A 117659-nucleotide genomic window follows, 5' to 3' on the forward strand; every position below is an offset into this window, starting at 1 on the left:
GCGAATAAAGGACGAAAGGTCGCGTTGTTGGTTGGATGGGTGGCAGCCCCTTGGGTGGGGCAAATGTTTTCTTTACTCTTGGCGAACGACGTTGCTGCTAATTGCCAAAAATCATTTTTCAAGCGTGCTGGTTTTTTTAAATAAATATTTTTCAGGCTCAACTGCAGCAGGTCCTTTCCCACACCCACAATTTCCGTTTTCAGGGGTGCACACGTGGCGCATTCGGCACTGAATGTGCGCCGTAAATTCGCTTAATCAAAAAACAAACAAACTGAATAATCCAAGTGCCGAATGCCGGGGATTCTCAGCCTCAGCTGTGGTTGCTTTGATGCCAGTTCTGCAGAAACAGGGTTCAATTTCTGGAATGGCTTCTGCATGGAAAGGTGGCAGTCCCGCCAATACGTCATTGCCAGAATGCATTACAGGCGGAAAACAAAGAGATGACATTTAGGTGCTCTCTAACCTTAAAATGGGAACGAGCTTTTGAATAGACTGTACCTCCATATCGACAATGCAGATGGAAACTGCCTCGCTTTGGAATTAAAATTTTATTTGGCGGTGCTGATCTAGCTTAAAAGGTACCAAAATTGATTAAACACTTAATTATGTGTTTGGCATATCGAAGAGAACTGCAATTAATGTAATAGCTCTCCTCGGCGAATTCCTTTGTTATCTAAAAACTTTTCTCTTGCACTGCAGTGCACTGATTGCTTTATAACCGCAGTTGGCAGCACCCCTATTATTTAACAATTACGGTTCAATTTGTGCGAACTGGAGGGAAAATCAACCCCTAGGACAGCGAAGACGCCAAGCTGTCACGAACCAAATAGAAGTGAAGTTGCACTGGAGAATTCATAATTAGGACACCAACTGCACGCTTTTCCACATTCAAATCGCAATTAACCCTTTGGGGGGGGGGGTGCAGCCTGCACTTTCCATGCCAATACCTACATGTGTAGTATAGTAAGCCCTTTAGCCTGCCCACATTGATTGACACATTTGAATGGGCGGACCGAGCAGTTAACTTGGCTGTCAGGGGGGCCCCAGTGAAAGAATTGCAAAACGTGACAGCAAAATTGGCATATGCGTTGAAAAATTTCCGGGTCGCAGGATGTGCTGAGTCAGCAGCAGGCAGGGCAGGCAGGGCAGGCAGGACACTAATAAAGGGGCAACTTCAAATGTCCTATATGTGTAGAAACAGAAGCGGTGCCGTCTGTGTGTGCGTTCGAAATCACAAATCCTGCCAAAGTTGACATATTTCGCAACATGAAAACGGAAATTGGCAACAGTTGCAGGCCAGGTTCCTTTGCATGGTTTTTTCAGCTCCTTGTTGCACATCCTTGCAATCGAAATGGATTCCCTCCCTTCCGTGACATCCTTATTATTAAGGAACACCTCTATTCTCCATTGCTCTGCTCACAACAAGGAATGTGAACAATCGGATTTGGTGGAATAATGACTGCTTGACCACATCATAGTCCATAAATTAAAATACGACAGTAATTGAAAGTACTATATATTTTAGTAAATTAAGTGCCAAAGAAATCGGTTGAAACAGAGTAAGTGAGACTAAATGAAACATGAGAGACAAATAGGATATTTTTTCTAGTTTTCAATGAAGAAACATGACCTCTTTGCTAACAAACATTAGAGAGTTCAAAAAACAATTAATAATATATTATTATTTTTATACAGTGCATAATTTACATAGCACATTTTCGGAGAACTGAACCATCTCCAATTTCAGTGATTATCTCAGTGGCTTTCCGACTCCCTCGACCACCGCCATAAACCCTTACATTGCACATACAGGCAAATTTATGACCCACAACAGCAATTTTTGTGTTTTCCGCTATCTATAGGAATTTTCGTTTTTTATATGCCATCGCAGGGCAATCAATAGTCCAACCCACACCATTCTCCAAATTTCCCAAGACGACGGGAATGATATTAAAAGGTAAGCATATCCAGGCGAACAATAAAAAATCAAGTTGTTTGAAAACAAATGTCGAAACTTTATGCACTTCTTGTAGGTTTGAGAATTACGAGACATTCTGGGGGAAGTCACATAAATTCCAGTGAACCGTGCTCCCCCACCCCCCCTCCGTTGCACCATAAAAAGAGGGTCGGGGAGGGGCGACACATTCGCCTGCATTCTCAAGTGCATTTAATTAGAGCGACTGCGACTTTCCGCTGCCTGGAGCGGGACTTTCCTCCCCCAACGCTCGCATGATTTTTCTTTGCCTCGCTTTCCTTTGTTTGGCATATTTTCCATGTCTACCAATTAAAATGAATGCGTTCATTGATCCGCCTGCAGTCCCTTGCAGTCCCCATTCCCGCCGTAGGCCACATACTCGTATACTCGTATACTCGCATGTTGTTGGGGACTCGACTTCTGTTGCTTATCGGGCGCTATAAATCTTGATACGCTGTCATGTTCTGTCTAATTAGCAATATGTCAATAAACTTAAATTAATTTTGTTCTGCTTTTTACCGCACGCCTTGCCAGCAGAATGACCTGGAATGAGCGACCGACGACTTTTGTTCGACTTTTGTTCGACTTTTTTAGTTTCAAAACATGATAGAACGATATACAAGGTTTCCCAAACAAGGTCTTATATTAAAGGTGACTTTGTTAGATTTCTAGGAAGAATGGTCATTACTACACAGCCCAAAATTATCAATATATCACATATTATCACAAAAGTATAATATATCCAGTTTTGTTCGAAATTTAAGAACTTATTTTTAACCATTTTTAGCAAAATACTCCTTACACTGACGTTATCATGGCTCTCATATGTTAGTCGAAACCCCGAAATTGTGCGAAGCTGCATCTGCATCGGTTAGAGTCGAAATTGAATCCGACAACAGTTTATCACCTTTAATTTAATTTCCTAACATCAAGTTCGAGCAACATCAGCACCATCAGCAAACAGGAAACAGCCAGTGTGGCAACTAAAATCGCAGGCAGCAGTAATAATCGTCATGGGTGAGGCACGCAACAAAATTTACGGCACCAAAATGCGGCATTGGCTGTCAACATGTTGAAAATAAATTACGATACATTATTAGCATGGGGGCCGATAAAGGGGCGAGGCTCCGGACAAGCCAGGGGGCGTGGCCTAACAAATAAATTAGCAAACTATACCAAAAAGCCGGCCCAGTGAGAGTGTGTGAATGTGTTTGTAAGTAGATTGATTGTTTAGTTTTGGCATGTGATACCAGTAGTACTGAATATTAATTCAGACCTGAAGATGATTGACCATTGAGCCATAAATCCCAGCAATATTCAATTAAATTCGTTGGCAGGACTCGCCGGACATGGCGGACGTGGCGGACATGCACACTCAGAGTGTCGGGCTTAATCATTTTTTTGTAATTTGTCAAACTGCCGCAGAAACCGAGTGCCGAGCAACGGTCTACCGTAAATGAAAATGAAAATTAATTGATAAACGCTGATAAATACATTTAATTTGCAACCAAAAATCACATTAATTGCATTACCCGCGGCAAACACGGAAACAAACCCCAACCATTACCAGTGACCAGATCAAAAGGACGCGCACCAACCACCAAACAGGAAAATAAAACTCCAGGTCAGCGAGCAAGGGATCAAATGCATAAGTACACACAGAGGGGCAGAGTGGAACACAGAGCCAGGACACTTGGCAGGACACCAGCCAGGACGCACCTCACATCCTTCGCCGCCAGTGGCATCCGAGAAATCGAGCACAATGTGGAACGGATGGGACGAGGCGCGTATCCACCGTTGTCAACAGTTCATCGGGTAATATGCGAAATTAAAGCTGAGCACTGCACCCCCATTGTCCTTGTGGTCCTTCGCACTCCTGCTGGCCGAACATCTGCGCAAATCGAATTAATGTTCACGCATGATTCCGTTGTTTGTCTTGCTCCAAAGGAGGTCCTTTGTGCTTTGGCTGGGTGGGTCTCCTGTTTCGAGTCTCGTATCCTTTTCGGCTTGATGTGCCTGCCTGGTTACGCCCGGCGGCAGAAACTAATAAAGCTCCTTGTTATGGGCAACTCTCCATAAAAATCGAGACCAGCAAGACAGGACATTTAAGTTCAGACCATTCAACTGGAACTTCAGCTAGCCACGAAGTGGTTTGTGGAAATTTGGCAATAAACTTAAAATTCACACTCTTTGAATATTGAATAGGATCAAACTTATAAGCTTAAAGGCATACGAGTATACCAACATTCAACCACCTTTGGCAGTGTAACATGAGGTAGAACGCCATAAAATTAAAAGTGAAAGCGGCACACGAAATGGGGAAATTCGAAATAGTCGTGGGATATTCCAAATACAGATAAGGCATGAATTCCAGTCCGTCAAGCTGAAAGCCAAACAAACTGCTGAAGTGGGTGATAAAGCAAAGTACTGAAAAAAAGAAAGTCCGTGCTCGTCCTCCTCGCCAGTAATCAGCCATTAATAATTGCAAATATAGATAGGGGCTGCCAATAGAAAATTGCGCCATTTCGAGGGAGTTTTTAATGAACTTTTAATAATAGCCATTGGGGAGAGCGGGGGAGCAGGTGGTTCCTGGGGTCGCAGCTGGGGGTAGCAAGCCAAACAGAAAGTGTAATGAACCGCAGGACACATTGTGCAGACATTTTCCAAATGAAAAGCCATTCAAAGGCGTTTGGCAATGGCCAAACAATAGCGGAAAAGATGGAAAAAAAAGCGTGGCGCTAAGGTGCTCGCTAAAGTAGTCGACTGTTGCTTACTCAGTAGTCATTAATAATACGCGAAAAAGTAGCAATATGAACGTCATCAGGGATAACAAATAGTATGGATCGTATAACTATAATTTATACTATGTATCCTGGTCGCACCTTTTGGCCAACTGGGAATAGAGCCATCGCAAGGCGAATCAAGGCTAACTGCGATGGGTGGCTGACTGACTGTTTGTCTGGCAGACAAACAACAATAAAGATAGAAATCAACGCAGACGTGTGCATAAAATATTAATTATCAGCAGTTTGCCGGCAGCTCAAGCGGCAGCCCCCACATATTGCCAATGACTCTGAAATCCAGCTCAGCTCAGACCAGCCCAGCCCAGCCAGACGGCAACAATATAGTACTTGGTAACTGCAACTGACTTTGGCAGACGCCCGACACGCAACCAAGTGCAGGACTCCGGAAGGATTGGGAGTGGCGGTGGAGGGCAGGAGGACGACTTTGGCATTGGCATTGGCTGAGGCGGAGGCGGAGGCGGAGGTGGAAAGGGAAAGGGAAATCGACGGAGGTCGGTGCTAAAAATTAGTAAGTTTGCCAGTTAGCAGCAGCAATGGGCTGCAGGCTGGGTTCTCCAGCTTTGGTTAGACGGAAATGCATAAAACCCAGATGTGTGCACGAATGGAGGACAGGAGGACTGGAGACAGGAGCCCCCAGTTTTACGGAATATTGTTTGGGCTGAAAGCTGCAAACTGGCTGCAGATGGCGATAACAATGAGTTCTTGAAATATAATCAATTCCGTCTTAATAACAGAAAACACTGCGACGGAACAATTGTGATTTGCTTCATCAAAACCATTGAGATTGCCTGCAGTTGTAGGCTTTTTGGGCCAAACAGTCTGCAATTTTGAGCCGTGAGTATGATGTTGCTAGTTGCAAATGTGAAGACTTCATTTTGGCTTGTTTGATTTATATAAATAAATATGAATTCATGTAAACCGTAAGTAAATGGAAAGGAAAATCTTATTTTAAAACTCAGTGTTAACTGACTAGGCGGCTACGGTGGTCCTAAACCGTTTACTTATCGCATGGTTTCCATCTTTTCTGTATCCCTTGTCTCTTCGGCTAATGCCTACATTTGTTCCATTTGCTGCATTATTTAGCCACGATGCGATTGTAGCCATTCCCCCTGGGGGAATACTTAATAGCTCCCTTGCATGCTGACCATTTTCCAAGAAAACCAGATGGGAATGTCCCAAAAACACAAGACTACTTTGTCGCGTTCGAGGCAGTCAAACAGTGAGTTTCCTATTACAGATTTTTAATTGTTTCCCCTCGCACTCACATCACTTGACAAATTGAACAATGAGCAAAGGGTTGGCTGGCAGCCAGATCGAGCGGGCTATCGCATGCGAACTAATGTTGATTCTCATTTTATTGATTATTTAATTAGGGAATAAACTGTAAGGGCCGAGGGGAAACTCATGTAAGCTGATCTTTGAGTTCCAGGAAGAACACTTGAAGGCGACGCTACTGAAATATGCCACCTAAACTAACAATTCGAGCGCGACTTGCTCCACTTGAAGTCTTGAATTTCTAATGTGTCCTGCCTGCAGGATATTCTGGCACTCTGGCACGCCGCCAAAGGGGATTCCTTATTGCTTGTTGGACCCACATCCACATCGCAGAAGCCACTCCAAGCAGTCCTGATGCCTATGATGTGTGCTAAATACAGCGCGGGCGCTGGAAAATTGTTTTTGTTAATAGTGCGCATTCTGTGTCCCGAGTCCTGGCGCCTATGTCTCCTTTTCCCTATCCACTATGCCCCTTCTCCCACTTATTTTTGTCAACGCTGCATAATTAGAAACCCCCACCATCTGCGCCGCTATCCTGGTGCGTGTAATGTGCCGTCGACATTTTTGGAAATTTATTTCGGTTCTTGCCACAGCGGGATATCGCATTCACCACAACTAGCCGCCTCGAAAAGGACATTCAGACTCATATCAGGCAAATATTCAGGTTTGAATGAATTGGCATCCTTTTTTATAGCCCAGCATTGTTATTATAATTTTGCTAATGCTGCGGAGGAAGTAGACATCTTCGACCCCATAAGGCCCATATTACTTATTCATACGAACTTTGACTCCTACCGGCAATCCAGAAATTCTTAAAGCCAAGTGAGTATGTACATACAAAGACACTAGAATAATAAGATGCGTAACGGCCATACATTGGTTTTGCACTATGCAGCCACTTTTTTGGTGGCGGCAGTAATTGCTCTCTTCCCACTCGCATATTGATTACTTTTTACTAACGAGTACTTTGTACTCGATTGCCAGAGTGCAAATAATATAGATTTTTGTTTAGGAACATATTTTCTTGTAGCCCTATAATTCCCAACTAGTTCTAGTGAAGACTGTTAGGCATGTCTTCTAAATTATAGTCACAAAATATTTCCAGTAATCTCTCTTACCGGTCGAGCAGTGAGTGTAGTGAATGTGTAGTGTATATATGTATGTATGTATGTATGTATGTATGTATGTATGTATGTATGTATGTATGTATGTATGTATGTATGCATGTATGCATGTATGTGTTACTTGCACAAAGTAGTACAAATTGTCTTAATTAAAGCCTGAAGAATGTTTAACTTACTGTCGGAACACATGGTTATTGCCGCTGTTAATATTTGCTTAGGAAAAATATTTTCTTGTTGCCCTATAATTCCCAACTAGTTCTAACGAAGACTGTAAGGCATGTCTTCTAATTCGGAGTCGCAAAGTAGTATTCTCTTACCGGTCGAGCAGTGAGTGTAGCGTATATGTAGTGTATGTACCGGTGTATGTAAGTATTCATTTATGTATGTATGTATGTATGTAAGTATGCATTTATGTATGTATGTATGTATGTATGTATGTAAGTATGCATTTATGTATGTATGTATGTATGTATGTATATATGTATGTATGTATGTATATATGTATGTATGTATGTATGTATGCATGTATGTATGTATGTATGTATGTATGTATGTATGTATGTATGTATGTATGTATGTATGTATGTATGTATGTATGTATGTATGTATGTATGTATGTATGTATGTATGTATGTATGTATGTATGTATGTATGTATGTATGTATGTATGTATGTATGTATGGATGCATGTGTTACTTGTACAAAGTAGTACAAATTGTGTTAATTAAAACCTGAAGAATGTTTACCTTACTCTCGGAACACATAGTTTTTGCCGCTTTTAATATTTGTTTAGGAAAAATATTTTCTTGTAGCCCTATAATTCCCAACTAGTTCTAGTGAAGACGGTAAGGCATGTCTTCTAATTTAGAGTCGCAAAGTAGTTCAAGTAATTTCTCTTACCGGTCGAGCAGTGAGTGTAGTGTATGTGTTATTAAGTGTGATTACTTGTAAGATCAATATGGCGTTATGCATCTTATTATTCTAGAGTCTTTGGTACATACGTGTTTTTTTGGTAACAGCATTTTCGAACTTAAGTGCAGCCGTATTAACCTTTCTAAGCCATATCAGTACAATTAGCACAATTGCTGGATGGATATTTGAAGGACCAACATGCACATGCCATTTTAATTAGGCCACGGTTCTAGAAATAGCATGCCCACCCATTTCGGATGTGTATTTGACTTTATCTTTCAGTCCGATCTGAAGTCAGTGTTCTTTGTACTTTTAAGCCCTTCAATTTCACCCCTTTTTCGACAGCTTTCTCCATTTACCGCCGCCATTCACAACCAACTCGTACGTACTGACCAATTTCTGTTTATCAATTGGGGACGAGTTTCGTTTGTTGTTTAACTGTTAACTGATATGTCCACTTCATTAACTTGGCCACAATGCGAGTCCACTTCAAAGCATCCAGGGGCGGAAACCCCTTCTTGCCGGAGTTTTCCGCAGGCAGGCCACTTACTGCTGACCAACAGACCCGCACAAAAGCGGCATCTTCCTTTGAGAAAGGACCCACAACAGTGACCCGATGAGCAGGAACTTCTGGCGCAAACCAGGGTGCACAAGGTCCTGGAATCGCTTAGATGCCGCACAGCTGTTCGCGGGCTTCTGGTGGGCGGGCTCGCAGACGCCGCTGATGAGGAAAACGCTGTCCGTTCTTCTTGGCAGTTGCTCGATAGGCCTGAAGTGCAATTTTCAATCATGCAATTTCCCTTTTTCCAGCTTTCCAGCTGAGACCCCAGACAACGGGGCGCGGCCAGCGTGCGAGGATGTGTGTGGGCTGTTGGCCATGTGCGTGTCCTTTGTCCTTTGCCCCGTCCTGCCATCGCCATTCGAGGTCCTGTCACTCCGTTCTGTGTCATTCATTCATGCGGCCGTCTGAAGGCTTTTCATTAAAAATCGTTTAATCCACGCTATCATTTTCCCGTGCGCCTCCTCGCTGCTCCCACCACCCAGCACCGCCCAGCACCACCACATCCTTCTGCTCGTTATCCTGCTTGCCAATTGCTCATTGATGCAAACGTCATTTGATTGTCGTCATTGTTGCACTGACAAGGACAGACGTCATCGACATTGGCAGCAGTGTTTCCTGTGCGCTGAGCAGTGGTCTTGGCTGCAGAAGTTGGCTCCTCGATTTGTTTTTTATGGGCCACAGCCCCCCATCACGCCTCAGTCATTTAGCCTTGACTAGTTACCCACGTGAGCCTTGGATTCCCGGGGTTTTGCTGTTTAGTAACCCAAGGTCCTTGCCTAATCACATCACATCCCCGTCATGTGATGCAACAAGCATTAAATTGGCATGGTTATGGAATATTTGTCTTGATCCAGAAGGCTTAGGTCGCAGATGTGGAATAAGTTGAATTTATATAAGTAATTGATCAATCAATGTTTGTTCTACCATTATGCTTTAAAACCCAAGTTGTGACTATTTAGTTTCATTGCTGGCTCAATAGCCCTGTAACATAGGAATATAGAAGCCATTAAATGGCTTTTCTTTTCAATAAAAAGCTTTTCACATTTTTAAAGCCAATTGGGCAGAAGAATTTCAAAACTGGGAGTAATACGAATTTTCACTTCTTGGTATGCTGTTGTGTCGAAGCTGGAATTTGTCGCCTTTCACGCATCGTACTTCCATTTGATTAGATCGGCTTTTAGGGACACACGTGCCATGTGTAAAAAGGCGGCACGCATCCTGTCCTTCCCACTCCTTATTTAAAATTTGCACGCTCATGGTTTTGAGAGTTTTTCGGCTTATCTGGCGGCACAACTTTCCTCATAATCAACATCAAAAAGTACTCAAGTCAGCCCTCCTGTGTGCACATCGTGAGCAGCAGCTATTATTATCCCCGTTGGAACCGCCGTCCCCCGAAACCCATAATCAATATCAATGCGCTTAAAAAGGAAGGAATCAACGTGATGTTTTCCTAAAAAAGGTTGTCATCACAGCTCGAAACATCAGATACTGAGCATCTGCGGCTTGGATGAGTGTTCTTGGATGTTGATCAAAATTTGTTTTGTCACATCGATACGGTGTGACTTTTGACAGCCCTCTGCCCCTCATCAGCATTACTCAAGCGATTTAAGGCGGTTCAATAACCGACCCCTTGTGCTCTATCAGTTTTTCGCGACCAAGCCATCTTTTCCAACGAGGCCTAGAGTTTCCCAGACCAATGGCACTGCATAATGACGTCAGGCTTGGGAAATCTTTTTTATATATTTGCGGAGTGTGCTGACAAGAAATGAAGGAGGCTGAATCCCAATTATTAAACTTAAATGATAGTTATTTAAAAACTTTGCCGAGGTGCTGGCTTAAGATATCCTCTCCGCCTCAATTTTATAATAGTTCAAAGGTTCAAATAAAACAATATTCATTTCATTATTGTTACTTAATCGGACAGGTAGATAGCGAAATTTAAGGAGTCCCTTGCTTGTCTACTGCGTTTTTCTGTCCTTGCTATAAATACAAAATTTATAAATATATATTTATGGCTCATGTTATTATTTTTAGCTGTTCATCTTGGCTGTTTTTTGTTGGCCCGTCAAACGCGTTTAATGGCTGCCATTTTGTGTATGCGATGTCGTTTGGTGGTTGCCTCAAAAGTGATGACAGCATTATGAACTTTAGAATGCCGAATATTTAATACCCTTGACAACTTTAGATGCCAAAATCCAATTAAATGAGATTGATATTAGAATTTCTTGAAAATAATGCATGCAATATTATTTGTCAAAGATCTCACATATTGATACAAAGAAAACGAATAACGTAAGACCATTTACAACTGCACAGAGCTGAAAAAATGTAGCTTTTATCTTAAAAAAGCCATTTTATTTTTCTACTTTATTTGTATGAACACCGACTGCCGCTCTTCTTGTTCCTGGAACAGACCGTGCCAGTTTCCGGCACAATAAGTACCGTTTTGGTCCATTAAAAGGAGGGACTGATTTACAATGCAGCGCTTATTATTTGTAGCACGCTTATTAAAGCTCCGCTCCTCGCACTGTGGTTAAATATCTATTTTCTGATAATATTCGGAATACATAAAATAATGATATAGAAATTGGGAAATTGTGGTTTACCAACGTTAATTTTTATGTAAAATCAGGCAACTATATCATGGACCTCCTGCTTTGAAACCAGCAGAAACTAGAAGTTTGAAATCCATTTATTTCGAGAAATTCGTCGTTCGTCCTACTGTGCGCAGCTGAATCCCCGTAAATATGAAAATAAAGAAGGGAAATCAAGGAACGAGGCTGCCGAGCCATGGCATAGATACCAGGGCTCAAAAAGCGCGATTCGGGGCGGGGAAAACTCAATCCAAAAGCTTATGCTCCTGCGGTGAATGTTTGCTGCTGCTTTGTGATGTTGTTAACTTTACGTGATGTTTTGCTTTCACCTGATATACTTTTGGCTGCCTTATTTGGCTTATTAAAATCTCACTTCATTTGTCGCGCACAGCGCCCTTCGCACAGTAATTACGCCGAGCAATATGCCAAGTATATATTTGGACAGTAGGGGGTCCAAAACTCCACAAATTCAGTGGGGTAACCGCAATTGTATTTTTAACAATGGGTCTCCCGGTGACTAGATACTTGTATTTTCATACCATCCCAATTATATTATCTTTATTGAATTTTCGCATTTTCTGTATGGAATCCAACTGGGGAAATTTGCAAAATAATAATAATGTTTTCCACCCTCTCATATGCGGACTTCCATTTTCAAGTAAAAAGCAAAAAAAAAAAAAATGATAAAAAACGTGGAAATATAGCGAAAAGTAGAAAACAGAAGTGGACGCACAAAAAGTAAAAATCATAACTCTTCACCCAGTTCCTCGGCCCCATTCCCGTGGAAAATGCACGAAGCGGCTCTGCTGCCACATGACTGGAAACAAAGTTTGCGGCTGACTTTAAATTTAAAGCTGCCACCCCGGGAAAGCGAATGGAAACTGTGGGAAAAGGGGGCGGAGCCGGCACCGCCCACTGGCCTGAAATGGCTGTCATATGCTAATTTCCATATGGTCAACCCTTTTGGAAGGCAACGACCCAACGAAAATTTTAATAATTTTCACCGAAGTTTTCGCCGGGCTTCAACTTTCCCACTGCGTTTTCCCCGACCCGCCCATCCACCCCTTTTCCGCTGCCTTTTGCAGGCTAATTGTATGCTAAACGGTTCAGGGCGATGGTGGGGAGTCGCCGTGGAAGTGGCGTTGAGAATCGGAGGCTTTCTGGGGATTTGGGGGCGCGGCTGGATGGTTTTAGCCAAAGTTTTTGTGGCACTTTTCGCAACTCGGCCAGACGAGAACCCACCGAGGGACACATGAGACATTATTGCTCGGCGGGGGTGGGGAAACGGTGCAAAGGGGCATGAGGCGCACAACTTTGATGGCCCGAACTGCCCCTATCAACATGATAGGCGGGTAATGACTTTAATTGTTGTAGTCAAGTTGGAAGTGCTCATATCCCCAGAAAGCCCACCATCAAATATTAGGCAAATTTAAATGGCTTAAGCAGTATTCGAGTTGGGTTTGATACAGCTTCGAAGTTTCAGAACTACAAGCAACCGTATAGAAAGTGCTAAACTCAATTACCAAGACGTTTGGAAATGCTGAAATATGTGTACATTGAATCATAACCGCAGCATTGAATAAAATATAAATCACTTATGTTTTCCATTACCAACTAAAATAGCGTTTTAAAAGTACGGCAAAAAGGGTTGAGTAAAGGAAGCGCTGCACATTCGTGCCTGCAATTTCGAATGCACCACCAAACGACAAGGATATTTTTCACTTTACTTTGCCCGCTGCCAACAAAATACAGCAGCGAGGCAAAAAGGACGAAAAGGACGAAAAGGAAAGCAGCGTCTCTCACATGACAGCACTGGGCGGAAATTATATATGGAATTCAGGGCCATGGCCGAAGCCACTTGTTGGCCCCGGCCCAGGACTCCTGCCCTCGTCCTGCCTCGTCCTGCCGTCTGCGTCCTGGATTTCCGCCTGCGATGTTGCCAATGTTAATCGAAGTTGTGTGCAGGCGAAAAAATGTGTTCGGTTCGTGGCGTTATCTCACGTATTGGGGCAGACATAAAAACAAATTACATGTAACTGGGATGGGGAAGCGCTGCTTAAGCGGCTTTTATTTGCAAAAATTGTAAATGGCATTTGTCTCTGTCTCTCTGCCTCTGTCCCTGTCTCTTCGTCTTTGTCTGTGTCTCTGTCTCTGTCCCTCTCCTTCCCGCTGTCGCTGCGTTGAGCCATTTCCGGTGTTATGCATTCCGCTTCCGGCCGGGCGAGCCAAAGTGCAGAAAAAGTTTATCAATATTGAAAAGTTTTCGCTTGTATTTACGGCTGTCTGCCCCAATGGTTTTCGTGGCATATATGGCAGGAGACATGCCCACAGCCGAATAGTAGTCATAACAATAAACCCGGTTCATAAATAAGTTATTAGTCAGTGTTCAGAGTCTCTTGTCTATAAAAAACGCTTATAGACTAGGAAACTGCTTATAGCTCCATATGATTGGTATGCAATCATTACAAGTATAAATTAAATGTTGATTACGGGATCCGATTTAAATGGGCAATTAGGCTGTCATCCCAACTACTTGTATTTAAAATGAGCGCCCTAAACAACCCGTAAAACCCAATTAAATATTAATCTGTAATTAAGTAAGTTTTCAATAATTTTCCGTTTCGCTTGTGTCACCAGCTTAAAATTCGCTTCATCATTTATTCATTATCTATGGCTCCTGCCGATGAACTTTCCTCCAAAATATATTCATTTATTTGAAGGGTTGTCTCTGTCTCCTGTTCCGCTCATGTTCTGATGGAAACTTTAAACCCGACCCAAAACAACAAGTTTCCCCGCCAAGAACAGATTTGTAACTCAACTCTTGGAGCCGGGTGAAAGCACCTTCCGCTCGCCCAACATTCGCCACTTTGCTAAATGGGAATTCGTTTTATTTGATTTGATGGTCACATTGCGTGACAGTAATTACAAAATAAATGCAAACATCTGCAGCAGATCACAGGGAAAGTCACGGAAGAAAGTGTTTCTGTTTTCCTAAGGGATGAGTGCTGCATATGTGGCTCGGTTTTGGGAGTGGGTGGGTTTCGGGTTGAGGGTGGTTTGCCCCATTGTTATTGTTGGTAATTTGAGTGGCGATGCACACACTAGCACTTTCCTTTGATGGATGGGCCTGCCCAGATGCAGTTGGATAAACAGCAGAGGAAATGTATTCGATTACATGTGTAAGTTGCGCTTAAGTTTTTTCTCTTTTCCCTCTGTGTGACAAATTTGCGACAACAGCTGAGACCAATTGCCCGGCCACCCTCGCAGTTTTCCACCTTTTCAACTTGCTCGCTCTATCAATCAACGGGAAGAGAGCAATCATAAAACTGCCATTAAGCTAAAGACAGGCTCTATCATAAATCTCAATCGGTAATCTTTGGGTAAACACTCCAAACTTGCATCATGCACCCTAACTCCAACCTGTCTTGGGCGACTGTCCTCCCCGATGCGTCGGATATTTACGGTATTAACATATTGTTTACTTTCTTCTTTATCTATGAGTGCTGCAGTAGCTCCCAATGTGCCGGCCCTTATTGATTTTGCAATTTATCACACGAACTTTTTGTTCTTCAGCGGAAACGTAACTGGCGTAAAAAAGTGGTCACGGCATCATAATGGCATTATAACCGTGCATAAAATATTAATGGTTAGAATACCTTCCCTTTCCATTTCCATACTATACGCGTAAATGTAATGGTCTCGGTTAGGTTAGTATATTTTTATTGCAAACCCGTATCAATTTTTGAATTCTAGAACATGACCTAACTGAAATTTTGCCAGTTCGGCAACGCTGAAAACGTGTTAATCGCAGCCAACTTCACTTTAATGCGTGCTGATCGATGAGCAATGAAAAATACAAAGGTGAATTGAAAAGGAAAAGTGAATGAAATATGAATACGTTTGCAGCGTTCACCGAGATTACAACTCTCGTTTATTTTAAGCATTTTTATGTGCACTTATAAATATAGCTACGCAAATGCAGACGAGGTGAGTAAAACCAATCGGTATCCTTTCGGCAAGGGCCACTCATTGAAGTGTTTTTCGAGGCGCCCAATAAAGGACTCTCCAACAAGCCTGCTCCCCAACCCTGAAGGGCACTCCAAAGCCCCAAGAAAAACCAACACGAACAGCACTACGAGATTCAAAGTTTGCACTCGAAGTGCGTGTGAGGGAAATCGTGCGAGTGTTTGAGTGAGTGAAGTGCATGTATCGGACATTTTGATTAGCTTTGTGACTGGACGTCTGCCGGAAATGGAAATACAACAAAAGGGGCGCCCTGCCGAAGAGTAGGTATATTAGTACCTGAAACTCATTACTTGCCAAATGAATAATCTGAAATTATTGCCACCTTACAGTGTGCTGTGACTTAGGTGGAAAATTGCACGAGCTAATATGAATCAAGCTTCATAACTGGAAAATCCATCACCCAAAATAAATTCAACTTAGTTTCAGCCAGTCGAAGTAGGCCGGAAGCGGACCGGAAATGGTAACGCCTCATCCATCGCAGCTACGGCTGCTCGAGAGCCTACGTACCAAAATCGAAATCACACTGTTCGACTCATGAAGGGTCCTCGACAGCCGGTGGATTAGGAGGGGCGTTCCGGGGGCTCATACGACAGGTGCCAGGTGCCCATGCAACTCATGGCTCCTTCGCCCGCCCAGCCAGCCAGCTGATTCCGACTCCGGCTCAAGTTTGGCATGAAACAACAATAAATATCGCACCGCACACTGAGCCCCTCCAATCCCCAACACCCTTCCTCCACCACACACACTCACTCACACCCACATCCACATGAATACCACACACACGACGCAAATTGCTTAGCATACTTTACGGCTTCAATTGGCAATTGGCAGCCTTTGAATTTTGTTTTTCCCCCGCCCACCCAATCGCCCCACACCTTATCCTTTTCCGCTCACATGCCGCAGGCAAGGGGCTTTTGACACGAGTTGGTTGACGGCTTAAGGGGGCTGGGGGATTGGTGGATTGGCGGATGGGGCTGGGGGCCGGGACAGCCCCAAGAACGCCGCCTGCCTGTCAGCTGACAAGTTGGCAACTTCTGTTGTTGTTGTCGGTTCTGTGGAATTCCCCTTTTTGCTCGGCGCACTCAGAAAAATTGCAAGCAACAAATTTGGCATCAAAATAGGCAAGAGAAGCCCGGGCAAGAGGTTTCACTGTATCTAGTTAAACTGCGAACATCGTAGTGTATAGAATAGCATGATCCCTGCATGGACCTTATGAAGAAGGTTCCTTTAATCTTTGAAATTGAAATTCAATACACATGTTCTTTGAAATAGAGGTACAAGTCATAAACTCCATAAAAAGTTATTTTCATATCTTAGCACATAGCGTTTAGGAACTCCTTTTATGGCAAAGATTCACAAAGTGGTCAGTGCCGTTTCTATGGCATTTTCCTTAATTTGACCAATATTTCTAGCCACTAGCCCATAGTGCGACTGGGTGCAACGCCGAGAAATATTTTGGTAGCTGAGTTGGCTGGCCCGCTGCGAGTTCCTTCGACCTTTTCCATCGACTTTCAACAGCTTATGACACCCTGCCTTATTATGACCGTCATGGCTGTCAAAATGGGAACCCTTTCCCCAGACACTGTCTAATATCTTCATTAAGCCGGAGCGCTTCGGTTGCGTTCCGTTCCGTTCGGTTCCACCTTTCCCAGCTCGCAGTTTCTATTTGTTTTTCCCGCAACCTTACCCCGCAGTCGCACCTGAGCTCCTTCTTGACAGGCCAGACAGTTCAGGTGTAAAATAGTTTGCCACGTCGGGCGGCTGCGTTTTTGGCCGCCTATCTCTTTCTCCTCTTAGCCGCTTATTGATTTTCCGCCTTCACAAATGTCAGGACAATCACTCTGACGTCTTGACTTTGGACCTCAAACACCCGCAAACGGTCAGATGTATTGGAAAACAAAGGGCATGCCTCTTCTCAGTTTTTCCCGCTTTTCCAGTGCCTCGTCCCACGAATTTTGCGCCAAGTCATTGATTTTTGAGATATGGTGGGTAGGTGCCTCATCGGATCTGAAATCCTTTCTCATTTTACAAATCATTTTACCTAATTGCTTTGGTTTTCTCAGTAATCCTTATGGCCAGCTATGACCTATCCAAGGTCAGTCGCCTTCGCATCGATTTTTTGTATTTGTCTCGCAGGTGATCACCCTCGCAGGTGATCCTAAAATTATGGTATTTCGTCGAAAGTTCCGGCCTAATGGGTTATTTCATAAATGTTTGTACTACATCTACACCAATAAGCACTAAAGCGCGCCAGCTCATCTCGTTTGAAGTAAACTTCTTCCTTAAAAAAGCAATCGCTTACGATGCGAAAGATTATTCCCAATTGGCCAAGTCTGGGAGACAAAAGTTAAAAGTGTTCATTTTCCAATGCGCCGCTATCAACAGTTTGATAACTTTGCAGACATTAAATCGTTCACGGTTTGCAAAGCGTGAAAAGAAAAGCAAACAGCTGAATGGAGAACTTGTGATAAGAACTCTTGGCTCATGCTCGACATCAATCTGTTTTCCCCTTCTGCATTAAGTCAACAATTTGATATGCATTTTGTTTTGCTGCTGCAAACACATTGCTCTCTGTCTTAGTGGGTTTTGGAATTTTCAAAGTTGCGTTAAGCCCCGGTGCTGCAACTTCTGACAGCCGGTGATTGAATGTTTGGCAACGACATCGGGGATTAACTCGGCAGTTATCCTTATCAGCAGTCCGATGGCACTGGGGCCATCCAGACGCTCGTTGGCCAGACTTGGCCCTAATTGAAGTGGCAACTTACTTTAAAACTAATTCCGGGCCAACACGCTTTAGCCATATGTTTGTTCTGAAAGTGCGCCTGTGCGGATACAAGGTATGAAGTGTGTTTGTTATTGATTAATGCCTGAATGGCGTAGTCTTCCCGATTGCCCATGCATAATCCCTAAACGCAACTTTTGCACATATGTTTTTATAAGTTTTTGCCTTTTTGGTGTCACATTACTTAGGGCCTTTAGTTAAATTGACTACGCGCAGAAAGTAGAGTTTAAACATGACGTTTTTATTGCAAAAAACTTAACTTTATTTGAAATGGCAAACTAAAATCAATGTAGGTTGCCTCGAGCTCTTGTGCATTTTTGTGAATTTACCTTTGTAAAAACGTAGCTATTGACTTTTCCCATTAATTGAAATATAAATAAACCACTGATTTTCAAGCAAACAAAGAAGAAAAAAGGAATCGAGTACAATATTTAAAGATTCGAATGCACATAAGCCCATAGGGCTTTATCGTATCTAAATGTGATTAAAAAATGTCATAATCAGCAGCTGCTTTAATAGCTAAAATATAGGTAATTTTAATCTTTCATTGACAAAAGCATATTTATAATATTTATTTTATCCTCTTAGATGCTACGATCTAAACACTTTTTTTCAACTTACTTTCCGTTCATTGGGATTTTTTTAATGAAAAAATAAACTAAACTAAATAGATTTAAACATATACAGCTTTAATTAAGAAGGCATTTCTAAATGTTTTTTAATGATGTCATTTCTTGTTACTCGGGCTAAGAATATTGTAAAGGTACACCCAGAAAAAAATGACCGAAAAAGTTAAGACCAATTTTTTCTACTTGAATACCGTTTACTTCTTATTATTTTTTAAGATTCTTTATTTAGATTTATTCATACATCGATACAATTCGGTATTGATTTAAGAACAGCCAAACAATTGTATGACAATTGTATACCATTTGTAGAAAAATAAAAACAGTGGACCATTTGTGTAAAAATTAAAACTAAAAACTAATACCGTATAATCCCTTGATTATAAGTTAAGATACAAGCGTGACGTTAGAGTCTCTCCAATATTTAACAGAGTCTCAAAATAAGGAAGTCATACCTCCTTTGGGGTTACTGAAAATCTGAAAAGGTATAATAATTAATACAGGTTTAGGTTCCCTTCGGAATTTGAAAAAATATTTATTATTACTTCCTTGAATACCATCACAATTTATTAAATAATAGTAATTATTATATGGTATGGTATAATGGCACTATATTCGTTATATTGTCTTCAAGCCTTCGAAAACTTCCACGGCAATGAAGTAAAGCGTTTCAATAGATAAGCACCATTACTATGTTGGTTAATAAAAGTTGAATACATTTCGCGGTGACATGTTGCTTTAATTTGTTAAAAATTAAAAAAAAGTTACATTCGCTTCCGTTCAGGATAATTAATTTTTTCGATAGCCCATTTCAATTTTTTCCACAATAACTCTTTTGCGTCCGAAAACTTTTGTAGTTGTTTACATGACCCCTGACCCCCCACGGAGTTCTGCTGTTAGGATCCACAGCCCGTTATTTACCTTATGTAAATGAAAATGTAAATGTAAATGCTTATCAACAGGCAGTCGCGCTCCGTCTTATACGCCGCTTCGGCCGAAATTACGGCAGCCGAAGAGAGCGCGAGCTCGCTCTTAAATCACAGAACTCTCTGCTACAGTTCAAGTTAATACAAAGTAACGTTGAGTTTGTTTTGTTTGTGTGGGCGGGCTGGGCGGTGAAAGGTGAAGCAGGTCCAGAAATGTAATCAATAATTTTAAATATTTAATGCGCCAGTGGGAGATTTTTTCCAGCGAACCTGGAAAATGGTTATTATGTTTTTTAAAACTATCTCGGCAAATGTGACATTATCTGTACTAAATGTTGCCTGTGAAACTATTCGGCTTTATTTGTATTTACAGGCCAGAATTATGGACTCACCTGTGCCAGCAACAACTCTCCTCCCTCCCACCTCCCACTCTCACTCTGCTCCCACAACAAATGCGATCCACATGCGAGCGAGTTTGCGCCAACGACGAAAGAGAATGCCGCTCTTCTCACCTACTCTTGCTCGCACTCTTTGCGGTGGCAGGAAACGTCGCGCAAGGAAATCGCAAATGTTTCCTCTTTCGTGTGCGTGTGTGTGGTGTCCTCCGCGCTGGCGTGTGTGTGTGTGTGCGTGCGTGTGGATGACATTGTGGCGCTCGTTGAGGCAGCTCCAGTTGACGGGCCAGTAGTCGTTGCGAAACTTTTGCTGGAGCAACGCGTCGGACAACTGGCGGAGTTACACCTATCGTCATCGGCTATCGCCAATCGGCTATCGGTAATCGACTATCGATTGTAAACTATCGTTATCGGCTATCGCGTGTGTTGACCTTGGTCGTGATTAGTGCTTACTATAACTAAACCATGTGCAACGTCATCTTGCGAGCATTGGATCATCCGTGGGATTCCAAAGGCCTCCGAATGTCCAGGTGAGTCCATATGCTTTCCCACCCTCTTTTGCCACCCGGGTGAACCGAGTGCCACCCCGAAAGTTAGCCTTGTTTGGCCTAACTGCAGTTAGCTAAAGTTAAACGAATCCTACTGTCGATTTAATTATGTGAAAATGAAAGTTCTGATTTCGTTTTTGGGAGTTCAGCTCATCCTAATGGCGTGATTAACGGTAATTCGCGTTGTCGGGATGAATCCAATAAAAAGTTTAAGAAGTAATTGAAACTAATTAAAACTATGGTCACCGAAATATGCACCTAATATTTGCCAACAGCTTTATGATGCCATTAAAGACCAGCCAAAATTTGAGGGGGTGAAAGTTGGCGGCGAATCAAATTTGAAAGCTCCAACTTAAAATTAAATTATTATTTGCTCTTCCTTAACTTGCATAACTCAGACCACTAATTGCTAATGCTCTTAAGAAAACAATTTCAAATGGAGCTCATAAATGAAATCATTAGCATTTTGCCATGTTAGTGGCCAGCAAATTCGACTTAACTTGTTACATGCCAAGAGGCCATAATTATTGTGATTGTTTAAACAAACTAATAGATTGATTAGGGCTACTCACAGCTCAATAGTTGAGGTTTATGGGACCTCGTAATTATGATAATCGAATGCCCTACTAAGTGATAGATACAAAGCCCATAGTTCGGGCAACAAAAGGTATGTAAACCATTTCAGCGCCCAAAAAGCCCGCAGGCATTAAGATGCCAGCTCAGATAGGCGACGAGGTGATCGTGGGAACGACCTTTGACCCCTGCCAGTGCATTCGCTTTTAATTAAATGAGAGAGCGGACAGTGGAGGCCAAAAGTGACTTTTCAAATGGTCAGGCAGATAAAAGTGCAATAACTATAAAGCGGGGGTGGCGCAAACGCTATCGGTAGTCGGATCCTGGGGTCGTGGACTGGGCGAACCCAAACACGCAGAAATTTGTTAAGCGGGTCACGTAGTCCGGGAAATCCCATGCCATCCCAGCCAGCCCCTCTGGGTGTTGTCATCAACACGAAAATAAAAATAGGAAATTAAACTTGAAACGCGCAAAATGGCTACAAATGCTCTTGCTCTGCGCTGTGAAAATCGATTTCAATAAACTTTAATTCGTTTTCGTTTTCCCTCTGAAGCCATCGGAAGTGGAAACCTTGAAAATGACGCAACAAATTAAATGCCAATAATTTAAAACAATTGCCGACTCGAAATACCAAGTAAAAGCAACCTTAAAACGCGACCAGTGCGAGATAGCGTTTTGTTTATGGCTTTTAAATCTAATTAAATTCCCATAAAGACCGCGAACGATATAAAAAACAGCGCCGCACGTAAGAGTAAATACTCGTAAATAAAAATTTTTTTTGAAACTTCAAACGGGCTCAACGACTACCAAACCCCGCCAATAATTGGAAAAGACATCTAGGGGGCGGCGAATGCAAAACGACGATCGGCAACAAAGGGTTAATGTGGTGCAGTAAGTGCGTGTGACAGTTCGCGAGGGCAAACTCAAAAGGGGTTGATGTAAATTGCACTAATGACCAGCATTTTGACTTCGAACAGCGCTTCATAATTTGGCCGAGTGATTCGTCGAACGCAACCAACGACTTGTGTCGCATTGAAGCGCAAAACGCAAACACAAAGCCCTGCCTAAAACCTGTTCAATTTTATTCACCGACCACTCATCGCTTGGCGAATTATTCACCATTTGAAAGCGGACTCGCCATCTTGAGACCTCAAGGTCTCAAGGTGTCAGGCATTTCTATCCACGTTCCTTGTAGCTGTCCATTGAAATGAAAGCCATGATCCTGGAAACAACTTGCACATCTTTTACAGTTTTGGGCTTAAGAAGGAAGATGTTTATTATATCTATCACATTTCATATCTTGAGTACTTGTCTTAAGTCGCAAACTTCTAAGCAGGTGTCAACTCCTGGTAAAAGTTATTTTTTTACGAATTGCCCACAACAGGAACGGGTATCTTATAGTCCAGTTCCAGTTAGTTATCTTAGCTTGAATCGACTTTACATTTAAATGCCGTCCACGAGTTTACTACCTACCAAAAAATACAAGTCTTGATTTACCCGTTATACACTCAATATAGAGAGATATTAAATTGAGTCCGAAGCTGCGCCATCTACACTTAATATCTTATTAGTGAAATAGCAACAATAGAAATTAGACCCATACCAAGATCAGTTCAAGACTAATGGGGTCTCATATAAGCCATATAATGACTCGTCATAATCAGGCGGCGTCAATCAGAGCGCTAAATGTTTGAGATCATTATTCACACGCTCAGAACAAAAAACTTGTGTCATTCAACCTCGGGGCCGCTTGTGTTGCGAACATCATTTTGAAAAAGCTTTGATAAGAGCAGTGCGTCGGGTCAGTGGGTGGTTGGGTGGCGAGCGGTGCGTTCTCCGCGGCGCTGGGAGGAGGGCTCCATATTCGGAAAAAGCTCAGAACGAGACGATGGCAAGCTCACTGCATGTTTGATGGCATGGCATACAAGTATATAACAAGTAAATCGCGCTAAATTTCTCTCAGTCTCAGTCCGCGAGCGGGGCACTTGCGAAGATGTCAGCGATCACCATACGCGCCATGAGAATGGAGGATTACGAGGAGGTCGAGGCCTTTCTCGCGGTGCACTTCTTCAAGCAGGAGCCGCTGATGCTGATCCCCCAGGAGGATCCCAGGCAGAGCGAGGTGATTCCCGCCGAGGCTGAGCTGCACCGCTCGCTCATTCCCCAGGATCTCTCCCTGGTGGCCGTCGACGGGCAGCGCATTGTGGGCGTGGCTCTGGCTGGGGAACAGGTGCCCGAGGACCTGGAGAGGGAGTACCAGGAGGCTGAGCACAAGGAGGTCGCGTGCCTGCTGGACAAGATACACAAGTTTCTGGCCGGGATCGAGCGGCAGGCCAACATCTTCGAGCACTACGGAGTGGAGCGGGCCCTCTACCTCTACATGCTCGGTGTGGACACCTCCGTGCGGCGTCAGAGAGTGGGCACCCGCCTGGTGGAGGCCACCATTGAGCTGGGTCGCCAGCGGGGATACTCCGTTGTGACATCCACCTGCACCAACATGAACTCCAGGCGCCTCATGACCGCCCTGCACATGGAGTGCGTCCTCTCGAAGGACTACGCGGACTACAAGGACGAGCACGGGCAGATCGTCCTGCGGGCATCCGAACCCCACACCTCCGCCAGTGTCTTGGCCATACGACTGTAGGAGTGGGAAAGGTACCAAAGAATATAGCGCCACAGCCGAGTTTTAACCTCATGTGGCAAAAAGCGTATGTAGATAGACATTAGACAATAAAGGGGGAACTCATAAGAAACTTAACCGAATTGGATAGATAAGAAAGCTCTAGAAAGGGTAATAAACATCATATTGCTTTCAGTTCCAGTTTATAGGTAATCAAACCATAGTCATAAGTGCTTGTTGTTGACTTGTAGGGTGTTAAAAATAAATAAGTAAGCTTGCAATTAAGTATTTCGCAGCATTTGCCCATCGGATCGTAACTATTCCACATAAATCACTTGGGAAATATGTCCGATTTGTCCGTGCGATTTAAACTGTGGGATAAGAAACCCTGCGATTTGCTTTGGCCCAACATGAGCAGTTAAAATCGTAAACGAGGACAGCCACTTCTGCCCCGTCGAGTGGCACATCCCACGAACTTTGCCCTCCCATTAGCTCGGCCTTGCTGCGGACCCACTTCATCGTATTTCATCTTCTGCGTCCATTAAAGGGACGGAGCACTGTTGTCGGCACTGTGGTTGCCCTGCTCTCATTTTTCTGCTTTCGCACTAAAACTAATTGTTGTTTTATTGTGTTTGTAATCCAATCCTCTGGCGCAACGCTTGCCACATGCGATGCAGTCGGAACCCATACTTGTATACACATGGGCGAGGGATTACTTCCCATCTTCGTCTTATCTGTGATTACACATGAAACATATGATGATATAACATGTGCGTTGTTTTGGTTTCGATTGGCTGCGAAGGCCGAGCAGAATTATGGATCTCATTTGGCTACCTTGAGCAGAAAGCTTTCTTTTCGCGCTAATCGAGAAGCTTTTTTGGTATTCTTTTCTAAAAACATAGAAGCTGTGGCTATTCTCCCACATACTTTGTACTTGCCGCCGAGTTCTGTCGATGAAGGCTCATCGGAATGGCCCGTGGTAACACAGTTAGCAACTTGAAGGATTAGCATTCGGTACATAAAATTTGTCGAAAACATAAAAATTCATTTTAGAGTAAGCTTGTGCGGCTGGAACTGCAACAGAATATTTTGGAATGTAAATGGAGTCGGGGGACCCAATTGGAATGGGTCCTCCGGGTGGCCAGACAAAGTCCTGTCTGGTTGAAAATTCAGCAAACAGACCAAAAACCAACGTAATTTACATGTCTGCAGGATAAGTTCGACAAGAATGGAGCGGGAGGGGAAAATCTGAGGAAAGTCAGAGGGATTTTCAGAACCGCTTGGACTGGACCGTCTGTTTGCCATGTTTCGCCAGACTTGTAACAGTTGCTGCTGACCCCTGACCCCTGACCCCCAATAGAAAAATTCGACAGGAGGTAAAAGCGCCTAGTCTCAAATTGCTTAATCAACATTGAAGGTTGTAATATAGAGCAATCGATTCGCGATTCGCAGTCATCTTAGCAACCCTTTAGCCAGGTTCTCGGAAGCTCAAGTTATAATTAAAAATGGCTGAAAAAATGTTTACAACAAAGTCGCCAGCATAATGCAGCAAAATTGCCCGAAAAGAAAGCCGCTGGCATGGAAAAACATCCACAGCCCGCAGTGGAGGGCACTGAAGCCATGTTAGCCCGGCATATTTGCAAACCGCCACAGTTTTAGGTGCACTGAAATTTCTCCAAATATTTGCGCAAGTGAATTTTTGATTTATGCTAGCAAAGCGTGACCTAAAAATTTTTTCATACTCTGCCAAACTAATTAAAAGTGAAAAGTTGACATTTTCTAGTTGAATTTTTGATTTATGGCGCGAACTTCCCAACCGCAGCGAAAAATTTAATGAAAATTCAATCAAAGTTTGCGGCACTCTCCGTGAGTTTGGATTATTTTGCGGCACTGGAAACTTGCAACATATGGCTGCCCAGTTTTCCAGTTGCCCATCTGCCCTGTGTGGCCCGACCTCCATCGGTTTTGTTATTGTTTAAGTGACCCTAATGAAGATTAATTTAGAACAAGTGCTACACTCTCTGCGTGAGCGTTTGTGCAGCCGATCGTCTATTAAAAGACTGAGAAAAGCGGAATAATGAAATCTTGCTCATATGACAGACCAAACAAGTTATTATACGCATCGACCTAATATATTATAATCATTAAAAACTTTTACTGGGAAAGAAAGATTTTTTTACCAACAAAAGATTGTCTATCTCATCCTTTGAATCAGGGCCTCTTGATTTTATCTGGAGAAAATTAATCGATTAAGCAATTTCCATTATGAGCTCCGTGGGGAGCAGGTATATTATTTATATATTCGAAGGGACTATTCCAATTCATGCTTTCTTAATTAATGAAAAATATACTCGGCAAACGGTTATGCCCATGCTTAATTTAAATATTCTGAAATATTTTAGTGAGCGGCTGATGCCGATTTCGATTTCGAATAGATTTGGCTGCCTACACAATGTGTAACTAGTTTAACGAATTCAAACTAAGTAGTTTCAATTCGGCTGTTTATCTGATTTTCTTGAAGTGGTCAGTCCACTTCCATGTCGTTTATACCGAAACTATGAATATTTATTTAGAAATTGAGCCTGGGGGGTCTAGCATTTTCATCAAAAAGTAAAGGCGAGTTTTACTTAAAAATTTTGTTTGTGTTTCGTTGCATTTTACGAATGGAGTAGTGGAAGAGTATAAGAGGAGAAAGATGGAAATCGCTAAAACAAAACACCTACATAAATTTGGGACTAAAAACAGGAACCAACATGCTTGTAAGCTTCAAATTCGATTTTTAAGTAGAGAAAAAGCATCAGAGAAACGAAAGGGAAACCGCAGTAAAAAATATTAATAAACCGCAGTGATTTATGGGTCTGCTGCAGTGCGGTGCAGACTCGACCACTTGAAAAACGGCCAACCCATGGCCAATCCGCTTCATGGTCTAACCACTATCCGTAGCGGTTTTCGTTATCCTGGCCGTTCATCAGTATCCATGTGGGTCCTAGGTCCTGGCCGCGATTATCGCTCCTACGATCGGCGCCTGCGCAACAGGTATGGCCAGCAGAAAGTGGTAAAACGGCTGGATCTGCAACTTTGTGCCGTGGAAGTATCGATCTTGGGCAGCGGGCGTGTGCATGGCAAATGCTTTCTGATTTATTGGCGTACTGAGTAGCTCTGCCTGTGTGTTGGTGTGTCGGCCTTGGTCACGTTCTTTGTCGTCGTCGGCCGACTGACTTCAAAGGGCCGCGCCGCCACCTGCTGGTTAATAATAGAGGTACCATATTGTGCGCTTGGGGAAGTGGAGGGAGGTTATGGATGTTATGGATGCACAGCGTTGAAAAACGAGAATAAACGATATAAATAGCCGAGAGCCCTGCAATGACTATCGCTTTCTTCACTGGCCTGTTTTTAATTTAATAGGTAAAGATAATTGGTTGCAGAAATATTTCAATTTTCGTGGATTAACAAAAAATACTTTATCGACAGACGTACGAGAATTTGTGCTAGGAGTTGAATTACCCACATTCATTATTCCCCCATTTTATGTGTACCTAAGTATTTTGCCTTATTTTTGTCTGAATATCGTGTCCTTATTTGTGCCCGCTCATTTTTCGTATCTTATATCTTAAGTTGTTACACTTAGCACTCAATCAAGCGCTTATCGATCACACAAATCGTATTGGAATGTTCGTTGTGAAATCACCACACAGAAATCACAGAAAGAGGAACACGAAAGCAAGCAACAAAATTTTTGAAACGATAAATTATGAAACATAGAGAACTGGGATGAAAAATTAAGTTGGCGTGAATGCAAGTCATTTGTTATACTTAGTAGATGGCATTGGAGATTCCAGTGAGTGGTTGTCGCATTTCCTATGACTGTTTAGTGGCTAGTCGCTGACCTCAAACTTTTCGCGTGTTTCGTCACTAGGCGAACCACCCCTCACACTACTTTCTTATTTTTACTTAAGACATAATTTGCTGTTTTGTAAAGTGATTACTTTGGAGCGGAACTGGTACTGTTTGATGTTGTTTCAAAATGTTGCATACACAATCCGCTTGGCGGGCAATTTAAGATTGAAATATTCAAATATTTTCTTTTCCATAGTTTTACCAAATTCGCGGCTCTGCGAAATGCTAATCATTCTGCAAATTAACATCTCGCCTACGGGAGCACACAGTTCTTCGCTTCACCATAATATATGAAAACTTTCTAACCTCAGACAGACACACCCGCAGGAGCAGAAATGGAGGCACAAACGCAGACACCCGATTACCGCGCCGAAAACGAGGAAACAAAATGGAAAGGACCCTGCTCCTCGCTCCGGCGTGGCCATATCCTTTTTCCCTGGCTTTGTGCACGAAATGGCAGAAACGGGATTTTCAAACATATCGCATATACAAAATGCAAACATGTCTGGCAAACACAAATCCCATAAATGTTTTGTGCCCCCCTGGAAGGGAAGTTAGTTGGTTTGGGGGCTTTCGTATGGTTGGTGTACGGTAGTGATAAAAAACTTGCAAAAAATATTTTCATATGTGAAAATGTGTAAAGTATAAAAGTTGTTCTCTACCGTTTGTGGCTGCTGGCTTTCAGGGCTGATTCTTCGGCGTTGTTTTGCCTGCTATTTTCCAGTTTGTTTTTTGCTTAGTGTGTTTTGCCACACTCCTAGCCGCTTTTTTGCACTCCTCTGTTTGCACTATGTGAGCATCAGGTGCTGTGGCAAAAGAAATTACAACAAATCCATTTGTAAAATTGCAAACCGAGACCGAGGCACCGAGGCACCTCCTCCGCTTATTCCGTTGGCTTTGATGGCCTTTTCGGGTTTCTTTTTCGGCCAAAGGATGGCAATGACTGGTTTTCCTGCAGGATGACAGCCCGCTGCGATGAATACTGCTTTGGGAGCACTGGTGGCTAAAAACTCGGTCCTTAATATAATTTTATGGCGGCCCTACCATTGTACGAAGCATTACTATTAAAAGTAATTACTGGTAAAAGTACTGGCAAGAGGGTTATTTTTATTTATCCGTTACAGTCGGTCAAGGATTTTCATAATATTTTATCCAGCTACTGACATCAGAGGATTTATTTCGATCTGTCACTGCCCTTCAGCCCTACAGTAACCAATTAAGGGAGCAGGTACAGCCCCACTCCTTCTCGGCCAGCTTGCCCATGTCATCATGGACTCAAAAATCAAGACGGGAGCTACTCACTCGCTGCCTGTCATTTGCCTGTGCCAACATTCATCTTACTAAAGTTTGCACAGGCTCCTCCAAATCGCACTACCCACAAAGCTTCTCTGCCGGAGCGTTCCCCAGACTCAATCCCAGTGCCGGGACATTCGTCAATTTGTTGGCAAAAACCAGGCAAAGTAAAAGCTGAGGTAGCAGCCTCGAAGCGTCAGGCAGCGTCTCGAATATGAGATACTCCTTACTGAGCTCAACAGTTTGCAGTTCAAGATCAAATGCCTATGAGCTTAAAATCTGCTTATATTCATTCATTTTTATCAACTCCCTTTTTATACAGAAATTAAGTTCGAGGTTAGACTCAATTTTTTGGCGCAGCCCAGAAAACCATTTAGAGGGTAGCAACTTTTTCGTACATTCCAAATCTAATATACTGCGAGTACCTAGTAAAAAGGAGGGAAAAAATTGAAATGAACATTTTTCGAGCTACTCTGGATGCAACGGCAGCTTGGATATAAATTTTCAGCAGTGCCCCAGCCTTGCAGTCCGGCGTCCACCCCATCTCGGGTTGCTGCACCCCATTTTGCTCCTGGTCAGCAAACTACACACGTCAAATTTCAAACAAGTTCGCCTGCCGCAGGACATGCAACAAACGGCCAACTTCCAGACACAGGTAGCCGGAAAAAATGCTGCCAACAAAATGTAGGAGCCATGTTGCCAGACTCCGACGGAATTTGTGCTGGAGCAGGAGTAGGAGCAGGAGCAGGAGCAGGAGCAGCTCCTGCAGGTACAACACCTGGCATCTTTTTTCCCCAATCCCTGCCCCATCGCCTTCTATCTTATTTCACGGCAACAATGGAAACGGGCAACTGCGAGGCTGGGGCAAAGGAATTCCTGAGCTCAGGTTTATGCATAGCTCCGGCACAAGCAACCCGAATGCGAAATGCTTGTGATTTAAGTTTAAAGAGCCGAAGGAGAGGTTTAAGGTCAACAGAGTTTATTGCTTAAAACTGGCAAGTTGGAACTGGCAGATGAATATAATTAAGGGGCTTGGGCTGCAGACTTGGAAAAAGCTTAAAAAGCCAGCTGGGCCTGCTAATTAAACGAAAACATTATTACCATTTGAGAATTTAATCTAGCAGACAAAATATTTTGAGTCAAGTATTAATTATGCCCTATTACTAATCCAAGCGATCATAAGATAGATGTGGTCTCTGGGTCGCCTAACTGCCACATTTTCGGCACTCCAATTGAAACTCAACTTTGCAGCGAATAATTTCAAGTTGTCTAGCTCCGAGTTTGCCCATTGAGAAAGTTTTCCGGGTGAAACAATAACTGCAGCTGCTCATCACGCCCAACTTCTGTGCCAGACTCCAGAACCCAAACCCCAGAACCCAATCCCCGCCCATCACCGGTGCCACCTGTCGTTGGAGGCAGCAGCTTCTCCTGGTTTTTGGCAGATCCTGGCTTACGCCAGGTTGGGGAATTGCAAATAAATATTTCAACTGCAGTTGCAGATTATTTTAGTGCTACGGCAACTGGGAAAGTCGTAACAATGCAGAATGGCAGCAACTAAGGCAAACAGCTAGCCAGGTCCGGAGTGGCTCCTCTGGGGGCCAGCAACTTGGCTTAGATTTCTCCGGGGACCTATGATAAAGTGCTCCCCATAATGAAGACAAAATACTGAGCTGCAGAAAGGAGCCAACTTTATGGGGTGTTTTTGGGCAAGGTGCCCGCTATTTATTCAGCCTCGCACAATTTCAATTTGTATCTGCTCGTGTCCGTTCGATTACTTTCTGTTCAGATTGTAGTTCCGCAGATAGATGCCAGCCAGTACCTCCTGGATGCGGCGACGTCGCTTGTCCTGCATCAGGAGGGAGACCAGGTGCTTGGGACTCAATCCCCTGTTGCTCTGGCGATCCAAGGCGTCGATCTCGTCCTCGCTGATCACGTCCTCGTCGCGATCGTCGTCAGCCTGGGTGATCGCTCCTTCGGGCAGGGGTGCCTGCGCGCTCCCATCCTCTGCAGCGTCGACCACCTCGGAGTCGTCCTCGAACAGGCTTCCATCGGCCAGGTCGTCCAGGTTGAGGCCCTGCAGCAGATCGGCAATGGAGGGCACGAAGGCGCTGCGCCGCGTGCTGGTGGTGTTGGAGTTGTTGGTACTGACAGGCAGGTAGATGCCCTGCATGTTGTTGGGGTTGATGATCAGGTAGGTGGGTCCTCCTCCCACAGTGTTCCAGTCCATGCCGGGAAAAGGAGACGGCGGACGGCTCTGCGGCGGTGGTGGGGAGTAGTACGGGTAGTAGGGATAGTTGGGGCTGTGGTGGTGGTGTCTATCCGCATCCTGGTTCGAGCTGGGCTGCTGCACTATGATGATGGGCTGCTGGGAGTTGCGGTTGCTATCCTGGTCGCCGCGCCTAATGTTCCACAGCAGGCGAGGAACGATCTTGGAGAAGGCTGCCCAGAAACGAGTGTTGGTTTAGAGTCCTCTGGGTTATGGCCACTATGACTTACCATTCTCCTTTCGGTTCTTGCCACTGGAGGTCTGCTGGGCCGCACAGCAGGCCACCAGAGCTGCGAGGAGTATTACGAAGCTCAGGGTTCTCATGGTATGTCAATCAATGGCTTCTGGAGGTGACTGTGCTCTTCCACTGGACATATATTGCTATTTATACAAAAGAATTACCGCCTAACTAGCTAACTGCGCCTACTCGCAATTCATTCATATCAGCTCGTAAATCAACTTTGGCCCAACGCACTGCTGCCTCTCGTTTATTACACTCGTAAAGTGAGTGTTTTGAATGGATTCACGGGTTTTCTTTGCCCTCGGCCGCTTTCATGATCGATTTAGCACTAAGTAGTCTTCTACAGTGTAATTCAGTCCCTCTGGGCGCTAATGTGTTTGGTTTATGGTCGTCGTCGACGTGGATATTTATGATCTGTGTACAGAGGCCGGCAGATTGCCGATCGGATCTTTGCGAACTGAATTAGAGGACAATAGCCCCGGCATTAGATTCATTGAACTTGAGAACTTGAGTTTGCAGAGCCGCTGGGCTCGATTCCAAGAATATAAATAGGTGAGTAATGTTGAGCTGTAGAACAAATAAAAAGAAGAAAAGACAAGCTCGGCAAATTCGAAGTTACTCCTATACGGATTGCATTTGATTCGCCATAATAAATCCATTTCCTGTTTTCGGACTGCGCAAACAAGGCCAATGTTAAAAGAGCAAATACTAACCGAACGAATATCCGTTACCAGAGGCGGTAAAAGTAAAAGTTGAGACCATTTCATCCTGTGCAATCAAGGGCCAAAGACAACAATAAGTCCTGTGTGGCACACGAGGTAAATATTATTTAAGAAATCAAAACACGTAGCCTACACAAAGTACAAATCGCACTCAATCAAAATCACCTCAAGACCGCACACAGTTCCAAAGCTTCCCAGATGGAATCCCGCCTTTCAGACGGAGCCGTTCGAGAAGCAGTCGTAAGTAAAAATAAATAAGAGGCCACAGGACTCGAGCTTCAGAAGAGGGGCATCAACAGGGGCAAACAGCAACAGGAGCCAAAACAGAGCACCCAAACCCAGCACAGAAAACTGTCATGTACGAGGATTTAGCAGATTTAAATTCTATTAGGACGGCCCGAAAGGCAGTAGGGGAAGTGGGAAGTGGGAAAGTAGCTGAAGAAAAACTGTGCTCAATCTTTCTACTCCAGAACCCATGGAAATCGCTGTGAGCAACTGACATTTAATATTGACCACAGGCCGTTGGACGAGAGATTCTCCTGGTCTTGCCGTCTGGTGCTCAACTCGTGCATCTCGGCTTTTCTATGAAATGAATAGAAATTTATTTAGAGCTTTCAATACCGGCTAATAGAGAACTAACAAAATGAAGCGCCTGTGCAGCCTTAAATTAAATTACTTCTCTGTCAATGATCTGGCTTGCAGTCTTCCCACACAAGGACTTTGCTCGCCGTATTAATTGCACAACATTTGTTGGACATTCAGATTTAGCTGAGACGTTGGGGCTTTTAAATAGATCTTAGTTAACATTATCTGATGAGTACATCTGCCTAAATAAAAAAGCGGCCTCCATCCTTATTATATCCTTCAACAAGACTTACATCACTTTAAACCCATCAGCTCATGATGGCCAAGCATTACGCAGCCCCTATTAAAAATGATTTGGGCCAAAGCAGCGTCATTAAATGGACGTTGTGAGATAATTTGGGCCATCAAAGCCTAAAACCAGTGGTGTCCAAGTAAGGGGGTGGTGATTCTCGGCTATCCTTGAGGCCCTCGCAGCTCCAGCCACTTAGCCTACATTTGGACCGGCCTGTGTGCAAACATTTATCGATTGCCGTGACAATCCAATTCGTTATGCTGAAATCTACGGGCTCCCACAGGCGGTCCACCAGTTTTAGAGGCACTGGAGGAGGGCTTTGTGCGGGGAGCTCTGGCTACAAACGGCACAGGGACTGCACCTGGCTAAGCAGGATGAACTCGGCCCCGGGTCCACCTCACTGGCACAAATTTGCATCTGCTGTAGCATTTTTGGGTAAATTGACAGTTAAGACGGAACTGGACCATCCCCAGTTCAAATAGTGGGCGAGGCAAAGCCTTCTGCCGCAGAAGGACGAGTGTTTTTGTGGTGACTTTTCGGATGCGGGGACCGAGGAACTTTCTGCTGCGCTTTGAGCTTGATTAAAGTTGTTGTGGTCTTGGCCAGCATCCAGTCGTGTTAATCTCCCTCATGCTCCAATGGCTGCAGGTGGGGATAAGTGAAGGATTTCCTGAAATTGCCAGGCAATCTGTTGAGTTGTTCGCCATGACACGGGCTTTAATCAACACACTAATGCAAATCGAACGCGTTTAATGAGACTTTTCCAGCAGTGCCGAACTAAAACTTAAAGCTATTTAAGAAGTGAAGGCGTGCTTGTTTATTTGTGCAGATTGTCACTTATTTTGACTGATGACAAGGGGTTATTTCTAAAAAATGTTACATATCCAGTTTGGCAACACAGCACTGATGTCGCATCCTCCCACAGTCGAAATGGCCTATCACAATCCAATTGCGAGTCCCTGTTAGCTGCAAATACATTTGGGCCTCAGCTGAAGCTGAGCTAGCATTTGCACTACATGCCGCAGCTGCGACTGGTGATCCCAGATCGAAAAAGGCATTTCCCTCCATTTCCTGCGCGCTTCCTCTGTGTGTTTGTGTGTGGGCACACAGCGCTGCTGTCGCACTGCCAATTCACTTCCGGCGCTGGACAGCCTTGTTTAGCGGCGCACAACACTGGAAGAAAATGTGTGCGGGCTGGGCAGAGGGATAGGGAGATCATCCGGGCTCTGGGCGGCAAGTGAGCTACTGATTTTGCCAGTGTGCCGAGTGGAGCCACTCAGCAGCGCACATTTTCGGCAGCACGCTTTTCCGCTTTGCCAACGCTGCAAGAACGGAGCAGGGCCACGCCCCCTACCAAATGACCACCCACCACCCACCACCCACCGCCCACTCGACCTTCCTTGGAGACGGAGCCTCGGCTCACTCAAGTTCAATAAGGATTTCCGTTTCAATTCGTGCGCAGCGCCTGCTCTCTGCTGCTGTCCATTTTCATTTATCGAATTTTTTACTTTGACGACCTTTGGCCCCAGGCCCAACTTTTTACACTTTTAGCGCCCTCTTATCCCAACCACCCACCGCTGGCATTATTTATTTATTTTTACTTTGTGCTGATTTCATGCGTTTGCCCTGCGACTTGGCTTTTTGGCGCTGCTTGCTTTGTGCTTGATTTGCTTTCCAATTTTCAATGTGTCACTTTATGAACACGACCATTAATCAAAAACAAAAAAAGGCTGGGGCGGTGGCGTTGACTTCGCCTTTGGCGCTGGCCAAGTCGGAAAAGTGAGCCAAGAAATTATTGCTTAAATAAGCGTGTTTTACCCCGGTAATGGACAGGACCTGTGAAATGAACCGACCACAGAAAGGGTCTGAGTTGGCATTTTCCTGGCGCTCTTATTGATTTTGCTTTCATGCGTCATTTGCGCGGACTCTGCTTTGCATCCCACGCCCCAATGTTCCCATGCCCCAACGCCCCTCGGATTCGATGCAAAAGATTCTCGCGGGCTCATAATTTATTGTCCTCCGCCAGATCAGCAGCACGTTAAATAACTACCAATCAGATTATGACGCGCTGAAATCCAAAGGCAAAAAGAAGTGCTCAGGGAAAGGAAAAATGTTTTTCTTTTGGCGGCACCTATGAAAACCGCTTCTCATTATGTACGTATAATAATATATTTTTAAAAAACCTAAAATACGAGTATAAACTATGTATGTCCAAGGGGCAATCGTCACGACCCCGTTAAAAAGGTGTTGGCTGATTACTACCCACAAGCTTGAGTATCGCATGAATACTAACTGGAAATCCACCTGCCCAGATTAGTAGTATCTACTCACTTTGTTCATACAAACCACTAATCGCTGTAAACGATCGTGAGGTGAAGAACCCCTTCAGTTTGAGATTGTGATACGGTTTATTGCTTTCAACAGAAAAACTTTTGGTAAAAATGTTCAAAACGGGTGAGGCTATAGAAGTTCCATGCATTTACACCAGTACACTTGTCAGTTCATACACAAATAAACATAAATGTTTTCACTCATTCATATAGCTGCTCATTCTAACTAACTTGAATGAACTTTGATATATCTTATTTTCCAACTGGATTGCTCAGAAAATAGCCATTTTAAACCAACTACAAGTCAGTTCTCTGAGGCCTGGCCAACCCATTTAAAAATCTAGATAGGCAAGTGGTATAAAATTGAAATCAGACTCATCCGAGATGCTGTGAGCTGGGAAAAACTCAGCGAGCGAGACGAAGACATTGCAATTTCAGCATTTTATTTCAAGTGTCAAGTGTCAACACGAAAATGATTAGATAGGCGTTGCCAACCAATAGGATTTATCCCCTCCCCCCGACGAGGGGGCGTGCCCCGAAAAAGGAAATAAGAAATCCCATTACTCGGTCGGACATTCAGACACGAAGGAAAATGAGGAAAAACAGAAAGACAATCGAGGTAGTGTCAACGCCAGCTGCGACCGGAAAGTAACCCACCTCCATTCCCCAGTCCGGTTTATGGTGCAGCTTTGATTTCAAAATATTATGATGACTCTTTAAGTTACAACCGCGCAGAAAGGCATTCGTGTTGATATTGAAATCATTTCTGGCTGCAGCAACTCCCCGCTCCATTCACGCCCCCTTCACGTCTTCATCATTCTTATTTATGCATTTTTATTTCGAATTCGCCCGGCTCCACTCCATTCCATTCCCTTCCTAACTAGACTGGCAACCCGGGTACACCCACTCCTCCTGCGGCGCCGAGGGCGGGTTTCCAGGGATTCGGTGGGGGGAAGTGGACAGGTGTTTCTTGTAAAGTTGTGTCTACGTCTCCATCTCCGTCTCCGTCTCCACCGCGGGATGCGTGTGTCTGAGTGGGCGGGATGGCAGAATCCCACCTTCTGTGGGCCATTTCGCAAGCTCCTCGAAGTCTTCCGGCGAATCTCTTTCATTTCTGATGGCTCGGGGCAAAGGTTGTTGCCTTTATGACTTCTTCTCGGCTACGAGGCAATTTGGCATTTGTCTGGGACCTCCGGATGGTTTATGTTTCTGCCATTGAGTGAAAATTTTATTGTAAGTAAAAGTAAAGATTCGTGTTTAGCTGTTTCTAGGTAATTCCCTAATTTCTTATGAGCAAAGATAAAACGCTTTTATTTAGTTTGCTCATAGGTATCTCAGTCTATTGAAATGTGTTCTCTAATTTCAAAAGACTTTAATCTCCTTTACTGCCGGGGCAGATGTTCAACAATTTTCTGTAGAATGAATAAACATCTTCTAACCAAATAACATAAAGCCAAAGAAGCGTATAAATTGTGAACCTTCGTCGCGTCCTTTTCCCCGTTCGCCAAACTGACCACCTGCATTTCCGGTTTTCGTTCTTCTTGCGTTGTAACTGAACTTTCGGGAAGGTTAAGGTTGCCAGACATTGAAATTAAATACGGGGAAATTGCGCTGCAATTATGCGGTGTCGGCGACATTGAAAAATTATGGCTCTGGGAATTTCTCGTTTTGCTAAGCGAAAGTTTCGCTTCCCCCGCCCTCCGATGATTTATGTTCATGACTCCGCAAATGGAAAAGCTCTAGGGCCAAGGCTATAATGGCACTATTTGGCCAACCGAAGGCCTTTGTTTGTCTGAACACTAAATGGTAGGGAATCTGAAAGGAGTTTTTCTAGTGCGTTTTAATTTGAAAGAAATAAATAATTTTCTATCAGTTACTATAATGTTTTCTGTATTCTGAGAAATCTCAAGGTGTGAATTCATTAAAGCCAAGCAGACGGGTAATGCATTCTGCAATCTGTTGCGGACAAAAGATGGCCAGACTTCCCCTCACGCCATTCATATGGTTTTCTATGCCGAGGCAACATCGTGCCGCCGATTTCCTCAAACTCCCCCAAATGCAAGTTGCAAGTACCTAGCTGCTCGTATTATTTTCGCACCCCGCCGAGCTCCGAAAATTTCCAAACGCCGCCAAGTGAGTCACTAAAAAGTTGAGTTTTATTTGCCTTTCCAGGCACAGCGCGTAAATTATTACACTTTCCCTCCGCTCCCAGCCCCGCAGCAGTGCAGTTGGGTTTTTTGCTTCCATTTGGACCGTGGATGTTGCTGTGTCTCCACCATTTAATTGCCACATGCAACACATGTTGCCGACGTCGCCGACGGCGGCAATGCCAAAACCGGCGAAAAAGGAAAGCTTGGAAAAATTAATAGACACAAACCATTTAAACCATTTTTTAATTTGCCCTTTGTGGGCGTCGGGCAACGGCATCCGCAACAATAACATTATGAAGGCCCAGGAAGGGGGAGCGGTGGTGGGACAATTTTTTAACTTTCTGCGGTCCTAAAATTGCATGGCAATTGTGGGTAATGTTATGGATATTTTATGTGGGAAATAAGTAGATCCAGACGATTTGGGATGGAGTTGTGCGCAGACGGGAGGAGTGGGAAAACGCTGGATGATTGCACTGAGGGAAAAATAGATGGAAAAAAAGATAGACGGAACAATTTGCAAAGCCAGGAAATGAATTTATACCCCACACAAATAATACGCTGAAAAGGTAAATATCTGCACAAATCTAATCTCTGTAAAGTACATTTAAGCTAGCTCTAAGCAAAAATATTATAAAAATGTTATGGTAATAAAGCAAACTCATTAATTAATTAAATAATCTTTGTAACGTATAGGAAACAATGTTAATACTTATATCAATAATACTTAACTTGCCTAAAAATGTTAAAAATCCATGAGCCGCCTCATACAAAATAGCAGTTGAAAAACTGGGCAGTTTAGTAAGGGTATCAGCTTTACATCAAAAGTAACATCGATTTGATTGGGAACGACACACTACCAAGAGCTGTAATAGATGTGCAGTAGCTTTCGTCTGACATCTGACCCTTGGCCATCGGCAGGTCACCAACAATTTGGAGCACTCGAAACGAGGCGCCTCGCAAGCAAGTTGTTCTCCTTCGCTTTCGTCACATGCAAATTGGCATTCGCTGTAGCAACAGCTACCGGGCAAAAAACAGAAATTTCCAGACCGCGGGCCAGACCATTTGCAACTGCAACTGGAGTCCACATCGCCGACCAGCTGCCACGGTGCAACTGCCCCACTGCAACTGCCACGCGAAGGGGGAGGGGGAGCTGTGGAGCTGTGGAGCTGCGAAGTTGGCGTTAAAAGGCCGCCCTGTGGCCATAAAAACTATGCACGACCACGACCACGACGGCGACTCCGACTAGGAGCACTGCACCACTGCCGCTCCACTCGCTGTGTGCTCAAGTGGTATTGTTGGCGCAAAAAGTGTATGCCTTTTATTTTTGGCGACTTTGGCGACGAAAACCAGAAAGCAGCGATACCAACAGCGAAACAGCAAAACAGCGAAACAGCACAACAGCAGCTGAATTGCGGCACATTTGCAACTTTGCTGCCACTTCCACTGTCAAGTTGGCGTAAAATTTTTCATTTCGCATATGAAAGGAAGTGTGGGCGCCAGTTTTTCCACCCCACACCGCCCTACCAACCTACCGCCCTCATTGTCATCATCTGGCAAAACTCCCCCAACTTTTCATCTGCCGTTTTCATTTCACATTTTATTAATTGCTCGAGTGCATTTTTGCGTCGGCGAAATGCCTGTGAAAAATGTTATTTCTGTTTGATGGAGCCTTTTGATCTTTTCCCCTTGGGACTGTTTAAGAAAATTAAAACTGTCAGGCCTAGAAGTTTGCTCACAGCGTTTCTCGCCACTTAAGTACAAATTCGGCAGTGTAGTTGGGCCAAGGACACTGCTTACCAAGTGAGGAGATAGTTGGTTAGGCCGCCCAATATAGAAGATAGATAGGCCTATAGAATATTGGAAGCAATTTAAACTCATTCATTGTGTAAGCAAGATGTGTTGTACTGAACTCCCTTCCAACTTTAAGCGGCTTGATAGTCGAAGTTCGTCACGATGAGGGGCACAAACCGGGGAGGCGCAGCCCCCTGAGAAGCTGCTTCTTCGGCGGCTGTGTACGCCACTTTTGCTCAGTTTTTCGCGCTGTTTATGTTTTTTTATTTTGACACGTTTTGGCATCTCGCCGAGGGACGCGTATCCGCTGGGGGACGTAGGAGCTCCGGTCCCTTGAGTGCGTCTGACGTTTTACATAAATTTGTGCTGGCTCAGCCCGGGAAATCCTGCCGCCTCCTTTGCTGTCGGGCTGTTGGACTGTGGGGCTGTCATGTGACAAAAACGCGACAGTTTGCAAGGTCACGTCACATTAATTTGCTGACAATGATGTATTTAGGGAGGCCGGGGCCTCGCATGGCTGGCATACGGCATACTTAAAGTGCCGCCGATTAAGCTGCGCAATTTCAGCAATTCCAGTCCAGAATTTACCTTAATTTCTATACCACCCGCTGCCCATCTTCTCTTCCAGAGCCCGAACATAAAATGTGGAGGGCACCCGTCAGGTCGGCATGGCCAACGTGTGAAAAGCGCGAGAGGAAAGGACAGAGGAAAATACGAGAAATCAAAATGCCTGCAATAAAGTTACAAGAATTGAATTCAATTCATTCACGGAGCGCCAGGCTGAATCACATGCCAACCGAATGGTCGCCCACAACTGGAGCTCCAGAGCTCCAGAGCGAGGAGAGTCAGCGGGTCGAGGGGCACGACTGGAGGCGCCCTGCAACAAATTATTTAAAAAGTTATTGCCGCATTAAGCGTCATGGTGTTAATAACAGTAAAACTTTATGTTGGCTGACACTGACTTTGATTTTATTGGCCAACCGATTTGGAATGGGCACAGCAGTCGGCACGCCGGAAACTCCAGCTGCCGGAGGATCCAATGGGTTGCTCACGGAACTGCAAATCGGTGAGTATAGTCAAGAGCTACAGGTCCTAGACATTTGCCTAGGTATGCGTTTTATTCGAAATATGTATTATTTTCGTAACTTATTATCTGCTCAGTTAAAAAAATGAAAGCTAGGAAAATGTACTTGCAAAAGTGATATTTGTAGTTCCCTATTGCAATCAATGGGAAATGCACCTTGCTGTGTGCATTTCCCATGAAACACAATTTGTGCATTTCAACAAAAAAGAAAATATATTAAAATGTATTTTCGGCACGTAACGAAGACAACTTCGAAAGTGGAAGAAATTCGTGACCAAATATTACATTGCACATGCATGGGTAGCGCTGCATGGACATATGAGCAGATCTCGATCCAAGTGCATTGAATATTCAGGGAATTCGGAGTCGAGAGCAGCACCGATACATTTGCATTTGCATTTAGCAATCAACATGGAAATCAATCAACCGCAAAACGGAAGGGGTCATGATCCCGTAGCCAAGGCTTCTGTCCCTCGTTCTTGGCCAGCGCCGGCTGCTCAAGTATTTACCAATAACACAAAACCGTAACTAATAATTGTTGGGCCAAGGAGTGGTTCGGCCAGAAATCGGAGACCGGACACCGCACACCGGAGACCGGAGACCAGAGAAGCACCCGGCGCCCACTCGCCCACAACCAATTACGGGAAATTTACGCAAAGCGCCATTGATCCGTAGACTCCGGCCCGGCGACGTCATTAATAAACATGAGTTGGTCATCAGCCGGAGAAGAGGGGGGTGCCCTGGTCAGGGATAAATGGGCGTGGGGCTGAAGATGGAGATGGATGCCAAATCGAAGCTCCACGGCGGCTCTTTTGATAGATGACTGCATCTTCGGTCGCTCGGACACAACTGCTCCTCGGCGGCTGTTGCTGCTCATTACCATTGCTGATTGGCCGAGACCCGGGATCCACTATATAGTGTATATACAAGATACAAGATACAAGATACACCGCTCACCTGTGCGTGTGTGGTCCCTCTGAAGGGGCTTTGTTTTTTGCTGCTCGTCTGGCGAGCATAACAAATTATCTGGTTGCTGGTTGCTGTGAGCCGTCAACTTGTTTTCAGCATTTGGAAGGCGGCAACAATATATATTATATGGCCCAGCATACAGATAACAGCACACACTCAAAAATAATCATAAATCGCTTTTTTACCCCAGCTTTAGCTTGTAATTATGGTGAATACTTAGCAGAATTGGATTTGGATACGTATGTCTTTAAAACCGCTACCATTTTATCTATCTGTACCCGTATCTGTGTCTGTGTATCTGTATCCATAGATATGTTGTTGAGTACACACATTTTGCGATACGTAAATACCGACAAGTGACTGCCATATTTCATTTGACCGTGGGCACGTTGAAACGCTTTTCGAATCGCTCTGCAGCGAGCGAATAAAAAATTACTTCGAACCACTTTGGTCCCCTTTTGGCCAAGTTGCCGAGCCGGCTCTGCTCTGTATTTAAATTGATAATGCTGAGGCCCAGACCGTTTAAATGGTCGTATAAATCGTTTTGAAATGTGCGTTGAAAACTGGCCCATGGATCGGGATGCCCGAACCCTCCATCCAACCCTCCTCCAATAAGCCCATGGGTGTGTAGTGCATGATAAATGTGCGACAGTCAACATTTTGGAGGTCAAGTGGTGTCTGCCCAGAAAATGATATGTACACTGAATCGATTGGGAAATGCACGCAGCTTCGGATATTTATATACTACAGAATTTACTTCAAGTTAAGCTACCAATTTCATTCAACCCGAATGAGTTTAGTTGGGTGAAGTTTTACAATTGACAAAAATCGAATTATATTTCTTTATGAGTAGAGCAATGTTGTTAGCACTAATCCATGCTTTTAACCAGTAGTAATCCATGAAAATCGCATAAAATTTGGAATATAATTTCCAAAGCGTGGCCCACTTTTACCTTCTAGCTGCAAACTGTCTTGCGTTCGAACAAGTTAATACCTCGTCCCGACCGCCCACTTTTGTGGTGCGGAAAAACTCGGGCCGAAAACCTGATATGAATGGGTATTAGATGTTGTGTTGCCAGAAACAGTGGCCAGCACAATAAATTGAACGCGAAACTACGGCAATGCATGTAATTTGGCCCGAGCTCGGAGGCGATTCCACAGCACCATAAAATCAGCATTTTAAGTGCCGGTAGCAGAAAGTTTCGATGGTAATCAAAAGTAAATACGACACTTAGCCACAGCTGCTGGCTGGAAATTAAAGTGCAGCTGTAGGAAAGGAGTGCGCAAAAAAGATACTTGTGGCGCTTGGGAAAACTATATTAAATGATGATCGATCGGAATTTAATTAGCTCCAAATGAATTAATTTGCAAACGGAGATACAGGCACATATTTTGCACATGGGAGAGCAGCAAATCGGAGGGTTTTTTCACGTAACTGTCATAGGAACAGTCGGATAATTAATTACAAATAGTGTAGAAGAAATCACAGTTTCGTTGTTTTTAAGCACAATATGTTCTGATTTGGTACACACCAGTTTTTTTGACAATATGTAGTTTCCTTTTAATTTTAAAAGAATTTAAAGTCTCCTAGTTTTAGAGCATTAATTGTTTTTCACTACATTTTTTATTTAGCAAATTCGAAAATCTGCAAGGGTATATTAGCTTCGGCTTGCCGGATCAAGCCTGCTTCTTGTTTTGTTTAATTTGGCGAATAATAGGGTTGTCACTTGGGCAGCCAGTTTTCACAGCTCATTCAGTCCAGAGTTGTACGGTCAGCTACTTTTTAATTGCATTCATAAGATACTCCCGCTCGTCGTCCCCAATTGAAAGCCAATTAAAATACGTGCGTAATTTGTTTACACAGTTCTTGAATCCCCTTCTCAGCTTCAGCTTACTTTCAGCTTCAACAGGCCGTGGCCAAAAGTTCTGTTTGCCCAGTATGATGGGATGGGATGGGATGGGATGGAGTGGATCGGATGAGGGGGCGGTAGAAACCTGGTCATAAAGCACGCCCTGTTGCTTTTGTTGTTTATGAGCGCCAGCAGATACGCGTCATTAAGCGCGTTTCTGGCGCGTTTTGCTCGCTATTTCCTCGCTGTTTCGGCCGCCCAGAAACTTTTCCCACTGCCTTTGTGTGCACGGTACTCAAACATTCGCCATTCCGCTGGAGTGGCGGCGGCTGAATACCCTGCAATGCGATCGCAGAATGCCACTTAGCCAAAATCAACATTCCAGATAGCTGAGTTCCTCAAAACAGCGAAGTGGTTGAGGCTCGCCAGACAGGTTTGATCCCCCGGAAAATGCTTGCATAACTGAGTTTGCAGCCAGATTTTCCATTTTCGCACTCCGGCTGCAGCTGAAAGTGTATCCCTTTTGTTTGTCAGCAATTTTCAGGGCTTAGCCCCGCACATATAGCACATATAGCACATATCAGGACCTTTGGCCCCCCGAGGATCCTTTCGCCCTGCATTGAACTGTAAAATTGTGTAATTTTCAATTTCATAAAGTTTCGCGGTGTTTTCCTTTGTTTGCTTGTTTTGCCCGCCCGGCCAAAGAGGGAACTTTGAATTATGATTATCGCACACACGCGTAACTGCAGCGGACAGAGGGAAGAAGCAGCACGAGCGGCCGGGCAGCGCACTCAAGTGCAGTTAATTAAATTTTGTGCAATTTATTCTGCTCAGAACTTTTCCAGCAGCAACAATTGGAGTTCCTCCGCCGCACAGTGACCAGAAACCTGGAACAATATATTTTCTTTTTTTTGATTCATCAAATTGGTTATCTATCTATTATCATAAAGTGATTTTTCCTATCAAACACACATATTTTCTGTAGATCTGGGTTCTATCTATCTATTATCATAAAGTTCTTTTTCCTTATCAAACACACATATTTTCTGTAGATCTGGGTTTCTCAGATGGTATTTATAAGGTAGAGTTACTAAAAAATTGAGTTTCAAACACACATATTTTCTGTAGATCTAAGTTTCTCAGATGGTTGAGTTATTAAGAATTCAATATATTTGGCTACGTATTTGAGTTTTGTAGCTTCCAGTTTGAGTTCCGTGACTTTGTTTGTCTCATTAGAAAAGAGATATGCTGTATCTAAGCTGTATAGAACGCTTGTGCATAGAATAGTGAATAATTAACTGATTTGATCAGTTGCAACCAGGCTGAAAACTTTGAACAATGGTTTTCGGACTGCGCACCACTGTGCGCAGAGCTTTGTTTACTTTTCACTTTGCAGTTCTGCATTTCGCCGTCAAAGTTTCGCAAAATAGTTTCCTCCCAGGGAGATGTTTTCCCGGGTCTCGCCACCTTTGTTTATTCGGCCAAATATAACATGCTCAAAGCCACCAAGCATTTGCCAGGCCGTCGCCTTTGAGTTGGCATACTTTTTCCACTTCCCTGGCAATCATCCGTCCTCCGGAGACTGGAAATGCTGGCGAGTGGTCCATTGTTATAATGGATATGCTGGAGTCCAAATCGGGATCATCCATCAATTACGGAAAGCACTCAGTGCCACAGTTTCTGCATTTCTACAGTTGTACAAGCTTGTATCTTTTTCAATAATTAAAAATAATTTATTTATGTTAATATTGAGTGATGTTCAAAGTAGTGGAAGTTGAATGATTGCAACATTTCCAGCCAAGTCTGGCCGTCTGTGCATAATTAAGCTATTGCGTTTTCACTAAATGAGTTTTCAGAACTGCAGAAAGAACGGGTTAAACGGAAAAACAGAAAAACGATGCTTTGGCAGCATTGAACACATAAATATTGTTTATGTAAGTAAACATTACGAGGGCAATGCGAGTGAAGCGGATGAATATTTGTTGACTTCAAGCGCTGCGATGCTGAAACAAATTTGTTTATCAATAATTATCAATCGTTTTCCTATTGCCGAATAATAGAGTTTTCAGTCAAAAGTGCGCTGTATGAAGTTTATTTGCGTATCAATCATCCTAAGCGGTTTCTATTTTAAATTACGTTTGCGTAATATTTATAAATATTTAAAGTATTTAGTCAGCTGCCGAGTGCCTTGAATACTGTAGGGTATATTGTATTTTCAACCCACTAACCTTTCCAAAACTATCTGAGCAGCCCTCGTTGTCTTGAGCTATTCCGTGGACTCGAGAAGAAACTACGAAAAGGGTCACTGCGAGCATGGGTATCCATATCCATATCCATATCTGCAGATGGCGCGTTTGACCGCCTCCAAAGCAGCTTTCTCGGTGGGAGTGGATGAGTGGACGAGTGGGTATGGGAATGGGAATGGGCCTAACCCTTGTCTGGAGCGCTGGGGCGGTGCTCAGCTTTGACTTATGGTGCTTAAGCACTGACTGATTGCATCTAATTATTCACAGAATGATAATATTCTCGATATTTTGTGGAAGCAGCAACAACTGGCACAGAGCCGAGGGGATGATGATGATGTCTGCGATGTCTCAACGACCTATTCATGACCCCATCGCGGTCCCTTGGAGGCCGGGGCCCCATCATTCTTTGAGCGGTGATGATAATTGCGCTTTTCATTCCCTCTCACAGATTGATGGCGAGTGAAAATTGAGTTGCTGAAATGATAGGAGCACAGTATCGCGTCCAATTTTCCGAGCTTTGTCCGCGGCATTCAGCAATTAATTTACGCATAGGGAAAGGTCTCTTGATTTGTTTTCCAATTACGGCATTCCGCAGCATTGTCTTCCTTGATTGAATATCTCGTTCTTTAATTAGTTGTGATTTCTCATCTCATCTTTTCCTTACCTCACTTGACCAGATCTCGTTTCTCTTCACAGGAACCTGCAAGCAGGCCTTGGGCATGGAATCTGGCGCCATCGCCGACTTTCAAATAACGGCCAGTTCGGCCCATGACATGGGAAATGTGGGACCCCAGCATGCCAGGTAAGCTCCTCCATCCTCAATCGACCGGGCCAGCTTGCCCATGCCGAACTTAAAACACTGGCCCCTATATCATGGCACACACGTGTCCCTGATGCTGACTGAAAATGATAAACATGCATTAAATTTGAATCATAATATGACGAATACGAGTGTGCCTGTGTGTGTGGGTTTGTATAGTACGCACACGTATACATACACGCACATACTTGTATAAGACATTCCTCTCATTTCCTGCGTGTACATGAACATTATTATTATGAATTATTTAATGGCGTGTTTAAATGCCTTTATGTCGTTTGTGACAAAAGGAAAAAACAACAGAAACACCAAACACACAATGACATAAATTAAAATACAGCAGCAGCAACAACAAGTCGAACAGAAACATGTGCAGAAAATTTACATCCACATCGAGAATAATGATACAACTTATGGCCACATTATATTTCGCTGACATTTATTTGCTCGCTATAAAGAGTGGGAAAGTGCGTTCCTGATTTATCTTTATCCGCTGAAGCTCGACAGAGGTAAGAATATCCTGGAAATTATTTAGAAAGTCAAGGGCTGACCACGGACACAGACGATCCCAGCCATCAAATTCATAATGCCGTGCTGTGCAATAAACTCTTCCACCATCTCTGTAAACATTTTTACGAGCACTAAAATCATCTTCAGAATGAGATACAAGACAAGGAACCGCGGAATATTGACAAAGTCGAACTCAACGAGGCAAACACAAACGAATCTCGGAAACAAAACAAGATATTAACAATAACTTTTTCGATTAATACTCGTATTTGGGGTAAAAAGTGTCTTAAAGACAACATTAAATTTTCCGTTTGTTTCCCGAAAAAGAGGTATATTCATAATTTTCTAAACTTCTAAATGTTTCTGGATGAATTCTCTAAAAATCTGCATTCAAATTTAAAAATTCATATTTTTAAAATTTTTTTTTTAATTTTATTTATGATATGTTGTAAAATTTCAAAAAAATTAAGAAATGTCCTAAGGCTGATTTTCTAAACTCCATAACTCAACTTATCCTCATCGGATTTTGAAGTGACTACCTACCTATCAATACTAGATCTGAAGCGTTTGGCTCTACATATAGTTATAGTGTCTAGGTATAATGAGACCTATTAGCTCCCGAGGCTTTAAAGTTCATACGGACGAACAGGATGGCATGGCCATAGGTACTTTATAGGACTAATGGGTCGGAAGCCCTTCGATCTGCTTGTTACATACATTTCAACGAATCTGGTATACACCATTCCTTTGGTCGTAATAGACAATATAACCTGTATATCTATACTTTGCGGCAGGGCCTTCAGACCTTTTTAGGATACAGCAATTTATAATAGCATAGCTTATACTATTTTATGTATGTGAAATCAAAAATTGGAACCGCAGAGTATGAGGCATCTCCAAACGACAGTTACAGACAGCGCAGCCATAAAATTTAAGCAAACGCTACAACTGATCCACGAGCAAACAAACAGTGTATGAGTGGAGTAACAGAAATATTGATTATAATGTCAATGTCGCCTGCGGGCACGGCGTGTGGGCGGTGGGAGGGGGAGGGGGAGGGGGAGTTGAGCGGGAAAAAGGAGACCTCGCATAAAAATAAAAGAAAAGCAATAAAATTATGCAAAGTCAACAGAAAAGCGGCCAGCGACAGGCAAACGACAGGCAGGCGACCACGGTGCCCTGGTACGTGTTGACTGCCCCGACCGCTCCCCCTTTATTTTCATTTTCCCAAGCCCCAGCAACCCAACCCGCAACCCCCAACCATTTCCCCGCCCCCCTACGGCCCTGTGCACATATGTATATGGAGGTATGTACTTTGTACAGGCATTGGGGGCAGCAGCTCCGGTGCGCAAAACAAATGTTTGGTAGTAAAAATGTCACACATGGCGTTTTGCATGTGGCGCCCTCTGCCGGGAAGAAATTGCCGTGCGATTGGAGTAACTACACCGGGAAAAAAGGATATCATTGCCAGATGCTTCAAAAAGAAAGTGCATGCTCCAGTAAAATGAATATCTGATTGGTATGGACAATTCTTTTAAGTTATTGGCTTAAAGAAATTAGTTGGGATGTTTTGGGGCCCCATTTTTTGCGGTGCATCAGCGTGTGCGTGCCCGAGCCTAATGATGCCCTCGACCGTCTTCGAGCTGGGTTTTTGGTTAACATGCGCCAAAGTCATATGAATTTTATTACAAATGGAAAAGGTGGCTCCACATGAGACACAAAACCAGCGAGAAAGGGTGACGGGTGAATGGTGAGGGGGCAGGAGTGCAGGGAAATTCACTTTCTTGTATGAAAAATGAAAAACTTTGTTTTCCACATTCAAGCGGCCAAAGTTGGTCTTTAAGTTCCGTTTCGACAAGATTTATATCGTGCATTTCGGCCACTTGGGAGAACCACAGGAGTCGATGAAACTTATTACCTTGGTAGCCTACATTTGAGCTCCAATTCGAGAAACAAAGGCGAAACTAAGCCTGAGTGCAAATTATGCCATCGCCGTTCTTTACGAGCCTCTCGTGACCGAAAACTCTTTGCCTAATTTAGCCTTACTTTCCCTCGCAAGCGGCAGTGTGCGCCTATATTTGCCGATATCTGCCACTATTTTTTCACTTTCATGGCTGGGAAATGACAATGTGCGGCACTCGCCGTGTTTGGGGATGCACGGAAAGGCCATGCGTGAATTTTGATGGATGTCTTTTCATGAAAATATGCGTCGCCCCTCCAGTGGACTCTCCCCCCTCACATTATCACGCATCAGCCACTTGCGTGTGTATGCACATGCATATGTATGTGCTCGGCATAAATTTTGGACATTATTTTTGACAGGCGATTCGACCCACAATTTCCGGCGCCTGAATGTAGGCTACACTTTAATACATTCTATCGCTCGAATATCCGTGGAACATGGAGAGCTCCTGCCACGAGCTCGGCACTGGATAATTGAAGCAATTTAAGGAAAGTGGACGGTGGGCCTACTTTAATACTTGGAAAATTAAGGGATTGTAAACGAAAAGCAATTGAAATCGCCGCTTTAAAAGTATCAATTTAAGCATCCGCATCAATGGCACGGATGCTTTGACATTATGTGCGGCGGTGGAGAAATTGAATAAAATGATATAAATAATTCAATAAGCAATTTATTTCTAATGAAATATGTAGCGCAGAGAAACTTTCTGCTCCTCGAGGCAGTGATTGAGAACGATGCTCAACGCACAGAAATGCCAAACCGTTATCAAAACTCGAGTTCGATGAGGCAAAAGGAGCAAACACAGGCCTTAAATCATAAAAATTGACTCATTTGTAACATAAAAAGCACATTAACACATTAAGGGATTCCAGACGTCGGTGGGACTTGGGACCCGGACTGGAAACGGGGGCTACTGGGGCTGATTGGATCTGCCGACAGCCGAGGCAAAACAATGTGGCAAAACATTCGATAAACTAATGGCGGGGAACGGAAAACCATCGCAGCACACCACACTCTGCCAAAATGCGGGGAGTGTAATGTCTTTTTCTGGTAAAGAAATCAATATTTGAATTCGGCATATTCAATTTTAGGACTTCCTTGTTACTGTCAATTTGTAAACAGTTGGTAATGGGCGATGTTTAATGCCGACTGGCACTTTGCAGCACTCTAAGCCTGGTGTTCATTAAAATAATTTGCCTTTATTTATTTTGGTGCAGGAACTAGGCTGGTTTTTAAATGCTATGCATTCTGGTAGTTAGATGGCAAAGTAATGGTGTTTCGACAGTACACGAATGAGAGTTGCCAGCCCAAATTGGATACACCTTTCAGCTCCCGTCCTTTGTGACGGCGCCCCACGCCCCCAAAACCACCGTCCTAATTGTCGCATTAGACGCTGCTTCTGGCTGTGTGCGAAAGTCAGTTATGTAGCTGGGCCGCAACAAATGGGTGTGCCACGCCCCCGAAAACACCCAGCCACCCACTTATCAAATTCACCTTCCATTGTTGCTCACTCGGCGGCGGTCGTCCTGTCGCTCACTTAGGCGCTTTTGTGGGGTTTCGCCTGTCAGTGGCATTGATTTTCGCTTTCGGCTCTCGGCGCAGCTTGCTTTTAGGCCCCATTCCCATTCCCATGCCCAATCCCAATCCCATTGCCAGCCCCATTCCCAATCCCAATTCCAATCCCCCAGCGCTCAGCTCCTGCGTGGACTAGGCACTGATTGCGATGTGCTGGCAGCCGGCTGCCAGAGCTGGCCACTGAAGCAATTGCTGTTAACGCGTTTTCCATTTTATTGCATTAATGTTTGATTTGGTTTTTCGCCCCATTCCCAGCAACACTGCTGCTTAATGTCCGCCCGATTGAATTGATTGCTGGTGTGCGTGCATCTGGGCGGAGTACACTAGGCTGTGTGCTAGAGAAGACAGCGTGCCAGTCACGAGTCCAATTAACCGATTCTCCATTGTGGATTCTTGGCATTCAAAATGCCCTTCTATGGAATTTATCGGCGATTGACGGCGGTTTTTCATAAAAATGTTTGCTTTTGACACGCTCATTTCAAGTAAAACAGTATGTAGCAAGTGAAAGGCAGCTTTTCCAATGCTATAAAGCGTGGATTCTCTTGATCAGCATTGGGCTTGGAAGTCAGTTCATTTTACTATTAATAATCACATTTGATTTCTTATTTTGACAGCACTACAATTGAACTGTCCATACTTAGCGCACTACTCATACAACTCGCAATGGCAATTTCCCACATTTTTCCGCCTTTGTCCATTAAAGCCGCTTTCCAATAAAAATGTGTGCCCCGCTGAACGAGTAAACGAAAGTTCGCCGGCACGGTTCCGCGTCTGCAGCTGTTTAAATAGGTATTTGTAAAGTAACCATTCGGACGCGGCACCCGAAAATCAAACAATTCTGTTGACCAAACAAAAATAGACAAGAAGCTGCAACTGTGTGGGAGCACCCCGCCCTCTCCGCCTTTCACCTGTCCGGACTCCGCCCACCGCGACGGATCACTTAGTTTCGCCTGGGATGTTGCAGTACATACTGCACACATTGGTGGAGTGAAATCTTCTGCCAACACATCCGAGGTCGCAGAGCTAGGAGCGCCTAGGCAGGGTAAACAGGCGTATTGAGTTGTCCAGCGGATCACCCGGAAGACTGGGAGTCGTGCTTACGCAGTCTGCAGCTTCTGTTTGCTTTTCAATTACCGGGGGCAAACACTGCATGGCTGTTTGCCTGGCTATTTGCCTTTAACCAGCCTCCTTTGAGGCTGCTGGTTACGCATGCGCAGCACAATTTGCTGGCTCAGAGATCGCTGGTTTCAGTGGTTTCACTGGTTTCTCTGGTCGCCAATTAAGTTTGTTCGGAGGTGGACCAGGAACACATCTTTGCTGGAGTAACAATAATGGGTTGTACCCATCCATGCACTTCTGTTATGAGCAAAACGAAGCTTTGCAACAGATTCTATAGATTAAAAGATACAAATATTCTGCTTACATCATTATTACGGGATCATTCAAACGACTAATGAGCCTTTTGAGCTTAGAAACATCGAGTTAGGCAGAGCTCTTAGCCGCAACACAAAGTTCTAACACCTTTTATTGAGATCGCTCTACAGGCCAAAAAACAAAGCATGCTTTTGAAGCAGTGCAGTTACGTGTGAGTAATTGAATTATCTATGGCTAAACTGTGCCATCAGCAGAAGAGTGGCTGTGCTGCGACAACAATCCGTTCTCGAAAAGTCCTTTAGTGCGGCACTGTGTGCATAGACAATTAAATGCAGTCAGGCGCATTTAAGGCAAATGTCATAACCGCACGGGCGACAATGACCAAAGGAAGCCATTTGAAGGATGGGACTGTGGGCTGTGTAATGAGCCACTTTGGTAGTTGACCGGAGGAGGCTGCAGCCTCCCACAGCCTGCCACAGAAGAAAGCTGAAGAAAGTGGGAGGCGGCTTTGTCACAGCTATTGCGACCGACAATAATGGCTTAGGAAAGCGGCAGGAAAACAAGGCAGAACCGCAAGAGCATCAGCCAAAGCTGACTTGCAATGCTGGAAAACAGCTGCCAAAAAGCCGGCCAAGTAAATGGGCAGAAAATGGGAAATGACATGCAGAGGACAACTCTTCTTCGCCGCCGAAGGAAAATGCAACGGGAAAGGCAAAAGAAAATGCGAGGAAAAGCACACAATAACAAATGCAAGTCGGTAACGCTTTCGGAGTCGGCAGACAACACTTCAAAAGTGGTGAGGTGGTCGTGGAAAAGTGGAAAGTGGTAGAATCCAAGGACTGGGTGGGCATGGTGGGAGTTTTGCATTTTGTGTGCCATTGTGTCAAGTGGAAATTGCAGGGCGAAAGCTTAGGAAAAGCGAGGGAAAAAATGGCAAACACGCAGAGCTACCACGGCTACCACGGAAAAGATGACAATATAGCCTCAGGCTCCGGGGCAACAACAAGGAGCACAAAAGGAGATGTCGGCTTAAAGTTCAATGGAAAATATGAAAAGTAAAATGGCGACAGTGGCTTCCGTGGAAACGGGAAGAGCGGGAGAGACCGGGAAACCCGGGAAAGCCAGGGGGCCGGGCCGAAGGATGCTTGGGTCGACGAGCAGTCGGCCATTAGCGTTTTATGGCCAAAAAGAAAATCGATACACTCGCCCACACAAACACACACAAACACACTCACACAGGCAAACGACAATATGTTTGCTGCTCTTGTAGTTGGCCTCCATTTCGTTTGCAATTTGTGACGTGCAAGGGTTGAGGACACCTTCCACACGCCCCCGCGGCCCCACAGCCCCGCAGCCCCCTTTGTTTTCACTTCAATCATAAAAGCATAACACAAAGCCATTATTCTCTGCAAGAGGGAAGACATACACCTACATATATGCGCTGCCTTCCATCCTTCTAATGTGGGTTACGGCTGGGGGGGGCAGGGGGAGCGGGGAGGTTGAGCGAGAATAACATGCATTGAATCACTAAAATGCCGTAGTGTATGAAAGTACATTTAATTAACTAACTAAATATAAACACAGGAAAATCCATCAAAAATGCTAAGCACAAAATCAGGCCGAGACACATTTTGAAATGTTTGCTTTTCTTTTCCAGCTACGCAATCCTTAAGCTCTGCGAACGATTATCTTCCTGGCAGGTCAAGGATAAATTCCTTTTGCACTAAAGTATTACAAGGACCTAACATTATGGAAGGGTTTTATAAGTTTTAGACAGTTAGAAGGGTATAACCATAATTGTATGATTTCCTGTGCCACTTATGAAATTAATCCGCATTGCTAGTCCTTGAACAAAAGCATTTCTTATTACTGAATGTTTAGCATAAATGGGGAAAGTATATTTTTATTAGGCAGTACTTATCTAAGCCAAACCATTCCTGCGTTTCGTCTCCAGACCGTACATTGAATTTATTTCTTTCGGCTGCCCGGGTTCATTTGCTTCTTTGTTGTCCCGCCTAAGGACTTCTAATAAATCTGAGATTTGTGGAATTTATGCAGGAGAGGACTTAAAGTTTGCGCCTAGAAGCGGGCTAAGGTTTCCAGCGAAAAGCAAAGCAGATTTCCAGCAGCTGGGGCTCTCAAAAGTTCTCCCGGTATCCCCTTGGCAACATAACTTTTGCTTTGAGTACCAAACATAAGCTGCTTAAATTTTGTTTTTCCACCGGAAAAACCTATCCAACATATGCGCCCCATCAAAGCCCATTTCGTAGTCGCCAACAAGGGAAGGGTTGCTTCAAATTTCGGGTTGCAGAGTTCAGTGGCACCCATGTAGATATGTATGCATGTCTAGTTCATTGTGTCCTTCACTTCACCTGGGGGGGCGGGGTGAAAAGCTGGGTGAAAAACTGAGCCGAGCTTGTAAAATATTTGCGTTTTCAATATGCCTCAACAAGTGTGTAAGATGCTTACGGGGTGCGGTTGTCTCCCTATTTACTTTTCATTTAATTTCCAATTCCTTCGTTCGGCGCTTTTAATGGCACTTCATGCAATTAAAATGCCAAGTCAACAATTCTTTCAGCGAGCAGCTCGTAAGCTACTAAAAATTATTTTTTACGATTGTCATAAAGACGACTCTCTCGCCCAACTTTCTCCACCGCCCAAAACCCCAAACCCCCAAAACCCCAAACCCCCAAAAACCCTTGCCAAAACAATGACGCCTCGTCTAGCGACTGGCAGCGAAAACATCCGAGCATCGTCGAGTTTTTAATTAAAATTTTTTCTCCTTTCTTCTCTGCTCAGTTGGTAAAATATTTTGGTAAGCTCGAAGTGTTGAGGCAGTCAAAGAACTGAGGGGCAATCCTTTAACAAATTAATTTTTAGCCTCAAATGAGCGCCAGCTGCCTTTAATGGCTTGTTTCCACCTACTTACAAGTAAGTGGGAAAGGGGAAGCCTAGTCGCCTAGCCAGCTGGAAAACTCAGGGGAAAGGCTCTAAGTTCAGTTTTTATGACAGCCTTTGAGATTAATTAATAAATTGAATTGAGGTGAATGTCGCTTTTTCCAATTTGCGGCTCTCTTTCAATCAAGTTCTATCAATCCCAAATAGTTGTACACGTAATTGCTTTGTAATTTTGCAACCATATAGAATTATATCAGAATTATGTGACCTGACAGGCAGTTTTTAAAGAATTTCACTTGAAATTCCTCCTGTTTTGCGGCTATAACCTGTAGTTTGCACACATGTAGAGGAGCTCAAGTCTGTTTTATTTTGAACTGACAACATTTTCGCAATACTTACGTTCGGCACTCTGCCAGGAAAAATAGCTTTGTAGTTATAAATATTTTGCAGGGAGAATTTAACCAATGTACTGCTTGTTTATTTCATTTCAATTACTTTCCTAGGTAAGAGGAATGCTTATTACTATGATACAGCATTATTTGGAATTGTAAATACTTAAGCTAACGCAATAGCATTTTCCATGGAAAATTCCGCGCAACAAAACCAAGCAGTACTGGATACCCAATTTGACCCACTTAACATACAGTATTTAACTCCTCGAGGATTAGGAGTAACGAGCCGGGCTCTTTCACTACCCGACTAGTTTCCAGTTACTCGTAATTGTATCTGTGTATCTTCATCTCCGGATGTGTTGCGAGTACATGGCTCGGTCTAGTTGCTGGCTGTGGCACATAAGGTGGCAGCAGACCCAGTTAGCGGCCGTGTGTAAATGCAACTTCTGCCACTTAGTCGGTTTGAGGGGAGGAGCCAGGTGCTCCGGGGGCACTAACGTCGTGTGCTGCAGTTATGCGATAGCCGCCGACCTTTTATGGCATTTTTTAGTGGCTCCTGCCTAAATAAAACCTGCTCCAGATGTTGCTGCTCGGGTTCAGGGTTTCCCTCAACGGGCTTTTCCTCTGCTGACTTGACCATAACGCGCCGTGTATCCTGAGCTACGCTTGCAAAGTATGCAACAATTTTCCGTAAAGCGAAACCACAGCACCGGCAGGTTGGTGAAAAACAAGCTTTCGCACGGCATTTTCCGGACTCGTTTCTCCGTCTTCTCGGGAATAGTTTTCGGGTATTAAATAATGTGACGCAATAAATGAGTGGAGCTGTCGGCCTCGTTAGTGCTCCCCGAAACGAAGCTAATAAAAGGATCTCCTTACCCGGAATGCAATGTTAGCCGGCATTTTTAGCTGCATAACAAGCACTAGATACACTGAGCGAAAGGAGCGACCTGTATTTCCTTACTATTAATTATCCGACAGCGAACATTTTTAGTCAGAAACTTTCCAAATTTGCACGAACTATCCTAACTGTGTTCAGATTTGTTCATTTTTGTTATACTTGTTTATTTTCGGCTGTGCAAACTTCAATTCTGGGTCACGAATTCGAGCCTTGCATTATATTAGCGAGACTTTCAGGAGCTCAGAACTTCAAGACATCATTTGGCCAATTTATAAATGCGCATTGGGAAAATGTTTCCGTTTGGAATTTTCAGTTCTTATTTCCAGCCCCACAGCTTCGTTGTCATGAAAATTATGCTGAAATGCAATCCCAGGTGACCCATATGTTAACGGGAATAAGCAACGAAAGTAACGCGGAGTAAAAATCGGTCTATACAGCCTCATTACATACCCTGCAATTTAGGAGCTCTCCAATAATTATGTGATATATACCCGCAAATATAAAAGAAAAATATTCTTTTGCCATAATTTCTGCCATATCTTGGTTTATAGAGTATTATACCATTATTGTACGGTTACATTGGCTCTTGCATCGAATGTGTGCGGTGTGCGAAAGTAATTCAGTGGCAAAAGTCATGTCTGCCCGCCTTCACCTTATTGCATGGCACAGTTCCCAGGACACTCTCCGTGGGATTTATGACTACCAAATTGATATTAATGCTGGAAAACACGTCGTGTGCTCCGCTCCTTCTGCAAATATGTGGAGTTGGTGAGCAGGGGGGTTACCTTGGGCAGGATTGGGAATGGTTCGCAGTGCCACCTGGGCAGCGTTGAATTTTTGGATTTTTTACGTGGAGGGGAGATCCTCTCGGGGTTTTCGCTACGAATTGGTGTGTCCTATGGTGTCCTGACTTGGGGCGCTGTAAGCCGCGATTAACGTAAATAGCGTATAAAGAGCGGCCAGCAGTGGCTGAAAGAACCAAGTGAGCCAAGTGACAAAAAATGCAAGCTGAATGTAGTCCAGCTGCTCCGAGTGGACCAAATGTAGGTCATGAAAGGAATGGAGTTTGTATATAGTATATATCCACAATGTATATGTCTGCAGGTTCGTGGATAAAAGCTGCCTCACTTGCAGAGCACAGACATTGAACACATACATATCTCGAAAGATCATCAATGAAGAAGTTGGGTATAACCATTAAATAAAATATATTTTTATTTGTCCATGGCAACGAAATGGTTTTAATTAAATGAGTTCCACTGATCTAGTTTCACAGCCTCTTACTTATAATACTCCCATATCATTTCAGACTTAAAATAGACAACAACGGAGGAGCTTGGTGCCCGAAGCACATGGTGTCCCGTGGTCTAACGGAGTACCTGCAGGTCGACCTGCTAGGTGTCCACCTGGTCAGCGCCATACGAACCCAGGGCCGCTTCGGCAAAGGTCAGGGTCAGGAGTACACTGAAGCCTATGTGGTTGAGTACTGGAGGCCGGGTCTCAAGAAATGGATTCGATGGAGGGGCCTCCAAGGCAAAGAGGTAAATATCAAAGGCAGTAAATCAGGCTTTGGTGTCTGGAAAGGGGAAGTCATAATATCTCACAGTTCAGTTTACCCCAAAATCACTTATTATTTGGCGAAGCACTCATAGGAACATGGGATACACCATTAAACAAATCGGATCTCTGTGAGAAGAAGTCTGTTGCCGATACTCTATGCTCGGCCCATTCACACATTAATCATGAGCAGGCCAGGCCAAGCAGATAACCATCTGAACCATCTGGGGACTTGGGCTCGAACGGATAGTGTGCAGAAGATATTGGATCCTTAAGCGAATCAATTTACGTGCGAATTACTGGCAAGTGGAGGAGTTGAGAAAACTGCGTAGGTGTCTGGAACCCGTTCCATCGATTTGCTGGCTGCCAGCGATGTGAAATCAATTTTGGCGCTTTTGTTTTTATTTCGCCTGCTCATGATGGTATTTTGGCGATCAGGTTGCCGCCTACACACCACACCACACCACTCCACATGCCAACCACCCATTTGTAATGCCTGCCCCAATTCCTCTCGTTCCAGGTGCTGCCCGGCAACATAAACACCTACAGCGAGGTGGAGAACGTGCTCCAGCCCAGCGTCTTCGCCTCCAAGGTGCGACTCTATCCCTACAGCCAGTACGATCGCACCGTCTGCCTGCGCGCCGAGATCGTCGGCTGTGCCTGGGAAGGTAGGTGCCCATTCGCTCGCCAAGAGTTGTGCCCCACTCCCACTCCCACTCCCACTCCATAGGAACCTGGGACCCCTGACCCCCATATCACCCCAGTCGATCTCGCTCGTGGCCCAAGGCCCGCAAAGAAAACGTATTTTTAGCTGCAATGTAATGAAAGTCGGACAGAAAATAAATTATTACGAGTTCGAAATCTTAAGAGTGCTAGTTGAAAACTTAAGTTTCGGTCATTCGAAAGTACGCTTTCCATTCGTCACTTTCAATGAACTTCAGCTAAAAGTATTTCAATATCCTAGCAATAATAATAGAGTAATAACAATTTATCCGTTGCAGAGGGAATTGTGTCGTACAGCATTCCCAAGGGCATGCAGAGGGGCATGGACATCGATCTGTCGGACAAAACCTACGATGGATACGAGGAGGGAGATCATTACGTGAACGGTTTGGGCCAACTCGTTGATGGTCAGCGGGGCAAGGACAACTTCCGAGCCGATATTAATGGCCTCGGCAAAGGTAGGACAGGCAAAGCATTCTAAAGTGAAATTCTTGTAGAAATTTTCAACACTTTTGCAGGTTACGAATGGATTGGCTGGCGAAACGACACTTTGCTCGGGCGGCCAGTGGAAATCATATTCGAGTTTGAGACAGTTCGCAATTTCAGTGCTGTCATCATACACACCAACAACATGTTTTCCAAAGATGTTCAGGTAAATGAGTAGCTCGTAAATGTTAGCCTTTCTCTTAAATCCTTAAATTTTATGCGTTTGATACCAGAGAAAAGTGGTATCAACGTTTAGATATTTATAAGATAATCTTACTCGCGCTACTTAATTTTTATTTCACTTTGTTAACTAGTGCTATGTGCTTAATCACCACATCTACAAATTTCCACTGAGCAAATCGTAAAAAGCAAAAACCTGGGGGATCCACAAATGGGGGTCCCTCGCCAGACAAACTGGCGGCGAAATGAGCAAATAAGAGCTAAGCATTCCCAGCCACTTCCACCCAAAGCAATAATAATAAAAAATCGAAAAAACGCTCTTTATAAACAAAGCGAAGACGCAATCGAACCTAAACAAACTAAAATTGATATGGGGAGCTCTTGGGGTTCGACTCGGCGTACTTATAAGTAGGGTATGAAGGGGGTCCGGACTCCAGTTCACCCATTATCAAGTCAGTTTCTTACTCACTGCAGTCTTTATCGAAAGTAAACAAGCATCGTGAGTGCTTATATATAAATGAAAGTGTAGATATATCTGTATCTGAACACTGCAGCTATGTAAACAAATTGCTGTGCCACAAAACTGAGTGTACACTGTTTACTTCGAACACTCCCACCTTGTTAAAAGACCGCAGTAAATATTTCAATCTTTCGAAAATAACTTTTAAAGAACACATTTTAATAGCAACTATATTGCTATATTTATTTAATTTAGATTGCCACGTCTCCAGACCCATTTAATATAGGCAATGTATTTGTTACCCATTTTGATGGACTGAGAGCTGCTCATTAGTAATGCTGAGGGCGAAGTCAAGCACACAGACATCAAACATCAAAGAGAATGGGAAAGAAGTCCTCAATCTTGGCCAGACCACTGACCACGATGTGCGGTTGGGCTGGCTTCTCTTTTGATCCAACAGGTGGCGTGTGGGGGCCACACGCGAGTCATAATTAAAACGCACTCAGTGTAATTCTGAGGCTTATCAATGCGTCATAAACGGCATTCCCACTATTTACGGCACGACCGCAAAGTGGCCAGCGTTGATCTGCTGAGAAGCTCTCTTCGTAATTTCAGGACTAATGGGTCATTTGATAACGAAGCCTGGTCCCACCAATGATAATGGTAATGAAAAGTCGTAAAAATGAAAATCATAACAGTCGACGACATAGTGGCTCTGTAAATTACGGGGCAGCGAAAACCAGAATTTAGCTCCTAATGGGGTCTTGAGTGCCTCCATGCCTCCATGCCCCCATGCTTCCATGCCTCCAGGTGAATCTAGAAGTTCCCTCTGCGCCCCGAGTGGCGGCATCAAATCCGAGATTTGTGGTAATTGAAATTTTATATGCAGCTGTAAAGCGGTTGTAAAGTCTGCGGTTTATTAGATATCACAGCCGAATAATTAGACGAATTTTTCAAACTCTATACACCTTAGAAAATGTACAAGATAGCAAATGTTATTGTGATACAATTATCCTTCATCAACCTCGATCTTAATCAGATTACAAGGGTTTGATTACTTCAAAATTGAAGCAACTTAAAAACTTTTATTCGGATACCAATATAGTGGCTTTTGTTTACGGTACTCACATTTCATTACCAATTTTGTGAACAGTCACATTTCATTACCAATTTTGGCTCCAGCTCTACAACTCATTAGCCATTCGTAGCTGCAAACTACAACTCACACACAATATACATCCGGCTGTCCAAAAATAGGCGTTACTACCAGTCCAAACCATTTAAAACGCTTGGGTGTTTTTGTTTGATTATATTACAAGTCGCTTTCACAACTGACCAAAACGATTTTGTGGCTTCGCCCAAAATTGGCGGTAGTGAATAAAATTACACATACTAATTGTATACGGTTCACAGTTCTCACAATCGGAAGAAGGTGTGTGCACTAGCACCTGTCCATGTATTCGCTAGCTACGGCAGTTGAATGTTAATTCAGCGCCTTACATGAAGTTGTTAGATACAACTATGTATCTGAACTCTGCATAAGTTAGCTGCAAAGCCGCGAGCAAGAATTAATCGAATTCGTGCTGCTCCGAACGGTGTAACAATTCTTTGAAAGTAAATATGTCTAGCATACGCACTAAAAAGCGCGGAATGATCTATGAATTTGGCTATGTACAAGCTTATAGCTGTTTGCTCCTTGATCCTAACGGCGATCCGTCTCCTCATTCCAGGTGTTTGTCCACGCCAAAGTATTCTTCAGCATCGGCGGTCGCCACTTCTCTGGCGAGCCGGTGCAGTTCTCCTATATGCCCGACCTGGTTTTGGATCACGCACGCGACGTGACAATCAAGTTGCACCATCGCCTGGGGCGCTACCTGCAGTTGCATCTGTACTTCGCCGCCCGCTGGATGATGATAAGCGAGATAACGTTTATATCAGGTAAGCAAAGTATTTCAAACGGAAGGGTAAAGCCCACATATGACCAGATACTTTACTGCTCTTTCTATACTTCAAAGTATGTACATCCAGCTTCACTAACAGTATTACCTGTTACAAATTAAAGAGTGTGTGTGTCTGTGTGTGTTGCTTGGCATGCTGCATCCTTTGAGCTCCGTTGAAAGCATACGTAGTTAAGCCCTCAAAATGGCAAAAACAACACGGCACGTGAGGGCAACGGTGGCAAAGTCAAACATAAACTGCGGCAGCAACAAACACAGCTCGCATCCATTGAAAATTCCCACTGACACTAAAAATCGTTGCGCATTTAATTAAAAACGAGCTGGCAGACCCGATCAAGAAGGGCTCGACTCACGCTCAATGGCGCAAAATTTATTACCAGCCGGGCTGGGGAAGCTTACACCCATGCTCCTACGCTCGGATATGGAGCGAGGAGGATTTTTACTTGACTCACCCATGAGCACCAGTAGCCGGCAGCTTTGTTTTTCCTTGCCGTGTGCAATTGCGCATAGAGTGATACAAAGCGGCGGGCGGCGGGGGGTGGTAAGTAAGTTGATGCTGCTGCAACTCGACTGCCATTGTGACGTTGCAGCGGAAACGGAAGTGCTCACACACACACACACACACACACACGCGCGCAGGGAATCCGGCAGCATATGCTCCACTGGAAGCAGAACTAAGAGCCGAGCCGAACTGAAGCACTGGGATATTGTAAAAATTAAATGAGTTGCCTTCCTTTTGTGCATTTGAAATTTGCAACTCAATGAGCAGCCGAGCCGGATTCCCAGAAGCTTTCATCGCACTCGCCAGCCTCGGATTGCATTTCGTTTTAAAATGATTGCCAGTAAATATAAGCTGGCCTCCATGTGCAACTTCTCGGATCGATGTTTTCGATGGTGCCAACACATCTAGACCAAATTATGCAAAGTAACATTTTTAATGGTCAACCACTTCGCTTGGGCAACACACTTGCTTTGCACCGCAGCTCATTTATATTTGTCCGTACTAATTGAACACGCGATTGTGTCTTCAGCTTTTCAGATATAGATGCATTCGCGCGATAAAAAGTACATTAGTAGTTTCGCGATAAATTGAATTGTAGAGTATTCCCAGTGTGCCGTGTGGCACATGCCAAAGCCTTCTGTTTGTGTTTTTTGCCCATGGCGCTGGCTTAGTCCTCGTGAGAGATTTGTGTTTCGCTTTTACTTTTTGCATTTGTTTTATCCCCTAATGCCCCTCCTCGGCAGCGTAGTTAAGCTCTGCCGGAACACTTACCTAGATAAATCAATAACGTTGCAATATATTTTTGCAAATGGAGCACATGCTTTGTGTCTGCTCAACGGTCGTCCCGTCTTTTTCGCTTCATTTGCTGTTTGGGTGCAGCATACGGCTCAGTCATCCGATGGCTCATTCATTCAGCCACCCACTGGCTGAGTGAATGCATTCAAAGTCATTTCAATAACTCCGCTGCTCGCTCTTTAAGTCCTTGTGCAGCTTGTCCCGCTTAATCCTTTCTAATTGAAAATCGCTTTGGCTGGCGCTGTGTGTGTGGCTCTGTGTGGAAATGCTGTGGAAATTTGCTGCTCAATTTGGTTGATTCTTTTGGCCATAAGCTGGCCTTGACAGCACTCGAAATGCGAATTTGATTTGTAATTTCCTTAATGACAACCGAACTATAAGCTGAGAGTGATTCTGCATGGGAAACAGCGTATAGATGGATGTTCTTCGAAATTTAAAGTCATCTTAAAATGGACTCCTCGTACATATGTCGCGGCAAAGTTGTCTTTGCTAATCCAGCTAGCCCTTTTCGGCAGACATTTTAGGCAAAACCCTTCCATCGACGCTATTTGCATATTAAAATCAAACCCCGAAAAGCATACAAAAAACTTTTGTTGCCAAAGAAAATAAAAGGCGGCGAAGGCGGGAGAGAAACCGAAAGCACAAGCGAAAAATCAATGCCAAGAGCTGTTCAAATTAGCATATCCCCCGAGTTGCTAAATGTTTTTTGTTTTTTTCGACTTTCCAAATTTATACAAATTCGTCCGTTTTTGTTTTTAAATATCCAGCGAGCAGGGTTCAGCAAGCGCTCCAGGCGGAAATGCATCTGCACGATATGGAAAAGGATATAGAAAGAACAAAGTCAACAGACCGATGGGTAAACTTTTCTGACCATTGGTCTAGTCGGTATTGTTGTCGCTCATCGTTATTGACGACTGTCTGGGCTCTCGATGGATATATGTTTGGTCTGCGTCGGGGCAAAAGTCAACATCGAGTCCGCGGAGGAGCAAACAATCGCCGACGTACGCTCCGACGCCTTTAAGTAAACCTACAGCACGTCGTAATGCCCCGTTCTCACTTCCGCTTCTCGCGGATTTCGCCACCCACTTGTCATTCCTCGTCGGAGCGCTGATATGACGCGCGGCACTCGGCCATTTTTCATCATAATAATCGCTCTTCGTCGCTCCGTCTCCCAGACCCACATTTCGCCTAATTGCTCACAGGACCCATTAGTGGAGGCAGTTTATCACGGCGGACAGCATCCACGCCTCGTTCGGAGTAGGTGGACCTACTTTTTTCGAACCTCCTAACAGTCCTCCGCACTCCAAAAAGCATAACAAACATGGGTCCAAGGATACAGTTTCCCATACCCTTCAGGGAGAGCAATAAGCTTCGCCCTGACCATATTATTCACTCAATTAAAAGAGGAGAACTCATTTTTGAAAACTTTCTCTCCAACTTGCAGTTCCTGTGGTCGGCAATTTCACGGACGAGCTGCCGAATGGCGAGAAACAGCCGTCCACTTCTGAGTATCCGTTGCAGCGCGATGAAGTCGGACGAGCGATTAGCAGCGGAGGCGAACGAAGCCAGCACACGACTCAAGGTGGGTAGAGTATTACGAGTGTATATTAAAAAGTACCCCCGATTTGTTTCAATAAAGACAACACTTCGCTAATTGCGTCAAGGACTTTTTAATGTGCCTTTTACCAAGCTTAAAAGCGATGAAACCTGCCAAGCCACATAATTTCATTACTGTAAAAGGCGCGTTTCGTCACTACGCAGATATCATCCATCATGCGTTCTTCAACTTTTAGTTGCTCAATAATATCTTTAGTTACAAAACAATAAATACGAGTTGATTATTGCAGGTGACACTATTTTCCGAAAGTTAATGCAAAATCCCTTAAATCCCTCCACTAGTTATATCTCCGAAGCCCATTGACCACCAGGAACCAGAGACGAGCTTCGTCGGCGTCATAATCACAGTGCTGGGCACAATAATAATGCTGCTGGTGGCATTTATACTGCTGATAGTGGCTCGCAATAAGCACGCCAGGGGCAGGGAGAACGGATTGGATGCCTTCCAGCACAACTTCAGCCCGGACACACTTAACGGCAACGGTGTCCTGAAGGTAAGCGCCTAAGCGCCATCCTCGAGTTGCCATTAATGCATTCCGCCAAACTCGCCCGGTTATGTAACATGCAAAGTGCATAACAACCCTGATTCCCGCCGGCATACTCAGCTGGATCCTCGGACCATCCCGGATGCATGTCACCAGCTCCGGGGCCAGCAGGACAGCACAGAACCCAAAAAATAGATCGCACCGAGCACAAACGCCGGCCATATTCCAGAAATCATGATTAAAAACTGTAGTAACCGGGCAGCGGAATGCAAAAAGAGCCCCGGGCAACACATGCGTTTTTTTCACTACTACTATCTACTACCCCTTTTTTCCCCAGGTGGTCACAACAATGGATGACAATGAGTCGTCCATTGACAAGAACAGTCTGTACCATGAGCCCTTCAACGCGAACATGTACACCAGTGCGGCGAGTGCTTGCCCCATGAATGACCTGCAGCGTCAGCATGTATCACCCGACTACACAGGTGAGTCGGTCAGCGCACACTGCGAGAAAAGTTGGGTACGTGGGGTTGTGTGAGGAGAGCTTTCAAGTCTTCTGCGAACTTATTTGCCTAGCTTCATTCCCTGCATTCAGCAGAACCTTAAACGTGTAGTTAAAATTAAAATGTAGCATTATTTTTATTATTGTTATTTGAGAATGCGTCCCTTTTTGGGCGAATGCGATTTTTGGCACAGTAAAACGAAGAGCGTTAAACCATTAAAAGCTGTGTGCTGAGTGCTAGGAGATCCTGATGGCAGATGCACCTATGACAATGATGTGTGGCCTCTTGCCCCCAGCCATGAACTACTGGACTCCAGCGCCCAGCTCCCAGCTTCCAGCACTTGGCGGCACAGCTCTCCTCCCACTCCCACTGCCAATCCCAATCCGCCTGCCAATCCCACTCCCCTCTGAAGCGACTGGTACGCCGGGCTGTTGGTGTCGCTCCTGATGAGTTTGATGTTTTGCGTCCTGGCCGTGACAGGACATGCAGATGTTCCTGCGGCCCGATAGCAAATGGCAACTGGCGCGGGCAGCGAGGGGCAGGACCGAGAACGCAATGCTTAATTTAGCGGACAACATGGATCCGAAAGTTTGGTGGTGCGGAGTTCACAGCGATGTACCAAAGAAACTGGACGGGTATAAAAAACTGGTCGGCAGAGAGCGTTGTTGGCACCGCAGGACATAATTCTGAATTGCTGAGCCAGGCGGTTTTTTCTGAACATTTGCAGGGTATGCGTATGCAGGCTGAAAGGAGGTGCTCAAAACAAAAACAATAAAAGTTGTTTATAAATTATGCGGTATATCCAGCGCTAAACAAAGTTGATGCGTACCTTCTCCTGAAACTCCAGCTTGTAAATAATTTCTAAGTATAATCAATTTTACCATGACTTCTTTTACGACTACTGTGATTTACATTATTACACCACACATGCAAGGTTGTAGATGTAATCATGGCGAGAAATATAATGTCAAAGAATTCCTGTCTGTGCTCCCGCTTATCCCAGCAAAGTCGCCGAGTTTTCTACCAAGGGTATTAGCAGTTCATCCGGCTAGTGGCATGTTTTGTGTGCCCCTTTTTTGTGTGCGACATGTGCACGGTTTTAATTGCCACACGGACATAAAACTGCAGTTAGAAGTTACGACCTGTGATCCGTAAATTGTAATGAATTCTTATGCTCCTCTGTTGGGCCGCAGGGCAGGTTACACAATTTTTGTGGTATCCAGCTCGGAGTTCTGCCCTTATGTAAGATGCGCTTACCTTACCTGCTTCGCATGAGATCGACAACAACCTTGCAGTGCGGATTGTTTGAGGACATTCTCGTAGAGATTCCCTGCCAGGCGACCACATCGCCTGCGCATCCAACTCCCACTCATCATAAACGTTTACAGCACGCCTTTCATGCGCTCCAGTCATTTGCCAAAAGTTTCCTGACGTTGCCTCTGGGTGCATTTTATAACTGGGCAGCAAATATTTGTCATGGCTCCTCCATCCTCCGCCCGCCGCTCTCCACCTCGCAATCCCTCAGTCTGGGTCTGCCTGGTGGTGGTGGTACGAGTGTATTAATTTAATTTAGTTGAAATAAATTAAAAAGAAAAGGCTGAGTTGCTGGCTCGACTCGGCACAGTCTCGCGCGATTCCAAATTGAGTGCTTCAAACTTCAGGCCGGCTGCAAAAGTTCTTGAACGGGAACAGCTCAACTCGACTGGAGTCACTCAAATTAAACTATATTTTTGAAGTCAACTGGCAATTTGCACACGACCACAAGGACAGTGAAGCACAGACTTGATAAAAAAGGATTCCACGAACTTAATAACTTTGCATGCAAATAAGTATTGCAATAACACTGAGCAGAAAACGAGAAACGAAAGTCGTTTGAAAGCAGGTCGTCCATATTCAACCAGTCAGTCTGACACGCAGTCCCAAATTTACCTTCCGTCTGCAATGAATTTCGTGAATTCTTGTTTATGTTGATTTCATGAACCGAAAATAGTTGCAAAAAAGTTGAAAGGGATTTAAGAGCACACAGTTTCGTTTTGGAGATTACAACTCGTTTGGAGCTCAACAAATTTGTTTCATCTTCGCAGATCGAACGCTTTCAGATCATGTTTAATTATGCGCAAATAAACGACTTAGCATGGACCCTTTGCAATAAAAACCTATTTGAAAACCTATTTTAATGTTAAAAACAAAACGCTGATTTCATTTTAAAAGTCAAACGCATTTTTATTTCAGAAATGTCAATGGTAGTAGAGTATTTCAAATTTCAAAGCAGGACCCAACTTTAGTGCAACTTCAAAACTGGAGGGTCCTGATTGCTCGGCTACATAGACACCCATATACGTGCACACAATTGTAGATAACACTCACACACGTGCAGACATCCAGAGGACTTGCATGCGAAATTCGCTCGTTCGTCGAAAAGTTTTGTCATTAACGTTCGTTGAGTGCCTGCGACTGTCCTTGTGGCTCGGCTGTGGCCCAATCTGTCTCCCGTCTGCTGGCTGTTATGTTATTATGTCCTTCTAGCTTTTCTGGGCCACAACGAATGCCAAAGGACTCTAAGGCGAAGCAACAACAAAATTTAAAGTTACCCATTTGTGCTGAATGAACTGCTAAGTAAATCGTTTTGATAGATTTGTGCTAAAACCTTTCTAGGAACAATTTAATTTTCAAAGAATTCTAAAACCAATTCCAAGTTTTATAATATAAGTACTATTATTGAGTTATTACCAGGAGGAATTTTCCAGCTACAACTGATTTGGCAAAATCCTGGGAACCTTTTCTTTTAACGGTTATGATAGGATGATTTTCACCCAAAGAGCTTGCATTTATCCCACAGTAAAATCATGGGCGTCTAGTTGCAATTAATTTCATTTAGTTTTTAGCCACACGCCGTTTTTCCTATCCCTAAGGTTCAACCTCGCATCTGCCCAAATGCTCCTCTATTCCTCCGGCCATCCCTCTTCCCACATTCCTTTTTTCTTATGGCTAAATGGGAAAAGTTTTAAGTTGAAGGCAGAAAAGACTTGGACAGAACAAATGAAACCGACGGAAAGAAGGAAGACGAAGATTTGTAAAAGCCGAGAAAGGAAACATCCACAAAATGCAAACTATTGCACTTTCCGAGAAAACTCTACTGAATCATATGCAGAGGGAAGCAAATACTTTGTTTTTATGGCCAACATGCAGCTGCTTGAACATTTCTCGTCTTCAACAACGCATCAAGTAGTGGTTAACCAATGCACTGACATACTCGGCAAAATTCCTTTTGATTGTGTGGATATTAGGCAAATATTTTCTATCTGCGTTCGAGAAAGAAAAACGCAGCCGAATTCGCGATTTCTTGTCTATCTTGGATGACTACCAATTTAGTTATTCATATCCGAATAGCTAAAAGATACAATATGTAAACAGGATTCTATAAGTACGATTCGCAGCACAGGCTGGCAGTTATTGGGGTTTTATCGCACGGAATTAGCACTAACCCGTCTCCGTCAAATTGCAGATGTGCCGGACATTGTGTGCCAGGACTATGCGGTGCCTCACATGCAGCAGCTGCTGCCCAATTCCCCGCCATGCGGCTCGGGATGCGGAACGGGCACGGGTCCCGGAACGGGGTCGAGTCCAGAATTCGTTGTTGCCACAGGCAAAGTGACCGCCAGCACACGCAACTCTCTTAATGCGGCCACACTGCCGCTACCTTCGCCGCCCGTGCCACCGCCGCCGGAGAAATATTACGCAGCAACGCCAGTTTGCAGCAAGCCCATGCCCGTGGCGCCGCCGGGTTCCCAGAGCAGCGGATCCCTCAGCTCCTCGACTACGGCTGCCACCACGCCCACCAGTGGCGGCGTGGGCAAACCGCATCATTACAATTTGGATATGAGCGCAAATTTCGCCGACATTAACGAGGAGCGGGCCAATTGCCAAGTGCAGGAGTTTCCGCGTCAGTCGCTGGTCATCGTCGAGAAACTGGGCTCCGGCGTATTTGGCGAGCTGCATTTGTGCGAAACAAATGTGCTGAAGTAAGTACTGCACACAGCAGGCGGAATGCCCTCCAACTCCGTACTCCACACACAAACACCGATTCCTCTTTGGGATGGGGCTAGTCCTAGTATACTGGCCAAACCTGTAAATCGCAGATCGACCGAACCTGGCTACTATGAAATGGGTAGTATTTAGTCAGTTTGGGCCCTTAAAGCGGAAACAGGAAGGGTAGTTAGCCGCGTTTAGTTAGCCTTGAAGTCTGTAAGGCACTAAGCAAGACGTTTCGCATCGAATAATACATTTCCCTTACAAAAGAAGCGAATTACGATAGCTAAGAGCAACTTAAAACAGCCAAAAATCTATAATCTCGAATTATGGGCTTTAGCTGGTTAACAAGTATCTGATAGTTGGGCAATCCCATAGCGCAAGCTCTTGTTCTTATTAAATTCAACCAAAATGAGTAAGATAAAGCAATTAAGCAGTAGATTTACTTGATTTCACCGAAACTGTGTTCCTGTGTGGGGAATTTAGTCCTTTTCTCTGGTTGTAGCTTGTAATGGCGGGTTGACAGGCTTATGCATCCATCAAACCTGCTACAACCGCAACCCGCTGTATGTATAGATGTGCACGTAACCTTCGCTCCCAGTTCTATTATTCTTCCGCAGACCCAACCCCCTTTCATCACTCGAAATATATGCCCATGACTATTGTAATCCCCCGACTCCGAACGTCTCCGTCTCCGCAGCCGTCCATCGTCGGTTTTCATGCGCAAAAATCAATTAGAGTCAAGCTTCGAACAATATCCTGGTGGCAGGCCAATATTCTGCTTCTGGCACATTTTAATACGTTACGTTACGTAACAATTCGATTTGCCAGCTTGCTTTAATAGTTTTGCGGTCGGAAAGCCACAAAACGTATTACGTATACGTAATATTGCCCAGCCAGCAGGCAGAGTTGGCCACCACGTGGAGTGGGGAAGTCCCTGCAGTGGCTGCAAAACCATCAGAGAAACCTCCGAGACTCAGACAGATGTATGCAAAATAATTAACACACACACACACACGCACACACACAGGCAAGCGATCTGCACACATGCAGGCAGACTTTAATATGGAATAGGGCATTTCCCATTTTGGGGAAGGCATCTGAGCGGGAACTTGGAGGGCGTTCGCATGGCCGCCCCCTAGGGCCTAACAGTCTGCTAAAATATTAATGGACAGTTGGAGAGACAGTTATCAGACAAAAGATAGATTTTATTGTCCTGGACCGCAGGTGAAAATTATAATAGACGTTGAAAATCAAAGCCACAACATTACGAATGGACGCACCAAAAATTGAACAATTTCTGTGGTATTTGCATATTTCGGCACTGCGCTCGAATTGAGCTCCACGCAGGGGGAATCGGTCCAGAAGTGCGTGCAGAGGTAGAGACTACTGTAGATATGCACATACGAGAGCAAAGAGTAGTGGTGAGCTAGATATTTTGTAGAATTTTAATTAATAATAGAATTTAGAATTAAGAATAGAATTTTGTTCTCGAGGCTTTAAGTACAGTCTGCTGTGAGTTGCATTCGTTACTATTCTGGAGCTTGGTGTGTTGTGTGTTCTGCCACCCAAGCTAGAATGGCGTTGCCCATTTCCCAGCGATCTAACCGAATCTGATCCCCTCGCAGTGCTACCCTCGTGGCAGTGGCCACCCTGCGGCCCGGGGCCAATGACCACCTACGCAAGGAGTTCCGCAGCAAGGCGAAGCAGCTGGCGCAGCTGAGCGACCCCAATGTGGCCCGGTTGGTGGGGGCCTGCCTGCGGGACGAGCCCATCTGCATTGTGCAGGACTACTCGCACTGCCTGGGCGACTTGAACCAGTTCCTGCAGGAGCACGTGGCCGAGACTAGCGGACTGATGGCCAAGAAGAGTCTTAGGTAAGGACCCTCCGCAAAAAAAGCCCTGGAAAGTGCTTTTCAACTAATGCGTTGTTTCTCCCCCTTTTTTCTGGGTGCGTTTTATCGTGCTTCCTGTACCGACGCCTTTTGCCGACGCGACACTTCCGGCCTCGTGTTCAATGATAACACCGATCCCAACCAACCAACCAACCAACCCATGGACCGACCACCGAACCACCGAACCACCACCGAATTGCGCCAACGGATGTGGAAACTTCGTTACTTGGCTCGCTCACCCCACCAACTTTGGCGACGTTGTCGCATTTGAAAACTTTTCAAATTCTCATTTGACGCTGGCATCTTCCGCATCCGCTCCGTACTCCCTGGACTCCTGCTCCCCGCCCCCTGCTACGTAATGCTCCACTCGGAATCGCAATCGCAATCGGAATCGGAATCCTTACACGTCTGCGGCACAGCTTCGGGTGCTTAGTCTACATTGCCACACAAATTGCATCGGGCATGAAGCATTTGGAGCAAATGAATTTCGTTCATCGGGATCTGGCGACAAGGTAAGTGCCAAAGATAAGAATTTCCTCCGGAGTGCGGGAGCAGGTGATTTCCCTGCCCTCCTGCCCCCCTTTGCACTCCAAACAGACGCGAATTTTTTCATTTAATCTTGAAGTTATTTTGTGTTTATGGGCACAAAGAAAAATACTTTAAGAAGCGTCGCGGGGCTTTATCCAGAAGTAATGGATTATTTTGTCGCAGGCAGACAATGTGCACTGCTCGTCGGGCTGCTGTTATGATTCAGGATACGAATTATAATGTACATAAATCGAATCTGGCAAATCCGCCGAGTATCAATACTTTTTACCCAGAAGCCGGGCTTGTCCTTGCAGACACCATTAACTTTTCGCCCCTGGGAGAAGTCAGGCTAAAAGCACAGGTACAGGTTTTTAGCTCGACAGCCTCAAACTCATATTGTATGATCTTTGGAGGCCCCCTGAAAGACTCTCGAATTGCTTTAATGGAATTATTCGACTCTGCCTAGTCGCCGACGCGAATGATTTATAGGTACACCGGGCAAAGGCAAGGTATATGTACACGTATTTATATAGACTGGTAATTCAATATATCGAGCAACCCACAAGCATTGTGTGCGCCTCCTCGCATAGAATGTAATCAATTAAAATTAATTTGCTAATGAAAATGTCAACGAGGAGCCGGCAACGGAGGACCGCCAGGCAATAGCCCCCTGTCCTGTATATGCGAATATTTTTCTCCCAGTTCCTCGCTCGCTTTTTGCTTTCATCGTATATTATGGAAAATGTTGTTATAGCAGCCAGCCAAGGAGCATTTCCCTCCTCCGATTTCGCTTCAGTCATAACAAATCAATAGATACGTACACATGGCGACTACCTGGCACCGCAGCTCACCTGCTCACCCGCTCACCTGCCCTCTGGCCGGCGGAGGAAGTGCTCCTTTGAAATCCAATAAGAGAAGTGTGCTATTTTTGGGCACGCAATTGTCGGACTGAGACGCAAGCCCGCCCTTTTGATGGCACAACAATAAAATTAGATATAAATGCTGGATAAGTAAGCAATATGCCATTTGACAGCAATTGGCAATGGAAGCGGCCAACGTGACGGATGAGCGATGTCCATTTTATTTTGTTTTCTAAGAATATCGTTTCCTTGTTATTGCCATCCATATTTTTCCGCACGGCTCCAAGTTTCAGTGTTTTTTTCAAATATATATATATGTATATTTTATTCGAACTTGAATACCTTGGCATCTGAAGAGCGAAATAAATGAAGGCCCATAATGAAGGCCACTTTAAAATGCATTTATTGGCCGCCGCTCTGCGCAGTTTTCACACAATTTGAAAGTTTTCCTCGAACATTTGGAAAATGTCGATGGTTGCAGCATCCTTGTGCAAACTGCAATGCAGCAAACTTTTGTCCCCGTGTGTATTGTCCCGTCCCGCCACATCATCAGCTGAGTTTGCTGGCCCAGAGCTCACATCAGTTAAGTAAATAACATTTTTTGCACTCTTAGTCACGTTTCTAATCATTTTTATTTGGTAACTGTTTGGAAAATGTTTGCACAACGGGTGGAGCGGCGGGGCAAGCAGACCATCGGCAGGACTCCGGCTCAGTTTCCTTGCCACAAGCCACTCATACATGCATACAGGCATGCATACGTACATACATACATACGTACATACGTACTCGGCGCACACACTAACAATATTTGTTGAAATGAGCTTTGGCACTAATATCGTTTATTAGCTTGGCACTTTAGTGTTTAAATGCTGAAAAATTGTTCGAGATAGTCCTTGGGTGGCTCTGCCATGTGAAGGACTGCGAAGGATAATGGGTGTGGGTGGCCTGGGCTTGGGCTTTGCTTAGCTAACGTTGAGTTTAATTTGAAATTAGTTGAACGCTGGCCGTTTTTTGCTTTCTCTGCAGAAACTAGCACTTTCTGCCACCACACACACGTAATGCCCCACTCCCCGTTCTCCTATCCTCACGTAATGGGTCGTGGGTCCTTTCGAAATGAGTTCAGATTGACTACAATCTTGCGGACTGGCACTTGGAAAATATTAAGGTTGGAAACGCTCCACAGAAATAATAGGCGTTTTAACTGTATAAGCGGGAAAATAAGAAATTACGTTTTTTATCTATGCTTAAGTGTCTTTGGAACCTCATGAGAGTCAACAATAACTTGTTATTTGGAAAATGTCTATGAATTTCAAAGCAATAGTCAAACAAAATGCAATGTGGAAAAACGGAATCTTTTGTTACCAATTTTTTTAGATATTACCCCGTTTGTGGAGCAAACCTCCTAAGTACAGAAAACTATTCAAATATTAATACAAGCATAATTGCTTTCGTAATACCGTCTTATACTTTGGATAAGGGATCTATGATATTGTCTGCGCTACCTTGTTTTTATCAACAAGATAACTTTGCTTCGCTGGTCCATTTCATTTCACTTCCCGTTGGGAATTGTCCGGTTTTCGACACCTTTTTCGCACATAAATTTTAATAACACCTGCCGAGGGACCCGAGTGGTCTGCCATGTAAATCGTACTCCCGCCCGTGTACAGCGTACAGTGTACAACATATATGTAAGTTATTTTATGTGGTGGGTGTTTGCTATACAAAACAATTCCCGAACGTAGCGACACGACACTCCAAGAGCTCCTGCTGCAATTGGCAAACAAGTCAAGGCTGAAAGCGGCGAATGAAACAAATACACACACACTGGAGGTTGGGTCCTGTGAAGTGAGCGGGGTGGGGGTGGAAAGGGGGACGTGCCCCATTGGGACGCCCTATGTGGCGCTCATTTTGTGTCAACTACGCGACGTAAATGGAAAAAATGACTAGCATGAGGAGGAGATGGAGGAGGGAGGAGGGAGGCAGGAGGAGGACACGATGTCCCAAACTAGTTGATAATCTATGAAGCAGGAGCGGAGTTGTGCGCTGCAGTCAATAAACTATAAAATATGCAATGTTTGAAATATTTTGCATACAACTACGCTCGTGTGCCACACCATGTATGTACATACATATAAAGGAATTTCATGGATGTTTGTGTGTGTGCTGTTTTTTCAGCGAAAATATTTTATGCATGCAGGTGAATTGATTCAATGGGCTGCCAACTCGGGGCAATGCAACGCGATCCCAACCAAACACCAGCACCCAAAGGAAATTAGCTTGACAGGAAATTCCACAATACCCAGCAAAAAGCAGCCAAGCCCCACCCGCCAAACCAACCACCCAACCACCCAACCACCCAACCACCTAACCACCGAAGCCAACCCACCTGAATGCCACTGCGACTGCACAATGCACGTTGACATATCCCCACTCATCCCGATTTTCATATTACATTTGGTTGAGCTTAAATGACGAATATGTTTGGCAATCCGCCGCACAGTGGAACTCGCAGAACAAACGTTGCAAAAGTCGTAAAGCTCAGTGCATACATTTTAATCAAAGCATTCGAAATGTTTATGGCTCATATGAAAACTAGATAATAAATTTAAAGAAATTAACAAATATATAAAAAGTAATTATCTCTGAAAACATGTTATTTTGACACCGGTACTACTAATTTGCACCCACTGTGCGACGTCTGGGCCCGGAATTTTCACATTAATCTCATATCTACCCACCACCCACCGATGTGAACAGAGCAAAACCATAACCAAAATAATATATGTACACATTTAGGGTATACCTTTGCAGTTAAAGCTTCATTGTGTACAGTCATATCATAATATTCAATTTAAGTGTTATGAACTATTAATGTATTATTTTTAAGGAAATAATTTATTGGAGGTGCGTTCGTCACTAGTGCGTAGCCCTGTTCAGGGATGTTCTTATTTGTCATTTCTTAGCTGGGCACTGAATGGATAGTACTTTCTACCCGTAACTTGGCAAATTGAAGTATTTTTAGTGAATGATGATATATTTTACTTTCTAGGTATCAATTGGTAAATAAAAAAATAAGCTATGAGTAACTACAGAAAACTCTCATAGAATCAGATTCGTTATTCTGTGCAATACGCCTTTAATTTGAGGACGCGTTTCCTTTGCCAACGCAGCGGCGCAGAAACTTAATTTTTCTTAAACTACCTATCTCGTTGTTTCTGTTGACTTGTGTTCTTGCAATGGCAGTGCAAAGTTTACCATTCGCGAAAACTTTGGCCATTTTATTGCTGGTTATTTGCTGGTTCGCTGCGCCAGACGACTACGACAAAACCAATCATCCGCTCCCTCTGCCGCCGCTTCTTTGGGATGTCAAAATTTTAATAAAGTCGGGAATGCCACATTGGCCGACTGCCATTTACTTGGCTCCTCATCCTGGGCGGTGTCATGCATTTTTGTTGCAAGAATACCGACCGCCGACGTTTTTCATTTTATCGAGCGTCCTGTTTATGAACTCCGCGAACTAAGCGGCCACTTAAATTGTCTTTACGCCTTGGGGGCTCGTCTTCTGCTCCTTAAGACGTTGTCCTTTGACAAGACCTCCTTCTGAGCCCCTTTTTTGGCCAATGTCTCGGGTTTTGCCAGAGTTACATGCCTTTGGAAGGGGAATTTTGGTTCAGGTTTAGTTTATGCCGGTCTTGTTCGCTTATCTTTACTGATTGCACTTTTAGCCGCCGTTTCCTTTGGGAAATTAAAATGTACTTGGCGAAGCTAAAGCTTTGAAAAGGCGTTACCAAATTGACCTTTGTTGTACAAAATTTCAAGGGCTTCACGGGTTCAAGGAGTAAACTGCGTAACAAACATTATTTTCAATTCCGTTCTGGTTTTACATGGTTTTCATTATGATCACTAGTCGATCACACTAGATTGTAATGTTAATTAATTTATTAATTCAAACAAACATGAAATGGAACATCAATATTAGGCGTTCTTCTTTACAACGGCCGAGTCTCCTCCTTCAGTCAGTCTCTGCTCAGTTTTCTCGTCCCGCGTCAATTTATACCAAATTACAGACACAATCCCAAGGATCAGTCCCAGGAATATTCCGAGGAGGGCGACGAAAGCCAGGAAGGCGATGAAGTGGACTTCCACTAGTAAGTAGCCCAGAAAATCAATGATCGGTTGGACCACGTCGACACAGACAATTTCAATGGGGTTGGGAAACATTTTAGTATTTGTGATGCAGCAGGTAATAGTTACTCGGTTAGTTACTCAGAAAGAAGAAAGTTTCTGAGCCTTGACAGCTTTTCCATGGCTATAATACTCTCTACCATTTCACATTTCAAGGGGCAGGCGTGTAGAACAGCATCAGATCTAAAATTTCCAGTGAGCAATATGGAGTATCAGCACTACTTAAGCAAACAGTTGGCCACTTTCCACTACCATCTGCTCTTCGACTATGGAGTACTGATCAAGGTGGCCACCTGCATTGCCTTCGGCGCCGTGTGCGGCTGGATGATGAGCCTGATCACATTCGTTGTCTACAAGGCAGCAATTGGCCTGGGAGTCAAACCCAGGGCAAGTGACAACGAGGATAAGTACGATGATCTCGACCTGGACGTGCATACGGAGTATGGGTATGACCGGATGCTGTCCCAGTGCCAGGAGCTTAGTGATTGGCTCGTGAGAACCCAGCAGCCTAGACAGGACATCGCCTGAGGGGCCATTCGATTCGCCTTCTTTGTGCATGAGCCCCAATCAAAGTATCCCGACGCCACTTAGACCGTCTCGAGTGCGCAGAGTGAATTTTTCAGATACTGTTACAGTGGCAGTATCGGATATTTTCTCTGCCGTTCTCGAAGTCATTAGCATAATGTTTCTCGACACTGTCATGGCCTTAAATTGAATTCAGCGTGCACCGCAGGCCGCCATTTATGCAAGTTTATTTCTATAGACGAGGGCCCGAGGTTCAAATATTTAATAAACCAAACCGTTTCTGTCTGAAAAATTCCCTTTTTTCGTGTTGATTTTACTCAAACAGCTGGAAGCTGTTTTTCCCAATTTAATTTAACATTTTGCCTGTTGCTTTTAGAAGACCTTCAGCAAGCTTGGGCGCTTAAAGGTCATTCACTTATTTCGTAAAAATTGGGTATTTAAATCAGAAATCCAAGCCTGAACGCTAAACGTTATTTTTTAGTTACAACAATGCACAATAAATAATTATTTTTTATGTCCCCATGAATTTAGCTTGGCCATTGCCTAGTTTGTTTTTGTAACATTTATTTCTGCAAGACTGCCTACATAAATAATAAACAAGACCTCTGAAAAATGCACGTTTTATACTAAAATAGCAAAAATTCAAACAATCACCAGTCACGCACGGTTCTTACTGTCGTGTTTTTCAGTAAATGCTAAACGTGGGAAGACGTTGCAAGCAGGTGAAATATTCAATTTTAGATACTTTTTGCCAGTAAATTGAATTTATTCCACAACCCCGCGTCAACCAGCAAAACGACGAGCAACCCCTCGCCGCAGACGATAAATAATAATCGATTTGACTTTGGTTAGAGTTTGGTCACAGTGGGGGGCCATGCTGTACACAGAAAAAAAAATTAAAATATTAAAATGCCATTTTGTATTAATTCATGGCATTACTTTGGAGGTTCAGCTAAAATTCATTGACATTAGCTTGATATAAATACAATATTTTACAATATATTTTTATATATAATATAATATATTTTTACATATAAAATTGTGTTACATGTAGTATTAGATTAAAAGATTTCTCCGATAAAGTACGTCTTATTTTTTATTGTGTAGAAACTGAGAAAGCGACTGCACTGTGGAAAGCCGAGCAGCTCCCAATTCTTTTTAGGCGCATCGATTTTTTCCCAGTCCCTTCTGTTTGCCCTCGAAACTCAGTCTCTTAAATTTATGCGAATTTGAATTTGATATGGTTGTTTTCGCAACGTCAGCCATGCAAATGGCTTGATAAGAGGGTGTGTGTGTGTGTGTGAGCCAGGCTTTGCCACTTTTTAGTGTAAAATTAATTTGCTATAATTCATCAATGGCGACGAGGAAGGCAAAGGATTATTTTGCATAAAAAACGCCGCCACTTGTCGATTCTGCAAAGTTGGCTATCGTTCGCAGTTCGAGCCACTTCACTATGTGCGATGAATGGTTAAATGTGTGTAACTGACGCACGTTATGTAATTTATGGCTGGCCATTTATTTTATTGGGCTTAATGTGGGCGCAGTTGTTACGGCCGATGCCATTTGAAAGGTGCAGAGGTCCTGGGTCGTGGAGGCGGATTGAGTAATTGGATTATGTGGAGAGGTCCACTTGAAGCGCCGAATGTCATTACGAACTAGTTTTATCAGGCAGCAGTACTATGAGGTATTTGTTGGCTTGTGCTGTAATAATAATCATATTCTGTGAAGAAACGGCAAAAGGTATGCATAACTTGTTCCAAATCGCTCAAAAGTTAAACTTTAGATTGATGACTCTCTTGCTCGAAAGTAATAAGGCATAAAGCTAAAATTACCCACTGAATAAGAAAGGGATCAAGTAATACAGCCGATGAGCTGAGCCTGCTGGCCATAAATTTGAGGTGGAAGTCCACCGACACAAAGTCGGCTAAGTTGGCATAGCTCTTCGACCAGCGACAGATGGGGAATGATTTATATTTATTATTATTGGCGGTGAATTTTAAATCGAAGGTCCCACAAATGTTATGCAGAAATAACGAGTGAGCTGTCCTCTGTCCGCTGTCCTCTGCCAGTCGAAAAGTGGACTCCTGCCGTCATGGCCCCAAAAAGTGTGCTATACATTTTGTAAGCTGCTTTCGATGGCATTGGCGGCAGCTGCTTTTGTCATTATTAATAACTGTTAATTATTCACCATTATAGCTGTGCCTGCCGAGCACGTTCGCTGCCTTTGAAGGCAAACTTGTTTGCTCTGTCGCCCCGTCCCGCTCTGCCACCATCTTGCCTCCCTGTCTGGCCCCCGTGTGCCTGACTGCCGCCCCAGTAATTCCCTTTTCATATTGTTTGGCATCATACTTTATGTGCTCCTTAGTTAACGCCCGCCGATGTCTAGCTAGTCCTTGCTCTATTCCAACAACTAACCATCTCTGTCTTGCTCTTGGCCATATTTACATGTTATTAAAAACTTTTGCCCAGCTGCCTAGCTGCCTAGCTGCCCATTGCTGCTGGTGGCCAAAAAACAAAAAGAAAATATTAAGAGGGCATAAAAACGAAAGAAACTTTTCTATTTTGCCTCGACTCAAGTTATTGAAAATTCATGAATAATTGACATTTATTGGCACAAATTATGGTCGATAACGGGCAAACTGGGGCTTATGGCGGCAAGCAGTGGGCGGTGCGCTGTGGGCGGTGGGCGGAATTAGGGGCGTACATGGGGGCGGAATGGGGCGTGGCCGTCTGCCCGACTGCTCTAGGTTGCCTGCACATTTATAGACATAAATATTAAAGTAGCTTACGTACTTAATTGTAAATTATGCATTCAATTAGTTATGCCAGACTGCCCTCAAATGATATTTCCAGTCGGGTTCAATGTGAGATAGAGCGAGATTGCAAATTTTCCGGGGAAGAGACGCCTGCTGAAAGTTCAATTAAATTTCATATATTCGTCATTGTGCTCCTGTGAGTTGGGCGCCCAATAGTTTCAGCTGCAGGAAAACACTTTGGTTATTCGAGCTTGGAAAATCGTATGTGTTCTTGTGTTCTTGCTATCTGGCCGCATTATTTTAATCTCTGCGATTATCATATTACCGACACTCTGACAACTGTTTATTAATCCTATTTAAACATGTTACGTTTTAAAACTACCCAGCATATTCTTAAAAAAAGAACATCAAGTAAATTTACGTTTGAGTTAATCACATTTAAAGCACTGCAGTTACAGCATCCCTTTCCCAGAACTCAAAATAACTAAATAAGATAACTATCTCATTAATTATTAAAAGAGCATTCAAACTACTTTTCGCGTATATAGCCTAGATTTTCCAGAAGTGAATTCTAGAGAAGGGCTTATTCAAGATTTAATTGATTCAAAATAAGTCTCTTTTCATCCATACGACGTGAAAATGAGCAACTGCAAATGATACGTGAATTTGGCCCGCAGCTTTTTGGCTTCATTGGATTTCCAGGCTGCTGTGGAGTGCGTTTGCTCCATTTTAGATTATGAAAATATACACACCGAACTCGACCCGTGCGGCCCCTTCGTTAGCCTTAGATGACTTCACTTATTTTGCCATGAAATAAGACCAGAGGGTGCTGTCAGCAACATACGCTTACCATTTCCGTTTTTGTTTTAGTTACAACTAGAGGCACACCCACTACCAGCACGTGTGTGTGGGTGAGCGTGGGTGTGTGTTTGTGCTGAACCACATATGGTTGATGGTTTTGAGAGCCGGCGGTACGCATTTCCAGGCATTTGCATTCAAATGCATTTAATTAAATCAACTAGAACCAGCAGACAATGCAGGAACTGCAACAGCATCCCGCTTCTGCAATATGATGAGCTCCATAACGCTTATAACCAAATTTATTTGGTGTAAATTCTGCCAGGTTCGGTAGTTTTAATTGTGTTTAGTTTTCATTTCGCAGTGCGAAGTTGAGATGAGTCCGCAAACACGTCTATGAATCGAAATGGATAAAATATTCTCGTGCGCGAATACCACAACTAATAGATTTTTAACACTCCATCTCAATGGTGATTTTTCCCACCATTGGGGTAAGTAAGTATTAAGTAAGTAATACTGACATGTTTCGAAACGAACTCAAAAGAAAGAGTCTTCTATTCGGATTTCGGTTTGGAATCGGGCCCCACGTTGGGCGCCACATATAGGAAATTGCTTTATCTTTGTTTAATGTTTGTTCCATTGTGTGTTCAATAAAAGTGTTCTACTCTTAAACAGCTTCAGCAAAAGAGTTTAGCAATGAAATTGTAATTCTGCTGTAAGGAAGCTTTTACATATTTTTTGCTCAGAATGTATCTGTCAGTATGGCATTGTTTGGCATGTGCCCAAAAACTGCGAAGCCATTAAATAAAATATAAAACAAGAAGCGAGAGACTGTCAGCCTGTCTACTTGTCCTGGGCCAATCCCAGTGTCAATTAGCCATTTGGCCGCTACAGCTTACCCGCATCAAGCTGTCAGAAAGTTAATATAAAAATCTCATTCGAATCATTTACTTTATTATAGCTAATTGAAGGCCAGGTCGGGTTGAAGGCAGCAGTCAAGCCTTCTTCTCTTTAATCTGAACAAGTAGCGTTCCGTTTTGACTAAAAATCGAATTTGGATAGAAAGAAATAGTTAAAAGTCTCCTTAACCCTTTTTTTTTAGTTCTAGAACATATAGCTTTATAGTTTGGCAGTCGAAATGGCCGTGTCCCATATTAAAAGTACACATTTCCAGAGCATTTGGCTTTTGAATTATGTGTTCGGGTTTGTCATAATGGGCCTTCATAGTGAAACAAAGGAGAAAAGAATTGAAGTTCCCTCTTGGCCTGCCGAGGATATTTCCCCCCTAATTACTTTCAATCAAGCACCTTTCCTTTATTCTCGCACCCACTGACGGTGACACTTGAAAAATGTTTGATAAACAAAAAAGTTGCCAGCGAAGGAAAGGTAAACTAATACACATTTTGTGTAGCATACCGCAAGGCGTTATGAAAAATGGACACTGAACGCCATCCAAAGGAAGACGTCCTCCTCCATCCACTACTTACCGTCTTGGCTTTGTCTTTGCATAACCCTTTGAAAAATGATTGTGAGCAGGTGACATAGCTGGCCAGTGCCATTTCGGAGCGGTACAGTCGCCACAAAAGCTGCGCCAGAGTCATTTATCAAGCGACACACTTGGAGACGAGGCCATTTAAACTTAATAAACAGGCATCAGGCTGTAATTATATGACGGTAATGTTATAATGAGCGCCCAGACAATACATCACAAGCTCGTTGTTTGGCTTGATAATTGAAAATGTTTGTAATTTTCGCCTCAAATTCCTACCCCAATCCGCTTTCCCCGCCCTGACCGACCTTACCGCGGTCTCAAACTTCGCACTTTTATCTTCTGGCAAAAGTTTCGTTGGCCTTTTTTATTTCTCTTTATGTTTGTATTTTTTCTGTTTTTTTGCTTCTGTGTGCGGCCAAAGTTTTGCGACAGTTTAGGGATTAGGAGGCCCCGAAAGTAGGCAAGAAAGGAAAACTTTCCAGTCATGTCCAAATTTAAGTGCTGAAAATTTTTCTGGATTATGTGGCAGTTGATGAATTTGTTGCGCGAGGGAATTAGACGCTAATGTTTGTTCTTTTTCGCCGGAAAGAGAGCAGTGCACTAATAGATTTGTCTGGACCATTGACTCCACATCAACAGCTGCCTGGGCAGACTACATTGAAATGGCAGATTATTTGGTTTTAGGGGCTTATGGCGGGCGAGTTTTCTCCACTTGAGTCTGGGAAAAGCCTTTACCTTTTCTGGTTGATATTTATTTGTAAGTATTCAAATGCAAGATTCTTAATTTTTCCTAAGACTTTTAAATATCTGAGTATGTAGCTATGTATTCCATAGTGCGTCTGCTAAAAGAAACACTTCCGCGACTTTTTTTCAGTCTGAATGCGCGAAAATTGTGCAAGAAGATTTTCATGCACCAGGCGGCCAAAAAGTTTTCATGGTTTCTGGTGTGAATGCAACAGCTTGTATTTATACTCATAATTGAAATAATTGCAGAAAGCAGACATAATTATATTCTCGTGGTGATTGTTCTTCTTATTGTAGGATGGGCTGCATCGTAGTCATTGTGCCTGGCTTGCAGTCTGAAGTGGGCCGAGTCTGAGTCTGAACAATAGGGTTTTTAAGAGATAGAAAGTGCCGGATTTACACAGATTTTCCGAGCAGTCGAAGACAGCATGATTTATTTGAGTTTTCCCTAACACTTTAATCGAATAATGACCATCGGCCGTCCATCGTTACAGTAGCGAATTCAAATTGCGTTATTATGGAGGGCTTTAGGGAATTAAAGGTTCTACATTTTAGTCTTAACATGCTACATGTTAAAACTCCGATTATAGGAAATTGCTTTGCGAATCTAAGGCGGTAAGCTTGGGTTATTTCCAAGCAATTACCTTAAAGGAGCAAACATTTGCGAATGCCGATTCCTTTAAGTTCTTAGGCCCTGCGTAAGCCGTCTTTGGGCGCTTTCGTTGCAGCAGCTCCTAAGCCTTCCGCTCCCCAAATAATCAACCCTTTCGGCAGCTGGGCAAATATGTGTGCAGAGCAGCGCTTGCAGCATGTGCCCCAATCAGATACAGATTCAGATTGAGATGCTCATTCAGGTGGCGGCGGGGCCAGGAGGATAAAGTTCGAAAGCGACCAAAAAGCGGATTAAAGCTCTTGGGGCAGCGAGGCAGCAATGTGGAGTTTACCTCAAGTCCGAAGCGAGGGGCGGACGCGAAGTGGCAACATTGACAAAGGAGTCCACGAGTTGTCAGGGGCGCGCGGGTGGGGGTTTCTGGCGGGTTGAGCGCAAATTAAGCAATGGAATGAGGTGCCCGTCTAAGATGATTGATTGGGCTTTTAGTTAAATTGCCCAAGCGACTAGTCTCCTCCAGAAAGTTCCGCCGCCTATCAAAAACTTCGAACACGTTTCAGGAGCAACAGCTTCTAGGCCAAGTTTGGGATTGTATACACCAAGTATAATTCATCGTTATTTACATGACAAATCTGGCAGACGTGACTAATGTAGTGATACTACTTGCGTTACACAGAATATCATACGAACTCGTGGGCTACTTTTTTTATTAAATGACCCATTATATGGCATTCCATATTTTGAGGGAAAACCGAAACATGCGCGTATTCCATTTATCTTTTTTTAATGTTTATTAAACAAAAGTTTATTATACTCATTTGTTACTATTCAGTATTTAAATAATGAACGAATTGTAAAACGGACGGTATTACCCATTTCACCATTACACATTATTTCTATGGGTGTTCTATTAACAATAGGTTTTGTTTGCGTATATGCACATTCATAATTGCTATTTAGTAATTGCATTCGAAGAAGTACGCGTGTTTGTTTTAGTTTTCATATTGTTTCATTTTTTCAATCATTGTGATATCCACAAATTTAATCAGCCAGGCCAAATTAACTGCATTTTTATAAATATCCATGCTCTTACGAGTGAAAGGCCCTATTTTGCCCGCCATTGTAATCATGGGAGCTGAAAGGAGGGCACTTTTGACGGCCTGGGTGTGCGTTTCAAATTGAGCGGATTAAGTTTAATTACAATTTTTCGGCGTGCTGCAGTGGGTAGCCATAACAGGACCTCGCAAAGGACTCCCTGCCCCTCCACATGCGCGTGTGTGTGTGCAGTTGTATGGGTTGCGCCTTTGTCCCCTTTTCGCAGCGCGTAAATGAAAAGTAAACCTTTATGGCGCGCTGCGGGCGGCTTGCAATATGTCTGACGAACCCAACGTCCGTTGGGTTGCCCATTCCGCCGGAGAAGGCCGGAGCAGCCACCCCGAATTACCGAAAAATTCAATGGAAGAATTCGTTGCGCACACGTGTTCGATGTGCAGTGCTCTGCATATCCTGCGTAGCCTGCGTATATCCTGGCAGCTCCTTTGCGCCCGGCGAAATGACTGTAATTGGATTTAGTTGGCGTCGAACTTGGACTTGCCCATTGTTGTCCTGCCGCGCAATATGCTTTCCTTCAGAAATTGATGCCGCCACAAATCTGCTTTTAGCTGCGCATCGCGTGGCTGCTTTAATGGCAATCGTTGATATTCCGGGCTTATGACATGAAATATGCCCGCAAAAGCACTCCCGTAATGAGAGGCACACATATCGAGTTGAGTTTGGGGTGTCAGTGTGGTTTAATTAATTTTAATGTGATGCTGAGCGTTATGGACTCAGACAGCATTGAATAATCCAGCTGAGAGCGACTTGATATGAAATCAATACTTTCGCCACACATACACGTATGCATGCATATTTTTTGCGAAACTGAAATTTGTTCCAAATCATAAACAAAAACATGCCTTCAAACTTGTATTAAAATTTGTATCCATAACAAAAGCAGTAAAAGCAAAACGAGGTAAATTCAGTTCCAAATGCAAAATTTGAAATTTCCAAACTTATCCACATGGGATTTGCAAGTCCTTTAAGCTTTTTTATAAATATTTGCCTACATTCCATATTACTATGCGACAGAATTTGAGTTTTCGAATGGATAGTTTCGATTTCCCCCATGCTGCAGCACCACAAAATGGCTTTTAATATCACTTTAATCACAATGGCGAGCACTCACACTTCCTCCGTCCAATCAAGTGCCATTTGCATAAAATCAACATTAAAAAGGCGGTAACCTCAGCCTCCTATCAAACTCTTCCCTGTGAAAATTTTAATTAAAATCCAGACAGCAAAAATGGCACAAAAAATGCAACACAACATGCACATTAATGCAGCACTAAAAGTGAAAGTCTTAATGCTTAAAATATGGCGTTTAATTTGAATCTGACTGGATTCGAGTTCTCAGAAGCGCATGCATCTAATAATCGTGCCTGTGTCAGTTGGATATAATTATTCCATTCATAGCCAAACACTTTGACACATCTTGGGCTGAATTATACGTTTCGTGAGCTTAAATTGCAATTTGCATCAGTGCGAAGTGTGCCTGGCTACCTCCATTTCCGAAGTCAATCAATAGTTCTGACATGGCAACTACTGCCGCCTGGCTGAGCATTATTCCAGCTCCGATGGCCCAGGAGCATTTCGGAATGTCCGGCGGTGTCATGGCAACGTTAGTAGCTCCACCCGGGGGGAGCTCAGCCCGGAGCCATTCCAGCCATGCGGATGTGGATGCAGCTGCTGCTGCTGCTGATGCTGCTGCTGATGCTGCTGCTGTATTTTCATTTTATTTGAACGCGTCTCCATGTCAGAGGTTAAATGCATGCGCAGCAGTCAGCGACCTTCCGCTGCGACCCCTTAATTTGACCTTTATTGGCAACAGCGGCAACAGCGGCACCACCTCCGAACTTCTCCCCCCGCATTCCACATTCCACCTGATCAGGTCCGCAACCCCATGTGACATAGTTCCGCCCTCGTTTCATTTTTGCATGCGTTGACATGTGAAATTGTTGGCCAAGTCCCCAGGCGGAGCTTGCTTTCGATTCCTGGAACTTGGCTCTTTTAGTCGCACGGGAGGGCTATTACCATCAGAGTGTTGGTGCTGATGTTTTAATTAATTGTCGTATATCGACTGCATACAAGTAGGTAAAATGTCCGGAGTGTCCCATGGAAATTGATACAAGCTTTCCAATTAATCAATTCATATTATATACATATGTACATATGTATTCCCCATGGGAACAATTGCTTTAAACTGAATTTATCTCGCTGTTATTCGGAAAATGGCAGAGTGAACCCCTGCGAATCGCAGCATTTTATGAATATTTCAGGATTTCGACCGACAAAAACTTTTAATTATCATTATTTGCACCCACCTCGTTGCGCTTCGTCACTACGTGAAACTACACGGTGCTGCCAACTCGCGTAATGCCTTAAAAGCACTGACCACGTTAAAACTCTATACCCCCAACTTTTGAAAACATTTACCAACTGTTGCGGAATCAAATGTTATAGAAAGTAACTTTAATGGACCAGCAATATACTACTTTTACATAAGTAATCGGAACCCTGTAATGAATGTGTACATTTGTACTGGTCTCGGTCTTCAGCTCGAGAAGCCTCAACACGTGTCGACGTCACTGTCAGTGGATGTCTAAGGCACGATGGAAATTCAAGCCAATCCATAAACAGCCCTGGCAAGCCTACTTAACTACTCACTCAGCCAGCGACCCACAAGCCAAGTGTTCCCGCCCCTTCGCATGTTTGATGAAAATTAAACCTTTCACTCAGCTCACCTCATACTCATACATACGCTCGAGCTGTTGACACGTCCTGGAAATAGAAATCTATAATGCGTCGAAATCAGAAACAGTTGTCTATCCGGGGGTTGCAACTTGCCCTTTTCGACCCCTTCTCGACATGTGGTTTGCTGTTTGGGCTAAACGCATTACATGTCAAGACAACGACGTCGCTCTTAGCACTTCAAGCTTACATTTTATTTGCAATATGACAGGACTTTATATCCTTTTTCAATATTGAGAGACAGGAAATTATGCTTGTCAGACCGGTCTGCTGATGGGTTATGGCTCACTTTATGCTCCACTGCAGGAGATTAGTCCTGAAACGCAGGGCGCTTAGTCCTTCAGCCCACTTGGTCCTTGCATATTTGATTAGCCCTCCACTTGATGGCGGTGTCAGAGAGGAAACTGCCGCTGCCTTCCTTACCTAGTGGTCGGTAATTAGTTTCGATGTTGATTCCTCAGATTAGAGGGAAAGACGCACTTATTGAATTCAACCTGAAAGCCCACACGTCTCTGTAGACGGGCGCTTCAATATCCTGTATTTCTTCTAATCATGTGTAAGTGCGGTCGACCAATCATCAAACATAAATTCTAGAAATTCCAGAAAGTATGTCTATTGAAAAAGACGCGACATTTTTCCGACGCATTAACTTTTGATTGAGTAAACCCTTTCTAGAACAGATAAATCGCAGTTCTTTCTTGTACTATACAAAGTAACGCATCCATTTTTAAAGCGCCGGAGAGCTGGGTATTTGCAAGCCAAAGTCAACTCCTTTGGAAAAGAAACTGGACGTAGAGCACTCGGGGCACCTTTTGTCCAAGCAAATGCAAATATTTGGAGTCCTTGACATTGTGCGAGTGTGTTTGGGGTAGTTCAGCTCTCTGGCCTACTATTTACCTCCCGGTATTTATTTTTTAATTGCCCTCCTGTCTCTGCCCACGTTTCCTCCAGGAGCTGCATCATTGGCCCCGAACTGTGCGTCAAAGTCTGCTCCATCGGCACTGTGATAAATCGCTCGGCCTACGCGTCCGACTACTGCCAACTGGAGGGCTTCACCGGCAGACAGAGTCTGCCAATGCCCATTCGATGGATGGCTTGGGAGAGCGTCTTACTGGTAAGCTATACTGATATGCCTATTATATTATATTATACGTATGCTCATGCTTAGAATTGCCTATGCAAACATAAGATTCTCCTAGCAAAGTTCTTCGTTACTGGTAGCTGAACATTGGTAGTTTGGTAGACACAAGTAGTAACCTGGTCAGTGATTATGTGTGTCCAGCAATAACCATAAGTGCCATTTTATTAAATATCGCCTATAGCACATTTCTTGTGTATTAGGAGGACTTCTGAACACTAACTAAAATCCAAATTTAATTAACAAACCAGCGGACCGACAACAAGTGGGTTGTTCAATAACAAACTTCAAAGTTCAATTGTAACTATAGCTGCTAAGCCCTAAAACTTTATGCTGCAAGTTGCCCATTTTAATACCTTATAAATTATATTTCTTCAAATAACCGTTTTCTCCGGGTTAATTCCTCTCCATGGCGAACAATCTATTGTCTAATTTGTGTCTTTGTTTCTACATTTGACTGTTGCAAATAAATTCAGATTTTAACGTTGTACGTTGAACATAACGCCCACGCCAAATCAGTAAAATAATGCAAAATGTAACGCCAATTAGGCGGCTGGTTAATTAACAAACGTGGCGAGTCCATTAACCCTTTGGGTACTCAACTCGTCCTATGTCGTGAGTGTGCTGCTTTTTACCGAAAAAATGTTTTTACGCAGTTCTATAACAAAAAACATTCAGCACAGAGTAAAAGTAACCAAAAACCGAGTAAAATACTTTATAAATCCCCGAGCAAAAACCGCACCAACTAAATTAATTAACTACACCAGAACCGGGAGCAGATTTTTGGGCAGACTACGAAAAGCAAACGGAACGAAATGTAGAAATGTAGAAATGTACATGTGTATGCGCAAACATTCGCACACAATATGACAGATAAAAACAAAGAGCCTCTGGGAGGCAGGAAGACTAGATACAAGTACGAGTACGTCTGGATAGGATGCTTTCAGAGGTTTCCAGAGGGGTTTATCAGAGCCAACATAAGCGAACGAGTGAGTGGATAGCACTGCAGGAAAAATCGGAATTGATAAGGGGGCGGGATGCGAAACGCTGTTGCGTATAATGAAAGGTTTTAGATACATGAACAGGATTTTGTGCACAGAAGCAGGGAAGCGGGGGTTTTAAGCCAGAATGCATGTGGGCCAAGCAAATACTTTGCGCTTCAAAAATATATTTTTTTCCAGCTTTTTTTTCTTATCGATTTCTCTGGCTCCTTTAGTTATAAGCTAACAAAAATAAATATTGATTATTACCTTTATCTGCAATTTATGGAAAGTATAGATACATATTGCCTAATAATTAAAAGATTGTCTCACCCTCCCGTGTGTTTTAAACTTATTTGCAGGGCAAGTTCACAACGAAATCGGATGTGTGGTCCTTCGCAGTTGCCCTGTGGGAAATATTGACTTTCGCCAGAGAACAGCCCTACGAGCATTTGTCGGACAAAAGTGTAATTGAAAACATTGGGCTCATATACCGGGACTACAAAATGCATGTGAGTGGCTATGAAGCATTTAATAATGTGGTCGGTCAGAGAATTATGTTGCCTCGTATTTTTTAGGAACTTTTGCCAATGCCGCCGAATTGTCCGCGCGAGATTTACGATCTGATGTGCGAGTGCTGGCAGCGGGACGAGTCGAGTCGACCCAGTTTCCGTGAGATACATTTGTATCTGCAGCGCAAGAATCTAGGTTTTAAGCCACAGACCCACACACACATGTATTGAAGCATTCCATGTGTAGAAACACGAATTAAGCATGATTTTAGCAGGTATTCACTCAATTATCCATTTTGACAGCTATCCGGGAATAACACACTTTTAAAGAGAAATGCATGTAGAGAACTTAGTAATAACAATAAGCTGATAAGCTTATAATCGAAACCCAAACCCCGAATTTAAAACGTTACACTTTTTTCCACTGGTATGCGCAACCGGAAATTATCAAATTATGTATATCAGAGGTAACGACTGTTTGTACGGTAAAACACAGGAATCGCTAACAAATATTATACTTCTAAGGACACAATCAAGTGAATAGCTTATAAAACCATTCGAGTAATACACATTAAAAGAGTTGAAATGTAAATAATATTGGTAGTAAACTCCGTATGGTAATATTTGTGCATTCTATCCAATGGATAATTAAATGGAATCGAAAAATAAAAACATTGACATATGTGTGTACCTATCGCTCCTCCACCTGAACGCTATCTATCAAATCAATTATGCTTTACATATTTACTAGAGTAACATGAAATGAGTCTATATTTATAAAAACTAAGTAATGTCCACCTGCCGTTGCTGCCCCTTTTCCTAAAATTGAAATTGCATTTTGACGATGTATCGCGATGGAAAAAGTATTTAACGCCTGCATATAATTTCGACAATAACTGTTTAAACAAAGAAATGTGAAAACAATTGTGCAAATCGCTTTGTATTTCTGCAAATCTAAACTCTTTCGAGTTAAAAACCTAGGCTAATCGCAGACACTCGTTTTAAAAAATCTAGTCTACACAGAAGTCAATTAGACGCATATCAAAAAAGTATTTTGTTTAACCAAATTTTACTGTGCCTTTCCCTGCTATTTTTTGTGCTGTACAAAGTCTAAAATAATCATTTATAAATTTCATTTTCTTTGTGTTCTATCAAAAGCTTGAAAAGGTTTCGCTGAAAAAAGATATGCAGTTATATCAACTCGGTCTAAGAAAATTATTTTTAAATATAAGCATAGCTGTAAGATCGTTTTAAATTTGCATGATAAACAACATTTACAATATTTTAGTTAAGAGTTAAATGGTTTTCATGTATTCTACATATTTAAAATGGTAAAATGGTTAAATTCCCATTCCGAATCAAAGGAATTTATTTTACTTATTAAATAACAAGTAAATTAAACATAATTATGTATTTTAATTTAGCATAGCCATAAACTAAACGATACGTTTCTCTTGCTAAAGATCAGTGTAACTTAAATTATAAATAAGCAAAACGTAGAAACAAGAAAAGAAAATCGTTGAGCACAATCATGTTTAATAAAGAACTCTAAAGATGAAACTCAGAATTGTACGCTTTTTGAAATGAAAAAATTGCATTAGATTATAAAATAAAATAAAATCCTTACGAGCGGCATCTATATTTTCTTGAACACTCAAAACATATAAGGGGACACCTTTGGCTTTTTTTTAAATAAGTTTGTTTTTGAATTGAACTTTATTTAATGATAATTTCACATGGGCTCCATCTATAAAAAAAATGTTTTGAAAAAACATGAAGCAAAAATAACCGATTTCTAGATGAGCGGTTATTTTTTGAAACAGCAGTGGCGCTTCTAGCGGACAACAGCGAAACTAGAGAACATATCGATGCGCTGACTATCGATAGCAACCCATCGGTACTGAAGTACCGCAGAGCAGCGATTGTCATAGACAGTCTAGAAAACCTGGTATCACTGAGCGGTGTGGTCACACTGTAAGACGCGTCGGACTTTTAGTTTTCAGCTACTTGATTTTTCTAAATTAAACGGTCGCGCTCGAATCGAAAAACTAATTCGCCAAATGAAAGCAAATCGAAAAACCATCGGACACACTCGCCCACGCAGCTGAGAGCGAAAAGCGCCCCAAAACTGCAGTGCACCAGCCACTTTTCCTCGTCGAGATGTGTGTGTGTGTGTGTGAGTGAAAGAAATTCCAACAATGCGCAGCACAATACCAATACACACACACGCTGCCTGAATCTCTTTATGCAGCAGTGTACGCAAAAAGAGCAGCTGGGAAACTACTTGCGGCTAAAAAAAAGTGCGTATAATTAGCAAGTGCAGCGACATAAACACTGCCCCCACCCCCCCGCAACTGGAAGGCCCTTGCAGCCCGCAAAAACCATTCAACTGCACCAAACACGCCCATATCTGCTGGTCGTGCGATTGTGTTGGTGTGCTGTGCTGTCTGTGTGGGTGGTGCAAAGTGTGTTTTATTTACTACGCTTTGATTTTGCAATGCTCCTATTATTATGGCTGTGTATGGCTTATCCGCGCAACGGATGTCATCGCCTACAATTTTCGTTTCATTTTTTGTTATTATTTTTCTGTGTCGCTCGCCCCCTTGCACGCACACATGCACACACTCAGCAATCGCTCTCACGTACAGTAGCAGCTTTGGCTCCCACACACATGCACACTAGCTCTGCCTCAGCCGCGTCGCTGCTCTGCCTTTGCCTCTGCTGACGCTTACGCGTAGGCAGCGCAGACTGAATCCCATGAGAATTTTTGCCCGCTCTCCGATTGTTTTTGTTTGCCTTAATTTATTGGCAGCATTGTGTTTGTTGTGGCGGAAAATGAAAGTGTGTTAGTGCGGGCAGCAAAAAGTCCAATGAAAAAGCCAAAAATTAAAAAACAAAAGCAGCAACCTGCGCGAACTGCAAACAAAAAGCCGGATAAGAATTGACTAACAAACTCTCACAGCAATTTCGTTTGTTTTCGTTTCGAAAACCTTTGTTTTCGAGCGCCGTGTGCATCGCAATCAAAGCTCTGCAGATGCCACTACATCAGCGATTTCTATGAGCCGCCGATTCGGGCCACCCTTTCTTCAAATTGCCCCAAAACGCAATACAATGGCTAATCTCTCGGCCAATTGTTTTCGGTTAGAAAGCCAAACAATGTACAAACGGCAATTAAAATGGTCGCTTCTGTTGTTGATTTTATCTATCATAAAATCATATCCATGATCATACGGATATTACAAGCTATGGAAAGTTTATGTATCACTTAGGAGTTCAACTTCAGTTCTTCAGGCACTAAGCACAAAATAATATATAGTGTGCTGTATTATTGCTATGTTAAAATTAAGAAATAATAGATAGTGCGCTGTATTAATGAACGCTCTGTTGAATTCATTTACCAAATTAACTTTATTTTGATGGAACAACAGAAATGCTAAGGTCTTATCATTTCGAAAATAAATGGATATTTACGTTATTCAGTGTTTACCACAGATTTTTCATATAAGATTACTTCTCACGTCTTCCTTGTCTTGCTATGGTCCTTAACCTTTTCAGTTACGTCTAAAGTTTAAGATCATCACATATCACATCAAACGGGGCGAGGTTGGCATGCCGTTGTAGGCAGCATCCACAGCAAAAGCTACCCCTCATGGATCCGTATCACCATATCAGACATCATGTGAGTGCGCGGAGATTCGCTTATTGTACTTGAATTAAATTGACCTTTCTCCCACAGTATCCACCCACAAGCATAGCAGGCACAGGAGCGGTGGTGGGCAGCTCGACGACAATCAACCGGCCGGAACTGCACCAAAAATGCAACCGGGGCTCGCACTCCAGTGACACCAGTTCGGCGTACAGCGGCAGCGATACAATGGCCTCGAACTATGCCTCGTCGCTGGAGGCCGAGGAGATTGACATCTCCGGGCTGGTGGAGTCCGTCGTCGACTCTGACGAGGAGGACCTAGCGGAAAGCATGGATGTAAGTGAACAAAACGTCGAATGTATACATTTTAACGATGTATTTACACTCTAACGATCCTAGAGCAAATCTGATAATTTATTTGGCTTCTTTTCTTATTTATATAGAGTCTAACCGTGCGCGATGCAGTACGTGACTGTCTGGAGAAGGATCCAGCGGAGCGCAGCGAGGAGGATGTGGAAGTTCTTCTTGAGTTCACGCAGGGCCTAAAGGCTTTTACAAACATTACGCTGGCAGTGCGACGAGCACTATGTTCCGTAATGGTATTCGCCGTGGTGGACAAGGCGGGCACCGTGGTCATGTCAGATGGTGAGGAACTGGACTCATGGTCGGTGCTCATTAACGGAGCGGTGGAGATCGAGCATGCGAACGGCAGCCGCGAAGAGTTGCAAATGGGGGACTCCTTTGGCATTCTACCCACCATGGACAAGCTTTACCACCGGGGTGTGATGCGAACAAAGTGCGACGACTGCCAATTTGTGTGCATCACGCAGACGGACTACTACCGTATTCAGCATCAAGGCGAGGAGAATACCCGGCGCCATGAGGATGAAAATGGTTTCGTAGTTATGGTCACAGAACTCCGGTCCATTGGCGGTGCCGGCACTGACTCCGCTGGCAGTGGCGGATCGGCGACAGGAGCTGCGGCTTCGCTGAACATGAAGCGTGGTCATGTAGTTATCCGTGGTACTCCGGAGCGTCTGCTACAGCAGCTGGTCGAAGAAAACTCAATGACCGACCCCACATACGTGGAGGACTTTTTGCTCACACACCGCATCTTTATTCAAAATCCACAAGAGGTGACCAGCAAGTTGCTGCATTGGTTTGACTTGGAGCAGGTGGATGCGCACAAAACGCAGGAACTGCGAGATCGCGTTACTCGCGTCGTGCTTCTCTGGGTGAACAACCACTTCACCGATTTCGAGGCGGACTACGAGATGATGGAGTTTCTAGAGGTCTTTGAGGCATTGCTAGAGCGAAAAAAGTTGCTCAGCCAGCTGCGCCTGTTGCACATAGCCTGTGCCGCTAAAGCGCGGATGCGCAGCTGTACCCTCACTCGATCTTCACGTGACGAGCCGCTCAACTTTCGCATCGTGGGCGGCTACGAGCTTCGGGGCGTCGCCATAGCCACCGGAAACGCAGCAGTGGGCATATACATTTCGCACGTCGAGCCGGGATCCAAGGCCCAGGATGTCGGCCTAAAGCGCGGCGATCAGATTCACGAAGTCAATGGACAGTCGCTGGACCACGTGACTAGCAAGCGAGCCCACGAGATTCTCACGGGCACCACCCACTTGAGCATCAGCGTCAAGAGCAACTTGCTTGGCTTCAAGGAGATAATGCAGGCTCTTGAGCACGGCGGTGGAACCGCTGGATCCGGAAGTATTTCGGCGGGCAACGGCAGTTTCAAGTCGGTACGAAGCCCACGCCGGATTTGCGCCAATGATATTGCTAAGTTGCACGGTCGCTCGGATAGCACCACCGACGAATTGTCCAGCGTCAGCGCCTCAAATCGGGCGCACATGGTGCGCCTTAGTTCCGTCGATATGCTACTTGACCAGCCAGACTGCGCTCCACCGCAAACGCCGCCAGTGAGTGGGAGCGGTAACATGGCCTCCAATTTTATGCAGCAACTGCTGCAAAGCGTTAATAATAGCTCGGCCAAAAAGTCGTCCGGCGGCAATTCGAATTCGGATCAGCAGGATACGAAGGGCGGTTTTATGACTCTGGCGCCAAAGCGACGGCTGCAGAAAGCGCTGGCAAAAATGAATTTGCTCAATAAGCAAAATCACGGAAGCAGCCTCAACGACTCCTCGGATACGCTGCTCAACGATCCCAAGTCAAAACTTTCTGCAGTCAGCTCGTGCAGCAGTTCCACTCAGTCATCCATCAACGGCTGTACGGTCAGTGGGAGTGGCCGGCTATACCAGTCGCAATCGAATCCGGACTTAACCAGCCTCAACTATGAAGGAGGCAGCGATGCGGGTGGAGGAAGATTGCAAGCAAACTACCTAAGCGCCCACATTCACCGGCCATCAGCAGCCAGCACTTTGACGACAAACTCGACGCAATCGCACCTTTTGCCCGACTACCCGGACCACGTGCTCAAGGTGTACAAGGCAGACCAGACATGCAAATATGTGCTCATCTACAAGGAGACGACGGCCCACGAGGTCGTAATGCTGACACTGCAGGAGTTTGGAATTCACGACCCCAGCTCGAATTTCTCGCTGTGCGAAGTGAGTGTAGGCGACGGGGGTATGGTAAAGCAGCGCCGGCTGCCCGATCAGCTGCAGAACCTGGCCGAACGGATTAGCTTTGCGGCGCGTTACTACCTCAAGTTAAACGATAGCACCGAACCGCTGGTTCCAGACGAACTGGCCTTGGAGCTGGTGCGCGAGTCGAACGTGCACTTCCTGCACCTGAATGCATACGAACTGGCCATTCAGCTCACCCTACAGGACTTTGCCAACTTCCGTCAAATTGAGTCCACCGAATACGTGGACGAACTTTTCGAGTTGCGCTCACGCTACGGAGTGCCTATGCTGAGCAAGTTTGCTGAACTGGTCAATCGCGAAATGTTTTGGGTTGTGAGTGAGATTTGCGCCGAGCACAACATTGTTCGCCGCATGAAGATCGTCAAGCAGTTTATCAAGATTGCGCGCCACTGCAAGGAGTGCCGCAACTTTAACTCCATGTTTGCAATCGTCTCCGGGCTTGGACACGGCGCTGTGTCGCGGCTGCGTCAAACGTGGGAGAAGCTGCCCTCCAAATACCAGAGGTTGTTCAACGACCTGCAGGACCTAATGGATCCCTCGCGCAACATGAGCAAGTATCGGCAACTAGTGTCCGCCGAGCTGCTGGCTCAGCACCCCATCATCCCGTTCTATCCGATCGTCAAGAAGGATCTCACCTTTATTCACCTGGGCAATGATACGAGAGTGGACGGCCTAATCAACTTTGAAAAGCTGCGAATGCTGGCCAAGGAGGTACGCCTGCTCACACACATGTGCAGTTCACCATACGATCTGCTGTCGATCCTTGAGCTCAAGGGGCAGTCACCCTCCAACGCTCTCTTCTCGCTCAATCAGATGTCTGCGTCCCAGAGCAACGCTGCCGCTGGCACAGTTATTGCCGCCAATGCCGGCCAAGCAACTATCAAGCGGCGCAAGAAGTCCACGGCGGCGCCCAATCCCAAGAAGATGTTTGAGGAGGCGCAGATGGTCCGCCGGGTAAAAGCATATCTCAACAGCCTCAAAATACTCAGTGACGAGGACCTTTTGCACAAGTTTTCGCTGGAATGTGAGCCGGCGCACGGATCCACATACTCGGGCAGCATATCGCACGGAAATACCTCACACCGGAGCGGCGGTGGGGGCAGCATCAGTGGCGGTGGCGGGGGCAGTTCCGGTGGAGGCGGCGGGGGCAGTTCCAGCCTCAATGCCGGCGACCAATTGAGCATCTATTCGCATACCAGCTCCAGCTCGGCACCGAACTCCTCCCTCTCGCTGCGCAAGAGGCACCCAAGTTCTCCTACGCTTTCGACTACCAGCTCGACGAGCTCCACCAGCGATCATCAAAGGAGGCAAATGCATAACAACGGGCCAAAGTTCGGCACAGCTTCGCCGCAGGCAGTCAAGAAGATGCTATCGCTGTCAGAGTCCTCCAAGATTCGGCCGCACCAGCCATTCGTGCCGCGTCACGGAAGCACAATGGCTGGGGTGATTCCTCCACTACATCACATGCATGCGGCACATGGTTTCAGCACACCGTCGCCTGGAGGAGTGGTCACCTCACCGGCAACCAGTGCAGTGGCCAATGCGCAGTGTACGCCGAGTCCTAGTCCCTGCTCCCACCGACGGTTGGCTTCTGGAGGTAAAGGGATTATTATTTTAGGCCTCACGTTATATCAATAACTAAACTTGTTCCATTGCAGGCAACATTATGCCCTCTCGCGCAATCCACGAGCGGTCGCACTCGGACACTCCAGCTCCGCCGCCACCTCTACCCTCGGTCGATCTCTCCCTGGAGAGCAGTAGTGTAACTACGTTTCGCGATTTACCATTGCGCAAATCCGTGACTTCCGGTAAGTTCCGTACCTTAAGACCGTAGTTGTATATCGACTAAAAATACGTCATTAGCTGCTACTAAAACCCGATGCTAAGTATGCTCTGTAGTGCGTCTATTATTTTTGGAACGCTTTGGAAACAACTTGAAGATTAAACGCACAGTCTACATGAGCATACTTAACAATCGGATCCCGATAAAGAAATTGTAGTCGCCAGTTATTTATACCTTGTTAGTTGTGCTTTAGACTCTGTTCCCTGCTTGCATTTGAAAAGTATAGTTTTTGGTGGTTGGGTTGGAATTGGTTGGTTGTCGGCTACACAAACGCAAACATATAACACGCAAACACAACACGCACACTTGCACCACGTGGTACCATGAAATGAGCACCGTATGGAGGTCACCATTTCACGGCCGCCATCTGAGACATATTCTTTACCCTCATTTCACACCCAACAGGTTCCATATCGTCCTGTGACAGCGGCTACGTGCATCAGCAGCAGCATTACCACTTGCAGTACCAGCAGCAGCAGAGCAGCTCGCAACACGAGCCTTCCCCGCCGGTCTATACCGCAGCCGACTGCCGGCTGCTCCAGCAAATATCAAACAACGCGGTGACCCGCAACTTGAACAGTCCCTGTCAAAGCACAAACACACCACCCAGCACACCCACACCTCCACCGAACCAGCCCACAGCAACCATTCAGCTTTCTGCACCGCCGACGGCAGCAGCATACATGCACGTTCGCAGCCAGCATCAGCAGCTCCAGCAGCAGCAACAGCAATCTTTGGCCATGCCACCTCCGCCGCCACCACCCTACAATGTGCCCCCCCTGGGTAGTCTCTACAGCCACCACCAGGGCACGGCTGGCAGCAGGCACCTGAGCCACATGCATGGTAAGACGTCCGCAAGAGAGAGATCGCCGTCCAGCGACAAAACAAATGCAAAGCGGGAGTTGAGTCGGGTCTTTCTGAAATAGGCGTTACCGGGTTGTTCGACTTGTTTTTCTAGCTTGATCTACGTTTTGTAAGCTCACCTCGTATCCCACCTTAATTATACCAATTTCTCCTCTGCAGGTGGCCCGCCAAACTTTATGGATAGCACCAAGTGTACCATATGTCCCATGCCACCCATGAATCAATAATGAATCAAATTGTGCTGTTTTAACCGCTATATGTTTAATTAATTAGTTGTAAGTATGCCTGTTTCATTTTCTATCCTCAGAACCATAATCTCGGCAGATAAATTCTTATTTTTCCAATTTATATGTACTACTTCTATTATTTATGAGTACATATGGTTCTGAAACGTTTTTAATACATCTTTTCGGGTATCTAACGATTTGCTTTTCTAATTTCAGCAGATAGAGTTGCCAAAATTTGTTAATGGTTGTGGTTTCAAGTTCGTCAGCAATCAAAACCGACAAATCCAATCACCTTTACACCTTCACCGGAGCAACAACAACATTACTAGAATCCATTTGTATTGCGTATCTAGATTTAGTAACTGAGAATTTAATTTTAGTTAGGGCCTACCATTTTTAATTTAATTTAGCTAAATTCTTTGTACACATTTTCCACCCATCATTCACCGCCAGCGTAGAAGTTGCCTTTTCTCTTAAAAGAAAACGTCTGCAGGCAGACCCCCACAGCAGACCCAACTAAAACTCTTTTGAAGACTTTTCGTCGGCATTTACAAGTGTAAGAACAGAACAAAATAATTTTAAAACCCAGCACAACAACGAGACGATCAATTGATATAGAAACGCAAACGGAATCAACTCAAAGCTACCATTAATTCCATTAATGTATACTTCTTTAATACTTATGTACAAGCTAATTTTATTGCAAACATACTCCTTTATACGCTATATATATATTATGAAAAACCTTCGCTCCAATTCCAAATATTTAGTTATTAAGCCCAAAAGAGAGATAGACAAAACATTTTTTGAATATACTTTTTACCATTCGTTCCCAAGAATTCAAAGGAAGAGTGGCAGACAAATGCAATATTTGTGTATAGAATTATACAACTCCTAGCAATACCTAGACTAGCCCACAAGAAAAAGTAAATCATCAAAGTACAACTTCCTCGAAAGACAGAAATAAGTTATGAAAGACAAACCTGAGACATATAAAAACCATATATAATCATTTTTGATCGTATTTTTCTCACACGTAAGGAACTCCAATATAAATATAAATATCTGTGTGTGCATGAAAGCCTGTTATATACATAGATATACACAATATATATATACAACCTACATATACAAGCTATATACAAGAAATCTCTATATATATACAAACCATGAGTGGAGACCCGTTTCTCGCTTTATTTTCAAAGAGAAAATCAAATTATGTTTTGCTGAATTCAAGAAAACAAAAACAAATCAAATCAAACGATATGGATATGCTAAATATGTATACATTGTGCTCTTTGTACTTTTAAGTTAGACTAAATACCAAATTTGCTTTTCAAGGCTTAAGAAAAATATTAGATCGAAGCCTAAATTGTACTTTGTATAAATAAAAAATCGCGTATTTTGCTTAATGATTTTCTGTATTTATATTTCTATATGTTGTGCAGCTTAATGCTTCGATTTTTAGGAATCTTTGAAAAACGACGAGACTTTTTTTCAATGTCATGTTGAGCGTTTATTTGCAACTTGTCTGCAGAGGTGCGCAAAAATAAATTTATTTAAAAATTAATACAACCTTGAAAAAGTAATCTTTTCATTGAATGTTAGATTTTCAAAGGTCCTGGGAATGCCTTTTTATAAATATCCAATTGACAATGGAAAAAGGCGGAAATGTAACTACATTTTCAAACGTTTTATGACATTGAGGAGTCGTCTTAAATATAAATTGCTTTTTTTACCGAAACAAACATTTTTTCCCATCTAATGACTCCAAATTCAAATTGATGTTGATACGGGCCAAATATGTCTTCCTTATTGCCGCGTATTGTGTAAAAATGTTTCTCAGATCGCCAAACTAACATGAATTACATTTTATTCATATCTTAAGACTTATGTGACAATTATGAATGTATTGACAATGTCTCGGACCATCAGGCCAAATTAACAAAAATAAAATGCATTTTTGTTCAGACCTTTTCTTTTGAAAAGGGCGCTGGGTATTTCGAATTATAATTCTGTTAAGAAAGAAAACTTTCACGTTGCATAAGATTTACATGTGTTTATTGCTTTTTATCAATTCTTTAAATTTTTATTTCGATATTTATTAAAATACACATGTATAAATACATCGGCTTTAAACCTAAGCCCAATTTTGGTGGCTGTGGTTAGTTAACTGGCATTTTTACTGGCTTGCCAAAACAACTACCTATGCGCTATTTTTATATACGAGTATATGTATGTATAAAGTGGCCATTGAAGGGGTGTTCAGTTTTTATAACAAATCTAAAGCTTAAAATCTAGTTGGTATTAAAATTTAACGATTAAAGGGTCAGCTGCCAGTATAAATATAAAATGGTTGAACGGAGTTGTACTGATTTTTAAAAACGAGAACTAAAGAAAATTTGTTCGATTTTAAGTATTATAGCTTAAACAAAGAAAAAATACTTCTTGACAAGTTTCCCATTTTCTTTAGAACCTCAGATCAGCCTCGTGCGCTTCAAGTAGGTAATCAGCAGATTGTATATGAACTTGTATTGCGCCAGGGATGGTATAATGCTGTCCCGCTGATGCCTTAGCTGCCCAATAACACGAGGTATATCTAGGTCCTGCGATCGTAAGAAGGGAATGTTTGAAGAAATCGAAAAATAGATTCCCATTCTCCACTCACCTCGTTGTGGTCCAAGGTGTACAGCAAAAGATCGGCAGTCAGTGTCACTCCGGAACGACCGCCTCCCTCTAGACAGTGAAGAAGAACTGGAGGATTTGTGTTGTGGCCCGGAGGAACTTCTTGCGTGGATGCCAGTCGCACGGAATTCAGCTCCTCGAGGAAATCGAGGAAGTGATTCACATCGCGTGGACAATTCTGCTCCGCCCAATCAGCGTACTGCAGATACCAAACGGAACGGTATCGACGCGATGGCACGTGGTAAAGGCGCAGCTTAATGGTGGTGCATCGATCGGTGGTTTGTGAGAATTCCTGATACACTTGGAACTAGAAACAAGAACGTTAGACAAGTGAGACTAATAGCCTAGACGCTTCACAAACCTGACCAAACTCGAGACGCTGATGACTGCTTCTAGGAATATAACTCATATCCTCGGTTAGCTGGACCACCAAATACACATCAGCCTCCCACACACACTGCCAGAAGATGCGCATGGTTAGCGACTCCTGTGGCGACTGGGCCACAATGTAAAACCGCTGCTTAGTGCCCACAGTGGCCTGTGAAATACGTTTGAACAATGAAGTTAGTACACATTTGGTCTTCAGCGTGAGTGCCCACTAAACGTACAGATATGGAGGACGCATTTACGTAACCATGCCGGTTATCCATCGATGGGGTCAGTCGCACTCTGTTGTCGTCATAGGGTAAAAAGTTTGGGTCGTGGTTCTTTGGCTCGTTCTCTTCCAGCAGGGCGCACTCGTATAGGGCATGCTCCCGTCGCTTCGGTATTCGTTCAAACTCCATGAATAGCTGCGAGTCACTTAGCTTTTGATCTAGTATTTGGCACTGGAATTTCACAAGCGCGTTAATCAAAAATCATTTCAATCCGAAAAAATCTTATGCTTTCAATTTATTAACTACTACCCACCAGTTTGTCCTTGGAATATCGTCCGGAAATAGGCTGCGGCTTGTTGACGCCCGTGGACCAACGATTTGGCAGGTTGAGATCGTCTTGAGCTAGCTTCAGCTTCGCCGCCAGCTTGGAGTGCTGGCCTGCCGTCGTGGCCTTTTCCCTGCCCAGCGTGGCGGATTTCTGTTTGTCGGGCGTTTTGCTACGTGATAAGAAGTTCCAGCGCTTCTTGCGTTTTAAGTCTTTGCTGGCCGCCGATGAGGACGTTGTGTCCAGCGTTGAGTTGAACATGGAGGATGTGGAAGCAGATGTGTTGGCAGAAAGATTCATGGCACTGAACTGCTGTTGCAGTGTGTCCCCGGCCGGCGTGATCATGTCGACCGTCGCCGACTTGTTTAGGCTGGCTGTGGAGCGATGTTGTCGTGGTGGAGGTGCGGCTCCCATATCAGGCGCTGCACTGGCGGCTCTGTTGGTTCGCTTAGGAGCTTGCGGTTCCAGGAACAGAAGCTCCGTGCTTGCTGCTCGGTCAGCGCCGTACCCCTGCTTTATGTTCCCATCTTCGGGTGGGGAATTCACGGTTACAGTAACCACGTTGTTGGAGCTGGCGTTTCGAGCAGCTGGAACGGGAACAACGCCGGGGGCAGACTGAATGGACGAAGCTCTTTGACGCATTGCCTCAGTATTTGCGGCGCCACTGCTGCCACCGGAGGCTCTCTGTGGCAGGGGTACGTTCTCGTAAATGGGCTCGATTGATCCGTTCACTAAGCTCCTCTGTAGAGGCGCTGGCGTCGCAGATTTATGGGACGAAGCCACGACCGGCGGTGGAAGCGGGCTGCTGGCTGGCGGGGGTACAGAACTACGATAGCCACTCGGCGGCAGGGTAGGTGAACTGGAAGATCGTAGCGAAAAGTATTGTTATATTGTTTGCTTTACGACTTCATTGCACTTACCTTTGCGATACCATGGATCCGGCAGCTGCAGCTGCTGCCTGACTCATCGCTGACTGACGCAGCTGCGACATAATGGACGGCTGCTCCTCAATCATGTTGAGGTTCTCGAAGGTGCCGTGCGGGGGCAGGTATGGCTGTGAGTGCCCCATGTGGCTCACGTACTGGTACTGGTGCAGCATGGTGGCTCCGGAGGATGTGGGTATGTTGCCGGCATGTCCACCAGCGGGCAGAGCAACGTACTGACCGCCATTGAAGAGGGTGCGGTTAGAGACTAGATCCGGCGAGGAGCCGCTTACGTAGTTGCGAAAGCCCTGAAGGGAACGGGGAGTGGCCACGGCCAGATCGGGAGTGGAGGAGGAACTCAGTCGGTTGACATACGGCGGAGGGGCCTTGTGACGCATCATGTGCATGCGTTGCGAGAGCTCCAGGTACGCCTGGGCGGCGCTCATGGGCTGTGGATGTGACTGCGGTTGATGTTGCGCCTGGTACAGGTTGATGTGGTGGTGTAGGGCAGCCGCCGGCTGGGCCACGTCCGGATAACGATGCGCAGTCATATGACCGTACAGCAAGTTGTCGTTGTGCATGCCTGGATTGTGGACATCCGGCTGGGAGCCTGCATAGTAGGCATTTCCGGGCGCGGCCATAGCCAGCGCCACGTTGTGGAATTCCGCCGAAGGTGTGCGGTACTTTAGTTGGACCGCCGTCTCATAGTCTGGTGCCGGGCGGTATGTGGGCAGCATGGCTTTGAGGCGCTCCCGCTCCTCATTGTTATTGTTGTTGTTGCTGCTGCCGTGGTGCAGCATGCCACTGCTGCTGTGCAGGTTGTTGTTGCTCAGATCTAGGCAGGAGCTGCTTTGTCCCAACATCTGGTTCGCGCTGGCAGCTAGCGATATGTTGGAGGAAATCATTTGCTGCTGCTGAATCTGTTGCTGCTGCTGGATATGTTGCTGCTGCTGCTGATGCTGTTGCAGTTGCTCGGCGGTCGCCGCTTCATTATAATCGTAGTCCACATAACCCACGCTATCAACGCCCAGCGGACCACTCTCCGCATCTGCACCACTTCCCAGGCTCGAGGGCGTGGCGGTGTCAATATAGCGCTTGAAAAACTTGTGCTGGCTGATGGTGAGCTTCCAGAAGTAACGTGCCGTGTCCGCCTCGCCGAATATGAAGCTCCCCACGATGCTTCCGCCGCCGTCCAGCTTGTTCTGCTCGATCTTGATCGTTCGCTTGTCAATGGTCACCGTGTGGAAGTCCTTCCATGGAAAATACTGCCGCCCGTTGTCCGCGTTCACCACCATCCCGTTGATGGCCAGGCCCAGCAGCAAATCGTTGCCGAGCGTGTCCTTGGCGGCGAAGCGTTCCTCCCCATACCCCTCCAGCTGCTGGCAGCACTGTATGTACATCTCCTCCGCCTGGCTCTGACTCAGATGTGCAATGCCCGCCTGCTGCTGCAGGACCTCCACGATCAGTCCCTCCAGCATGCTGTCATCGTTGGCCAGGCCCTGCATGTTGCGCGGCAGGACTAGCGACTTCTTCAGGTAGTCCTTGCTCTGTTTGTCGCCCTGGTAGCTGTCGTACTCCGCCTGGCGGCAGTAGAGAGCCAGCAATATGGCCGTGCGGATGTCACAGGCGATGCGGCCCTCGTATATGTCGCTCTTCAGCTGCAGGAAGTAGTAGAAGCGGGTGGCTTCGTCGCTCAAGTGGCGCACGCCAGTGGTCACATAGTGACGCACACGCAAGTAGATCTTCGGACCCGCCGCATACTTCTCCAGCTGCCGGCTGAGCGAGCGCTCCAGGTCGATCCATTTGAACTCGTCCTCCTTGTCCTTGCCCTTGACCAGGTAGCGCAGGCCAAAGAACTCCGGCTGCTGGATCAGCAAGCGCTGGCAAACGTTGTCCAGGCACTCCTGCCCCTTGCTCTCCGAGCTGATCGTGCAGTCCACTGTGCTGGAGGTGTCTGCAATAGAGGTCACAGTGAAAACGTGCTCCAAACTTCGCCTAAGCCGCTCCAAGCACTCTGAATTCGCCGCACAACAACAACTTGGCCCTGCCCATCGCACGCGCAAATATGCAAATAAAGTTTATAATCTCTTTCGAGACCTTATACGTTTTATGGACGGAAATTGTGGCGGCGCCGCTCAAATAGTTTACTTCATCCGTCGTATTTCCTAACGTAGGCCTAAAACCCAATACTTTTCTGATGCTTGGAGAAATTTGGAAGGTTTTAATTATTTTTTAATTGAGTCAAGGTCTTCAGTTAGCTTGCCAGATTCGGCTATGTATACAAGAACTACAAATACTGCTTGTAGTTCAACACAAAAACAATAGTAAAAGGTTATTGTCAAGTATTCAAAACATGCGTTACTCTACGTTAGGAAATTCTTATAGATGGTCTGTTAGTTTCTGATATAACGGTCGCTGTTATGTGTCCTGGGCGCCTATGTTAACTCAGCGACTGTTAGCTGGAATCTGTTGCAGGGCAACAGCGAAGCAACAAGTTTGCGACATTTTTGGGGTCTGTGCCTTGGAAGGCGAATTCCAGCTAAACTGGAAGTGGGCGCCGTGTAACGAACTTTTGTGCACATTCCCAATTAAATAATCCCAATTGCAATAGCAGACGGCAGCTGTTAAGTTGTGGCTTTTTCACTGATTGCTTGTTGTTTCTATTGTCTCGTCTCCACTGTTGCTATTGCCATTGCTGTTGTTGTAGTGGTGGGCGTAGCGCCTCTAGGAATGTGGGGCTTACTCACCCAGCAGGTGATGCACTGATATAACAAACAAACTCTTGGACGTAACATTGTACTGGCGACACTTTTTCAAGAACTTCAATGGCATTTTTCGACTATCTTGCTCCACCGGGGCTCCGCTGGGCTCACAAAACTGGCTAAAACGGCAGCACCATCGACACCACTGCTTTTTTTGTGGGAGTAAATTGCTCAATTGGAATTAGCCGATTTGAATCAGCTGCTTAGGCACGCAAGCCAGAGCACTGCACGTAGTAGTTAAGTAAAGCTAGGGATAGTAATTAGACAGTTCGCGACAATAAATAAAGGAATCACAAGCAATAAAACGAAGAGCCCAAAGTGCTGATATCGATACGCAGGTGCTGACTGGGTACCTCGGTGGCTGGCAACGAATAGATCGATAGGCGGTATCGACTATCGGCATGGCTTTGTACGGTGGACTCCACGAAAATAGCATTAGTGCCTTAAATTATTCAAAATCATGCATTACAAATTGGAGTAATGTCCTCAGCTTATATTTTGATAAAAACAATCCAGTAACAGTGATTAAATTAAAATCCTAAAGAAAAAAGGCTTCAAGATGTTGATATGACTTCTTATGTTGAATTGAGAGTACATATACATTTATTTGCATTTATAACAACACTAAATGATAAAAATATAATTAAATCTTTTAGAACATAAGTGTTTCCTTAGATTAAAAACCAATGACAAATTCAAAATTTTGGCATGCAATGCAAGGGAATAACGGTTGTAAGCGCTCAGTAAAAATACGAGCTAACAGAGCTACTGCACGTATAGGTGGCGTATTGGCAGAGCCCTGTTATCCGCTTAAAATCCAGTGCTGTAAAGTGCGCGCAACTAAGAAATCCACACCGCATTCAGCGACGGTCCCTCTGGAAGTCAGTAATTTAGTACTGCTGCTGCCGTGGTAGTCGTGACTTCCCCTTTGCACTTTCCGCCCGCGTCAGCGTTTTATCGAATAAAACGAATTAAAATTAAGATCGTGGCTTCGCCCCGCTGCGTAACTGAATAAAGCGAATTTAAATCAAGGGCTTTGACGTCTACCAAGCGGCTGAGAGGGGCTGCAACAGGAAAAGCACCAGAGACGGGGCACCAATCCACATCCACCGATCGCCGTCTGTCTACAGAGGATTAGGAGCAGCGCATTCGGAGTTCGCGATCGGTGAGTTTCGAGGAGGATCGCTTGGGTGCGACAGCCATATGACAAGGCCACGCACAGTCGAAATCGGAATGGCAAAACCCGATTATCCAAATCGAAATTCAGTCCATAATTGATTGCTGCTTAGATATTAGATATTTGAGCGCTGCATTGGCGGTCAAGGTTGCAGCGACGAGGACAGATGATGGAGCAACCGCACGCTCCCTCGCTCGCTCACACACGCACACTCACGCACGCACATGTATGTGCGCCTGCGAGCGAGTTTAAAGTTCAGTACCTGTTGCTGCGTTCGCTCCATCTCACTCTCGCGCAGCCTCGCCGCCGCCCGTGCGATAGTGCGTCCTCGCTCACTCCGGCAGCGCAGCGTGTAATTTAATTTAATTTACTTCTGTTATTAATTTGCGCTATTTGCACGCTGAATTGCCGTCTTCCACGTCTCAAACCCAGTCGTAGGCCGAATTGCATAACCAAAAAACGCGACTCGGGTCGCCAATCGCCCGTCAAGTCAGTTTTCTGCTCGTCGCTCACCGCTGAGAACAGCTGTCTGCTTCCCGTACAGTGAACACTCGATATGGGCGACGCAGCAAGGTTCTTGATTTCATGTATCTACCTTTCAAAGTTAGAGAATTAAACATTAAAAAGCATTTACCTACTGTACACATTTTCCAATTGGAGTCGGCGTTGCGTTTAGTTTCCATTACATTAAAAGCAATTTGTTAAAAAGGTCACCCGATTTATTTTTTTGTATTGATCATACACACACAGTTACATGTCGAAATCAACGAAATCATAGTATCCAAATTTATTACAACGTCGCTCTCTAAGATCCAAAATTGAAAGTGGCTAACTTCGGAAAGCCGAAGTGGGTATACTCTTGCTGCCTTGTATAAGTAAACTCAGTAAGGTCGCTCCATTTCGATAATACTAAGAACGTAGATAAAAAGACTGCAAGTATAGGTATGTACATATAGACAAATTAACAGAAAAAAACTAAGATAAAAATGTTTTTGCAGTGTAAGTGTTCAATAAATGCTAATTCAGATTTATGTCACTGAAATTCAAGTTCAAAGACCTGCTCACTACACAGATTATTATGTTATGACACCCCATTATGGGGTTACCTACCTAGTAAAGCTAGACTTCTAGATCTTCCACTCAAAGTACCGATAAAAAGCTAAGGTCAGGATTAGGGTTGCTGGGTTGGTTCGGTCAATCCCCATTTGGGTTACGATAAGAAGCTACTTTGGCGCGGAGTAAATATGCCTAGTCATGCTTACTTTTTAATTCTCCGTCAACCGGGACGAGTAATTCGCTACTGTCATCGTGTTTGGGGAATTTTGAAATCACATTTGCCGAGCGAGATTCTCAGCCTTATCGCGCCAACTACAATTGTGTATGTGATACTAGATGCACGGGAGTTTGTTTTGACTAGACCGTAAACTTTGTTTGAATTTATCTCATTCACCGTAAATACATAGACGCTCTACTTGCATAGACGCAAACTAGAGAAACAGTCACTCAGCTAAAGTATGTTTGGGGGAAAAATATACTTTCACTTGAAAGCTGAACTATTTCTTCTCAGCTGGACGCAATAGATTCTCCCTTCTGAATTCTGAAAACGAAATGTTAGAACAGTTTTTCTCTTTCGTGATCCCAAACACAATTAAATTCCACAGCTCAAAGTTTTGGGTTCAAACACTGCGGTGTCGTCATTCCAGCCCAACAGCACACGGGGCTGACCTATAAACAGACACCAATTTGATGTTCCCCTCCACTTGTCAGTGGCTGTCGTTGGAGTGGTTCGTTTTCGGGAGCGTCGAACACCTACCATCCTCGAAATCGGACGAGAATGACGAAACTGCCGTGGATTTGCATATGCCTCGCATGTGTTTAATATTTATTTTCTGCCTTTTGCTGACCACAGCAACAAGAACTATTACGCGACTCTATACAAAGTACACGCACGTAACGCATTAGCGCATTAAAGCATAAAGTCAAACCCGAATTCAAGGTGACAATTCAGCAGAGCCCTTAAGCCTCCCAACCAGAATATAACCCCTGGGAGCAGATCAAACTTCCAACTGCTTAACTTGAGATTTTCAGTAAAAGTGCTTTCGGCACTATTTAAAACACGAACCAGTAGGGCGAAGCTCATTGAACTTCAAGTGCGCATTTCAGAACTCAAAACCAAACTTAAGTAAACCTTATCAATTTGCATTTCCTATTATTCTTTATATCTTGGGGTTATGCCTGGTATCCATACCATATACCATATATGTAGATGAAAATCTGTATGTGCTTCATCAATCCATAAAAGCCTAATGAAAGTTAATGTATTTCCAAAAGTGTATTGCACAGAATTGCTTAGAAATTGTCGATCCAATATGTTTGTAATGGTATAATCCGATTTCTAAACTAAAACCTATCTGTGGTTTCACATTGACAAGTACTCAAGACACTGAAAAAAAGCCTCTGCTCAGTGCAATTGACGATTTCTTAGGACTACGGCTAGTAAAAGTGTTAATCGATTGATTAGAAATCAAATTTCGTTGTTTTTCACCCCACAAAGAGTTTTGGCTTGGGAACAGCGCATTTCGAACGCTTTTACTCGCTTTCATCATATCTCCCGACCGGCGGCGGCGTTCGATAAGCGCGTGCATAAAACCTGTTGCTCCCGGCGGTCAGTGAGTAGTGCTCCCTAACGCGAAACACACGTTGCGTCGCACAGCGGCGGATCCAATCGAATTCAAAGCTTTAATTGCACCAGTGCAGCACTGCGAGTGATAGACGGAGTAGTCGTAGTCGCCAGTGCAACGGATACTCCCCAAGGTACGATCGATTAAAACCAGATGCGCGTTTTCAATGTCAGCCGGCGCTGGCGGAACATCCAGATAGAGCGGTACCTTGCACCGTTAAGACAAGTGCGGAAGCGGACGGACTACCGTTAGACGCACAGTCGATGCTCCGCCGATAGCGCTGGCATACGTGGAATACATTACAGTGGTTGTCCAAAGTGCGCGACATGCAAATCGATGTTAAACCATTGTTATGCAAAGCGAAAACTAAAGCGCCGTGAATTCTATGCCCTTTTTGCAGTCATACACTTACCACCATGGCCAGCGAGCAAACGATTGATGGAGCAGCCGCAATCCCCAGCGGCGGCGGCGACGAACCCTTCCTGGGCCTGCTGGACGTGGCCCTACTGGCGGTGCTCATCGGCGGAGCAGCCTTCTACTTCCTGCGCAGCCGCAAGAAGGAGGAGGAGCCAACCAGGAGCTATTCCATACAGTGAGTATAGCTTATACTTAGATCTGAGCCATCTAAAGGGTTCCGAAGCCCGAAACCATGGCACTTCTTCAATTCCATAGTCAGTTTCTTGAAAAACAATGCAAAGAGGTTGTGTATCATGCCCACATTTCAATATTTGAAACTGCTTCGCCAGGTCATGCATCCACATATTGCAGTTCTTCCGCCACAGATCCAATTTGTTGGAATCGATCAGGCATTTTTGGATGCGGTATGATTCATGCATCGCAAACAATGTACGAATGTGTGATTCATACGGTCATCTTAGTGTTTACGTGTTACGCTAAGCTAATTATAATTAGTCTGAGATTTAACGCATATCTTTCCGTTCTCCAGACCCACCACAGTGTGCACCACCAGTGCGTCGGACAACTCGTTCATCAAGAAGCTCAAGGCATCCGGACGCAGTCTGGTCGTTTTCTATGGCTCGCAGACCGGAACCGGCGAGGAGTTCGCCGGCCGTCTCGCCAAGGAGGGCATTCGTTACCGGCTGAAAGGCATGGTTGCCGATCCCGAGGAGTGCGACATGGAGGAGCTGCTGCAGCTGAAGGACATCGACAACTCCTTGGCGGTCTTCTGCCTGGCCACCTACGGCGAAGGAGATCCCACTGACAACGCCATGGAGTTCTACGAGTGGATCACCAGCGGCGATGTCGACCTAACCGGGCTAAATTATGCGGTGAGTTGGGGCGATATCACACGAAGCGGCGTTATCTGCATGCATACTGATACACGGAGTTCGTTTCACTTATCATAACACTGTGCCACTGATAAGTGATGTTTATTCCCCCCTAATCGCAATTTTGGCTATCTCCTTATGGGAGCCCTTTGAGTTGTTTGTTGTGTTTTAATACAGCTGATGTAAGCGGAACGAAAACATTTGAAATGGCATTGGGAGATCCTAATTAACAGATAGGCTGTAACATGATAGTGTAGCTTGCCCGGAAGAGTTATTTATACATGTTTAATCTACAATTATAAATCCCTGTCCACCAAATGGCAGCACTTCATCGTAGGTACATTGATTGAAATCTATTTGTTTCTTGGTGTACAGCACCTTTATTTCAAATATCGGTGTCTTATAACGTCAAATATAGCATGTTTTAATATTGACGACAGACCAACTGGCAGTAAACATATCAACGTTATCAGTCGCCTAATTTAAATCGCCCGCCAAACGACCAGCTCAGAATTGCGTAGTGTAGGTCCGAGTGCTGCAGCAGTCGGCTTTTGCGTGGCAGCGCTCGCATGGAATTTTTAGTTGGTTCGCGTGAATAGCAATGTGCTCAATGGAGATCCCTGTTCTTGCGCAATTTGTTTACAATTTCCGTGGTAACGCTGCGGATCAATCCGGCAAATGTCGGTCGGAAAATGCAAGGCACTATCGCCACATCTGCTCACCTGCTCGTCAGGATCCGCCACCAAAAGCTGTCCAATTTGCTGGGCATTTTGAATTGTTTACGTAATAGAACAGCCGCCGTGAAAAGAAAGATAGAATGGGAGGTAATATGATGTTCAGTCTACAGTCACTCATAGTAAAATCCATAGAACTGACAAGTTATAACCCTTTCAATCTCATAATGAGTCTCATTAAAATAGATACATATTTTAGTCGCGTACCCAAGATGACAGCAGAGTAGTATAAGTAGTAGTAGTTTAAGTAGTTAACTTAACTTAAGCAGCACTGCATTCCGATCTGTTGTAACTAAATCCACTCTTGTTTGATTCCAGGTCTTTGGCTTGGGAAACAAGACCTACGAGCACTACAACAAGGTGGCCATCTATGTGGACAAGCGGCTGGAGGAGCTGGGCGCCAACCGGGTCTTTGAACTGGGACTGGGCGACGATGATGCCAAGTAAGTGGATGGGTAAAGAGAAAACTGCGAGCTGTACTCAAGCGTTATTTTCCTCGCAGCATCGAGGATGACTTCATCACGTGGAAGGACCGCTTCTGGCCCGCTGTGTGCGACCACTTTGGCATCGAGGGCGGCGGCGAGGAAGTGCTCATCCGTCAGTACCGTCTGCTGGAACAGCCAGAGGTACAGCCCGACCGCATATACACGGGAGAGATCGCGCGCCTGCACTCGATTCAGAACCAGCGTCCGCCCTTCGACGCCAAGAACCCCTTCCTGGCACCCATTAAGGTGAACCGCGAGCTGCACAAGGGCGGCGGTCGCTCCTGCATGCACATAGAGCTGAGCATCGATGGATCCAAGATGCGCTACGACGCCGGGGACCATGTGGCCATGTTCCCTGTCAACGACAAGAGTCTGGTGGAGAAACTCGGCCAGCTGTGCAAAGCCGATCTGGATACTGTGTTCTCGCTGATCAACACGGATACGGACAGCAGCAAGAAGCACCCATTCCCTTGCCCCACCACGTACCGCACGGCTCTGACCCACTATTTGGAAATTACGGCTATTCCCCGCACGCACATCCTGAAGGAGCTCGCTGAGTATTGTACTGACGAGAAGGAGAAGGAGTTGCTGCGCAGCATGGCCTCCATCAGTCCCGAAGGTACGAATTTATTCATAAGGAGTATTGTTGCTTGTACTGTACTGCATTTAACTTAATATGAACTCCCAAGAACATATTCTAATGTATGTTGTGTTGCAGGAAAGGAGAAGTACCAGAGCTGGATTCAAGACGCATGTCGCAACATTGTCCACATTCTGGAAGACATCAAATCGTGTCGCCCACCCATCGATCACGTTTGCGAACTGCTGCCCCGCTTGCAGCCGCGTTACTACTCCATCTCGTCGTCTGCTAAGCTGCACCCTACTGATGTCCACGTGACAGCCGTTCTCGTGGAGTACAAGACTCCGACAGGGCGCATCAACAAGGGCGTGGCCACCACATATCTGAAGAACAAGCAACCGCAAGGCAGTGAGGAAGTAAAGGTGCCGGTATTCATCCGCAAGTCGCAGTTCCGTTTGCCTACGAAGCCAGAGACGCCTATCATAATGGTGGGTCCCGGCACCGGCCTGGCCCCTTTCCGCGGCTTCATTCAGGAGCGACAGTTCCTGCGCGATGAGGGCAAGACCGTTGGCGAGTCGATTCTCTACTTCGGCTGCCGTAAGCGCAGCGAGGACTACATCTACGAATCCGAGTTGGAGGAGTGGGTTAAGAAGGGCACTCTCAACCTTAAGGCCGCCTTTTCCCGTGACCAGGGCAAGAAGGTCTATGTACAGCACCTGCTTGAACAGGACGCGGATCTTATATGGAACGTGATTGGCGAGAATAAGGGGCACTTCTACATATGCGGGTAAGTTTTTAGAGGATACTGTTGGTATTACAATATTCTCACTATCCGTTCTTCCCATTTCAGTGATGCGAAGAACATGGCCGTGGACGTTAGGAACATTTTAGTGAAAATTTTGTCCACTAAGGGTAACATGAGCGAGGCTGACGCCGTGCAGTATATCAAGAAGATGGAGGCTCAGAAGCGCTACTCGGCCGACGTCTGGAGCTAATCTGATCAAAAAGCCAACCGATAAGCGTAAAGTTTTCTAGTTCACTAAGCTATGTAAGCGTAATTTTTGGTTTGGGAACTTCTTGCTGCAGTTCAACAAACGAATGAGTAACGATTAAGTGTATGTCTAGTGTAAATGACTCTAGCTTGGCCCTAGACTGTTTGATGGGACAAACTGAGATGGAATCTAATTGATGAAATGAGCGGAGTAACAAGTTATCGATTAAGTAGCTGTGTACGAGTGCAGATTAGTTAAAGTCCTTTATACAAGCAATTTTCTTTGTATTCTCTTGGTGATTTCAATACAAAAACGAAACATGATGTGCAATTAAACAGTGACATTGCAATTGTATTTTTATAAATAAAGAAAAGTACGGTTGACTTCTTAATGCTGTGTGTTTCTTGCTATTTATTTAGAATTTGACTAAAATACTTCCACAGCTATAAGAGATTCCATAAACTTTAGAAAATCCCTACGGATACCCTTTAAGGCAGATTTTTGAGGGAAATTAAGGTTGAAATATGTAAACATGTCAAACTAAATCGCTTTTTCAATACAAATATATCTTGTCTATTTAAAATAGATATTTTGGTTGCAGCTAAGAACATTTAAGAAGGGTTGCATACGTTGTCGCTGAATAATAAACACTCGCACTCATATTGCATTTATTAAAGACTTCAAGCCCCATTTCAAATATTGGTAATTGGTAATTAGTAAAGTAAAGAGTAGAACACAGCCGGTATTTTGCAATTTTTTGTTATATAAGATATATTTTTTTGGCAAGGTTTTTAACACTTTAAACTTGAACATTAGGAAATAACAACTGAAAGCACTGTAAAATCAGCAAATACATTTTTGTAAAATTCCTAATTTGGGTAGTTATATTAAAATCGTACAAATATGAAGTAGTGTAATAGTTCTTCAACCTAAGACTCCAGCGCGTTCAAAGTGCGGCAGCGTGTAGCGCAGTGTATCCGCCAGTCGACGGGACTGGAACATCTGACGCACCTTCTGCTTGGCGAAATCGGCGTCCTTGAAGCTCTCCAGGTTGTTGTCGGCCGTCTGGGCCTTGTCCTGGCTAATAGTGGGGAAGATGCCGTAGTTGGCAAAGAATCCGTATGACTCGCGACGGTGTACCTCCTCCAGGATTTGCTCGTAGCTGGGCACCGGGACGCCCATGTCCAGATCGAGCAGCGTCTTGGCCAGCCGCGCATGGTAGGTGCGCAGCAGGTGGGTCCGCCGATGTCGCAGTACGTCCAACGTCAGGCTGGTGTAGAAGAAATAGTTGAGGTCGATGCCCGGACTGCCCCACACGCTCAACTGGAAGTCGATGAGGATGAGGTCCTGCGGGCGCCGTGCGGCGTCATACTTGAACAACAAATTGTTGACCCACAGGTCGCCGTGGTTGAGTACCTTGATTTCCTTTTCCTGCGGTGCCTGGCTCCGTTCCAAGTTGGCCCGCTGGTTCTGCATGTACTTGCCGATCTTCTCGGCAATGCCCTCGAAGCCAGGCCACGTGCTCACCAGTTGGTGCAACTCCTTGCCATTGCCCGAGAAGAACTGCATTAGTAGTCCATCGTCCTTGGCCAAGCCCCTCGGCGATAGCATTCCGTCGCCATATGCATCAAAGATGTGGGGATCCTGGGCATGTCGAGGTGGTTCAACACGGCTTCACCATACTCTCCGTTTATAAAAAGTACTTACCAGCACCGCCAAGGCCATCGAAGTGGCATGAAACTCCGCCAAGCGCTCCATGACCAGCTGACAGTGCTCCTCGTTCAGGCCCAACTCGCGTGAAGCCATCACGAAGCCCTTCTCGGCCAGATCTTCGAACACCAGGCAGTTCTCCGGCTGTTTTAGGCAGTGGTAAAGTCTTTGGAAGTAATACGGATAGTTAGTCAGGAATAATTTGTGTTCGTACATCAATGGTGCACTATTTTTAAATGTATTTTGCATATTTTATATTGATATATAATATCAACGTCGTTGCAATGCAACAGTGCGTATGAGTAATGTTGGAACTGGCTGAAGATCTTTTAAGACTCACTTAGGCCCGAAGCTGCGGTTGCACTGCATCAACAGCTCCAGCCGGGGAAGCACTTCGTAGTAGGTGATCTTCTCCTTGAGGTACACTTGCAGGTCGTCAATGAACTCCACCGAGTCCAGGTGGGGAATGCTCTTCACAATGAACGCCATGCGCTGCTCTGGATGATCGGGTCGCCTGAACGATACCGTCACTCTGTAGATCTGACTGCAGTAGTTCTCGCCCGTGCTGCTGCCCATCCGAATGTGAATGGCGAGCAGCTGCACCCTGGCTGTGCGCAGGGCTGTCTCCAGCACCTCCTCGAAGAAGGCCACGTCCAGGTGGCTGGGTGGAGCAACCACGTCCGCGTCGAACACAATGCTACACATCTTGCGATCGTTTGAAAAGTGGCTACCGGGCGCAGCTCAATTTATATACGAGTCAGTGGGGCTCTCTATGATCTTGCCCAGCGGAATCCAGCGGCGCAATTTATTATAGTTATATGTATCCAGTTATGTGAGTATTACACTTTCAGTTATATATAGACTTTAATAGGCGACAACGAGATGTCTAATTTTTCGATATCTGTAAAACACGCAACGCGAGACGGAGACGTCGACCTTTTTAGGCGTATTTAACTAATAATTTGACTTCCTGTTTGGGGCTTTGCCGACAATATTCAGTTTGAATCTTTTCCAATTCTGGTGGATGGATGCCACTTACATCGATTGGCAGCTCATTATCTTATCAAGCTTTGATTCGAATTTGCATTAGTACAACGAGTTTCCGATAAGGGAACGCTTGCAGTCAAGTGTCAATCCGAACTTAATTACTCGCGAACGCTTCCTAAATATATTATTTTTGTACGTAATCATTTATGATATATTTGCTTGCCATGATTGAATTCTATATCCACCATACAGGTAATATGATTCAGCACAAGCATTCGATCATATAAATAAGGTAGTCTTCTAGATTTAAATTGGTAATTTCTAGATTTACCATTTCGAAACCCTACTGTTTAAATTATGGGGATTAAAAATGAGTATACCTCAGCGTCATTAATCTGCTGTTCCTAGGTTAGCTTTAATAAAAAAAATGAGACAAGAGATAACACTATTCAACTTTTTTATAGGCTGACCTAATGATAGGCTCTC

The 117659-nt window shown here is 44.4% G+C and overlaps 9 protein-coding genes across 12 annotated transcripts; 5 read left to right on the top strand and 4 right to left on the bottom strand.

Annotated features, from left to right (window-relative positions):
• Positions 1–20198: 20198 nt before the first annotated feature.
• Positions 20199–91424, top strand: LOC6542503 (discoidin domain-containing receptor 2). The gene is made up of 17 exons (XM_001969959.3): positions 20199–20531; positions 39938–40375; positions 46155–46260; positions 57198–57429; positions 57966–58113; positions 58447–58626; positions 58687–58820; positions 61025–61232; positions 63994–64131; positions 64449–64660; positions 64989–65136; positions 68660–69176; positions 70812–71060; positions 71498–71590; positions 88374–88536; positions 89903–90052; positions 90119–91424. The coding sequence occupies exons 2-17, from the start codon at positions 39952–39954 to the stop codon at positions 90281–90283; spliced, it is 3267 nt and encodes a 1088-aa protein (XP_001969995.3). The 5' UTR covers positions 20199–20531; positions 39938–39951; the 3' UTR covers positions 90284–91424.
• Positions 23047–24016, top strand: LOC6543269. The gene has a single exon (XM_001969957.3). The coding sequence runs from the start codon at positions 23116–23118 to the stop codon at positions 23764–23766; it is 651 nt and encodes a 216-aa protein (XP_001969993.1). The 5' UTR covers positions 23047–23115; the 3' UTR covers positions 23767–24016.
• On the bottom strand, positions 30626–31589 carry LOC6542245. The gene is made up of 2 exons (XM_001969958.3): positions 31429–31589; positions 30626–31371 (listed from the first exon to the last, which is right to left on the bottom strand). The coding sequence occupies exons 1-2, from the start codon at positions 31520–31522 to the stop codon at positions 30704–30706; spliced, it is 762 nt and encodes a 253-aa protein (XP_001969994.1). The 5' UTR covers positions 31523–31589; the 3' UTR covers positions 30626–30703.
• On the bottom strand, positions 76388–76765 carry LOC26526936. The gene has a single exon (XM_015160093.2). It carries the CDS (start codon positions 76685–76687, stop codon positions 76442–76444), a length of 246 nt encoding a protein of 81 aa, XP_015015579.1. The 5' UTR covers positions 76688–76765; the 3' UTR covers positions 76388–76441.
• Positions 76809–77468, top strand: LOC6542463. The gene has a single exon (XM_001969960.3). The coding sequence runs from the start codon at positions 76856–76858 to the stop codon at positions 77177–77179; it is 324 nt and encodes a 107-aa protein (XP_001969996.1). The 5' UTR covers positions 76809–76855; the 3' UTR covers positions 77180–77468.
• Positions 91425–91940: 516 nt separating the features above from the next.
• LOC6542976 (rap guanine nucleotide exchange factor 2) lies at positions 91941–100659 on the top strand. Of its 2 annotated transcripts, XM_001969962.3 has the most exons (8): positions 91941–92352; positions 93608–93731; positions 93789–94034; positions 94142–97910; positions 97972–98121; positions 98562–98999; positions 99180–99295; positions 99464–100659. In XM_001969962.3, exons 2-7 carry the CDS (start codon positions 93702–93704, stop codon positions 99245–99247), a joined length of 4701 nt encoding a protein of 1566 aa, XP_001969998.1. In that variant the 5' UTR covers positions 91941–92352; positions 93608–93701; the 3' UTR covers positions 99248–99295; positions 99464–100659. The 2 variants fall into 2 exon arrangements, with proteins under 2 accessions (XP_001969998.1, XP_015014486.1); XM_015159000.2 differs by lacking the exon at positions 98562–98999 and having other exon boundaries at positions 91942–92352.
• A 632-nt stretch (positions 100660–101291) lies between these two features.
• Positions 101292–106956, bottom strand: LOC6542459 (tyrosine-protein phosphatase non-receptor type 21). Its single transcript, XM_001969963.3, has 7 exons — positions 106524–106956; positions 103774–105730; positions 102842–103712; positions 102541–102759; positions 102294–102470; positions 101916–102239; positions 101292–101853 (listed from the first exon to the last, which is right to left on the bottom strand). The coding sequence occupies exons 1-7, from the start codon at positions 106606–106608 to the stop codon at positions 101725–101727; spliced, it is 3762 nt and encodes a 1253-aa protein (XP_001969999.1). The 5' UTR covers positions 106609–106956; the 3' UTR covers positions 101292–101724.
• A 428-nt stretch (positions 106957–107384) lies between these two features.
• LOC6542407 (NADPH--cytochrome P450 reductase) lies at positions 107385–115154 on the top strand. 3 transcript variants are annotated; one of them, XM_015159002.2, is made up of 7 exons: positions 107385–107703; positions 110797–110988; positions 111343–111685; positions 112738–112862; positions 112922–113523; positions 113623–114271; positions 114335–115154. In XM_015159002.2, exons 2-7 carry the CDS (start codon positions 110813–110815, stop codon positions 114477–114479), a joined length of 2040 nt encoding a protein of 679 aa, XP_015014488.1. In that variant the 5' UTR covers positions 107385–107703; positions 110797–110812; the 3' UTR covers positions 114480–115154. The 3 variants fall into 3 exon arrangements, with proteins under 3 accessions (XP_015014488.1, XP_001970000.1, XP_015014487.1); XM_001969964.3 differs by lacking the exon at positions 107385–107703 and adding an exon at positions 110378–110529; XM_015159001.2 differs by lacking the exons at positions 107385–107703; positions 110797–110988; positions 111343–111685 and adding an exon at positions 112270–112509.
• A 64-nt stretch (positions 115155–115218) lies between these two features.
• Positions 115219–117176, bottom strand: LOC6542508. The gene is made up of 3 exons (XM_001969965.3): positions 116527–117176; positions 116184–116352; positions 115219–116120 (listed from the first exon to the last, which is right to left on the bottom strand). The coding sequence occupies exons 1-3, from the start codon at positions 116889–116891 to the stop codon at positions 115401–115403; spliced, it is 1254 nt and encodes a 417-aa protein (XP_001970001.1). The 5' UTR covers positions 116892–117176; the 3' UTR covers positions 115219–115400.
• Between the last annotated feature and the right edge of the window lie 483 nt (positions 117177–117659).

This window comes from Drosophila erecta, unplaced genomic scaffold (assembly GCF_003286155.1).
Source record: "Drosophila erecta strain 14021-0224.00,06,07 unplaced genomic scaffold, DereRS2 tig00000055-arrow-pilon, whole genome shotgun sequence".
Classification (NCBI taxonomy): Eukaryota; Metazoa; Arthropoda; class Insecta; order Diptera; family Drosophilidae; genus Drosophila; species Drosophila erecta.

Bases quoted from the DNA above. Each gene is read 5' to 3' on its own strand.
- LOC6543269 (XM_001969957.3), top strand. From the start codon at position 23,116: ATGTCAGCGATCACCATACGCGCCATGAGAATGGAGGATTACGAGGAG.
- LOC6542245 (XM_001969958.3), bottom strand. From the start codon at position 31,522: ATGAGAACCCTGAGCTTCGTAATACTCCTCGCAGCTCTGGTGGCCTGC. The intron at 31,372-31,428 runs GTAAGTCATAGT...GTTTCTGGGCAG, and splicing joins CAAGAACCGAAAGGAGAATG to CCTTCTCCAAGATCGTTCCT.
- LOC6542503 (XM_001969959.3), top strand. From the start codon at position 39,952: ATGTGGAGGGCACCCGTCAGGTCGGCATGGCCAACGTGTGAAAAGCGC. The intron at 64,661-64,988 runs GTAAGCGCCTAA...TTTTTTCCCCAG, and splicing joins ACGGCAACGGTGTCCTGAAG to GTGGTCACAACAATGGATGA. The intron at 71,591-88,373 runs GTAAGTGCCAAA...CGTTTCCTCCAG, and splicing joins CATCGGGATCTGGCGACAAG to GAGCTGCATCATTGGCCCCG.
- LOC26526936 (XM_015160093.2), bottom strand. From the start codon at position 76,687: ATGTTTCCCAACCCCATTGAAATTGTCTGTGTCGACGTGGTCCAACCG.
- LOC6542463 (XM_001969960.3), top strand. From the start codon at position 76,856: ATGGAGTATCAGCACTACTTAAGCAAACAGTTGGCCACTTTCCACTAC.
- LOC6542976 (XM_001969962.3), top strand. From the start codon at position 93,702: ATGGATCCGTATCACCATATCAGACATCAT. The intron at 94,035-94,141 runs GTAAGTGAACAA...TTATTTATATAG, and splicing joins ACCTAGCGGAAAGCATGGAT to AGTCTAACCGTGCGCGATGC. The intron at 98,122-98,561 runs GTAAGTTCCGTA...CACACCCAACAG, and splicing joins GCGCAAATCCGTGACTTCCG to GTTCCATATCGTCCTGTGAC.
- LOC6542459 (XM_001969963.3), bottom strand. From the start codon at position 106,608: ATGCCATTGAAGTTCTTGAAAAAGTGTCGCCAGTACAATGTTACGTCC. The intron at 102,471-102,540 runs GTACGTTTAGTG...CGTATTTCACAG, and splicing joins TAAATGCGTCCTCCATATCT to GCCACTGTGGGCACTAAGCA. The intron at 102,240-102,293 runs GTTTGTGAAGCG...TCTTGTTTCTAG, and splicing joins AGCGTCTCGAGTTTGGTCAG to TTCCAAGTGTATCAGGAATT.
- LOC6542407 (XM_015159002.2), top strand. From the start codon at position 110,813: ATGGCCAGCGAGCAAACGATTGATGGAGCAGCCGCAATCCCCAGCGGC. The intron at 110,989-111,342 runs GTGAGTATAGCT...TCCGTTCTCCAG, and splicing joins ACCAGGAGCTATTCCATACA to ACCCACCACAGTGTGCACCA. The intron at 113,524-113,622 runs GTACGAATTTAT...GTTGTGTTGCAG, and splicing joins GGCCTCCATCAGTCCCGAAG to GAAAGGAGAAGTACCAGAGC.
- LOC6542508 (XM_001969965.3), bottom strand. From the start codon at position 116,891: ATGTGTAGCATTGTGTTCGACGCGGACGTGGTTGCTCCACCCAGCCAC. The intron at 116,353-116,526 runs GTGAGTCTTAAA...TTACTTCCAAAG, and splicing joins AACCGCAGCTTCGGGCCTAA to ACTTTACCACTGCCTAAAAC. The intron at 116,121-116,183 runs GTAAGTACTTTT...CGACATGCCCAG, and splicing joins CGATGGCCTTGGCGGTGCTG to GATCCCCACATCTTTGATGC.